The sequence below is a fragment of the Cnephaeus nilssonii genome (assembly GCF_951640355.1).
Source record: "Cnephaeus nilssonii genome assembly, chromosome: 10".
NCBI lineage: Eukaryota > Metazoa > Chordata > Mammalia > Chiroptera > Vespertilionidae > Cnephaeus > Cnephaeus nilssonii.
Window position 1 is genome coordinate 54018816 of NC_137081.1, and position 144179 is coordinate 54162994.

The 144179-nt window shown below is 39.1% G+C and overlaps 1 protein-coding gene and 2 pseudogenes across 8 annotated transcripts; 1 reads left to right on the top strand and 2 right to left on the bottom strand.

Annotated features, from left to right (window-relative positions):
- Positions 1-13692: 13692 nt before the first annotated feature.
- TANK (TRAF family member associated NFKB activator) lies at positions 13693-111264 on the bottom strand. Of its 6 annotated transcripts, XM_079782690.1 has the most exons (9): positions 94192-94356; positions 70061-70208; positions 53329-53437; positions 52273-52391; positions 51721-51807; positions 25458-25534; positions 24684-24799; positions 17859-18439; positions 13693-14240 (listed from the first exon to the last, which is right to left on the bottom strand). In XM_079782690.1, exons 2-9 carry the CDS (start codon positions 70157-70159, stop codon positions 14061-14063), a joined length of 1368 nt encoding a protein of 455 aa, XP_079638816.1. In that variant the 5' UTR covers positions 70160-70208; positions 94192-94356; the 3' UTR covers positions 13693-14060. The 6 variants fall into 6 exon arrangements, 5 of the variants coding, with proteins under 5 accessions (XP_079638816.1, XP_079638813.1, XP_079638812.1 ...); XM_079782687.1 differs by lacking the exons at positions 51721-51807; positions 94192-94356 and adding an exon at positions 111089-111264; XM_079782686.1 differs by lacking the exon at positions 51721-51807.
- On the top strand, positions 105820-106509 carry LOC307106056 (thioredoxin domain-containing protein 9-like; annotated as a pseudogene). The gene has a single exon. The product of its transcript is annotated as a thioredoxin domain-containing protein 9-like (transcript).
- A 12194-nt stretch (positions 111265-123458) lies between the features above and the next one.
- Positions 123459-124278, bottom strand: LOC307106057 (nascent polypeptide-associated complex subunit alpha-like; annotated as a pseudogene). The gene is made up of 2 exons: positions 124186-124278; positions 123459-124083 (listed from the first exon to the last, which is right to left on the bottom strand). The product of its transcript is annotated as a nascent polypeptide-associated complex subunit alpha-like (transcript).
- Positions 124279-144179: the final 19901 nt, after the last annotated feature.

Below are 144179 nucleotides of genomic sequence, written 5' to 3' on the forward strand. Positions count from 1 at the left end.
CTAATGGACACTAAGTGTCCTGGAAGCATGATTTTCTAAAAATATTACCCTTTCTCATCTTAAGGAAAGGGTCCCCATTCAGTTCATTGTCTAGATAGTGTCCCGAGTTCTCCAAATAAATTCTTCAAAACAAATGCCCCATGCTAAGATATAATATTTTAACAACATACAGCACCTTTAAATAGAAAACAATTTTTTTTTCCTTTCCACTCCTATAGAAGGTGGTATCTATTATATACTCATCTGGATTCACAAAGCATTTTAGAATAAAAATGACAACTGTAAAACGTAATTATTATGGAAATAGTATAGGAATTAGATATATTTTCATATAGTGTAGTGAATTATAAAGTTTCTGAGCTTGAGCGTACAGAGTTCTGCCACCACATCTGTTTTTAGAAAATGTACACGTCAGAAAGAAATACCACTTCCTTTAGGAAATTATGCACTCTCCTTTCAGATGAAGAAAAAGCCCCAAATACATTTTAACGAGACACATAGTTTCCCCTTTTCACTGGCTGTGGTTGTAAATGTTTACTGAGCCATGGTCCCACATCTTCATCTCCTCCCACTGTGTGCACCTGCAGCATTATAAAACGTAATTTCTCTCTGGATAGGTTAATTGAGTGTTGTCTTCACTATCTATGACATCACACCAATCATCACATCATGATACTTTGTGACATACAACCTGGAATCTTTGATTAATCAAAATAGTTCTTATAAAGCAAACTGTTTATAATTTAAAACAGTGGGATATATTGAATTGAGACTACAACAATGATTTGATAAATATCGTATATTTAGCAAACTCTTAGAATATTTTGAGATGAAGTTCCACTTGAAGATGGAGCGATATTAAGTCCAGCTAGGGACTGCAGTGGGGCATATGTGTTTCATTGAAGCTTGTGCATAACATTATCTATGCATCAAAAAATGCAAAGAAAATAAACTTTGGTTGTAACAGTTATAGCTACTCTAACTCAATGAATTTGTGACAAACATTCTGAATTTTTAAAAATGCATCATATTTGTACCAGTACCAAAATAATCTAAAGTCAGAACACTTTTTTTCTGGATATAATCATATTATTATAATTTTCTACCTTGACAGGTGACAATTTTAGAAAACTCTAAATACAACTTCTAGTGTATGCACTAAAATAAAATGTAACAGATAGACAACTCACCATAGTATAAGTAACACATTCAAATTTAGTAATTTATTTTCCAGGTGGAAACCAGGCTTCTTGGAAGACTTCAAACTCTGCCAAATGGTCTGATTTTACCATAGAGGTAGGCACTAAAGAACTAAATTTACTTCTGTATAATCTTTGTTAACTACATTTTACATGCAAATGTCTATACAACCATGTTAATGAAGTTATAGAGACAGAAAGAAAGTTGGCATTCCCATTGTTCTGTTTTATTCAAGAGCAACTTTCAACTGACTAGCTGCATCATTTTAAGCCACTTTTTATTTAGTCACCAGAAAAAAAGAAGCCTAACAATGTATTCAAATTCAATCACAAGTCAAGAAAAATGATACCTTAGTTTTGAGTAAAATTTAGGTTTGACAGTTTTTCTCCCATGCCTCATGATCTTTAGAACATAGGACACTTCTATTGGAATCAGACAAAAACAGTTCTGTTAATAATAAATATTCAGAAAAGTACATTCTTTGGACACAGAGTTGGTAATTTAGAGGAAGGAATTTTTGTCCTCCTAAGTAGGGACTCAAAATTTTCTGTATTTCTAATGAGACTGGATGCTTAATTGACAGTTATCCAAAATCTTTTCCCCCCAAGATATATAAATAAATGTATTTAAATTCAATATGGGTGAATTTTCTATTAAAAATTTGGTATTCAAGCTTCAAAACCTATATTGGCAATGAAAGTGCACGGTATCCTTTCAAGTAGAATGTTCATAATCCAAAACTTGTCTTGGATTCTAAGTGTCCCTAGGGTTTAAGAAAAAGAATGTTTTTAATCTAAAGTCACACTTGATATGTAATAAAATTGAAAGTAGTAACACCAGAAGTGTAGGTGATAAAAGGAGAAAAAGGCAGAAAAAAATGGTGGCAACTCTGCATTTCTCGTCCATGTTACAGCCACAATTAATACAATTGAATCCCCAAACAAACAGAAAAATAAAGCAAAATAAACCTTATTCACCCTTACACATGGAAGTGAATCAGGATCCTGACCCAAATTTCAAACTCTGTAAAACCCCCATCACCAACGTCTCAGAAACCTGCCACATCCCAGAAATAGGCAGATCTTCAACCTTGGAAAATAGGACTATTAAGAATTCACAGATTATCTGAAACATTTGCTAATCACCCCACCCCTGTGCTAGAGGGAGAGGAAGACTCAAAGCATTAGGGAGAGCCTGCTGAGAAAACGCCAGCCTGGCCCTTTTAGGGGTTTAGGTTGTCAACCTAATCCCAGCCACAACTACTGTAGGACTGTATCAGGGAAATGGTGTACTTGTGTGTGAGGTGGGGTGTGGGGGAGCAGAATGTTAAGAAATTTAACAAAGTCAGATGATTTTTTTTTTCTTTAAACATTTGGGAGTGTTGTGTTTATACATGCTGGGCAACAGAAACCATAAATCTTGCTGGATTTCTGCAAACTGCTGCGTGCAGCATGCAAGCAGCATTCCTGTCAATGGGAGGAAGAGACAGACAGAAATCCAGACAGAGACAGGCAGCAACCCCAGGACCTGAAGCTGTTCCTACTGCAAGCTGGAGTGGAAGGAGATGATGACGTCCAGAACCAAATGTCCTTGGCGGGGATGCTAAAGCTCTCCCTTCGTGGTCCCTGTGTATAGCAAGGATGCTCCATGGCAAGGACTTCATTTCCCTCTTTTCCTGGACTCAAAATACAAGAAGGGCTTTTTAGTTATTTCGAAACTTCTTCCTGTAGAGTCCATTGTTGTGTTCCAGGAAACAAAACTCAGCAAGGCAAACAAAGACTTGATCTGCTGGAGGGAAGGCAATAAAGAGCAAGTCCTCTCCAGAGGGTAATTAATCCTTAGTCATTCATCCCGGAAGCCCCAGTTACAGTTAAGGTTAACGTTCAGGTAGCTTCTTTCTATTTCCTTAAGAAAAATTTTTTTAAACATTTTTCCCCCCAGAATGTTATACTATTAATTGCCAATTTGCATATGTGTGCAGCTGCTGTTTTGGCTCTGAACTCAATCCGATAAGCTTGCTGGAGGTATCGCAGAGCACTTGGCAGCTTTCCTATTTGAAAAGAAAGCCTCTCCCCACAACAGAACAGCTGATCGTCTATCAGCGATAGACCCTGATGGCGTGAATTACAATTACACTACTTTTCACACTAAATCTGGGTGATAGCTACTTGGAAAGAAGTTTCATCATTTTTTACCACAAACTGGAAAAAGAATTACATGGTCATGCTGTGCTTTTAAAGGCGGTTTGGTTCACTTTTGTCTATTTAACACCTAATTCCAAGAAGTCCATAGGCATCCAGAGATCTGAATGGCGCGTAATGAATTCACTGTTTTAGGTGGAAGATTTTAAAAATCTACCTCAAATTACATTTATTTACAAGGCGAACCAGGAAGTGTTAAAGTTGTTAGACGCTTCATTTATTAAATAATTTGTGGGTATTTTCAGTTGTCATATCTAGAGTCATGGGGTTTGCTTTTTTTTTTTTTTTCTTCTTCTTCTTCCTTTTTAATTAGCAACCCAAAACAATGCAACTGCGATTTAACAATTCGTCACATCATCTCGGGCTCTTCAGCTCAGCTGTGAGCGTGAGGCAATCGGGTTGTTACGTTGGTGCGTTGACAAATGACGTGGGTCGCGTGGTGCTGAGGACCCAGCGGCCCAGGCAGTTCCTACCTTTCCTGCCTCGCCCAGGAGAGTGGGGGGCCTCCCAAGCATGCATTTGGGGAGTTTAGCACCCCGCGGGGAGGCAACAAGTCATTGGGGCGGGGGACACGAATGATGACTGGGTTTGTGATCACTACGGAATTGACTTCCTTATTAATGCACACGTCCTGCCTGGGAAGCTCAGCACCTCTTCCCCGGAGAGCTTCCTGCCAGAACCCCCGCCCCCCTCTCACTTTCTGGGGACCGTCTTTCCTCCTCTTGCAAGAGCCCACCGGTCCTCAGACAATGGAAGGGGCCCCTAAACAGCCCCCTGTCCCGTCTCAGTCCTCCCGCCCATCCTGACATTTAGACGCATTTGTAAATGCATAAACAAACAAACAACCAAACAACCAAACAAACGAACAGTTAAACGCACCTCGAGCAGCAGAAGTGGGGCACGCCCAACCCTCCTCCCGGAGTGACCTCAGAGGAAAACAGACTTTGTTTCCAGCTGAGTCGCCAGCTTTATCAGGGGTCTCCCTCTCCCACATCCTCCACCCGAAGACCGACTACCCATGGACGGATCGCCCGTAGAGCTGCATTTGGTGTAAAGAAAGAGGAAAAAAAAATCACAGCTTTATTGGCTCCCAGGAGACACAACAAACAGAACCAGATATTCATATTAATGCAAACAATGCAACAAATGAGGGGAAGGATCGCCCGCGGGACCAGGCGCAGCGCGGCCGGGCCGGGCCGGGCCGGGCCGGGCAGGGCCTGGGCGCCTCCCGGCCGGGAGCCGAGGTTTCCCGGCCTCGCCGGCCCCGGGCGCCGCTCGCCGGGAGGGACAGCCAGGCGCGAGGCCCGACCGGCCGGCGCGGGAGGAGGCCTCCAGGCCAGGCCCCAGGCTGAACCCTCGGCGGGGCCGGGCTGGAGGGGCCCGAACGCCCTCCCGGTGTCTCCCTCCGCGCTCCGAGCGCCGGCACCAGCGCCCGGGTCTCAGTTTCCCTTTGCCGCTGGGTCAGAGCGGGCAGCCTGGGCGGCACGCAGGGCCCTCTTTGGAGGGAGGCAGAGATGCGACTCGCACTCTCGGTTTGAAAAGCTCACCTTCTCTTGGAGACTATAGAAACACTCATTTAAACACAACACTAAACAGTGTATAATCCAAAGCGAGGGGGGTAGTAGGTACAGCAAATGCTGGGAGATATTTAAGAGGCCCTGAGGCTGCCTGCGGAATGAGGAAGGAAGAGAGAAAATTCCAGGCACGAAAAAGGATATTTGCTCTACACCTAATCACACGCCCCACCTCTCCCCAAGCCCTCAAAAAGAAAAAGAAGGAAAAGCTGTTAAGACTTGATTTCACATCTTTACAGTCAATGATGTATTAAAAAATAGGGTCACCAAATATTGCGCAGGGCATACTTATACTAAAAGTTATTTGTTGTTTGTTTCTAATTCAAATTTATCTGGGCATCCCGTATTTTTATTTGCTCAATCTGTGTAGCATAACTTAAAAAGTACTTTATTGAAGAGACTATGCAAGAAGACAGGCTTATGCTGTGATGCATATCAATGAGGTTACTCATTTTCATTGGGACTTGGCCTTGGAAAGGAGATGGGTCATCCCCACAGCATACTTCTCCAAGCACCATGTAGGGTGGAGGGGAAGAAGAAATGACTGAAGTGCTTGGAAATGTCCTTATATTTGGGGGGAGGTGGTACCATCGTTGACTGGAAAATGGGCCAGCATTCTTCCCTGGGTCGGCTCCTTATCCGGCCAGGGGAGGGTACCATAGCAGGCCTGGAAGTGGAGTGGAAGTTACTGTGGTACTCCCATGTCAGGAGTATACATTTTCTCTAAACTCTTACTATAGGGTCACATTGCTCATTGGCATTTATTTTGAAAACAAAACAAGAAAAAGTTGGGCCTTGAAAACTTTAAAGGCAGAAGGATAGAGCACAATCTGCTCTGAAATTCATCAAGTGCCCTAACCTACAAATAGATCTTATCCAGGCCTGGTCGCTGCTGAAAGAAAAGACTTTCACAATGCCAACGGTAAAACCTCAGAAAAAACACACAGACAAAACAGTGGGCCTTTGCATATTGGAGAGCCGCAGAGTGTGTGTGTGTGTGTGTGTGTGTGTGTGTGTGTGTGTGAGAGAGAGAGAGAGAGAGAGAGTGAAAGCTGCTTAATAGAGGAAGCCTGCTGCTTGCTTTTCTTCCTCAGTCCGGGTTAGAGAAGCTTTATCGAGGAAGCTTTATCACCCTTACTGATCCTTTGGATTCCCAGTGAGCTAGCCTTCCTTCTAAGCCAATTGCTTGTCATTGCATAATGCCCCTTTCTCACTGGCGATTAGTGCTATTTAACAACTTTAAAAAGGAGAAATTATTTATCTAATGAGAGCTGTTTCCAGAGTGGATTTACCAACAGCTGAAAAGATAATATAGCACGGAGACCTCCTCACGAGCCTCAAGGTTATCTCTAGACAAGTGCAGGCCAACTCTTAACCCAAATATAATATCTGGTGTAGAAAATGTTTTAGTTCTAGTTTATTAGTTTGGAAAATATGTAGACTCACTCCAGTTCATACTGGCTTACTTTTTACCTCCTCTCCTACCTTAGTCTGGATCTCAGACTTCAAAAATATACTCCAACACTTGCTGTTCCCTCACTGGGGCAGGCATGAGACATGCTCTACACTCAGTGTGCTCAAGTGCTTCACTCCCAGCAGAAATGTTCTGGGCCCCGTATTCCAGTGATAAATGGATAATTCCTAAGACGACCCCCCACCCACTGGTCAGGTAGAGTCCGGCTCCCTACTGTCTCACTGGTTTAGCATATTGGTTAGTCTCTTCCTATACAAAAGACCTCTGACATAACGATTTAAGCTTCCTAGGAAGCCAAGTACAAAGCCAATGAAAAAAGTGCATCCTTTTTTGAGGTGAGGGATTATTGTGGAAAAAATAGTGGACTGACAGGTTGAAGAGCTTGAGGTGGGTTCTACCTATTTGAGTGAATGTGTAGGACTCATTCATTCCCTTTAGACAGTTTTTATTTTGTTTGTTTTGTACACACACACAAAATGTTGTATTATGCAGTCTTTAAGATTTTGTTATTTCTAAGGCAGTTATTCTTTGAATTAGTTAATAAGCAATAACTCGTATTCTCTACACTGCTTCCAAAGGAGATAAGCAAGATATTTATTTTTAAAATATTTTTATTTATTGATTGATTTCAGAGAGGGCGGGAGAGGGAGAGAGAGATAGAAACATCAGTGATGAGAGAGAATTATTGATTGGCTGCCTCCTGCACGCCCCCTACCAGGAATCAAGCCCGAAACCCAGGCATGTGCTCTTGGCTGGAATCGAACCTGGGACCTTTCAGTCCACAGGCCGACACTCTACCCACTGATCCAAACCAGCTAGGGCAGCAAGATATTTTTAAAAATTATTCATGATATAGACCTAACAGCAAAGGAGGCATGGGCACACTCCAGTTGTCCAGGAATTCCAGATTCCAAGGGGATATTCAAATGAGGGAGATCAGTTCATAAGAGGCTGAATGAACAATCAGGTGCAAGTACTCTGGAAAAGTGACCTAAAGACAAACAACCTTGTACAGACAGGACAAAGGCCCAACTCTTGACCCCAATGAAATATTTGGTATAGAAAATGTTTTAGTTCCAGTTTAATAGTTTGGAAAATACATAGGCTCACTTCCAGTTCATATTGGCTTGCTTTTTTTTTTTTTTTCTTCCCTATATAACCTTTGGTTTAGAATTTGGACTATTAAAAAGTGAACACTGTGGTTTGGGCGTTATGGTGAGGCTTGACTCCATGCTTTGGAGGTACATGTTTGAGCATTTGTACTTCAGTCCTATTTGGGGATTGAGAGCTCAGAAAGAAGAGGACTGAAATAGAGCAAAAGCTCAAGTTATTTAGTAAATACACCATTTTTGAATATTCTAGTGTTTTCTGTGTGTTAAATCTACAAATTCATCCATGAGGACCTCTGAGGCTGGAGGAGGTTAGTAATCTAGTTGGAACTGCTTCTAGAACTGACCTAAGAAACTTGCTTCCTGATATCCTATCTGTGTTATAAGGTGATGTGTCTTTTAATTTGAGGTCCTCCTTGAACTGTAAGCTCCAACAAGCTTTCGCTAAACAGACTTCATTCACATTCTGAATCTGGTTTTTGTCTCACACATATTAAATTTTACAAAACAGAAAGAAACAATAGAGCTTATTAGGAAAAACTTGTTTTGAATAGTAAATTAAGCTTAATGGAAATAGGCACATGTTTTATCACGGCCCCCCCCCCTTTTTTTTTTTTACCAATTGAACATTTACATCTTTTTCAATGTGCTGTGATTTCCCCCTTAAGTCTTAAGCTGGCACCACACACGTTCAAGAAATGAGACTTATATCACTTGTATCTACTGAGAGAAATCATTGTAATACTGTGGATTTCAAATGCATAGCTTTCCGAAAAGAGATTTAAGCAATCAGCCCTAAACTGTATTAATCAAATCATTGTGGCAGTCTAAGAATCCAAAGAACCACCTAATTTCAAAGACAGTGTAAATCAACTGTCAGTTCTGACTGGTTTCAGATTATGCCTTGTTCTTGGAGACTGGAAACAGGGGTACACCTGATTAGATGGTTTGTTATTGAGAGATATGCCCCAGGTGGAGGCATCTTCAAAGCCAATATATTTTCTTTATAACTGGTGTCAAATTGATGTGTATATTAAAAAATCTTGGAAAATGATCTCAAAAAGGAAGTAACAGCCCAATGAGCCATATGTTCAGGGAACCTAACAGGTTTCCACCGGGACCAAATTTCACTTCACCTTTTTGTCCTTATGTGCAAATAAAAACTTAACTGTAAACGCACCATTAAAACAATCTTGCAAATTTGTGAAGTCTAAAGACTGAGAAGAAATTACACTAAACCCATACCAACCAAATTGTTGGAAGGTAACAAATTTGATTAACTATTAGAAATACATCATGTAACATGGCATTGAATTAAATTTATTTGAACTCTATAGGTTCATTGCTTCAGAGAGATACTTTGGTTGTATAGAACTGGTTAATGAAAGAAAGGCTGAGTAGAATAGTTAATACATTGCTTAATTTTGATGCCGATGGTGCATCTGAGTCTCCAAGTTCACGTTAATAAATATGTAGAGGTAATTTTCCCCTCTGTTATATAGGTTGCTATATTAACAGATTTCAGATGCCAGGGAGTTTTTCAAATGCCAGACCCTCCTCCAGCACTGAGAAGACTGAGGCACCAAGGACAGAGGCCTGCTGAGTGGTTTTCCAGAGTGGAAACCATAAAGAATTAACATTTATTTATACAGAATGCTTAATTTAAGTCTTTTAAGAATTCTCAATTTAAAAACTGTTAAACATTCTGTATTATTTTAGTTGATCCTAATAATTTTACATTCAGCTATTGTATTGGTGTGCTGAGGCATATTCTAAAAGGAGAAATGCTTGCTGTGTGCTTGTGTAGTATTCACATAACTAGGTCAATCATGGTGATATAAAAAACCCAAATCTTTCCAAGTGATTTTTACTTTTTTGTGTTGTACTTTTATTGTGAAACATTACAAACTGAAGGGTAGGGAGAATAGTATCAATATGCATGACAGTTTTATCAAATCTTCACATTTTAAATTGATTTAGAGGAACAATCGTGTGTGTGAAGTTGTGCAATGGTAAAGGTCTACAGGAAAAAAAATTATACAGCATGGATTATTTTTCAGCTGCTTTCCTTTTCCATCTATGGCCTGGGGGAAGGAAGTGTATGTTAATTTAGACACCTGGTTAGCTAAATAACAGGGAACCCATTAGAAGGAATTGCATTCTCATTCAGTCTAAGTCCTACCAGTTCTCTGTAGCTGTGTTTCCTTTAACCTACTCAAACCATCAGAATGGTAATGTTTCAATGTTTTTAAATCTTTAAGGGTAGTTTATGTTAGGTCTGTAATAGTAAAAATGTAAGAATAAAAGTGTATCTTAAGCAGAAGCTGTAAGCTCAACAATCAGCTTTTAAACTCAAAAAGTAGGAGGAAATTATATCCCAAACCACAGGTCCTGGGCCTCAGGTTCTGATGGATTCTCGGTCCAGAGGCAGCCACAGCCCTGATGTTTTGACCAACTTCTCTCAGGCCAGAGCTCAGAGCCAGCAATCCTGACCCCTTCAGGCCTCCAAGACTCCGAGGTAGAGGGTGGGTGGCCGGTTTCTTAAGGGCTTTAGCTCACCCAGGGCAGTTTAATGGTGCTTCTCCGAGGGGTCTAGAAGCTCCTTATAGCCTAGTCTTGGGTCAGGAGGCTCAGCCTTGGGAGCACAGGCCTGTTTGTCTTCCTTCTGGGCTTCCTAAATCGTGTGTTAGCATAGTCCTGACCTGCGCTGGGGAAGCGGGGGAGGGGAGAAAGGTTTTGGGGTCTGCGGGAGATCAAGGAACCAGGGCGACTTTGCAGGCCGCTGCTCCCGGGCGGGCTGGGGGCGGCGGGAGGCCTGTGTTAGTGGCAACCGCTCTGGGGCCCGATCCGGGGTCTGCCGTCGGTCCAGGGGCCTTCTTTGTTGTTCTGGCCCCTACTGTCTCCCCCTGCCCGCCCCCGGCCCTTCCTGAATTCGCTCAGGCGCCCGTTCGCTGCCCAACGCGTGCAATCCACCCGCGGAAAGCGAGTGCGCGCGGCCACGCAGGGTCGCGTCCTCTTCTCCCAGACGTGGCACCGCGACCCCGGGCCCCGGGTCAGGCCGGGCCCCAGGCGCACCGGCCCGGGTGGCCTCCGCGGCCCGGGCCAGCGAACGGCGCCCGCGGGGGGATGCACGGGGCGCTGGGCCGCGGGGGACGCGGTGGCGGCGGCTGGGTCCCACTGGCCAGCGGCGGGAAGGGCGCGCGGGAAAGCGAGGGAGCGGGAAGCGGGCGGCGGCGGCGGCGCGGGCCGCGGAAAGGAGGGAGCGCCGCGGGCGGGAGGAGGGCGCGCGGAGGAGGGCGGCCGGCGGAAGGCGGGAGCGCGGCAGGCAGGCGGAGGGAGGGCTGATTAGCATGCAGCAGCGCTCGCGCGCCCGGCTCCATTGTTTTAACACCTCCCCTCTCCTCCGCGCCAATCTGTCACCGTTCAGCAGGCGAACGCTGCTGCCTCAAATGCTGCTCTTCTCAAATGAGACGGATAATTAGTTGCCCCGCACGAATGCCGCACTCTTCTCACCCCTGATTGCTATCACCTTCTTGCTCCTGGCAGTTTTGACACCTCGTAATCAGCCTGCTGCTTTTCTCTTTTCTTCCCGACTTCTGCTTCCCTACCTCCCCCCCCCTTCCTTCTTAGGGTATTTATTATTATTATTATTATTATTATTATTATTTTAAATGCAATCTGGTTCCTATTTGGACGAGGCCCCCGCCGAGTCACCCTTCCGCGTGTACGTGTGTGCACCTCTATGTAGATATAACACAGGATGTGCGTGTGCGTGAGTCGGAGGCGGACTGGCGGTTTTGCGGGAAACACCGCTTCCACGCGGAGAGCATTCTCTTCTCCTGAAGACATTTTTTTGGGGGAAGGGAGGAGTTGGGCGAGGGACGGGAGAGGCGAGCTGGGGAGACCTCAATTAATGCTCTAAAGATCTCTTAGAGAGGCACAGAGCGGGGAGTCTCGGAATCTGCTGTCAGCAGCGTGCGCTCCCCGCTCCCTCTAACGAGCACTGACAGGCTAATTACCGCGGCCGCCAGCAGCTGTCGCGGCAGCAGCCGGGAGAGAAGGCGCCACGGGCTGGGCGCTCCCGGCCGGCCCCGCGGAACCGCCGGAGCCCGGCCCGACCCCGGGGAGGGTGGAGAGAAGGAAGGGCGAGGCCCCGCACCCGCGAGCCCCGCGGGCAGAAGGCGGGCCTCGGAGCCGGCGGACGCGCTCGTCGTTCACATTTATAAAGTCTTTACCTTGAAGGTTAAAAGATGTGAAAGAAAAAGGAGGGGACGTGGGGGAGTGGGCAGAACAGCTCCCGAGCTCCCACCCACCCCCGTTCTACCTCCTCGAGCTCTCCCTCCCCCCCGTGTTGGTAAAATAACCACGCCACCCGGGCTGAGGGGGCGGGGTGAGCCGGGCGGGAGTGTAAGAAAGCAGATGTCCCCGCTGGCAGCAGCCTCAGCCTCCGGGGAAAGCTGCGCCGGGGGGCCCTCCCGAGGACATTCACCTCCCACTTCTCAGGCTTCCCGCTCACAACTGCCTCGCCTCGGCGGGGGTGTTTTTTTCAGACTCAGCGTTTCGCGTGTGCAGCTTTTTTACCTGGGAGCTGTTCTTACCCGGCCACGCTTAGCAGATGTCAAGACGCAGCCCCTGCACGACTCAGTCATCAGAGACAGAGGGGAGGCCTGGAGGGCGCCCACTCCACCTGACGCTGCAGCCAGCGCCGCCCCTGCAGCGCCCGAAGGAGCCCGTTCTCCAGGCCGCCTCCCGCGGGGCCCCAGGGGGCTTTTGTCCCGCAGAAGTTGGTAGTCCCAGGACCCAAAAGGAAACGAGGGCTCCCCGCTCTTTCTACACACGCGGTGGACGTGGGAAAAGAGTGAGGAGGGGTCAGCGGCTCACGGTCATTGGAGTCACGTTCTGGGCTGTACTCTCTGTGGGTTGTCAGTAGTCTAGGTGTCAACTGTGGGAGAGGGGCTTTCCTCTCCCAGAAAAGGAGAAAGAAAAAGAATCCCCTTTCGCGATAGGTACAGTGGTATATTCTGGCTGGTACTCACTGGAGTGTTTTTATTTTTAATTTTGTGTGTGTGTGTGTGTGTATGGGGTGGGAGAAGGGAGAGGGGAGGCTGGGTGGGTGGAGGTTGGGGGGGAGGGGGAGACTGGGATAATTGTCTAGGCATTTCCATTCAGACCCAGTGGCAATGAAAGATGTACATGCCTCAGACACCTTCACAGTGAATACCTAATAACCACTATGTCACCTTGGTGAGGAAGATGTCAGTGTGATGTGCTTGGCACCCTGAGAAGTTGAGGCACTGCTCTCATCCTTCCTCAAGTTAAGGCTCTTCACTGTGGCACAGGGGCCTGCTCCAATTCCCTCATCCTAAACCCTCCAGCTTTTCCAAACACATGTTCCAAAGAAGGCTTAAATTTCTGTTTTGAGAGTTGCAAATCAATGTTTACTTCATAAAATGTAAGTCATGCCTCAACCATTTTAAAAAATTGGGGGTGGGGAGGGAGGGAAGAGAAACCTAAAAGAATTACAGGGAAGGAAATGAGGGGAAGCATCATTTTAAACATTTTGCAGCCTTCTGAACTGGTATCTTCTCAAATGTCTTCCAGTGGCTATCAACCAGGCTCTAACAATGAGTAACAAATTTATCAACAAGAATGTGAATATTACTAATATAAATTAATAAATATGGATAGCTTTACATTTGCTCCCTCCCATTAAATACATGTTTCTTTAGTTAGTTTGAAAAGTAATTTAAAAATTCAAGTGAGCTACTATTTGTAATAAAATATCACCTGATCTGGTATCACTCTTCTAACAAGTTACTGGAAATAAAACATGCATTTTATAAACTTCCCAAAAATGTGTTTTATTTCCTTTACATTTTGTTACTCAGGAACAAAGAACACATTAATGATCACTATATAAGTAACTCTTTAAATACTTAATTCATTTCATCATGTAGCTACACCGAAAAAATTAAAACCAAGTATATTATTTAAAAAAATCTAAAGTGTTTAAATAGTTTTACTAGTGATTTTATCACTGGGCAACAAATGTCTTAGATTTTGTATTTAGATGCTCATGTTGTCTGCTATTTTCTATTATAGGTTTATTAAAAAAGAACATCACATAGAGCACAAATAATTTAAAAATTTTAATGAAAACAAATGAAACATTTGACATCACCAAATTCAATAGATATAACTAGGATTCCAAGCAATAAGCTTAGATAGTTGAAGCATACATAAATTATGGTCATACAATTCTGTAAGTCACATACATAATTTTGAATTATGGTAATAAACACTGTAAACATGAACACAATCAACTGCAATTTGATCTTTTAAAAGATAATAAAGGAGGGTTACAATATAAGTTTAGAAAAAATTCAAATATCTGTGATTTTTCAATAAATGATCTTGAACTAACTTTGCAATCAAGTATCTACAGTATTACAAACCCCAAATCATCACATAGAACCGTGATATGTCTGTTTTCAAATGCGTCTTAAGTCTCCTCATTAAAGTGTGAATTAAGATGCCGGAGGAAATCCCCCATGGAAGTAATGGATGGCGGGAGAACTTCGTGACAGAATTCACATACTCGAGGTATATGCAGTTCTGAGCCTGTGCGACTTAGTACCGATGATAAATCACTGTCTTGTTTAGGAAAGGGTTTCCAAACAGGCTGCAGGAAACAAAGAAAAACATTTCCTGTTATTTGTATTTAAAATCAATTTTCATTGAATTTCAAATTCAAATAGTTTGAATGGGTATGTGCATATATATGAATTCCCTAATATGAAAGCAAATTACCTTTCCATAAAGTTAGCGTGAGACATGACTCAATTCTCTTTTTCGTAAGGGGTACAACTAAACTGTGATTAAAAAATCACTTAAAATACACTTTCATGTACTTTATCTTCACATATTTAAAAATCTTCCAACTTTAACACCAGCATATTTTAATACCAGTACCACAAAGGCAGTAGTTTTAGAACAAGTTAATAACTGAGACTTTAAAAATTAAATTCTACCTTTTCTATTTTACAATAGAAACCTTAAATTATAGGGCCTAATTAATTAATAATAATACATAGTCCACTAGACATAATATGTATATATACATGCATTGTGATGAAGAAAAATTCAAATTTCACTACCTATAAACAAATACATAATGAATAAATTATATGCAATTTTTTTTCATTTTTGAAAAGTTTTTTTCTTTGAAACTACTAAACAAATTCCATTGGTTATTTGTTTTTTTAAAATCACAAACATTTAGCTCTAGCTGGTTTGGCTCAGTGGATAGAGTGTCAGCCTGCTGACTGAAGGGTCCCAGGTTTGATTCCAGTCAAGGGCACATACCCGGGTTGTGGGGGGTCAATCCCCGGCGGGGGGCATGCAGGAGGCAGCCAATCAATGATTCTCTCTCATCACTGGTGTTTCTCTCTCTCCCATTCCCTTCCTCTCTGGAAAAAAAAAATATATGTGTGTGTGTGTGTGTGTGTGTGTATATATATATATATATATATATATATATATATATATATATATATAAAGAAAACACACAAATATTTAATCATTCAACAAAATCTAACACCTGATTTATTCTTTCTTATTTTGCTCCTGTTATATAGTGCATAGTCTGGCCTTCTTTATTCCTTTTAGTGGCTGAATAAAGTGAAACCTGTTAATAGTTACCTAATTAAAGACTTATAGAAAATTGTAATTCAATAAAACTATAAGCAGCACATAAACACCCTTAAATAACTGAATTTATTTGTAAAAAAAAAAATACTAGAAGGGCAAGGAAAAGCCTTTTAGCTCCATAGGAGGTGCGCAATAAATACTTGTTGATTGGACTATCTTATTTTCCTAAAGTGTTGCAAGCCAAATTATTTTTTAAACTTGCTGTCTTACCTTGCATAGATGAATTACCTTGACATACCTAAATTCTGATAGTTTGAGGAAAATCACCTCAAAAAGTCAATTTAAAGAGACACCTTTGTGCTCCTATTACGAATATGTTTTTAAAGTAATAGCCTAGTTCAACATCTAATACAGTGTTAGTTTTCATTCCCTCAATCAATCTCTTTCATTCTAGTTAGCCAATCATTTACAAAAACAGTATATGCATCACTAGTTGAAACATTTAGATAGTATGGAGAGCTAATAATAACACTGACTCAATTTCTTTTGTGAGAAGTGGTAATTTTATTACATAAAACAGTAATATCTGAAACATACATTTTGAAATAATTTTTGAAAAAAACTTTTTCATGATAAAGAAGCAGTAATAATTTTGAGTATATAAGCAAATGTCTAGTTAGCTAGATTTAAATTTTACTGCTTGCAGTTTAAACAAAAAGTACAATTGATTACTACCTACCACCCTAATGGGAAATTGATTTAGATATAAATAAAAAAGGCATGCTAAAATAATTACTATTAAGATCTATAAAATACTAAGAAACAGACTTAGAAGCAATTTAGTTTCTCAATTTGGTGAGCCAATCTTCTACTGCAATTTATCTTCAAAATCCGTATTTATCTTTGTTAGGAGCTATTAAGATTTGATCTCATAAAATTCCGATGGGGTCCCAATGACTGACTCAGCAAAAGTTGGAAGAAAAGAAAGTCACACAGAGGAAAAATAAGCAAGATATATTGTAGATTTTGTAATGACAGCTGAACGTATTAAAAAAGTGTTCAGTAATAATGATTGATAAAAAGTAAAAATTTGAAAGATGTAACCACAATTTTGCTCCTCTGTTATTTCAACTCAAGAATTTTGTATTTATCATACTAGCTTTATTAATACAAATAAAATAGAAAAATATTTAAAAAAAACCCATCTTAAGAAATAGTTTTTCAATCCTAAACTGGACCATGGCCTTTAAAACAAACTAATTTTGCCTTTCCTGACAAAATATCAATTATCTAACCTTATGCACTGTGTCTTGTGACAGCTCAACACCAATTCTCCTGCATTTTTTAAGCTGAATACTTTTCCATCAAGTTGTAATCACATACCAGCTGTTTCCCTGCTCTATCATAGAAAGCAAATGCACAATGCAGGGTGCCATCTACTGAAACATGAATGCACAGGCTAACTAGCTAGTAAAAGAACAAGCAAGAAATATAATGGAGAAAAAAGTAACAAGCATTAGAACTGATGCATTTCACAGCTCCACAGGAATTCTACTTGCAATAAATGAAATTGCTTAATTTGCTTCATTTAGTAGTAACTTATCACTAAGACTATGATATGAAATAAGGTACAAAGTAGAACATAAGTGAGTTTTAATTAAATTTTATTGTCAGAGATGCCTAATTTTCCTCACTACTAAAATATACCACAGCTTGGCTATTGCATCCTTTGTATGCTGATTTAAAAGTCTATAACCTATCAGAGTACTTACAAAGCCAAAGGGTATTATTCATCAAGTTGTTTAAGACAAAGAGAAATCAAACAAATGTCTGCAAGTTATATAGACATTTACACCAATCTGTATTTTCATGAGTGTCTGTTTATTTTAACAATTATATATTTTCACTTGCCTTCAGGCATTAATAACTTTTTTTTTTAACTAAAAAAATTATCCTGTAATAGTACCTGAATAAAAAAGATGGTAGGAGTGGATAGGGGGGCATTAAGAAGTCCTCGAGTTTTAGGAACATTAAAGTATTTAATTAAAATCATATATATGCAGAGACTATTAAAAATATGTTAGGCTGCATGTTCAGTGCCAGATTAGAAACCAAAACCAAAACTGAACTGTACAAATCTATGCACTGCATAATTGAGAATGTAATAGGATTATTAGTTGAAAGATAGATTACTTATTTTGATAAATGGGAATATGTAATGCAATTATTTACTTATGAAACATTACAGATTCTTGTAGAGATGAGTATGATCTATACAAACTGTTAAATAGAGAAATACCATTTGTTTCACAGTATGAAATTTAAAAAAGAATCCTATTATAACACTGATGCTGAGTGAAAGAGCTCTGTAAAGGGACTAAGAAAGTGACACATGCTCGATATGGATAAGGCTTACGTGTATTTTAAAACGTGCCGTAAGTTTTAAGGTACTTTATAATAGAGCTTTCCCATATTCATCTTTAATAATTTCATATCATTTATTATAGAGCTTGGATCTTTTATTGGGAGCTTAAATTGGTTAGTCATTAGTTTAAAAGGATGTCCGATAATCTGAAAGAGATGCATATCTGTGCCTGTTTGGCAAAATGTGTGTCCACACATAATATACTTGTTAATGCAAAAACGTTACCTGCTGTGGTCCTCGGATAGCTTTTCCTGGGGAATCAAGTGAAGGAAAAGGTGTATGAGACAGGTCCTCAAGTGGTAATGTATTTACATACAATGTATTATGGTCTCCAGGTGGCAAACACGGAGCTCTATCCAGAGTGGTCCTGATACAAGTGTTTACAAGATTTGAGGATTCTGTATTGTCAGTTGTTTTAAGGTTTTGTATAGCTGAAGCTATGGGGTCAACTCTCTGAATTTCAAATAAAGTTTCTTCTGTTTTAGCAAAGTTTCCTGGGTCGTCTCTGATATCGATATTGAATTTATCCTGGCACACAGCCTCAGACGTGGCAGGACCAAGGACGTTGGGTCTTTCTGGAGTGCTATGCAAGAAAGTAGAGTCACTGTCCATAGGTGGAAACTTGACATTGAATTTAGAAAGTGATTCAAAGGAGGTGTCTTCTTCATCTTGGCCCAGTCCTCTTGGTGTGACAGATGTGATGCAGGATGCACTTCTATTTATATCATCGTTAGCCTGAGGCTCAAACAGCGCTTCTTGTTTATCTGCTTTATCCGTACACTGTATAGGCACCGAGCACTGTGTTTCTGCAGAGAAAAGAACACACAAGGAAAACAGTCATATTCCAATCATTCTTAAAAATCTGAATTCAATTAGCCTTGGACAGATGAACATTATTTTTTTCTATTGGTTTTTATAGGAACTGAAGACAACTGTGATTTTTTACATTTGCTACCGTTTTACACAGAAATATTAGCATTTTCTGGTGGGTGAACTGGAACATGCTTATTAGCTGCAGTTTAACTGCTTTGTCTTTTTTTCCCCAGGTCTTTTGCTGTAAGCTTTGCATCTTGTTCACAGTTCTACTCTTCTACACTTAAAAAAAAAAAACAACCAAAAAACGTTTGCTTGTAATGTATACATTTAAACATTTTGTCAGGAAGAGAAGCTGCAACTGCGAGCTTGCTTATTAGACAAATACCTTGTTAAAAGGGAAAATCCTTACAAGATTACACACACACACACACACACACACACACACACACACACACTACAGATTAAAAATCTATATAATTAGGTCATTCATTTCCCCTAATATCACTGTGTGACAGTATATCACCAATCTATTTAGCCATTGTCTACTCTCAATAATCTATGTGAGAGAGTGGTGGAGGAGGAGGTGGGGATTGGGGAGAAAGAAGAGTGTAGAGGCAAAAGAAGGATGAAATTTTGGAATGCGGGTACAGAAAATTATATATGAATATATAAAATCTCATCTTATAGATTTAAAACAAAGGCCTCTGTAGATAACAGGTAGACATCAGGTAGATAGATACCAGGGCCTCTGTAGCTCATTTACCTAGAAGTCACTTGTCCAACCATTCCAGCTCTCTAGGACTTAGGCAAAGCTAAAAAGTAAGTAAATGGAGCTTCTCAGGAGTTAGAATTAGAGTTTCAAGCTCCACAGATATATGCGTTTTGCTCTTATTCTCATTTTAGATTTATTCTAATAAGCTTGATGATGTTTCCCTAGCTCAGTGGTCAGCAAACTCATTAGTCAACAGAGCCAAATATCAACAGTACAACGATTGAAATTTCTTTTGAGAGCCAAATTTTTTAAACTTAAACTATATAGGTAGGTACATTGTTATTAACTTAATTAGGGTACTCCTAAGCTGGCCTTTGCTAAAAACTCAAGGGGCCAAAGAGCCGCATGTGGCTCGCGAGCCGCAGTTTGCCAACCACTGCCCTGGCTCATAGCTGGTTAGAAGCAGCATATTAAAAGGTATGCATATGAGTTGTTGAAGGCAGATATACTTGTCAACAAGAGCTGAAGGCAGGAGAGGAGACAAGAAAAACTAAAAAGCAGATATAAGAACTCAGAAAACACTAGTCTTGTTTAGGGCCAGCAGGGGCTACATTTTTCAATGAAAAAACAAACAACCCAAAACAAAAAAACAATGATCAAAGCGCTCTCCATGTTGATGACCCTGAGACATTAGAAAAGGCTCCATTATGCTCTACAATGTTACTTCAAGAAGGCAGTGAGGTTGGAAGTTGATAACATACTAGTATTTTCATTAAATGGGCAAACAATAAAAATTAAAAACGATTATCACTTTAACAAGGTAAATATCAATGAAGTTGTACATTCACAAATGGAAAATTGACCAATTTTGGATGCTGATTTAAACAGACAGTTGTACAAAGAACCTTGCACAGTATCTATCCAGGTTAATAGATACTTAACAAATGTCAGTTCCTTCCCTCCTCTTGGGTCTTTGCCGTCTCATAGCAAATTACATTTCAATAATCCAACTGTTTGGTCCCTCTGTTATATACCTTTTATATTTTTTTAATACAAACCACCTTCTCTTGTTAGATTATTATAATAGCCTTTGAACTGCTTCCCTGCCTCTAAATTTATCTCATATTTAATCCATTCTCTACATCCCCCACTCCCTACCGCCTTAATGTTTCTAAAGTGCACATCTGGTCCTATTACCTTCCTAATAAAACCTTTTCATGGCTCTCCATGATCCCCAGCCCCTAGTCATCTCTCCACTCTCTCATATTCACTATACCTGTCTCACATCTTACTCTGGCTATAGTGAACTTTGGTAGAGTGCTCCAAAATAGATATGCTCTCTTCTTTTGTGGTTTTTGCACATGTTGTGTAGACTACCCGGTGTCCCAATCCACTACTCTTTGTCTAATTCTTATTTGCTTTTCATTCCTTGGCTTAAATATTAATTTATCTTGATGGCTCTTCTGGCTTCCCAAGACTGGTTTAGGCATGACTCAGGTGCTCTGCGGACTAAACACTCTGTAGGTTTCTTAAGGTTCTAAACTATGTTTTGTTTTCCACTATTCCCAGTACCTTGCCCAGTGCCTGGCACATAGTAGGCCCTCAATAAATGCATTCTGAATGAATCTGTATTCTCTTCCCCACAGAACTAGGTATAAGAATCTACATTTACTAGAAAATCTGGCCTAGGAGTGGTACAGTAATTGAGATCAAGCTCAATTGTTTAGCAAGATTTCTTTGTCTGTTGAGGTTCTTAAAGTCCATTAACTCTCAAGTAGTCATTTTCCTAGTAGTACATTTAAGAGTGGCAAGAAATTCTAGGAAACAGTACTTCCTTTGTAGATTATACTTGCTAATTGCAAATAATAAGGAAAACCAACAGTTAAGCACCCAAATTCTGTATCACCTGAGAAGGAAGAAACACTTATCAAAATGACTGTAACAAGAAGAGTCTGCTATTGCTGATAATGCCAACATTAACAGTGCTTCTATGTGCTATGCATTATTATAATAATTGTATATACACAAATTCATTTAATATTCAAAATAATCACGTGGTAGATACTATATTATCCCCACTTTACCAATGAGGAAAGGAGGCATGCATGGAGAGGTAATTCCAAGGCACTTGGCTCATGGATGAGTGCGAGATGTGGCACTGGGACCCAGGCAACCTAAGTCTAGAGCCTGTGCTCTGGACCATTATGCTAAGTTGAACATGCCAGTTTCCATACACAGAGTCAACAAAATGACAGAAATGTGCTGTGAATTTCTTTTCCTACCCTCCCTGTGAACAAAACACGAAAAACCCAAACAGCTGTATTAAAGCAGTTATTTCTTTCAGCATAGCTACCTGGCATAGATCAGTCACATTAAAAAAAAAAATCTTCTGAATTAATCTGCTCAAGCAATGAAAGTTACTTTCTACAAAAAAACAACAACAAAAAACCCCAAACAATTTAGCCCAGCCCACATGGCTCAGTGGTTGAGCGTTGACCTATGAACTAGGAGGTCACAGTTCCATTCTTGGTCAGGGCACATGCCCAGGTTGTGGGCTAGATCCCCAGTGTGGGTGTGCAGGAGGCAGCTGATCAATGATTCTCTCTCATCATTGATGTTCCTATCTCTTTCTCCCTCTCTTTTTCTCTCTGAAATCAATTTAAAAAATTTAAACTTAAGATTCTTAAGGCTTCTAGAAATCCAAGTTTAGAAAACTTAAAACTCAAATAAGGTACAATAAAGCACTAACAGTGTACTGAGAAACATGATCAGGTGAGCAAATTGCTTTTCTATTTTGTTTAGTTCAAGAAAACTTATTATTGCAGGGGAAAAATATAAAATAAGAAATATTTTTACATTTTTAAAATTTAAAAGTACAGGCTGTCCACTGAGACTATTTTACAGTTTAACTTGTATATCGCCAAAATAAAAAATCCGATGGTTGTTTATGACCCTCTAATCCAATTATTCTTTTGCTCCAATCTCCACTGAAATAGAACCTTCCTTTCCATCAAATAGTGCTTTTTTTGAAGCTACATTTGCTTAAATATACATTTTATCTTTATTCCTTCTCAGGGCTATTGCCATATGTGGGTGAAAAGGAAACGAAAGTAATAAAAAGGAAACAAACAAGTCTACTAACAGCAATTTTCACGAATTATATGTTTATTTAAAAGTAAAAATCAAATGTTAACAAAAGAAACACAGGGACAATAACATTAAATGTACTTTGTTCAGATGTATTATGCAAATCACATTTGAAATAGTTCCTTTATGCTTTTTCAAAATAGTGTTTTATCCTTGAAAAACATGCCTAGACATCTTTTTCCAAAACATTTCTTTTTTTTTCTTTCCCCTTTTGATCTACTACTGTCAACAGCCCAATATTTGATATTTTGGTTTCTGTTTGGACCCAGCAAAACTTCAGTGGAATCTGTGGCACAACAGAATTAAAACATTTCAAGAATAATGTTATATTTATTATTTGTGATAGTTAATATAAAGCGTAAGAATAATGTTAGGAAGCAGCTTTAATGGGGAAGAAATTGAAGTTAAACACTCAGTGTTCTAGTTGACAGATACATACTAGATTTAGACCTGTGCAATTTAAAAATGGTCAAAGTATTAAGCCATTGATAATGTGGTAAGGCCAATGAATATATCACCATTTCAATGTTTTGATAAGATGTTAATGTTCAAAAAAGCATGTTTATGAATTCCAGGTACTACTTCTCTATAGCTAGTATATATATATTTTTAAAATATATTTTTGGCAATAAGAACGTCAAACCTCAGGGAAGGTAGGGGAAGGTGCGGGTAAGGGGAGAGATCAACCAAAAGATTTATATGCATGCATATAAGCCTAATCAATGGACACAGACAACAGGGGGGTAGGGGCATGAATGGGAGGTGGGGGGTTATGGGGGAATAAGGACACATATGTAATACCTTAATCAATAAAGAAATTAAAAAAATATTTTTTCATTGATTTTTTACAGAGAAGAAGATCAATGAGAGAGAAACATTGATCAGCTGCTTCCTGCACACCTCCTACTGGGGAGGAGCCCACAACCAAGGTACATGCCCTTGACGGGAATTGAACCTGGGACCCTTCAGTCTGCAGGCTGACGCTCTATCCATTGAACCAAACCGGTTAGGGCTATAGCTAGTATATTTTAAGTAAAAATAATTCTTTCGCTTCATAAGTACCTAGTGTTTTTAGTTGGCACAGATTAATCAATCTCTAACAAACATGACAAAAATTAAGATGAAAAAATTACTTTGGAGAGGTAAGAAGAGAGGAGAAGCAATACATTATGTCTATCTACAAAGACTGTTTTGTTTTTCCAACACAACATGGTGTCCTTTTTCTGAAAATAAAATGGCAGTAGTAAGCAAAAGTGAATTTACACTACAGAATGACTTTTAAATAGCATAGATATAAGAGCTATAAGAAATGGAAAGTGATCTTTAATTAAAGGGGTGTTAGCACTGCTGCAACATCTTTCAGAGTGAAAACTGTAAATCACACCTCTTGGAAATTGCATACAGAATATCTCAAATCACAAGGGTAAAGGAGAATTTATCATAACTGATCAGTTTACCTTCCTTTTGTTTACATAGGTGCTTGGTAGCCAGGTTCAATCCCCAGAATTTTGCTATTCATATGAACTACTGATGCAAACACCAGGAAGCCAGTCTGAGGTTTTAGCAAAGGGTGGAGCTTTTAAAAAAAAACACCGCAACACGTGTAAAACAGATGTTCCTTTTAAGTTATTTTTAATACTAAGTTTGTACTTTGTGCCTCCAACAGAACTGGCCTCACAAAATGTGTAATGTTTACTTTTCAAACCAAATTACAAGCATCTATCTATAGTGTTCAATTAACTTTCAGACAGAAGTTAAAAACAAAGCTGATGTTATAATGTAACTCAGCTCATATATGTTAGCCTTTTGCACTCGGATGTCGAGTGTGACTCGACACGGTTAGCATCGGTAGCCCATCCCTTCCCTCCCTCAATCCCTCCTCCTTTATTTGGGCTTTTCTTACATTAAATAAATAAGTTTGTATGAAAAGAAACTCCAGTTTTTTATTCCACTGCCGCGCTTTGTAAAATCTGGGGTATTTAAAAAATTAAATCCCGAGTAGAATAAAGGAATCGAGAAAAAAGCAAGTGAGTGCAAAGGATTAGTGCAGTTATAAGATTGCTTACTAACATATAAATTAATGTTTTATAAGACTCCAGAAAAGCAACTAAAAACTATGAGAGATATACCCTATATTTATTTTGTACTTTTTCCAAGGTGAAACTTCTCATTAAGATGATTAGTAATTATGTCATTCAATTTAATCTACTATATGTATCACACACAAAATAGAGGGAAAAAGCCAAGAAATTACATAAAATTATACATGACAAAACATAAAGAGCACTTAAAATATTTCCATAATAAAAAAGAAATTTCAACCAATAAAATTAATATTATCAATAATATTAATATTACATTAAGTCAAACCTTACCAGCTGCAGTGGCTGGGACATTAAGTTTGCTTAAGTGGTCTTTTTGAGCTTTTGCTAGCATGCATATTCTATGAAATTCTTCTTTCAGATCCCAGAAAGTCTTCTCTATATAACTCCTAAAAATAAATCAATATTTAAAAATTTAAGGATATTTCTTCAAATATTCTTTAATCATAATTAAAGTTATATAGCACATATTTATGTATCATAAAATAATTACTGAAAAGTTAAAGTTAAAAAATGTTTTCAATTCCTAGAAAATATCCCCAAAAATAATTCTAATGTTTGGAGAGCCAGGCACAAAGTAAGTGAAAAATGACAAGTTCTAATACATAAAGGTAGGGCAGACTAACATATGTACTTACTCATAAATCACACTTATGCTGGCTGTCTCATTCACACATTAGAAATATTAATGCATTGACTTTTGTTCTCTGTAAGCTTCTTAAGTAGAAGAAAATTAAATATTCCTTACTTTGATAAAGTTCACATTAAGAGCCATTGTATAAAACAATGTGGCTATAATAGCTGTTCTAGAAATTCTTAATATAAAATACTAATGCTTTAGAAAATTCAATTTTTAGATTCACCTCTGCTCTAAATTGTCTAACTTATTTAGGTTATTTTCACATTCAGGAGACCTGGATTAGTCTTTTGTAGTTCTAAGAGGCTGCTATTTTCTTACAACTGCTAATATTTACAAAATATGTAAGTAAAAATATACTTTAACATTTATAATTTTCAGAGTTGGCAAAAAAAGAGATATAGAACTACCTTTCATGGAATAAAGGAATGTCAAAACTCCTTGGTGAAGTTTCTTTTCTAGGAGAAGAAACCTCTTGTCTTCTTTCCTTAGAGATACAAAATAATTAACACTTTAAATTGCTTCTAAACTCAAATGAGAATGGGTTAACAAAAAACACAATGGAAAATTTAAATTCCTCATTGAAAAATAAGTTTAGGTAGCTTATAGATATATAATAGACTTTCCCCCCCTTTAAATGAAAATAAGGGGAAAAGGAAAACAAAGGTAGAAAAATAGGATGAAGACAAAGTATTTCTGTTCAATTATTTCCAATACTGATAATTCAAGAAATTTCCTCAGACCCACCTATTGATCAAAATTGCTACTCTGATCACTAGTAGCACCTGAAAGGACCAGAAAGTTTAGGCGGAGAAAATGTGTGTGTGTGTGTGTGTGTGTGTGTGTGTGTATACACTTCTTTTCCACTAGCCCATACATTTAAATCAATGTCTGTATTTTGTTATATATTCTTTGCTGGGGAATGCAGCTGTATTAGAGGAAGAAACCAAGCAACAGCTCCTTACATTTAACAAGCATTTTAAAGATAGAGCAATTTATGTATTTAAGCTTCTTTAACAAAGTCCTTGCCTTTCACTCCCACCCTGTGGCTTACACTGGTATTACATTTATTCTGACATTTAAAAGTCAACATTGAAAAATGTGATATAATCATGTATTGTATGGTTTAGATTTTAAAAATATTTGCAATCATACCTAAAAAACTTTGTGTGCCTTATAAAGCTATAAACTGACAAATTCCAAGATGTGAAGTAGTAATATACAATCATAAATTATAATTCAGACAAAATGGTTAAGGACTTAAATTTAAGTTCAAACCAGTGGACATTTATTTTTAGTGACTTTAAAGATTTTATTCAGTTAAGGTCATCGTAGCTTTTATGTGATTTTACATCACTGTTTCTTATCATCTGAGTATATCTCCTTTTAATCTTGCTTTTCAAAAAGTTCTTTCAATTTCATAGGAGTCTCATTTGTTCTTTAAGAAAGACTTGATTCCTGTTTTTCTTAAAATTAATATCTTCTCCAATTTATTTCAGTGTATTGCTCTACTTTTCCTGCTTTTTATAATATACTAGAGACCCAGTGCATGGATTTGTGCACTGGTGGGGGGTGTGGCCTGTGGGGATAGGCCAGCTGCAGGAGCACTGCTCATCCCAGTCAGCTGAGTGGCTGTGGGCCCACCCTCTGGGCGGCTGCTGAATGAGGAAATTAGTCTGAGCTGATATTTCAGGGTAATGTCTTGGGTAAAGGCGGGTTCTGTGTCCTGGAGGAACCTGGCAGAGAGCTTTGCACCCCACAGCCACTTGGTGAATGTCCTTGATGTGTGATGCCAGGTCGGTGAGACCTTTGGGGATGTTCAGGGTAGCCGTGCTCCAGGATCCTCACCCATAAGGACAGCCTCCCCAGGGGTTCCACAGTCACGTCCCCTCTTGCCATCTGCCTATGCCAGCTCCCCACACTCTTTCCAGAACACACCTTAGGGGGCCTGCATCAGCTGGTGGGGTCAGGCCAGAGTCTGGATTGTCTCAGGTATTTGATAGGTGCAGAGACTTGGCCTCACCCTGAGCCTGCTAGTGGTTGCTTCTGCTGCGGGAGTAGCTGCTCATCCCGGTCAGCCAAGTGGCACTCCCACTGTGGGAGCGCACACTGACCACCAGAGGGCAGCTCCTGCATTGAGCGTCTGCCCCCTCGTGGTCAGTGTGCGTCATAGTGACTGGTCAACTGGTTGTTCTGGTCATTCCGCTGTTCGGTTGCAGGGCTTTTATATATATTGATATTTTCCAGCTTTTCTAATATACATTCCTAAATACCAGTGTTTGCTTAACATTTCTAAAGTAGAGTATTACTTTAGTAATTAGTAAAATAAAATCTTGGCAACCCAATTTATGATTTTATGTATTATACTAGTGACCCGGTGCACAAAATTTATGCACATTAAAAGGGAATTAGAGAAAATATTTTAATATTGCCATTTGCTCTTTCTCTATAATAGAAGTGTCAGAGATGAAAGAAAATTAGTAAAATGTATATGAAAATCTTCCTTCTGTCAAGAGTCGGGGGCATGCCACAAGAACCAGAGTCAAGGCTCTGCCCACCCACATGCGCCTCAAAATCATGGGAGACCCAGACCCGGCCGGCCCCACCCCTGTCAAGCCCCGCCAGGTGGGAGGGCACGGCCTCAGGTCACATGGCCTGGAGTCAGGGGCGCGGTCTGAGGTCCCCTGGCCCAGGCTGGGGGTGCACAGCCTCAGGTCTTCCGGCATGGCTCCAGGTTAGGGGGCACAGCCTCAGGTCCTCCACCCAGCGCTGGGGTGGGGGGTGCACCCTGAAATCCCCCGTCAAGCCCTGCAAGGTGGGGGGCACAGCCTGAAGTCCCCCAGCCTGGTGCCGGGGAAGGGGGGGGACGCAGCCTGAAGTCCCCCGCCTGGTGCTGGGGCGGGGGGCGCGGCCTGAGTTCCCCTGTCAAGCCCCACCAGGCGGAGGGGCGCAGCCTCAGGTTCCCTGTCCCGGCCCAGCGCCATGCAGTCTCAGGTCCCTGGTGATTGCTTGTTAAGGCTCGTTATGGGAACTCAGCCTCCGATGTGGGCACAGCCATCTTGTTATGGTGTGATGGTCAATTTGCATATTCCCTCTTTATTAGTCAGACTGAGGTAAAATAAAGATCATTTCCTGCTACATACTTTTAAAAAAAAATTCTTTATTGTTCAGATTATTACTGTTGTTGCTCTTTTTTACCCCCCACTGTCCTCATCCATAGGTGCGTGATTTTTGTCCAGTCTCTTCCTGCACCCCCACACCCCCTTCCCCCCGAGGATTGTCAGTCCACTCCATTTCTATGCCCCTGATTCTATTATATTCACCAGATTATTCTGTTCATCAGATTTTTTATTCACTTGATTTTTAGATTCACTTGTTGATAGATATGTATTTGTTGTTCATAATTTTTTTAAAAATATATTTTATTGATTTTTTACAGAGAGGAAGGAAGAGGGATAGAGAGTTAGAAACATTGATCAGCTGCCTCCTTCACACTCCCTACTGGGGATGTGCCCACAACCAAGGTACCTGCCCTTGACCCTAATCGAACCTGGGACCCTTGAGTCCACAGGCCGATGCTCTATCCACTGAGCCAAACCGGCCAGGGCTGTTGTTCATAATTTTTATCTTTACCTTTTTCTTCTTCCTCTTCTTAAAAAATACCTTTCAGCATTTCAAATAATACTGGTTTGGCGGTGATGAACTCCTTTAGCTTTTTCTTATCTGTGAAGCTCTTTATCTGCCCTTCAATTCTGAATGATAGTTCTGCTGGGTAATCTTAGTTGTAGGTTCTTGCTATTCAACACTTTGAATATTTCTTGCCACTCCTTTCTGGCCTGCATAGTTTCTGTTGAGAAATCAGCTGACAATCGTATGGGTGCTCCCTTGTAGGTAACTAACTGTTTTTCTCTTACTGCTTTTAATATTCTCTCTTTGTCTTTTGCTTTTGGCATTTTAATCATCATGTGTCTTGGTGTGGTCCTCTTTGGATTCCTTTTGTTTGGGGTTCTCTGCGCTTCCTGGACTTGTAAGTCTATTTCTTTCACCAGGTGGGGGAAATTTTCTGTCATTATTTCTTCAAATAGGTTTTTAAAGATCATTTCCTGATGCATACTTTTTGTCTGACGAACATTTATGAATGTTTTCTTCTGGATTAAAATTGCTTCATTGAGCTTATAAAATAGTCACTCAGAAAACATTTTCACATTCACAATTTGTTTTTAAAAGTGGCAAATTTTTCTTTAGTGCTATGTGCAATTATAATATGCAATACCTTTTAGTGTGGATTAGGAAGAAAGGTCACATGCTTACCATTCAGGATGCTAAACTTTAAAAATATTATATTAAATCTATATCAACAAAATGTGAAGTAATATTAAGAGAACAGAAACATTTGACATGTTAAACAAATCATAATAAAATATGTAATTAAATTCAATGGAACAACTAATCTCTTTTAAAAATTTACTACTATAAGTTCTCGATATGAAAAACAATTATTTCATTAGGAGCTAGAAAAAAACAAAAAGAAATACTCTGTAATTTGAACCTAAAAATGAAGGCAGTTACAGAAAGTGATAAAGACTATTTCAATTGTCAAATTACTGATGATTTTTATATAAATTAGGAATAACTGCTTCTGATGCTAAAGAAGCTTTAAAAGGGGAGAAGATGTAGGAAAAGTATGATAAATCTTTGCCTTCTCAAATAACTAATGTCAACTTATTTCTATGATGTTAAGATTTGATTACTGGTGTGGATGAATTTATCTGGAAAAGATTCCTTGGGTGTACTGGCAGGGGATAAGGAAGGACTCACTCTGAGGAATTTTTACTATTCTTTGGAGTTAGAAATACAGCTCTGCTTACTATTATTTTTGAAGAAAAGTATTACTGATTGTTCTAAGCAATGTACTTCCCCCTTTATGATTAACACCAAATAAACCTGTTGATATATTTCAAGTAAAAATTTTAGGTCCCCAACACCCCAAGAAAAAATTTTTAAAAGGCACCTTTTGACATGTTAGTTCCGTTCAAAAAAAAAAAAAAAAGAAAGAAAGAAAAAGAAAAGACAAGTAGGGTTAACCTAGAATGGATGTAGTATTTTCCATTGACACAATTTTCTGAAAATGATCATTTATTTTTTTAAAGGATTTAGGATTAGTATAGTCAATGGCAACTCTAACACTTTTTCAGAAACTCAGAATTTCTTTTCAATGCTAAATTATCTTAATGAAGATTTCTCAGTTTGTTGAGCATCCCAGAGAGGAAGTACACATTAGAAGAGATAACTTGTATTTTCCTTTCTACTCTCAATATTATACAAATGGATTCTGCATTGCAGGAAGTTGAAGTCATTACAACTTCAAATAAGAAAGCAAGCGAGAGCCCTAACCGGTTTGGCTCAGTGGATAGAGCGTCCGCCTGAGGACTGAAGGGTCCCAGATTCGATTCCGGTCAAGGGCATGTACCTTGGTTGCGGGCACATCCCCAGTGGGGGGTGTGCAGGAGGCAGTTGATTGATGTTTCTCTTTCATTGATGTTTCTAACTCTCTATCCCTCTCCCTTCCTCTCTGAAAAAAATAAATAAAATATATTAAAAAAAAAAAAAGAAAAGAAAGAAAGGGAGAGAACCAAGATGGCAGCATAGGTAAATAGCTGTAGTTGCTGCCTCTTGCAACCACATCAAAATTACAACTAAAAGACAGAACAACTATTGTCCAGAACCACAGGAAAGCTGGCTGAGTGGAAGTACTACAACCAGAGAGGTAAAGAAGAAAGTGCATTGAGTCTGGTAGGAAGTGGAGAGGTGTGGAACGGGCTGGCACTCGGGTGTGCTGCTTTTTTAATCAGGAGGGAGATACAAGCTCCCACTTGCTCTGAACTCCAGTTCCGGGTGAGACTCTGGGGGACCCAGACACATACGGGAGAAACTGGACTGTCTGGCATCGTGGCAGGGACACAAAGGCGGCTTTCTTTCATATGAAGGTGCTCGAAACGGTCATTGTTCCTGTGCTGGGACCTCCCCAGTGCAGGGCTGACTGGCAGCCATTGCTCTTTGCTCCGCCATGGAGAGTCCTGGAGACCTCTCTCCACTCAATTTAAAACCCCACCCAAGCTGTGCACAGTGGCTTTTGCATATGAATGGCCTGTCTTTTCTCAACCTAAAACCTGTCAAACGGGCAGCAGCTGGGTCAGGGAGCCCCAAAGCTATCAAAAGAAGGCCCAAGGCCGCACCAGCAACAGCCTGCCTTCCTTCACAGCTGGGCCTCATCTGGGCACTTTCAAACCCAATACAAAGAGGAGCAATCTGCAGATCTCTCTGTAGCTCCTGCTGGGTGGCCCCAGGCAGTGGCTGACTTTGCACCTCCTTGGAGATCCAAGAGCTGGTGTACACAGTAGTCACAGTGAGACCATACTGGATTACAACTCTTCACATCCATAAGTGACACACTCAAGGGGCAGACTCAGTGAGTACCAAAGCCCCTCTGAAGCAAGTTCTGCCCCATAAGGGTGTCTCCTGCACAGCAGCTCTTCCATTGTAGACACAACTGGTCCTCACAGCCAGTTGGCCTGGAGATCAATTCCTCCCAGTGATACCAACAGCAATCAAGGCTTAACTACAACAAGACTTTGCATACAGCCCACAAAGGGATGCACCAACAGTGTCCACCTGAGGTGATTGGGAAGGCTGAGCCACGGGGCCTTATAGGACACCTATTACACAAGGCCACTCTATCAACTCAAGGAGACTTAGCAGCTAACCAATACATAGAAACAAACACAAGGAAGCAGCCAAAATGCAGAGACAAAGAAACATGTCACAAATAAAACAAATGGAAGAAAGCAAAATACTGGATATAGAGTTCAAAACCATGGTTATATGGTTACTTAAGAATCTTCTAGAAAAATCCGAGGAACTTAGTGAGATCTTCAAGGATCTTAGTGAGAATGCCAAAAAAAAAAAAAAAAAAAAAAAAAGGAAAAGGACCAGTCAGAAAATAAGCATACACTGACTGAAATTAAGAATAATATACAGAGATTCAACAGTAGACTAGAGGATCCCAAGAATCAAGTCAGAGATTTGAAATACGAGGAAGCAAAAAACACCCAACCGGAAAAGCAAAAAGAAAAAAGAATCCAAAAAAATTAAGATAGTGTAAGGAGCCTCTGGGACAACTTCAAGCATACCAACATACAAATTATGGGGGTGCCAGAAGAAGAGAGAGAGCAAGATATTGAAAACCTATTTGAAGAAATAATGACAGAAAACTTCCTCCACCTGGTGAAAGAAATAGACTTACAAGTCCAGGAAGTGCAGAGAACCCCAAACAAGAGGAATCCAAAGAGGACCACACCAAGACACAACATAATTAAAATGCCAAGGGCAAAAGACAAAGAGAGAATATTAAAAGCAGCAAGAGAAAAGCAGTTAGTTACCTACAAGAGAGTACCCATATGACTGTCAGCTGATTTCTCAACAGAAATTATGCAAGCCAGAAAGGAGTGGCAAGAAATATTCAAAGTGATGAATAGCAAGAACCTACAACCAAGATTATTCCACCCAGCAAAACTATCATTCAGAATTGAAGGTCAGATAAAGAGCTTCCAGATAAGAAAAAGCTAAAGGAGTTCATCACCACCAAACCAATCTACACTAATAAAAGAGAAACATGCAAATTGACCATCACTCCACTACGCCCACCAGCCAATTAGAGTATGCAAATTTACCCAACAAAGATGGCGGTTAATTTGCATATGCAGACATGGAGTGAAGACTGAAGACAGCATAGAGCAGTGATGGCGAACCTATGACACGCGTGTCAGCACTGACACGTGTAGCCATTTCTGATGACATGCAGCCGCATGCCGAGGATGAAACATTTGCTGCTCCTGAGGATGAAACATTTACGACTAGAGTCTTGGAGTTAGTTTTTCCCTCAAAGTGACACACTACCTGAGTTATGCTCAGTTTTTTGGTGAAGTTTGACACACCAAGCTCAAAAGGTTGCCCATCACTGGCATAGAAGGAAGAAGAAGGAAAAGCGGAAAGCAGGGTGGCGGTGGCAGCGGGAGGGAAAGCGCAGGTGGGGAGTGGGCAGCAGTGGGAGGGAAAGCACGGGGCAGAGGCAGCGGCAGTGGCAGTAAAGAAAACACGGGGTGGCGGTGGGAGGGAAAGCGTGGGGTGGGGGGCAGCAGCGGCGGAAGGGAAGGGAAAGCACAGGGCGGCAGCGGCGGGAGGGAAAGCGCGTGCGGGGGGGGGGGGGGTGTTGGCGGTAGCGTTCAGGCCGCAGGAAGCCCTGTTCTTGCAGGAATCTTCCTGCAACGGGCCTCTAGTATTATATGAAATGCTGATGGGTATTCTTTAAGAAGAGGAGGAGCCGAAACCGGTTTGGCTCAGTGGATAGAGCGTCGGCCTGCGGACTCAAGGGTCCCAGGTTCGATTCCGGTCAAGGGCATGTATCTTGGTTGCGGGCACATCCTCAGTGGGGGGTGTGCAAGAGGCAGCTGATCGATGTTTCTCTCTCATCGATGTTTCTAACTGTCTATCCCTCTCTCTTCCTCTCTGTAAAAAATCAATAAAATATATTTAAAAAAAAAAAGAAGAGGAGGAAGAAGAAGAAAAAGGTAAAGATAAAAAATTATGAACAACAAAGTAACAACAAATACATATCTATCAACAAGTGATTCTAAAAAATCTGATGAACTGGTGAATGTAATAGAATCAGGGGCATGGAAAGGGAGTGGACTGACAATTCTCGGGAGAAGAGGGTCTGGGGGGTGCGGGAAGAGATCGGACAAAGATCTTACACCTATGGATGAGGACAGTGGGGGGCGAGGGCCTGGGGTGGGGTGGGAACTGGGTGGAGGGGAGCAATGGGGAGAAAAAAGAGGAACATCTGTAATAATCTGAATAGTAAAGATTTAAAAAAAATAAAACACTTTAGAGAGAAAATTAAAACGTTAAATACAAAAAAAAAAAAAAGAAAGCAAGGGAACTTTGAACATTATGCTTCAGGAGATTTTAAACATTAAGTCACTCACAAATAAATTTGTCTTGAGGTACTAAAACTTAAAATACTTAACATAAACTGTTCCAAGTACTAGTTTGGAAATGCTGAACTTGTGGAATGAATACTGACGTAAGAGTTTTACACGTCGTACTTTTTTTTTTTATTTTTAAAATATATTTTATTGATTTTTTACAGAGAGGAAGAGAGAGGGACAGAGAGTTAGAAACATCGATGAGAGAGAAACATCGATCAGCTGCCTCTTGAACACCCCCCCCCACTGGGGACGTGCCCGCAACCAAGGCACATGCCCTTGACCGGAATCGAACCCGGGACCCTTGAGTCCGCAGGCCGACGCTCTATCCACTGAGCCAAACCGGTTCCGGCACGTCGTACTTTTAATTTACACTTCCAGTATGGCGCTGGATAAATCGTTCAACTAAATCATTAAGATAAACCCATTTGAAAGAGTTGGAAGATATTGTAAAATGATTCCTTAAATTTTCTTTTATGTGAATAGGGAGAATTTTTAGTATATATAAAGCAATTTAAGCTTACTATATGTAAATCAATTTTCCCATCTCATAGATGGATATTATATAAAAAATATATGTTTAAGGGCTATTTGAATAAACAATAATATTTAAGAAGGAAACCCCCCCCCCCCCCCAAGTGGCCAATATTTCATTAGGCCAAAGCCAGGTTTATTCTTAATGCAAAGGCAATGGAAAATATTTTTGTGTTTGAGTGCAGGTTCTGTTAGATATCAACATCTCCCCGTCTGGGTAACTCAGTTGGTTAGAGTGTCATCCTGATAAACCAAGGTTTCAGGTTCAATCCCAGGTTAGGGCACATACAACAATCAACCAATGAATGCATAAATAAGAGGAACAACAAATTGCTGTTTCTCTCTCCCTTCCTCTCTCTCAAATCAATCACACACACACACACACACACACACACACACACACACACACACACACCAACATCTCAAAGAAAGAAATGTATATTTTCCCTAATGCCTGCTTTTAAAATATTTGGTAGTAAAAGTGAAAGTATTTTATTCCTTTTATAAGCCAATTTGAAAAACACAGAAATGATTCACAATAGGCAAGATATTCAACCTAATTGTCTATTGGCGGATGAATAAAGAAAATCATATCTATATGTCTATATACCTATCTCTCTCTCTATATATATACACTGAGTGGCCAGATTATTATGATCTCTGAACGCATAATAATCTGGCCACTCAGTATATATATATAGAGGAGCAATCTGCAGATCTCTCTGTAGCTCCTGCTGGGTGGCCCCAGGCAGTGGCTGACTTTGCACCTCCTTGGAGATCCAAGATATATATATCAGGGGGAGGGGACATGGGTGGTTGGCCAGCCTGCCTCCTGGTTGAACTCCTGGTCAAGGGGACAATTTGCATATTAGCCTTTTATTATATAGGATATGCACTGAGTGGCCAGATTATTACGTGTTCAGAGATCATAATAATCTGGCCACTCAGTGTATATACCCCTATATATAGATGTAGATATAATAGGATATCATACACATACACATATAAAGGAACATTTTAAGGCTGAATATATCAACTTTAAAAAAAAAGAAAGCTGTCATTTGAGACAGCATGGATGAACCTGAAGGATATTATGCTATGAGAAATAAGCCAGGCACAGAAAGACAAATACTGCATGATCTTACTTGTATGTGGAATTTAAAAAGTTGAATTCATAGAAGTAGACAATAGAATGGTGGCTGCGAGGGTTTGTGGAATGGATGAACAGTTACATGTTAGTCGAAGAGGACAAAATTTCAGTTTCAGGGGATAAATAAGTTCTGAAGATCTAATATACAGCACAGCGACTATAGTTAATATTACTATTGTAATACTTGGATTTGTTAAGAGAATAAGTCTTAAATGTTTTCACCGCAATAAAAACGAAAGATAACTATGTGAAGTGACAAATATATTTGATTGATTGTAATAATCATTTCATAATGAATATATATAAAAACATCATGTACACTGTAAATATATACAATTTTTATTAATTATACCTACATAAAGCTGGAGGAAAAATGAAATATTTAAATCCAGAAACACATTTTTTCTAAGCAACTAGAGTTATGAAACTTCTGAAGATTTTCCTAAGCCCATTAATATGAAGTATCTTCTCTCATATGAAAGAAATCTAAATTTTAAAGGCTAATACTGAATATAGGTGGTAAGTTTTCAATGATACATATTTGAATACAGTGATGACTATCACTTTTATTCCAGTGTTCATATCAAAGATAGCTTTTAAACTTTGAGATTCTTGCATGCAAAAGGAATATTTATTTTCCTGAGTGTAGCAAGTATTTGATTTTGTTTCTGGATGAGGCTTAACAGAATTATACTTTTATGCCGAAACCGGTTTGGCTCAGTGGATAGAGCGTCGATCTGCGGACTGAAAGGTCCCGGGTTCGATTCCGGTCAAGGGCATGTACATTGGTTGCGGGCACATCCCTGGTAGGGGGTGTGCAGGAGGCAGCTGGTCGATGTTTCTCTCTCATTGATGTTTCTAGCTCTCTATCCCTCTTCCTTCCTCTCTGTAAAAAATCAATAAAATATATTTAAAAAACAAAACAAAACAGAATTATACTTTTAAAACAAAAAAAGAACTATGCTCTTACTTGGAACAATGTAAACTAAGAAACTGAAAATAAGGATTCACTTATCACTTAGGTTTTTTAAACTAAGAATAAAATGTTAAAAGGAGAAACTGAGGTAGAATACAGAAAGGGGCAAAAGCAGGTTTACTGTTGTTCACATGGAAAATAATACAATTAATAAATACAAAAATAAACGGATTCATGTACTCACAACTGTAAACGTGCTTTTGCTTTACTCTATATATACTTACCAGTTTTAGATACCCTGAGACAAGGATGTTATGATTAAAGTCAAGCACTGAATATGGTGAATTAGTGAAAAAGTGAGAAAATGGATGAGACAGGGAAGGTATTAAAGTAGAAAATAGGAAAAAAAAAGAGATTTGATAAGAATAAATATAGAAGCATAGTAAACAAAGTTTGAGGTCAAAAGTTTAATTAAAAAATGCAAAGAAATTGTATTTATAAGAATGTATGGCTATGTGAAATCTACGGTTCTTCCACCCTCGTTAACATTACTGAAAATCTAGCAAAGCAAGACACAAATCCTAGGAGCCTTGTCTGTTTTGCATGATGCAGTGTGCTAGGCAAACCCACTGCCAGTTTGGGAACAATTCCAAGGCAAAATGGGATCCACCCCAGAGTCCTGAAGGAAGTGGCAAGAAAATAAACAATATAAAAATAAAATTAAATACCCCAATTACTTCCAAGTTCATTACAGGATTCTGGTTTAATGTAAATCCCTCAAAAAACTCTATCATTCAATCCTATGTAATAAAGAGCTAATATGATAATTATACCGAACATCAGAACGACCGTCCAGACAACTGTCCAGATGACCTTCCAGATGAAGCCGGGGCTGTGAGGGCCGGCCGTGGCTGCAATGGGCTGCAAGGGCCGGCTGAGGCAGCTGGGGCTGCGAGGGCCGAGCCCCTTGCACAAATTTCATGCATCGGGCCTCTAGTGTTTTAATGAAACATTCTTTTAAAAAACATTAACATCCTTTGCCAGTACTGCCACAATTACTATAATTTCAATTCTATGAAGTTAATTTGAAGCAGAGTGAGATTAATACTTTCCCACTATCTGTCTTTGAGACATTCACTTTGTTATTAGGTTCCTTTTGCATATGTCTTGTTTTCTCAATGGGAAGAAATATCTCATTGTGGGAATACCTTTTAGTGCAAAATAGAAAATAAATTAAATGACCAATTAAAAAAGTAAGGTTTCCCATAATTCTGTCATCCCTTCTCCAAACACTAGATTTAAAATGAACTAACAAGAAAAATAGAGACAGATTCATAGAGAACAGGCTGACAGATGCCAGGAGTTGGGGAGGGGTGAGAGGGCGATATTGGGTGGGAAGGTGAGGATGGAGGGACATGGACAAGTGTGGTGATTATTGCCTGGGGAGGGGAAGGAGGGAGGCATGTGGAGGGTATAGGGGGATAAATGGTGATGGAAGGAGACATGACTTGGGGTGGTGAAAACACAAAATGGTATATGAATAATGGGTTGTGGAACTGTGCACCTGAAACCTGTATAATTTTGTTAACCAGTGTCACCCCAATAAGTTCAATAAAAAGGAGAAAATAAACAAACTGATTTAGAAAAATCCTTTTCATTAACCATAAATTTCATTATAGCATTAACATGAACAAAAATATCTTCATGAAAATGAATATTATTTAAGCAATCTGCATGTATTATTTAACTTAATCCACATAATCTTGTGATTTAAGTACTTTAATTTGATTTTAAAGTTTGCTATAGTAAACAAGGCTTTGGAGTGGGTAAAATAATTTATCTACTGGTCCAGTAGCTGAAGTAGCTGCAATAGGAACCAAGGCTCTTAACTTCTTAGGCCAGTGATGGCGAACCTATGACACGTGTGTCAGCAGTGACACGCGTAGCCATTTCTGATGACACGCGGCCGCATGCCGAGGATGAAACATTTGCTGCTCCTGAGGATGAAACATTTGCGACTAGAGTCTTGGAGTTAGTTTTTTCCTCAAAGTGACACACTACCCGAGTTATGCTCAGTTTTTTGGCGAAGTTTGATACACCAAGCTCAAAAGGTTGCTCATCACTGTTTAGGCACAGGGCTTGGCTACTAGAGAAGTGAGTGGTACAGTTATCAGCATGGTGAGGTAGACACATTTGAATGGTAACATTTACACATTGAACTGATGTGGAATAATTTAAGATTCTAAAACCTGTCTGTCATACAACAAATATATTCCTTACTCAGGAGTGGTCCTAAGCCAAGTTTTGCTGTTAAATATTGCCTGAAGGAAAACAACTCTTTGGTATGGCCTTTTTTTGTGTGCTGAAGAATGTCCAAGTAGAAATTTACATCCAAAAACAACCTAGATAGATTTATCAAGTTCTGCCAAACCAGTTCACTTGCTGACAGGGACAATTTGGCAGTTATTTCTTAACCAAAATTTTATAGCCTAAGCATTTCTCAAACTTATTAAAAGTTAACCATTTGACAGCATGACAATGGAATATCTTACTGTTAAATTTATCCTCTCAAAATCTTAACTCCCTTCCTTGACTCCCTATTTCCAAATAGAAGAGTGGGCATATTTACAGTAGCTGATTTAAAATCCTTGTCTGATAATTTCAGTATCTGAATCATCTCATGGTTGGTATCTGTTCCCTTGAAAATTAGTCACATTATCTTGACTCTCCATATGTTGAATAATTTTGGACTGTACCCTGAACATTGTTAATATTATGCTGTGGAGACATTATGTTACATGATGCCAGCGGATGTTGATGTTTTTATTTTTGCAGGCAATTAAGTTGGTCAGCCTCAGACTTCAAAATGCCACTCCTTTGAAGAGCAATAGCTCATCTCTCAGTTCAGTCCTTTTACGTTTCAGGTTGTCCCCCACATCCCTGGGTTTGGGAGGGAGCCAGAGACTTGGGATGAGTTGAAACACAGAAACTTAGGTTTTCTTCTCTGGCTCTCTCCTCTCTGGGGGTCTTCCCTCCCTCTATGGTGACCATGGTTATTCCGGGCTCAGTCGGCTTCCTGCTTCTGCCAGCCAGAATAATTGTGGGCTTTCTATTGGAATTGCAGCCATTGCAACTGAGGCCACCCTTAGGACAAAACCACAGAAAACTGGGAATTTACTGAGCCATTACATTTGATTCCCTGCCAAAATGTGCAAAGTTCGGTCTCCAAAGTCCTCAGGTAGTTGCTTTTTGTATGTTGTCCAGAGTTATTACTGTTATTTATAGAGGTTTGTTTGGTACTCATTCCTTTATAACAGAAGTTGAACTCCCAAACTCAGTTTTTAAAAATCTCTCAATTCTTCTGAATTTCACCATGATTTTCATGGGATGACTTAATCACCAATCCAATAGCTCTTCCTAAAGCTCTTATTTTGTTTAATGCTTATTCGACAGTATTTCACACTACTGAGCAGCTCCTCCTCCTTGAAACTTTTTTTTTTTTGTTGCCAGTGTAATATTTAGGTTTTCTTCTGAACTTTTAGTATTTTCATTGGTCCTTCTTTCCAGGTCATAAATGTGTGCATCCTCTAAGGTTAAGACATGGGTATACGGTTTCCCTCATCATACACTTTTCTTATCATTCATTCTCACACCAAATCTATGGAGTATTCATCCCTAAAGTCTGTATCTTCAGGCTCACCCTTTCAATTCTCTTTTGATCCAATACAGTTTCACTTGTTCTGCCGTCTACTGTGTTAACACATAATACAATCACCTTTTCCTCAAATCTGGTACACACCTCTAATCTTCATTTTCCTTTTTTAATGTAAGGCATCATGCTTAGAATCAAAAAATCTTAAGGCAAGATAAAACCTTAAATAAACTGAGGTTGGCTTTCTTAGAATAGTAAAATCCAAAATAAGACTGGGGGTGTGACAAAAGGTTACCAACTTTTTATTTTGCCAAGAAAGTAGTAAAAACAATTAACTACCAAGATCTACTATCTTCTTCTTGTCTAAAAAGGAATAGACATTTGTTAAAAAAGTAGGAGGAGTTTTTAGATTCAGCTTTAGAAAAATGTTATCACTTCATCCACAGGACAAGATGAGAAGCAAGAGCTAGGGATAGAAATGGGGATCTGGGGTTCCAGCATGGGAAAAGAGGCGGCGGTGATAATGTTTAATCAGCAGAGGCAAGAAGGAAAGCAAGATGTACTGTGGCCATTTGGCCATCTAGCAAGAGTACATTCCAGGTAATACTTTCAGGGAATATGAACAAGTCAGTGACCCCCTGCAGCATTATTTGGATGAAATGTACAGTAAAACATGATGCCCTTAATGTTAAATAGTGGAGAGCAATTAGGAGTAAAAATAAGTGTGTGTAAACCCATCTAATATGGAATTATCTAGATGAAAACTTAATTGAAACACAAAAATCATGCCCTTATTGATAAACAAAATGGGAGAAAGAAAACAGGATATCCATCTTGGAATTATTTGATTTTTCAAAAGGGACTTATCAAGGAAGGAAAAATAATCACAGGTTAATGATATGTAGAATGCCTGGAATATATTTTGCAGTTTAGTTTTATTAGAATTATAGGATATATCTACGTGTATATCTTAGAGCAAAATATCAAGTGTATGGAAAGATACATTTTGGCAAAAAAAAAAGAAAAAAAGAAAAATCAGGGAAAAAGTCAGCTTTCATAACATAGCAAGACCAATTAAACAAGCAACAGAGAAGTTCAGAGAGCATAACAAATCAGGTGCAAATGAAAATTTAGTGAGCTTACCCTTCCACTCCCCTGCCAAATTCTAGTAATATTTTAGAGGGGAATCCAAATCCAATAAGAAGTTGTTAAATACAATAATGGGAAAAGTGCTATCTAGAGATTCTGTGGTTAAAGGAACCTAATTGGTTTTCTTACTATTGATTTTAGATCCTATAATACATCCTGTGCCTTTAAAAACAACCACCGAGTCCATATTACGCAGCATTTCAAAAGTCTAGGGTTTTGTGGAACACCTCTGGAAATGCATCAGGTACCACAGTCTTTTAACAGATTAGAGTCAAAATCAGAGCTTTCTCTAGATTTAATGTAGTAGGTATAGCTAAATAACCAGGGTCATGATTTAAAGCAGAGATGGGGAACCTGTTTTTGCCAAGGGCCATCTGGATATTTATAACATTATTTGCGGGCCATACAGAATTATCAACTTAAAAATTAGCCTGCCATATTTGGTCCAACATTTAACGAATTCACCCCTAATGCCTTGGCAGGGCCAGACCAAATGATTTTGCGCGGACGTTCCCCGCCCAATTTATTTATCCAAAAAATGTGAGAAGGACTGATGAGCAAGCAATAATGTAAGAAGGACTGATGACCTACATGGATAAAGAAGAGTTCCTGAGGGAATGCTAGAGTATTCTTAGAGCATGACATATTTCCTGTAGATGAAAAGCAAGTAGCTTAGTGAGAAAAGGACAACATAATTTCTCTAACAGGAAATTATAATCTGGTAAAACCAGTGGTTCTCAAAATATGGTCTAGAATCCTTGGGGAAGGGTGGGGTGGGTCTTGAGATCAGTTCAAGAGATCCACTGTTGAAGAGAAAATCTGCATGAGTCCTGAGTGTCCCTGCACATTTTTGCTGCGCATGGCAAGAATACAAGATCAGGGACATTTCTTAGGGTTGTATTTGTTTTTGTTTTTATTTTTTTTAAATATATTTTTATTGATTTCAGAGAGGAAGGGAGAGGGAGAGAGATAGGAACATCAATGATAAGAGAAAAACATTGATTGGCTGTCTCCTGCACACCCCCTCACTGGGGATCAAGCCCACAACCCGGGCATGTACCCTCGATTGTAATTGAACCCAGGTCCTTTAGTCCGAAGGCCAACGCTCTATCCACTGAGCCAAACAAGCTAGGGCTCAGGGTTGCATTTGTAAAGGAAAAGCCTGAAGGATAAAGTATGTTTCCTCTTGGATAATGAACAGGCTACTTTACTGCTTGTTATAAAATGGCGAGTTTCCCAAGCTCAATGTCCCTCTCCTTTAATGTTCTAGCATCCATGTGTTCTAGCATCCATTCTAGTCTACCAGGTCACCCTCAGGCAAGACCAATCTATGTAATAATAGAGGAATATGCAAATTGTCCAGGATGCCATCACAGTAACAGTAACAACCAGCAGGCTACCTGGGCGACCAGGCCAGCAGGGGGGTTAGTGAGGGACGACCAAACGACTCAACAGCAGGCTGCGTGGGGCGACCAAGCCAGCAGTGGGGGCATTTGGGGGCGACCAGGCCGGTAGGCAGAGGCAGTTAGGGGTGATCAGGCTGGCAGGAGGGGCAGTTAGGGGCAATCAGGCCAGCAGGCAGGTGAGCAGTTAGGAGCCAGTGGTTCCGGGTTGTGAGAGGGATGTCTGACTGCCAGTTTAAGCCCAACCCCGGGATTGGGCCTAAACCGGCAGTCGGACATCTCCAGAGGGGTCCCAGATTGGAGAGGGTACAGGCTGGGCTGAGGTCCCCCTGCCCTCCCGCGCACGAATTTCGTGCACTGGGCCTCTAGTGCAAATATAAAATGCTCTTGCAGGTTGCCGTGCTATGAGTAATAGACATTTTCCTCTGATCCAGGAGTCTTGTGTCTTCTTCCAGCATCCATGAAGCAGTAACTGACTTATTAGCTTGTCATTGAGTAAAACTAAATCTAGACCCTGAAACCCATGGGTCAACTACTGTCACAATACCATTAGATGTTACTTGCCCTTTTTTTTTTTTTTTTTTTTTTACTGTGTTGGCATTTATACTGATGATGCAAAAGTGATGGTGAAATTGCTGGTGCCAAGGCCATGGTACCAAATTGTAGTTTTGTATGTATTTTTCACTATCATACTCTCAGTTAAAAAAGAAAAAAAGCCAGTTTCACCTAATAATGTCCTTGATGAGCCTATAAAGATTTCTTGAATTTTATTCCCCAGTTAACCTCTTTTTAATATTGTATGAAAAAATTGGATATATACACAAGGGCCTCTGTTTCACAGTGAAGCACAAGGGTTGTCTTGGGGAAAGCACCTAGTGTAATTTTTATATCACAAAATGAACTAGTCACTTTTTTTTTTTTTAATGGAATGCCATTTTTACGTGAAAGAATGACAGATAGGCAAGCTATGGTTAGGCAGACATTTTCTAAAAAGCAAATGAAGTTAGACTCTGACTTAAAAAAAACCCAAACACAACTGAAAAGATTTGCTGTCCATAAAAAAATTTAAGTTTTCATGTGAAAATTAAAATTATAGATAACTTATACCCATTACAATAAGCTTGACAACTGCCCAATATTTAAAAGACTTTTCTGAAAAGATCAGTGATGATGTTAAATGTGATTTTTAAATATATCCTACAATAAATCAATATTTGGAAGATTTACATAGTTCAGTGAACCAGTATTTTCCAAATGACTAAATTCATGATGCTACAAAATCATTTATAGGTAAAAGATACATTCAAAGTACAAGATAAGCCACAGGTTTTTAATATAGCAGTAAAGTTCATTAGTTTCAGCTGTTATACTACTGTTAACACTTAAGAAACTACTATTTATCAAGTTTTGGAGCTGTATGAAAGAAGAATACCTAACAATTCTACAAGGGTTATTAAAATACTCTTCCCTTTCCCAACTACATATCTGTGTGAGGCTAAAATTTCTTCATATAATTAACAAAAAAAGACATGCCAAAAAAAACCCCCTCAAAACACAAAATATTACAACAGATCAATGCTGAAGCATTTCATAACAATGAAAACCAAATATTTTAAAACTTGAGGACTTTTTAGGATGAAAGATTATGACATATTAATAAGAGAAACAAGATTGTTTTGAGGGCTAGTCCTAACCTACTGAGGTTGAGAACAGCCTTTTATGCCTTGGTCAAGAGAAATCTGGGCTGAATAAAATATACAAGCTCTTTTTTGTGGGCTCTGGAATTGAGTAGAAAAAAAGAAAAGAAAAATGGGATATGTGAGAAAGGGAATAATTGGGGGAATTAAGGGGAGAAAAGCCATACTAAAGATACTCAAATTTGCTTAGAAACCCAGGAAGAGATTTAAAAAACTGATATGCCACTTCTCATTTTCTTCTCCCCTCAAAAACCCTGAAATGATGTATTGAATTAAAAAAAAAATAAAAACCCAGAACAGGAACGGGTTAGAATGAATTAATAATTGATATCTGGAAACAAAATTTCTGCAGAAGAAAGTATTAAAATGCTTTGGATATCAGTATTTTTTTTCTTATTGTGACATATTTATTATGACACTTTGGAAAAAAAACTTCAAACTTTAAGCAATGAACTGTTTGAAGATAATTATTTTTCCTTCTAATTATTCTACCAGAGAGTCTATAAACAAAGACTAGTCTCCAAAGAGGAGTACTATAGAAGTGTTATATACAAAAAGAAGGTATATTCGATCCAGTATCTAGAAATACAACAGGGGGAACGGGACATTTGCTCTGACTGAGACGGCAAAGTGTCCCCTCCACCCCCCACACACATACAGACACACACACAGACACACAGGTTTTCCCCAACTTTCTGTAAGCCCCAGCCTAGATTAACATGTGCCAACGTATAGTGGGCACAGCATCATTTCTACTGAATAAAAAGATGATGAAAAGAAAGAATCAAATATTAAAGAAATATAGGAACTTTTTTTTTTACAAAGTTGAGTAATGAACATAAGCAATCAAATTTATTTCAAGTTCCTTTCTTATAAAATGTACTGTGTTTAAATGATGTAAACCAGATCTGAGTTTCTCACAGAAACCACTTAGTAATTATATATCTTGACTAATGGTCTGATTTCCAACCTTTGTTCAAATGACGAAAAACAAATTTATCATAAACCTATATATGGTATTCTATTTTAAAACTTTTACAATGTATATAAAACCAGGTGCCTTATATAGCAACTTAACAAATAAATATAATTTGAGATACTTGCAATAGAGAAAGGAGTGTTGAGAAAAGCTATGGGGCCCTAAAATTCAGACGGAGATCACTAAATGAGAGCTGCTACTAAGTCAAGAGTACATGAAATACCAACAGTTCAAGGATGGGGATGCCATCCAAAACCTAGACTTGTGAGGCTAGTATTTTATAAGCCACAGAGGCCAGAAAGCAGAACAGAGTTCGAGTTCATACACTGTTTGCTGAAACTGTCATACATAACTTAAGTAACACATCACAGACAAATGCCTCTCACTGAAGGACTAATACAAAAAAGTAGGGAGCACCGTCTCCTCTGAAGCCCTGATTATGTCACTTAAAAAAGTTATATTAATGAAATTGCTCTTTCAAAATCCTCTGTTTTGGCTTTCAGTAAAGATGATGCTCTCTAAAGTAGCCTGGAATAATTTTGGTTCTTGTCTGGAAATCACTTTTTTTCCATTAAAATCTTGTAGACAGTTTAAGTTTACATATCTATGCACACCTGACCAAGATATAAACAAGTAATAATTTACTTTTCCCTACTTGAAATGTTGAACCCCTGCTCAAGTCTACCTTCAGCTCACTGAAAATTTTAATTTTTAAAATAACGTCCTTTGTTTTATCCGTACCATAAAGTTATAATTAGTATTTAATTTCGTCATACAATTAGGACTTCACATTGTATAAAATGCTTGTTAATTGCTTTAGGTCTCTAAATCTGTTTCTCCAATCAATTTGTAGCTCCTTAAAGGGGATGCATCATCTCTTACTCCTTTTTATTTTTGTATTCCTGTCATTGACTAGCAAGAGTAGGCAAATAGGAAGGGTTTAATAAATACTTCTTGTATAAGTGACGGCAGGTGCATTTTTTTTTTGCATTACTATGATCTTTTATTTTTTGGCAGGTGAATTTTTACACATTAGTTTTCTTCAAACGTTAAAGTGTCTATATTATTTGCAATTGCCAGGTACAGCACATTTTCTTATGTTATAGTCAGCACCGAAGGCAACTCTACAGCTACCTTCACTGTTGTAGTACTCTAAACCTACAAAATCTTTCCTCAAAGCTACCACATGCTTGCTGATCTAATCATATTGAGAGCCACATTAGAAATTTGCCTTTCTTACTGGTAACTTAAAGTAACAATTACATTCTTCATATTTTAAAAGTTTTGCTTAAAGCATATAACTCAGATAAAGAAGGACATATATAAAGAATAAATTAGAAATATGTATAGAAAAATAAGAAATGAAACAATATCAGCTCTTTGGACACATGAACACATAATCTCTATTTAACAGTAAAAAGTTCAAATAAACTCATTCTATATTTACTTCGTGTCTTGGGTCCTAGAAGCTGAAAAAATCTTTACAATGTTTTATAATTTCTACTTGAGTTATTAAAACAAGATTTTAAGTCAGAGGGCAGGGACAATATCTCTTTATTCTTCTAGTGGCCGACAGTGTCAGGTACACAGCAGTTGAGAATTACTGAATAAATGAGTAAAGAAAACTGACCAGATCACCAAATTCTTTTATGTATTCTATATTATTGCTCTCTACATATTTTATTGTATTCAAACACATTAGACTTTTGTATAATTGCCATAAAAATAAAAAAATGGGGCCAAAAGATGAGGGCGAACAGTTTTGTCAAGCCTTAGGCACCCAGTATAGTATTTAGTTTGACAAATGAAGTGATTCCCAGAAGCAGTATTATAAAAACACTTTATTTTTAAAAAAATATTTTAATTGATTTTTTAGAGAGAGAGAGGAAAGGAGAGGGAGAGAAGATAGAAACATTGATGGGATGCCTCCTGCACAACCCCTACTGGGGATTGAGCCCGCAACCTGGGCATATGCCCTGACCAGGAATTGAACCAGCAACCAACCTTTTGGTGCATGGGATGATGCTCAATCCACTGAGCCATGCCAGCTGGGTAAAAATAACTTATTTCTAAGATCATACAAATGACCCAGTATGGTACAATTCTAGTTTTAAAAAAGCAAATAAAACAATGCCAATGTATATTTACATTAAATACAAAATATTATTTAAATAATAACTGCTATCATGACGTATGTTACCACCTCTGACAATGGTGTCCTACAAATAAGAGATAATAGTTTTTGGCAGAAAAAAAAAGTTTTTGCCAGAATAAGTATATGTATTTTAGTATTATTTGATTTTCTCTATATAAATATTTTTAACTTTTAAAACTGGTTATAAATATAATTAATAATAACATGTAACAGTTTCTTCTCTAAAGCACTGTTCAGCTATTCTCCTCTGGAAAGGTTATTTCATATTAGAATTTTTGAAATTGTTAAGATGATAAACTATATTTCTTTCCTGAGATTAATAATGATAGTATTCAGAAAGTTGAATTCATTATTAAATTCTGCCAATTTCCTTTACCTTTCATTAATATTTATCATATGGTAAATTAAGTACTAGTCTCCCTCCACTCCACTGTGGCCTGGTGACTCAGTTCATTGGAGCATTGTACCACACACCAAAAGGCTGTGGGTTCGATCCCTGGTCTGGGCACATACAGGAGGCAACCAATTGATGTTTCTCTCTCATATTAGTTTCTCTCTCTCTCTAAAAAAAATCAATAAAAACATATCCTTGGGTGAGGATTAAAAAAAAATACTAGTCCCCCAACACACCTTTGATCTTTGGTACTCTCTTCTATACCACAATCTACAATCCCAATGATGCTTTAAAAATATATCTATCTTCCTTTCAAGGGGTGGAACTTATTTCCTTCCCTCTGGAGCACTTAGTGACTTATTTCTAATGAACAGAATAAAGTGGAAGGGAAGGTTATGTGATTTTAGAGACCAGATCATAGAAAACACTGTGGCCTTTTCCTTGTTCTCTTTCTCTTGGATCTCTTACTTTCTTACTTAGAGGAAGTTAGCTGCCAGGTTGTGAATATAGATCCACATGCGAGGTCTCCTAACAACAGTCACATGAGTGAGCCACCTGAAAGTAGATCCTCCAACCATAGTCAAGCCTTCAGATAACTAAGCCTTTGCCCACATCCTGACTTCGATCATATGAGATCTGGAATCAGAACCACCCAGCTAAGTCTCCAAATTTCTGACCCATAGAAACTGAGATAAGAAGTATTTGCTGTTTTAAGCTGTTAAGTTTTGGGTTAAATCTGGGGTATTTTCTATTGATATGATATATAATACAATGTCCTCTTTCCAAAATCAGATCTTAACAAGAAAGACTGTGCAAACTGCCATGGTATACAAGAGTTGAAAGGTTTTTCATTAAACTGAATACTTCTCTAATGTTTTTAAACTGCAAGCACCCAATGATACAGGCTCTGTTGTCTTGATTTTATACCTTCTTAGGAGTTAAAAGAATTATTACGTGCTGTTGGTATAGGATTCGTATGAACAGAAAGTAAACTATAAATTTTGTGCTTTCAAATAAAATTTTCTTTTAAAGGGCCTCTTTCCCCCTCAACATATCCCTTTTTCCTCTAGTCTCATTTTCCAAGGTGACAATAGTTGCCATTTGCCATAATGTCCATGGGTCTTTCTCCCTCTCAAATATTCTAACCAAATCCTAAACAAAATAATCTGAAGAAAACAAATCCTCAAGCCACCCACCAAACAAGCGGAGGAAAGGACTGTGGGTGGTTAGTAGGAGCTTCCTTCTGTTACTAGCTCAATGACTATATAGCCAGCTCTCAATATTTAATAAATCCAACTTATTCATTCTTTTAGAATGCATTTCCTCTTCTCTTTTAATACCTTATATATCTAGTATGCATTAGTACTTTGGTTCTAGATATATAAAGGAAGATGAGAAAGCTAAAATATTAGACAGTTGGTTTTTATTTTTACTAAATGGTTACAGTATAAGATTGAATAGATGAGATATTGAAGGTATTAAATATGTGGTGTCACATAAATCTTTCCCCTTTCAGCAATGATAATTAAGAGAACTCACTAAATTTTGATTTATTTCTTACCTGAAGCTTAATGTTGTTTCCTCTTATTGTCTGTCCACAAATAAAGTTACAATTGATGCAATTTCAGTAATTCTTTGGAAATAAGCTACCTCTGACATGATTTCTGTTATTTATGGTTAATTCCAGCATAGGTGTGTGTGTGTGTGTGTGTGTGTGTGTGTGTGTGTGTGTGTGTGTTATAGATAAAAACATCTTACAAAGTTAAAACAAATGTAATTTAAAAAATTCTGAAGAAGGTTCCCTTTGAACACTTATTGACTGAAAACTAAATCTAAAACTTTCATAAATAATGACCAATTTAAAATAAACTAACATATTTTAGAGTCTTTCACATCATCCCTTATGTTTTAACCAAGACTGCTATTTAAAAAAAAAGCTTTTACATAGTTTGAACTAGAGATATTTACTATCTTCAAAGAAATATAATAACTGAAATAAAAATAAGAATTTTGATTAAAAAATAATGGTAAATAATGAAATTTAGAAGTCTTTGAAATAGGAAAAGGATTGTAAATATTATTCACTTAAGCACTAAATTTATGTCAGCATTTATAATTCAGTGACTTATAATGTACTATAATAAACCAAATCATAAAATTGTATCCTAAAAGTCAGAATCATTGTTCCTAAATTTTGTCTCTTACAAAAGAAACCTAAACGAATGCTAGTGCCATTGTTTCTTGTGCTTTTCAGCATCTTTAGATAAATGGAAATTGAAGTGAAGGTAAAGAGAGCTGAATGATTCAAATAAAAAAATGATTCTGAATTAAAAAATGTGAACTGGGAGATACTATAGGGAACTTCTCATTCTAAAATTTTTATTTGTAGAAAATTATTAAAATCAGATTTCTCGCCGAAACCGGTTTGGCTCAGTGGATAGAGCGTTGGCCTGCGGACTGAGATGTCCCGGGTTCTATCCTGGTCAAGGGCATGTGACTTGGTTGCGGGCACATCCCCAGTAGGAGGTGTGCAGGAGGCAGCTGATCAATGTTTCTCTCTCATCGATGTTTCTAACTCTCTATCCCTCTTCCTTCCTCTCTGTAAAAAATCAATAAAATATATTTTTAAAAAAATCAGATTTCTCAGATTTGATGTTAAATAAAAACAAGATAGTCTCAGTTATGGGATCAGTAAAAGAATAACCCTGTCACACAAAGCTAAAATCTACATAATTAAAAGGAAAGAAAGATAGTGCTCTTGACTTAATTGATATTGTGAATGTTAAGTGTCCTCATTTGTTAGAAGATCCCATTTTATTCAAAAGCTGTCTCATCCCACTAAAACCCAACTCACCTCATTTAAAGAATTCCTTTTTAAACATAAAATTTCAATGATTCAGGAAATACATGGATAATAATATACATCTATATATCCACTACCTTGACTTAACAAGTGTTAACATTCTGTCATGTTTGCTTCAGATCTTTTTCTTTGTTAATATATTTTTTATTGATTTCAGACAGAAAGGGAGAGGGAGAGAGACATAGAAACATCAATGATGAGAGAGAATCATTGATCGGCTGCCTTCTGCACACTCCCCACTGGGGATTGAGCCCGCAACCCAGGCATGTGCCCTGACTGGGAATCGAACCGTGACCTCCTGGTTCATAGGTCGATGCTCAACCACTGAGCCACGCGAGCCGGGTGAGATCTTTTCTTTAAAAAAAGAAAAGTTATACATACAATTGAAGCTTCCTTATTGTCTTCCCAGAGTCACACTCTCTTTTCTCATGGACTGTAGAGGTGGTCATTTTTTTAAAGAAGATGTGTACCCTCCTTATACTTTTACTACCTATTTGTGTTTTTAAAAACAATTATAATAACGTTTTATATGTTTAAAAATTTACATAAATTATTCCTGCTTTGTCATTTTGTAGTTTCCATTTTTATTCAACATTTCTTTTGAAATCTAGGCATATTAATATATAAATTAAGTTTATTTTACATTTTCTAAAGTGTTTTATTGTAAAGATGTACCATTCTGCTATTGATGGATGATTAGGTTTTTTCTAACCAACACAGCATGCACATACTTGTACCTGTCTCCTTGCAGATAAGAAATATTCTTTCCTATCCTGCTTCAATGAAGACTTTTGCTTAAGCTGATGAGGTGGCTTTTTTTTTTTCTTTTTAACTGAAGCACAGGCAATTGATAACAAACAAACAAACCCAGAATGCTATTCTTTAATCCAGAATCATCAGTGCCTTACTATTTACCTTTGCATAATTTTTTATTTCTTTCTTAAATGCCTGAAAAGAGAATACTAGGAAATATGAAACCTAAGCCTTTTTTTACTTGGAAATGGTACTTCTATTTAGGATCACGTTAAGTCATTTATTTGTATATACAGAACTTCTGTTTAGAATTCAGTGATGAATCTACCTCAGGAAAATAAAATGAAGAAGATATGTTATGTATCAGCATTTGAATGCTGCTTTTTGCAGAAGCAATGTTATGGTTGAAAAGAATCTTGCCAATATTCTTCCCTGTTCCTGACCACCCAAGTTATGATAGAATACTGACTAATTCAGGAAGGCTGTGCAACCTGATTTCTCATTTCTTTAGGGAATAAGCCAGCAGCGCAGTCTACCTTTGATTCTTTTTCTCTTGGTACTCCTGATTTTACTTTATCAAGTGGTTGATCAAGGGTCAAATTATTCTTCCTTGCTTCACTGTCTTCAAGCAGGGGCATACAGCCATAACTGTTATCTGTAAAACAAAACCCTCTTGGACATAAGTAGGAAATTCTTATTTTTGGTAGTACCTGAAAACGTAAACAGAATACAAATCCAAACCTCTAATTTTACAGAGTAGAGACTTTGACAATTTAGATTTGCTGATTTCGATTTTGGCATATTTTCTTTATATTTGTTTTTTTTTTCATTTCCACTAAACATACAAAATCCTTACTCTACTTAATGGTGTGAAAAATATGTAGAATTTATATAAGTTGTATTTTCAGGTATGCATTTCTTGTTTAAGATACTCATTTGTATAACTATTCCATGCATATTATAGGAAAATTAGAAAATGCCGACATGCCAAAAATAAAATAAAAGCTGCTGATAATTTTTATTATCTGAGAGTTATTCCTGGTTTATATTTTAGCAGATTTTCCTATATATATATAAATTCACATGATAATTTTTTGTGGCATAAATAAAATATTTATTTTTGTATCCTGTTTTGCTCATTTTGCTATATATCTTAAGTACATGTGATGTTAATAAGCTGATCTATTATCATCACTTTTCTTGGCTACATAGCTGTTCCTTATATGGATGACTGTAATTTAATTGTTGGACATTTCTTTATTTCTAGTTTTTCATTATTAGAAATGCTATCATGAGCATCCTTACATACAGATTTTTAAGTACTTGAACAAGTATTTTCTTATAATATATTCTTAGACCTTAAAAAGCTTTTGCTACTAATTGGCAAATTATCTTCTAGGAAGTTTTATCAACTTAGAGTTCCACCATATAGAACACAAAAATGTCCATTTCTCCATTGACTGAAAGTGTTAATTTCTTAAATAAACATATGTAAATTAGAGAAACAATGGAGAAACAAAATAGAAAAACGCAACTTCCACCTTTTTCTAGAATTGGTTCAAGAAACACATAAAAAATTAGCATGAACATACCTTGACTGGAATTCACAAGAAGTAACTGTGATTTTAGCTTGTCAATAATAGTTTGTTGAAGTGACAGCTGTTCTTGTTGCTCACGTATTCTCTGCTCATAGTTTTCAGTCTGCTGACATAAAAACCAGTTAGCCTGATATTTACTGACAGATATATACATATATTTACTGTCTACTAATAATTATATATAGATATGAGTTGCCCATATTGCTATTTCCCAGGTATTGAGTATTTATTTATAAGCTAAAAACTGGCTCCAGCAATGTACTTATAATCATTACAAATATCTGTGATTTGAAACACTTCACAATTTAAAAAATAATCTTAAAGAAAATTTCAATTAAGAGTTCAACAGATGGTTTCTAGCCCTTCAGTTAGGATAAAAATTATAATTTAGAATTTTATCCTAATGATAACAAAGAAAGGCATGAATAATAAAATGATGTCATATTGAAGTTTTCTATAAAATACCCCACTAACTTAAAAAAGGTAAGATTTTATGTCTTTTAAATAATCACACTTTTGAATTTATTTTTAGGGGACAAAATAAAAAGAAAGTGGGTATAACTAAAACATTATGAAAACTAAAGGGACACATAAAAATTACAAAATCCCACTGATCACAAATTTCCTTTCTAAAAGTTTTAAGAACTCCAGAACACAGCTAATTTTTAGTGGTTATCTTAAATACCTCAATTTCCCTTGTATTTTTAATCTATCCCTTTTGCTATTATAATGGCTCTGAGAATTAAGCAGTGAAAGAAGAAACAATTTGCAGATTCAGATACTGTAAACCTTCAAAGCAAATTTGAAGATGTTGCATAACCATCACCAAATTAGTACAAAGTCTTACATATATATCACCAAAAATTAATAGAGAATTTTTTACCAATTTCTATCACCAGAGGAACAAATAAATGACTAAATTGTAAATTCCTTGAAATGTGAGATGGGGTCCTAATAATCTCATAATGTCCCTTCAATAGATATTAAATATTTGATTTTGAGCTGATTTTTAACCAAAGTTCAAAATCAGTAAAGCTCTATTGTTTTCAGACACTAATAAGTTTAAAGTTCCTTATAAATTACCCAGTTATTCCTAGATTCCCAAAATAAGTTAGCTTAAGAAATTATGCCGAAACCGGTTTGGCTCAGTGGATAGAGCGTCAGCCTGCGGACTGAAAGGTCCCAGGTTCGATTCCGGTCAAGGGCAAGTACCTTGGTTGCGGGCACATCCCCAGTGGGGGGTGTGTAGGAGGCAGCTGATCAATGTTTCTCTCTTATCGATGTTTCTAACTCTCTATCCCTCTTCCTTCCTCTCTGTGAAAAATCAATAAAATATATTTTTTTAAAAAAAGAAAGAAATTAAAGCAAAAAAACACATTTTTCCAAGGTAAAATTCTATAATACACTTTAAACATAACTGACAGAGCTGACAAATAAACCAAGTGATGTGCATGCTGCCTGAGTGTAGTCTTATATAAACTGATACTTCCATAGAGCTCTGCAAGGTAACGTATACATAGGACGTATTCAGTACATACTTATTGGGGAAAAAAATTAAGGAAATAACCCAAGTTTAAAAAAATCCAAGTAAATTTCATTATAAATAGAAGAACCAGTCTTGTGAGTCCATGTAGACCATATATCCTATGAGGATCCGAACTGAACCACAGATACCAAAATTCAGTCTAAAGCCAGGCTTCCTAGGACATGATACCTTATTCCTACACTAGAGGTCCAGTGCACTGATTCGTGCACTGGTGGGGTCCCTCGGCCTGGCGGCCTGGCGGCCTGGCCTGCAGGGATCGGGCAGAAACTGGCTCTCTGATATCCCCCAAGGGGTCCTAGATTGCGAGAGGGCACAGACCAGGCCGAGGGACCCCACCGGTGCACGATCGGGACTGGGGAGAGACTGCAGGAGGGCTCCAGGGTGTGTCCGGCCCATCTCGCCCAGTCCTGATCAGCAGGACCCCAGCAGCAAGCTAACCTACCAGTCGGAGTGTCTTCCCCCTGGTGGTCAGTGCGCATCATAGAGACTGGTCGACTAGTTGACTGGTCGGACACTTAGCATATTAGGTGTTTATTATATAGGATAAATTTATGTTCAAGGCTCTAGAAAGAGTAGGTCAAGTGAAAGAAGGATTCAAACACCTGTAGCAAATTCTGTAATACCTTAAATTTACCTGGGCTACACACAGCCACCAAGGCTGATGAATTGGAGAACAAGTTGATGTTAGTCTTCTCTATCTATTTCTGTGTATTTAGAACTTTCTTCGAAGAACTCAAAGCTCGTCATAAACATTGACCAACAATTACCCATTCTTTTATTATATTTTGATAGGTATGTACATTCTATCCAGACATAAAATAACCAGTACAAAAACTTAGCAAGTTAGAGACAGGCCCAACCCATTCTCTATTATATATATTCCTCATCTTAATGAAAAACCAAATGACCTGTATTTTTCTTTGGAACCAACTCAGAAAGCCTCTGCCAGGTAATTTTCATCTTCTAGTCTCTGGCTTAAAAACATACTTTAGTACATCTGAACATAACATATTATAATAAATTAATAATGTTGAAAATGGACTCATTAGCTTAGATTAATTAACAGATCAACAACTACTTCAAAATGAAGTTTTGAATTATTTCTTAAGCTACTTAATAAAGTACTTTATTTAGTCCTGATATCTCCACAGTACAGCAGAATGTCTGGCACATATTGAGATGCTCAGTAAACATTACTTGAACAAATAAACGACTTAAGTAGTTAAAGAAGTATCAGAGAAATAGATATGCTTTCACAAGTGACCTCAAGGAAAGGACAACAGGCACTGCTTATATTTCCGTAAGGGAAACAGGAACAATGGAGACAAGGTCAGCAGGTGAATAAGACAAAAGGAAGTTAAGTTTGAGAAAATGGATGCAAATGACAGGCAATGTCTGAAGATTTTTCTTTTAAAAAAAGGGGAAGCTTATGCCATCAGAAAAATACCCTACTAATTTGAGAAGAGAAAATACACAATATTCAGAAAATAGTAAAACACACACACACAAAAATGGGCCATAAGGCTGTGAGAGGGAAAGTCCAGAGAATATTATGTCAAATTGCAAAATAATCAATAGAATTCAGTTTATTTGCTATGTTTGGAAACTAAAAGAAACAAAAGTGTTTTTTTAAATTAAATGCTTTTGTGCAATGAACAGATCTGAATGAAATTATAACCTGAAAAGTCCTTTTCAAAGGTCAGATAATTATTGCACTGTCACAGTATTTAAAAAGAAAACCAATTAGAGCAAGTGCATTCCAGCACTACCAAAGACCCCATAAAACAGAAAAATCACTAACAACCGCATTGAAAATGTACAACAGCAATGTCTTGTCAACACTTCTGTACAGAGCACAGACATGACAGCTAAAACAGACAGAAGAGAAGATGCTTTTGACAGCCAGTGTGTGTGAATGATTCTTTGAGTCAGATGGCAGCAACAAGTTACCAACTAAGAGATCTGCATGACAACTAACCATCCATCTGTATCAAACACCATCTGGCCAAGATGACTCTGGCTTCTGTGTATTTGACACTCCTTCCAATTCTAAAGACTAGCAAAACAAGTGGTCTACCAGCATCTAAAGAGGCAAAACAGGTTCTTAGGTACTTGTATTAAAATGCACTTTGTATTCTTCCTTAGTGTTCAAAAGCAAAAGTTAAAACAACGGTGATCACATATAGTACATATCTTAAATTTATTAAAAATGGCTGGCCATACATACTCTCAACTATCAAATCAAAAGCTTACCTTAAGAAATGTCCCTTTATCTAGGCAAAATTTGAATCTATCTTCAAAACTATGGCAGCATATTTTCCATAATTTTGGACATATAGCTGCATAAGTTTTTATGAGTTTCATAAATATTAAAATAGTTTCATAAAATAAATTTTTTCTATTGCTGACACTGAAAATTCTCATTTTTCATATTTCCCAAAGCACTTATCCCTAGATGAAGAAAAAAATCTAGTGTCCTTACGTCATCTATACTGTAAATAGATCAAACATAAGTTATCTCTCCTTGAACATAATCTCTTCTCATCCTCAAGAATCTCAACATTCTGAAAAATACCACTGTTTTCCTCCAAGTATTAAAAAAAAGGAATTTAACAAATGTTGAATGAATTTAAAAAATAGTCTCAATGTAAAAAACCTTTTAAACTGTACCAAAATTAACAAAGAGAACAAAAGCTTTATTGAAGGATTTGCCTGGCTACCACAAATGCTTTCAATAGGGAGCTCCAGAGTTCATGAAGGAAGATAATTAAATATTAATTATCGCAATACATAGCACTTTAGACACAAACTAATTGTCATATCTTGACACTTTGGTAAACTAAACATCAACTTCAAATTTAAGTAAAAGGAAAAAAAAAGAGATTGTATAGGATTAACAACTCAGGATCCTGATTTACACAGCTCATTCTTCACCCACTCTCTACTATATTCTCTTATAACTAGGCAGAAGTCCTGCCCTCACCAATACCAAGATTTATCTAGGCTAGAGCTACAATTTAACAAATCAGATTATTAGGTGACGATGTTGCCATCAATTTCACAGCATGTCAAATGATAAAGACAAACTATTTTTATTTTATAATTCTGTGTTTTGGTCCTGGTTAATTTACTTAGTCTTTTTGAGCCTTGGTTTCTTTCTCTTTGGAATTGAAAATAATATTTACCTGAAGCGATGAAAGAGAGTGCATGTATAAGATATCCGGCATATAATAAGCTCCTTGTAAACATTAATTCCTTTCCTTTAATAATGAGTAAAGTATCTACATAACATCTATTACCATAGCCTGTAGTGCACACATCTTTTAACTAAAGCTCTGATTACCAGAGAACACTGGCAATTTGTCACTTACCACACAACCACCCCATGCTCTAAGCCAGTTTTTTTCAGTCTTTCTTCTAGATCATTGTAACCTATAACTCAGAAGTTTCTTTTTGAGAAATCAGAGTGGTATCTCCGTTGAATAAAAAACATTTTGTCAAGCAAAAACAACAAAAACTTTGGTTGTTCAAAGCTAAGAAAGTTCATAAAGCCTATAAAAATAGCTAAGATGATTCAGGAATAATTAATGGCTGTTAATAATACAAAAATAGCATGTTTGTTGAAAAAAATGCAAACAACAAAATGTCCATCATCACCACCACAACAAAAAGCCAGATATGTACAAAGTAAAAAGTGGCAGCCTCTTCCTTTTATTTGCTTTCCATTCCTCCTCAGAGGTAATTACTACTGACACTTTGGTCTGTACCCTTTCAGAACTTTTGTGTACATGTATATATATCTCACTTTTTAAAAAATACAAATTGTTCTGTAATCAAATTTTTCAACAACACATTATCCTCATATGATCATTTCGCTGAATACTTACTATGCACCAAAATCAGAGTTATATTTCTTTATATCTCATTTATTCCTTATACTAACTTTCTGAGGAGGTTACAGATGAGAAAACTGAGGCATAAAGAGGTATAAAATAACATGCCCAAAGTTTCTAAGTAGGTAGTAGAGATGGGATTTGAATCTAGGTTTGCCTGACCACAAAGTCCAAGCCCCTAAATAACCATTATGGCATATCATGTGAGTATACCGGTATCTAGCTCTACTGAGGTCCTCTGTTTGCTATATACTTTCCCCTTAGACCAGTGGTTCTCAACCTTTTTAATGCCTTGGCCCATTAATACAGTTCCTCATGTTGTGGTGACCCCCAACCATAAAATTATTTTCGTTGCTACTTCATAATTGTAGTTTTGCTACTGTTATGAATCGTAATGTAAATATCTGTGTTTTCCGATGGTCTTAGGCTCTACAGCAGCGACCCACAGGTTGAGAACCGCTAGCAGGGTCGCCTAAGACCATCGGAAAACACAGATATTTACATTACAATTCATAACAGTAGCAAAATTAATAGTTATAAAGTAGCAACGAAAATAATTTTATGGTTGGGGGTCACCACAACAAGAGGAACTGTATTAAAGGGCCGCGGCATTAAAAAGGTTGAGAACCACTGCCTTAGACAATCTCATCCCCAGTGGCCGGTTATATGCAAGACTCAAATTTCTCCTTCTAGTCCAGACTTCTCCTCTGACCATCAGATCTATGTGGCCAAGTGCTACTGGAAAAGCATTTCAAATTTTACTTATTCAAAATTAATGATTACCCTCCCTCCAACCACCTTACTGCTCCCCAACTCCGCCCTGCTGCCTGCAAAATTAGGTCCTTTGCTAGTATTCCTTCTTTCAGTACTGGCACCACTGTCTATCCAGAAAGTATAACTATACCTGACATCTATATTTGTTCTATAGCCAATCCATTACTGTCAATTTTAATCTTAAATATTTCTCCAATCTATCCCTTTTTTCACCTTCAATGTAGCCATTACAACTTTAATAAACTACTACAAATAAACTACTTAAGTCTATCAGTCAATACATTCTCTTCACACTAGTTACGGTGTTCTTTGCAAAATGCAAATCTAACCATAATACCCAACCTCCCCCTCCCATCCCCAAATCTTAAATGGTTTCCTATTGCTCTTAGAATAAAGAACCAAAAGTTCTCAATATGGCCTCTAAGACTCTACATAGTCTTGCCCCTGGCTCTTCTCACTGCACTATTTCCCTTATATTTTCAGTTCTTTCAGGCCAATGGGTCTTTATAACACAGGTCCTTATACCTAGAAAGCACCACCCTCCTAAACCCAGCCCTTTCAAAAATCACTTCGTAAAGATTGTCTTCTCGGACCTCTTTGATTAGGTGAAGCAGACATTCTAATAGCAGTTTACCTTTCTTCCTGATACTTATCAGACTTTGAAACTTTACATTTCTGAGATTGTTTGACTAGTCTCTGCTTTGCTAGACTGTGCCACCGTTGCACAACGCAGGGAGCATGTCTGCTTATCATTGCAGACCCAATACTTAGAGCAGTTCCTATTATATTGAGTAAGGTCTCAAAATAGTTTTGAATAAATATCAGAATTTTAATTTTTCTAATTATTAATGGATTTTCTTGAACCTAGCATAACTGTCTAAAAGTTCTGACAGGGCATATTTCTGGAAATAAAAACGTGGAACAAAGGATCCATTTTAAATTCTGATAGGTGCAAATGAGTCTATGGCAAAGTACTAGCATTGCAATAGAAGAAGTTAGGCTTTGATTAGAAACAGCCAGAAGCACCCTTAGTCTAATACCAGTAACTTCAGTAGAAAAAACAGAGTGAACTGCTCTGTTCCCACCAATACTTTACACAGAGAAATATGTTTTTTGGGAACACAGAAAGGAAAAAAGGGTGGTAAACAATGAGATAATTTACATCTTAAGTAAAAGTAAAGGCATTAAAAAAATAAAATAGTACCTATAAAAAGGCATTTTATGCTTTCATGCAATCCTTTTAAAACATGTTTTACAAACTTTTAGAGGCAACATAAGCCTTCCAGCCAAGTTAACATTTCAGATGGGCCCAGACCAGCTCTAGAGAAAAATAATCTGACAAGACAGTCCTTACGACTTTACATTTATTGTCAGAAAAACGGTTTGGATCTGTAATTTATGATAAAAAGAGCACAGTCAAATTTAGTCTTATTTGAGGTCTTTACCTGACTCACTGGTTAGTATCCTTCACATTTCTTATCAGTACAAAGAAAAAGCAATTTATAGCACAGCACCTTAACTATCTTAGAATTAAGATTTCTTTCTTTCTATAAGACGTTGATTTTTCTCTTTTAATCAAGAATTGGGCAGGAAGAGACAGATTTTATTCATATTTTTCTTCTTAACAAGGAGAGTTTTTTTTTCTGATTGCATAGTACAAAGGATCCTGGGACAAGCAGATCAGTTATAGAAAGTTTTCTGTAACGTAATCATATGTGAATATGGTAATCTGACTTTTAAATGGCAGTTTTAAAATTTTCAGATGTTTTTATTACGTTATTACTGATTCTTCTCTTAGAAAGATCGTTAAAGAATAGAAGGCACTTAAATCTTTATTAAATATATTTGTTGTCTTCCATAGAAGAGTGGCAGAAATGGACAAGCAAGTGGGTAACTTAACAAAACTTACTACATATTTAATTCTATATTATGGAATCCTGTGATATCTGAAATTCTCCCAGCAAATTTAGCTTAGTCAGCCATAAGATGTGGCAAAACTGCTAATTATTTCCCCATATACATTCTCATTCTCCTTTTTAGTAATATAAACTATTATCTCGGTATATGGTCATCCAGCTAGGGAATATATTCACCAGCCTTCCCCACTACCAGGTGTGACCACATAACTAAGTGCTGACTAACAGCATGTGAACAGAAGTAACCTGTACAAATTCTGGACCATCTCTTTCTTTCTCACCCCCTGACCCCCAACCACACTGGCAGGGAAATAGTAACAAAGAGAGCAGCCACTGTGATTCCAGAGACACAAACCACATTTTAAGGATTCTCAAGCTGCCTTACCAGCCCTGGTTACTCACCTCTGGACTGTTATGTGAGCAAGAAATAAACTTTTTAAATTTCTTTATTGATTAAGGTGTTACATATGTGTCCTTATTCCCCCATTCCCCCGCTCCAACCCGCTCATGTCCTCACCCACCCTGGTGTCTGTGTCCATTGGTTAGGCTTATATGCATGCATACAAGTTTTTTGGTTGATCTCTCCCCCTTATTCCCACCCTCCCCTACCTTTCCTTGGTTTGACAGTCTGATTGATGCTTCTCTGTCTCTGGATCTGTTTTTTGTTCATCAGTTTATGTTGTTCATTATATTCCACAAACGAGTTAGATCATGTGATATTTATCTTTCTCTGACTGACTTATTTCACTTAGCATAATGCTCTCCAGGTCCATCCATGCTATTGCAAATGGTAGCAATTCTTTCCTTTTTACAGCAGCGTAATATTCCATCGTGTAGATGTACCAAATTTCTATCTTATTTAGCCACAATATTTCTTGGTCTCTCCATAACAACAGCTTATCCTCTACAATAACTAATTCAGAGGCCAAGCCAACTCTATCACTGCCCTATGTAATAGTCTCTTCTCTTATTCTGTAAGTGTATTAGAGTTGTCTATGTCAGGGGCTATTGTGATTTAAACATTCCTCTATTTTGTAAGTCAGAAGATCTCTTAGTGCAGATACATATGAATGCTTACACAAAGAAAAGAGAATAACCAATATTAGACAGTGAACCCTTTAAGTGCATGCTCTAAATTTTATTTACTTTTGAATCCCAGGCATTTATTATGTGCCTGGCACATCCTAAATAGTTTGTAGGACAAATGAAAGAAATGTTAACAGCTTTATATTCTACCCTTTTTTTGGTAACAGATGTATAGATCACAAAATAAGAATTCATCCAAGAAAAGAGGAGACTATATTAGAGTCATAGCGAAAGGAAGAAAACAGTTTGAAAACCTGAAATGGGCTAGATTTAGCCAGGTTATTATACTGAATATGAAGTTTAGAGTCAGATAAGCCTAGTTTTAGTATAGATTCTGCCATTTAGGTTGAAAAACTAACTTTATTGAGTATCAGTTTCATCTGAAAATGGGCTGACAATGCTGACTTTGTAGGGCTAAGAGGATTTACACATAAATTTAAAGTATGTAACACTTTACTAGACACTTAGGAGGTTCTAAGACAAACAATTTAAAGGCATAGTGGCAGGACTGCCTAGGCATAACAATGGAAAATCTGGTATAGGAAAGAGAAAAACAGTTGTGGGGGGGATGTTTCTCTCTTTTCCGCGTCCATCTCCATCACGGAAAAGGAAATAGTCCAGTTGCTGAGTGGAGGAGCTGGGGATTAAGAAATTAAAGAAAGAAAGAGACCAAGAGGCAGAAATAGATTTATAAAGCTGGGAGCTAGGTGGGCGCCATTCTCTCTGATGGAGAGGCAGCAAGCACAGGAGCCACGCAGCAGGTTTATTTTTATATCCCAAAATACCAGGAAGTAACACCAAAACTTAGGATCAAAGGAGCTTATTTGCATTCTTAACTAGGCCCTAGCATTACTGGATTTACATATCTAGACCCGCCCCTGGACAAAGGTAAGTCAGAAACTGAATAACACCCACCACCTTCTTGGGGGGGGGGGGGGGTGTGTGTGTGTAACCGGGGACACGGACTCTGCCAGTGCCTGGGGCTCAGCTGACAATTTAAAGAATGTCCATGTGCCTTCCCAGGAGGCCCTCTACAACAGTATTTAGGGGTCAGGGAATGTAAATATACTTGATGATCAATAGTAGTATGAGGGATCATCCTTTAAAACTTAAGTGAGGTAATTTAGGATACATAAAAAGGCAACTTATAAAACTCTTCACTCCTTTGAAATGGTACAAGTGAGAAAAAAATGGATATGTAAGTTCAGGTCTGACATTAATTTAATATGCCTTCCAAATGGAAATGAGATATATGAGTCTAGAGCTCAGAGGGCAGGTCTGAAATAAGGAGATAAAATTTAGGAGTCATTCTTATAGGTATCTGAAGCCACAGGAAAAGATGCGATAGCTTATATGAGACTATAAAGTAAAAAGCACATAATATTTGTGCTTGAAAAACTCTAATATTTAGTGGCCTGGCCATAGAGAAACCTAACAAAAGAGACTGAGGAAGTGGGGCTAAAGAGGCTATGAGAAAAATCAAACATGGTGCTAGAATGTGAAAGAAAATAGTGTTTAAGGGAAGAGGTAGTATAAGAGATACAGTCAGTTATGAAATGAAGTGAGGAAGCTCAATATGTATGAACGTGAAAGACTATCAATTTTAGGCAAATCCTATATAATAAAGAGGTAATATGCACAAGATGGCCGCCCCCATGTGGTCACAAGATGGCCAGCAGGGGAGGGCAGTTGGGGGCAACCAGGCCTTCAGGGGAGGGCAGTTGGGGGCAACCAGGCCTGCAGGGAAGGGCAGTTGGGGGCGACCAGACCTGCAGGGAAGGGCAGTTGGGGGCAACCAGGCCTTCAGGGGAGGGCAGTTGGGGGCAACCAGGCCTGCAGGGAAGGGCAGTTGGGGGCGACCAGGCCTTCATGGGAGGGCAGTTGGGGGGGGGGGGGGACCAGGCCGGTAGGGGAGGGCGGTTGCGGGGGGACCAGGCCGGCAGGGGAGGGCAGCTGGGGGCGATTGGGCCAGCAGGAGAGCAGTTAGGCATCGATCAGGCTGGCAGGGGCGTGGTTAGGGGGTGATCAGGCTGGCAGCAGAAGCGGTGAGGGGCAATCAGGCAGGCAGGTGACCGGCTGGCAGCCAGCAGTTCCGGATTTTGAAAGGTCCGATCCCATGGTCCGGCAGTCGGACATCCCCTGAGGGATCCCAGATTGGAGGGGGTGCAGGCTGGGCTGAGGGATACCCCCCCCACACACACCCAGTGCACGAATTTTGTGCACCGGGCCTCTAGTCAATTATAAAAATGAAATCTGTGGTCAAGCAGATTTTTTCAAATCCAAGTTCTACTAGCTTTACTAATTAGTTATGTAGTTATGTGCTTGTGGTCAAGTAATTTCACCTTTCTGCATTTCATTTTCATCATCTTAAAAATGGAAATATTTCCTTATAAGATTTGTGTGATGATTGTAAAGCACTCTGACAAACATAGGCCTCACTAAATCTTAGTGATGATGACAATGAAAAGTATTTAAAAAAACTTGAAACCTTTTTCAGATTAGCATGATTCTATTTTTGATAAAACATGATTCACATATTCTAGGAGGATATATATCAAATTACTAACAATGGTTAACTCTGGGGAGTGAGAAAGAGGACCATCACTTTATATTCTGTATTTCTTGAATTATTTGCATTTTTATCAATAAGCATGTGCTGTTTTTGTAATTGTGGCCAACAATATTTTAAAAATCACTTACCTGCCTTGTCTTTGTCTCCCTTATTAATTTGAAATACTCAAATGCATCTGCTTGACAGAATGTTATTAAATGGATGTAGCACACTGACTTCTCAAAGAGGGGCCTCACAGTCTTAGATTGCAGTGAACTAGAAGAAACACTGTGACAAGAACTGGCTTGGCATGTGAACAGCTAAATGGTAAAAGCCTGGGGAGTCTGTTCAAACTGATGAATGACAGATGGATAGCAATAAAACAGCTAGTCAGAAAACCTAGATTATACCAATTATATATTTTTTTGTAATAGATTTTTTTAAATGTTGTGGTAAAATATATACAACATAAAATTTGCCATTGTAACCAGTTCTAAGTGTACAGTTCTGTGGCATTAAGTATACCCACATTGTTGTGCAACGATCACCACTATCCAGCTCCATAACTTTTTCATCTTCCCCAAATGAAATTCTGTACCTGTTAAACACTAACTCTCCATTCTCCTCCCCTAGCCTCTAGAAACCACCCTATTTTCTGTCTCTATGAATTAGACTACTCTAAGTATCTCATAAAAGTAGAATCATCTTTTGTTATGAGTCTTGTTTCACTTAACATAATATCTTAAAGGTTCATCTATGTTGTACCATGTGTCAGATTTACTTCCTTTTAAAGGTCGGATAATATTTCATTGTATGTATATAGAGCATTTTGTTCATCCAAACATTCTGTTAAGATGGTATTACCTTGACTGATTTTGTATGTTAAACCATCCTTGCATTACAGGAATAAATCTGATTTGGTCAAGGTGTGTAATGCTTGTAATATATGCTGCTGAATTAGGTTTGCTAGTATTTTGTTGAGGATTTTTACATCAACATCTGTAAAGGATATTAGTTTAGTTCTCTTGTACTGTTTTTATCTGGCTTTGGTATCAGGGTAATGCTGGCTCAAAGAATGAGTTAGGAAGTGTTCTATCCTAATCAAATTTTTTTTGGAGAATTTGAAAAGGATTGGTATTAATTCTTATTTAAAGGTTTGGTAGAATTCATCAGTGAAGCATCTGGGTCCTGGACTTTCTTTGTTGGGAACTTTTTGATTACTGTTTCAATCTCTTAGATTTTTTATTTTTCATGATTTCGTCTTGGCAGCTTGAGTGTTTTTAGCCATTTGATCAAAATTATCCAATTTGCTGGTATGCAACTTTTCCAAGGTTGTCCTGTTGCTTCTCTTCTTCTCTTTCTCCTTGGTACCTCTTTCTCCTATAACTTCAAGTATCATCTCTATAAAGACAACTTCCAAAGTTGTATTTCCAACTGGTACCTTATTCCAGAAATCCATATTTCAAATGCCTGCTGATCATCTTCCCCTAGATCTTGATCCAACATGTGAACTCAAAATATCCAAGCCAAATAAAGTAATAATTTCCTTTACTAAAATCAGCATTCTCTACTTCTGTGGCTGCATCAATCTTCTATTCATCCATGCTAAAAATCTTGGAAGTGCTCAAAATGGTATTTAAAACTTAGGTCTGACTTCAGAGCCTTTGCTCTTATCTTCATACTAGAGGCCCAATGCATGAAATTCATGCAAGAGTAGGCCTTCATCCCCTGGCTGCCGGCACCGGCTTCCCTCTGGCACCTGGACCCGGGCTTCCCTCCAGCTGCCAGCAGGCACCCGGGATCTGGGCTTCCCTCTGGCTGCCAGCAGGCACCCGGGACCCAGGCTTCCCTCACAGCCCTGGCTTCACCCAGAAGGTCGTCCAGTCTAATTAACATATTACGCTTTTATTATTATAGACTAGAGGCCCGATGCACAAAGATTTGTGCAAGAATGGGCCTTCCTTCCCCTGGCTGCCGGCACGGCCTTCGCTCCGGCCGGAGCCGCCTTTTTGCTCCGGCCTGGAGCTGCCTTTCCGCCTTCCCACACTGCCCAGAGGCCCCAAGTGGCTGGGACAGTGCGGAACGCCTGTGTCATCGCCATGGCAACAATGCAAGCTTCCCGCCCTGCCCCCTGCCGCTCGGTGCCTGCATATGCAAATTAACCTGCCATCTTTGTTGGGTTAATTTGCATACTCACTACTGATTGGCTGGTGGGCATCGCAAAGGTACGGTCATTTGCATCTTACTCTTTTTATTAGTGTAGATAGAAGTTTGAGAACTTGTTACTAAGGATTATAAGTGAGAAATAACTAGCTTGTTTACTTTAAAGTTCAATGTTATTTCTGGGAGTAGATACATGAGAAGAAGTTAGTGATTTACATTTGGTACTTTTGATTCTGTAAATTCAAAAACAATAAATGTTTCATAAAATAAAATCCCAAGAAATGTCAAAAGGAAGTATAAGTGTCTTCACACAAACATATTTTAGAAAAAGTTAAAAATAAATGAGATTTAAAGTATAAAACCCAATGTCAGAACTCTTATTACTTTGTATTACAGGCATACTTTGTTTTATAGCACTTTGCTTTATTGTGATTCATAGATATTTCCTTTTCATCAGCATTGAGCCAAGATCCACTACCAGCGAAAAGATCTGACTTACAGAAGGCTCAGATGAATTTACTGAATAAATCTGATGTGTAACACTGTGCAAGTTTAAGGTGTATAGCATGTTATTTTGATACCTGTATATATTATAATAAACATTGTAGTGTTATCACATTACATAATTATAGTAAAATGTTATTGTCTATATTCATTTTATTGTTCATTAGATCTCTGTCTTATTTATTACTTGTTTGTACCCTTATTTACCACATGTTTGTAACCTTAAACACCATCAATCTTATTTCCCTCCCCTCACGCCATCCCTTGGTTACCACCATTTAACTGTTTTTTATAAGTTTGACTTTTTTAGATTTTACATATAAGTGATACATGATAACCCTTGTAATTTCTGGCCACCACCACCTCCTACCTGCAAACTTATTTTCATTTACAGTTATTTCTTTCCCTTTTGTTCCCTCCAGTTCTCAGAGGAATAGATGTTTCTCCTCTTGTTCACAGTAAATTCCTTAACCTATTCCTGACCAATGGGTTGACCTCATTTCCTTCCTCTTACCTTTTGGTCCTTCAACTATTTCCTTACTCTAAACACTCTAATTAAGAAGTGTTATCCACATTCAAGGCTATAATAAGACCTGTTATTCTATTTTATTTTTATTTATTTTTTATATTTTTATTGATTTCAGAGAGGAAGGGAGAGGGAGAGAGAGATAGAATCTTCAATGATGAGAGAGAATCATTGATCGGCTGCCTCCTGCACGCCCCCTGCTGAGGATCGAACCTGCAACCCAGGCATATGCCCATGATCAGAATTGAACCCCCGGCCCTTCAGTCCGCAGGTCGACACCCTATCCACTGAGCCAAGCCGGCTAGGGCAAACCTGTTATTCTGTAATCTGCATCTGCAATCTCCAATTCAGAACTCTACATCCATATTTGCAAACATCCATTAAACACTCCACCTGCATGCCCCATAGGTAACTAAACCTAATGACTAAAACAGAATTACACATCTTATTTCTCTATCTCCAAATTTGCACCTTCTCTCATTCTTGGTTTCAGTTATCAGCACCACCATTAACCCAGTTTCTATTCCAGATATTTGGTTATCATTCTAGAATCCAGGCTGTCACCCTAGAAGTAGCCTGCATTCAGGTGTCACCTGCTTTCCATTCTATCGCCTACATAAATCTTAGATATCTTAGATTTCCTAATACTTTAATTCCTTATTTTGATTGCTTGAAATGGATGTCACTCATTTTTTTCTTTTAAAAACAGAATTATAACATAATTATACATTAAAAGTACATAATGTTCAACTTGATGGTTGCCACTTACTTTTAAATTCCTGGCTCTTAGAACATTGCTTAGCATTGATATGTTTGTTGAGCTGAATTCCATATTGTTCTCTATCCTATCTTCTATCCCACAATTTTTGTATAACTATATACTAGACTTTTCTAAAGCGTATATTAATCCTTCAATAAATTCTGACTGAATAAGAATAAAGTACAAACTACTTAGACATATATTAATATGACTGGGCCCTAGTATACCTTCACAGCTTCTTTTAGGAATCATAGGATCACCCTATAGTACACTGTGTATAGAGGTAATTTTACAAAGCTGAAACTTCTGTTAAGTCCTTAAATATTTTCACTGAGATAGTCTATTTTTCTGTTAAGAGTTAAAGATGGAAGACTATTATAAATTAATAACAAATTAGTTCTAGGATATTTTAAAATTTGTACTGTCTTCCTGCTTGCCAAATAACAATGTAAAAAAAAAAAAAAAAAAAAACATGCCTAGCCAGCATGGCTCAGTGGTTGAGCATTGACCTATGAACAATGAAGTCATGGTTCCATTCTCGGTCAGGGAACATGCCTGGGTTGCTGGCTCAATCCCCAGTGTGGGGGATGCAGGAGGCAGCCAATCAATGATTCTCTGTCATCACTGATGTTTCTCTCTCTCCCTCTCCTTTGCTCTCTGAAATCAATAAAAATATATAAAAACAAAACACAAAACTATGAGTGATACTTCTTTCAGTTTATCATTTTATGGAAAAACTATGAAACTAATACTAAATATTGAATGTCAACTGTAATTGAAAAAATATTTATGAAAGACCATTTGTAATATTTTCTTTATACAATTACCTTTAAATGAACTCTTCCCACAGGTCACATAAAAATCTCAGATTATATCCATTAATATAGCCCCATGTTTCAGTAATTATAGTTAAGACAGTTTCTAACAATATAATATTTTTTCAGTAGCAAAAGACTCTCAAATTCCATTTACCAGGATAAATAACTTTGAAAACCAAAACCATATACCTTTTGCTGTAGTTCTTTTACTGCAGAATCTCTATCCATGCATGCCTGTCGGAAGGCTTCATAAGCTTTATTGAGTTGCTCACCAATGTTTTTATCCATTCCTCTCTGTCCTGTAGCATCACTATAAAGGATGGAGTAAATGACAGGTCTGGAAAATAACCAGAACAATTTATCGCTATTAAGTTAGCTAAATCTCATTTAAAAAATGCGTCTTTAAAGACAGTTCTATATGGTTTACAATGAACATTATAGCATCAAGTACTATAAAGGTTTATAAAGGCATAAAAGTTTCATCTTAAATTCTAATAAGAAATACTGTGAAACCTTAACTTCTACATTTTTAAAAATATTCTTTACTAATGTTTAAGAAGCAAACGTGGTTCCAGTTGATAAAGATGCGACTTTGAAAATAGTGAAGTGCAACCTAAAAATGGAGAAATATAAAAGGCCATGGTGTTATTAATACTTTATAGAAATGTACAACAGAATTAACAACATGGGAAGAGATTTCTTTTTACTAAATGGACAGTTACTCCCACTCACAAGGTGACTTCTTGCTACACTGAAATTAGAGCAAAATTAAATACACAATAAATGTTTGTGGATGAAGTTCACACTGTTGTTATCACAGAGCAATTAAGATGTGTGAAAATGCTCTTATTTTAGCACAAAATCTAGGGAGAGCTGCTGTTGGATTGTGTATTTAAAAAGAAAAATCACGTTCCTTCAAGTACTGCCCCCACTCCATATTAGTTTTCCAACCTCCCTGCTCCTCCTGAACTACAGGTGATTTACTCAGTGGAAGTACAGTAATTTGGTTTTTTCATCTCAATTTACATAACATCTCTAACCACATTCCTTAGCTCTGAGCAGAGAGCCATCCAATAACTGATTCCTCCTGTCCAGCTGTAAAAACCATACCACAGGACCTTTCTTTTAACCCGCTGAAGGCCACAGAGTAGACAAAGTTCTCTATCAGTTACAGGAGGTATTGGGAGTACCAAATTATTTAGCTTCTTCTTTTTTTAATTTAAGCTCTTTATTGTTTAAAGTATTACATGTCTCCTTTGACCTCTAGGCCGCTCCCACCCCCCAGCACATGCCCTCACCTCCCTACTGTGTCCATTGGTTACATACAAGTCCTTCGGTTGATCTCTTACCCCCACCCCGCCAGGCCTTCCCTCTGAGGTTTGATGGTCTGTTCGATGCTTCTATGTCTCTGGATCTATTTTTGTTCATCAGTTTATGTTGAGTGAGAGTATGTGATGTTTATTTTTCTCCGACTGGCTTATTTTGCTTAGCATAATGCTCTCCCGGTCCATTCATGCTGTTGCAAATAGTAAGAGTTCTTTCTTTTTTACAGCAGTGTAGTATTCCATTGTGTAGATATACCATTGTTTTTTAATCCACTCATCTGCTGATGGGCACTTAGGCTGTTTTCAAATCTTAGCTATTGTAAATTTTGTTATTAATACTTTATAGAAATGCACAACATAGGGGTGCATATATTCTTTCTGATTGGTGTTTCTGATTTCTTGGAATATATTCCTGGAAGTGGGATTACTGGGTCAAATGGGAGTTCCATTTTTAATTTTTTGAGGAAACTCCATACTGTTTTTCACAGTGGCTGCACCAGTCTGCATTCCCACCAGTAGTGCACGAGGGTTCCTTTTTCTCTGCATCCTTGACAGCACTTGTCATTTGTTGATTTGTTGATGATAGCTATCCCGACAGGTGTGAGCGGTACCTCATTGTTGTTTTGATTTGCATATCTTGGATGATTAGTGACTTTGAGCATGTTTTCATATGTCTCTTGGCCTTCTGTATGTCCACTTTTGAAAAGTATCTATTTAGGTCTTTTGCCCATTTTTAGCTTCTTTAAAATTGGAAATTCTTAACAATATCAGTTTCTAATCTTTCATAATGTCTTTCATTTTATCTTTAGGTATAATTCCTTTAATTTAGTATTTTACATTAAGGTATAATTCATATAATATAAAATGCACCATTGTAAAGTATACTTTTTTGTTTTTTAGTGTATTCCCTATGTTGTGCAATCATCACCATTATGATTCCAGAACATTTTTGTCACCACATAAAGAAGCACTGTACCTATTAGAAGTCCCAATTCCTCCCTCCCTCCATCCCTGGCAACCACGGATCAGCTTTTTAATGCTATCCATTTGACTATTTTGGACATTTCATATAAATGGAATCATACAATATATGGTCTTTGTGTCTGGCATTTTTCACATGGCATAAAATTTCCAAGGTTTATCCATGCTTTAGCAAGTAATAGTTCTTCATTGCTTTTTATGCCTGAATAATATTCCACTGCAGATATACACATTTTGCTTAGTCATTCTTCAATTAATGGGCATTTAAGTTGTTTCCACTTTTTGGTTATCCTATCTAATAAAAGAGTAATATGCAAATTGACCATCACCCCAACACACAAGATGGCTGCCCCCATGTGGTCAAAGATGGCTGCCCCATATGGACACAAGATGGCTGCCACAAGATGGCCAGCAGGGGAGGGCAGTTGAGAGGGACCAGGCCTGCAAGGGAGGGCAGTTGTGGGCGATCAGGCCAGCGGGGGAGGGCAGTTGGGAGGGACCAGGCCTGCAGGGGAGGGCAGTTAGGGGTGACCAGGCCTGCTGGGGAGGGCAGTTAGGGGCAAACAGGCTGGCAGGGGAGCAGTTAGGCATCAATCAGGCTGGCAGGGGAGTGGTTAGGTGGTGATCAGGCTGGCAGGAAGAAGCGGTTAGGAGCAATCAGGAAGGCAGGCAGGCGAGCAGTTGGGAGCCAGCAGTCCTGGATTGTGAGAGGGATGACCAACTGCCCGTTTAGGCCCGATCCTACCGGGATCGGGCCTAAACGGGCAGTCGGACATCCCTTGAGGGGTCCCAGATTGGACAGGGTGCAGGCTGGGCTGAGGACACACACCTCCCTGCCCTCCCCCCACTCCCCCGTGCACAAATTTCGTGCACCGGGCCTCTAGTTTTGAATAAAGCTACTATTTGTGTACACATATTTGTGTGAACATGTTTTCAATTCTCTTGGATATATACCAAGGTGAAGAACTGCTGGGTCAGATGGAAATTCTGTTTAACTTTTCAAGGAACTGCCAAAACTGTTTCCAAAGAAGCTGTATCATTTTATATTTCCGCTAGCAAAGTACAACAGTTTCAATTTCTTTACATCTTCACCAACCTTTATTGTCCATTTAAAAATGATATGCATCCTAGTGGGTGTTAAGTGGTACCTCACCATAGCTTTGATTTGCATTTCCTTAAAGATGTTAAGCATTTTTCCACTGTCTATTGGTCATTTGTATATCTTCTTTGGAGAAACGTCTAATGAAGTCCTTTGTCCACTTTTTAACTGGGTTGTCTTTCTAATGCTGACTTGTACTAGTTGTACCAGTTAATAATGCAGATTTTGTAATCAAAGAAAACACGATAATTTCAAGAGAAACATCAAAAGTGCTTTATTCAAAGTAATGTCCATTGCTTGCTATACATTTCTCCCATCTTTCAGGTTATTTGTGGATACCGTCCCAATAGAACTTTTCTTGTTTTGAGGCAGACCATTCAGAGAGCCAATTTTCCACTTCTTCGTACGTTTTGAAGTGCTGCTCAGAAAGTGTGTGTGCCATGGATCGGAACAAGTGGTAATCTGAAGGAGCAAGTTCTGGTGAATACAACGGGCGGGTTAATACTTCCCAGGCAAGATCTTTTAACATGTCTTTAACTGGTTTTGAAGTGTGTGATGGTGCGTTATCATGAAGCAAAATTACTTTGCCGTGTCTTCTGGCCCATTCTGGTCATTTTACGATCAAAGAGTGGTTCAAATTGATTATTTGTTGTTGGTAGCAATCAGTATTAACGGTTTCACCTGGTTTTAGAAGCTCATAATACACCACACCTTCCTGATCCCACCAAACGCAGAGCATTGTCTTCTTTCCAAAGCAATTTGGCCTTGCAGTCGATATTAATGGTTGACCTGGATCAACTCATGATTTTGTGCGTTTGGATTCTCAAAATAAATCCACTTTTCATCACCAGTCACAATTCAATGCAAAAAAGACTTTGTTTCGTGCTGTTGAAGCAACATTTTACTGATGACTTTTCGGTTTCCATTTGTCTTTTGTTCAGTTGATGTGGCACCCATTTTCCTTCCTTTAAAATCTTTGCCATTGCTTGTAAACAATTGGAAATTGTTTGCTGAGCGTTTAATCTTTTTGCAAGTTGTTTTTGAGTTTGACATGCATCTTCATCCAATAATGCTTGTAATGGTTGGTCTTCAAACTTTTTCGGTTGACCTGGATGTTCTTTGTCTTTCACATCAAAATCATCACTTTTAAAGTTTAAACCAGTGTTCACAGGTATCTTGAGATGGAGCATGTTCACCATAAGCTTCCTGAAGTATTCAGCAGCACTTTTCTTCAAAATAAAGTAATGAATTAAAAATTCCCGCAAATGTTCTTTTTTTGGCACGAAATTCGACATTTTTAAGCGTAAAAATATCTATGATGTTAACATCTTCAGAAAATTTGACATATGAAGTTTTGAAGCTTGTTGTCAAAACAACAAAATAGCATAAATATCAAATCGCATATATATAACTCCATCTATTGAAAAAAATCCGCATTATTAACCGGTATACCTGGTAAGAGTTCTTTATATATTCTGAAAACTACAGACTTATCAGATATATGTGTATATATATACATATATATGCATTATGTCTTATGTATTATCTATATAGTATATATGTAATATATATGCACACATATATATGTACATGTGTGTATATATATAATTTGTAAATATTTTCTTCCATTGTTTAGATTGTCTTTTCATTTCCTTGATAGTATCCTTTGATATGCAAAGTTTTAAATTTTGATGAAGTTCAATTTATCTATTTTTTTCTTTTGTTGCTTGTGCTTTTTGTGCCATATCTAAGAAACCACTGCCTAATCCAAGGTCGTACAGATTATCACCTATGTTTTCTTTTAGTAATTTTGTAATTTTAGCTTTAGATCTTTGATCCATATTGAGTTGATTTGTATATGGTGTGAGGTAGATGTCCAGATTCCTTCTTTTGCATGTGGTCATTCAACTGTCCTAATACTATTTGTTAAAAAGTTCTTCTTTTTCACCGAATGGCCTTGGCACCTTTGTGAAAAATGGATGAACATTAATCACAATGCTCTTTTAAATACCTAAGTAACATTTCAATCTTATTGGACAGTCTTTCATTTTAAGATAATAAATATATTCTGAGGTCAATTTTCAGGCTTACTAAAAACAATTTCAAGGTTTTTATTATGAGGACCACAGTGTCATTACTTTCTGAAGAAATAAAAGAATGGTAATCTCTTTAAACATTCCACTCAGGAAGTTTGTTTCTATTGCTACTTCTGATAGATGGAAAAGATGAAATACTGTTAGAATAATCAACATTGCCAGGATTTCTGACATGCCATAGACATGATGGAAACATAAGTAGTTAGTATTAATACTATGTATCACTTTGAATACTTTATTTATATACTAAATCAATCAAAGGAGGATTTAAGGCAGCTTACACAGGAGATTACAAATAAGCATACAATCAGGAAAAGAAATATATGGGTTAGGTAGCTACAGGGAGTATAATATACTGCAATACGCTAATGTATAAATTAGAGGTTTTAAGTTATTTTATCACTGGCTTAAGAAGCCGCACATATCAGTACAAATCGTCAATGTAAATCTCATCCATATAGATATTTAAATGTTTTTTTAGATTGACTTTGGAGAGAGAGAGAGAAACCTCCATTGGTTGCCTCCCATATGCAGGATGCATCTGGACCGGGGATTGAACCTACAACCTGATTATGTGCCCTGACCGGGAATCGAACCCAAGACCTTTTTGGTACATGGGATGACGCTCAACCAACTGAGCCACACCGGCCAAGGCTTCTTCCATATTTTAAAATCTGGGACAAACAAGAGCCCTGAATTGGGAACACATCTAGTTTCTTGTTTTGTTCTATTACTATCTGACCTCTGACCTTAGTTTAGGGCCACTAAATCTTTTTGTACCCAAGTTTTTTCCTCTCTAATATAAAAAAGATGTTTAGAATCGATTTCTAAGAAACTACTTTGTTCTACAGTTCTTGAATCTGCAAGTCTAAAAATGCATGTCTGTTCCATCAAGAAGGTACATTCTTGTTTTTAAAAATGTAAATGCAGAATTAAAAATAGTTGCATCATATGTAAGTAAATCATGTGGAGCCTTCAATTCAGGTCCTTGAATTAGATCATACAAATGTCACTGAGTTACTGAGTAAATTCCACATGGATGCATTCTATTTCTTGAAATAAGAATGTATGCTGGGTAGATATGATTCAGGTCAATACAACTAAATAAATGATACATTTAATTCCTATCTCACAACCAAGAAGAGAATTGGGTGTTAGATCAGTGACACTGACCAGAGAAAAAGGAATCAGTCTCTGGGACCCAGCTAATTAAATTGGACAGATTTCAAATATTAACACCTTGAACTTTAAAGCCACTTGTTCCTCTATTTTTTAAAGCATTTGTTAAATGTAAATTTTATTTTACAATTTAAGAAGCAGTCACATTTCAATTACATTTTGGCATGTCTCCTGCACAGACTCTAGGGAAATGGCTTTATTTATAGTAAACACGCTCAAACCCAAATCTTATGGCCATTCTCACTCCCCAAGCCCAGAAAGTCCAAGCTAGAGCAATCTCTGTCTTGGAAACACTCTGCTACTTATGGTTTCACTCTTTTAAATACATTTTTAGGAAAGTCTTCCATAGTAATTTCTTTATTTCTGGGCCTGGTTTGCTGGTTTCTTTCCATCACACACTAAGAAAAGTGCTTCCTCTCCCCTAATTCTCCAGAGGCCAGGGTAGTTTCCACCCACTCACCTCCATCAGGAGTTCCTTTTTTCCCCTGGGTGGTTCTTGCCAGAAGGAAAATGGGGGGCAGTAAGTTCCTGTTCTGCTTCCCAGGTACAGCACATGACACCAGGAGGAAGTACCAAGATAATCCCTGGGCAGCAAGTTGCTTCCTCCTTCACTGATCCTTGGTTCAATAACGAAACTGTCCTAGGCTAGGAGAGGCAGCCTGTACAAGGGAGATAATTTTATCTTCCCTTGGTAAAGTTGCCCAACTCCAACAAAAGTTTGCCAACTGCTAGGGCAAATTTTTATTTTAATAAAATACATCCCATTACTATTGAATTCAATTACAAAAAACTAAAGTATTTGCTTGCTTACGGCATGTAAAGCACTGTGTCAGGTGCAGTAAGGGGCTTCAGAAGCGGCACTACCTTAAGAGTTGGGTTCCTTTCACAAAGTTTTTTCACCAAGTCATCATTTCCTATTATTCATATTTCCACTGATAAGGCTCAGTGCAATTGAAATACTTGCCTAGAGTTACAAATCCTTAGTTAAAAGATTTTCATTCAAACCTGCTGCAAAGTATTCTCCCAGAGTGCCATGGTGGGTGTTCATTCAGTACAACATTTACTGAGTACCAACTATGATCAGAGCTTTGTTGGGCACCACTGATGCAGTGAGAACAAAACAGACATGAAACCTATTCTCATGAAAGCACCACTAGCTGCAACTTAAAACATATATATGACTACCCTGAGATAGCCAAAGGCTATATAATTTGGAGAGGAAAGTGGTCACATCTATATATATAAAAGGCTAAGTGTCCATCCGTCCGACCGGTAGCTATGATGCATGCTGACCAACAGGGGACAGACGCTCAACGCAGGAGCTGCCATGATACGCACTGGCCATGCTATCTAATAAAAGAGTAATATGCAAATTGACCATCACTCCAAGACACAAGATGGCCGCCCCATGTGGTCAAAGATGGCTGCCCCCATGTGGACACAAAATGGCCGCCACAAGATGGCCTGCAGGGGAGGGCAGTTGTGGACAGTTAGGGGTGACCAGGCCAGCAGAGAACGGCAGTTGGAGGTGACCAGGCTGGCAGAGCAGGGCAGTTGGGGGAGACCAGTCCAACAAGGGAAGGCAGTTGCGGGGGACCTAGGCCTGAAGGGGAGGGCAGTTGGGGAGAGACTAGGCCAGATGGGGAGGGCAGGCTGGGGGGGAACCAGGCCTGCAGGGGAGGGCAGTTGGGGGGGACCAGGCCTGCAGAGGAGGGCAGTTGGGGGAGACCAGGTCAGCAGGAGAGGGCAGTTGGGGGGGACCAGGAATGCAGGGGAGGGCAGTTGGGGGGGGAGGCGGGCCAGCAGAGGGCAGTTGGGGGAGACCAGGCCAGCATGGGAGGGCAGTTGGGGGGGGACCAGGCCTGCAGGGGAAGGCAGTTGTGGGCGATCAGGCAAGCAGGGAGGGCAGTTAAGGGTTCCTGGGCCAGCAGAAGGGGGCAATTGGGGGAGACCAGGCCAGCAGGGGAGGGCAGTTAGGGGGGACCAGGCCAGCAGGGGAAGGCAGTTGGGGGGGACCAGGCCTGCAGGGGAGGACAGTTGGGGACGACCAGGCCTGCAGGGGAGGGCAGTTGGGGGCAACCAGGCCTGCAGGGGAGGACAGTTAGGGGCGACCAGACTGGCAGGGGAGGGCAGTTAGGGGTGACCAGGCCTACAGGGGAGGGCAGTTAGGGGCAATTGGGCCAGCCGGGGAGCAGTTAGGCGTCGATCAGGCTGGCAGGAGAGTGGTTAGGGGGTGATCAGGCTGGCAGGCAGAAGTGGTTAGGGGTAATCAGGCAGAGGCAGGCGAGCGGTTGGGAGCGAGCAGTCCTGGATTGTGAGAGGGATGTCCGAATGGGCGGTCAGACATCCCTCAAGGGGTCCCCGATTGGAGAGGGTGCAGGCTGGGCTGAGGGACACCTCCCACCCCATGCACGAATTTCATGCACCGGGCCTCTAGTTTAAAAATATACAGCACTATGAACCTGGCGCTCACAAAGCAATACTCAGCTTCCCCCAAGCAGGACACAGGCCTCGCCACCACCCCGGAGTGACACTTGATCAAATCACATCCAACAGCTGCCAAGACCCCATGGTGCAAAATGCAGCCCACAGCCTAGCCAGTCCAGAAACAGTGGCTGTGGGCATCAGGCAAAAACCTCACATAGCAACGCCTGGCTTCCTCTTCCTAGCAACTAGCCTCCTTGGAGTTTCTTCAGCCCAGGAACCCGACTTGCTTTATAACAAGGTGCAAACATTTTACAGTTCAATCAAATGTTTGTGAAGCGTTTTCCTGTGCCTCATCTCATTTGATCCTCACAGAAGTCCTGGAGTAGGTAGGTAGGAGACTTAGTAGAATCCTATTTTCTTTTCATTAGACGGAACAAGGAGATTTAGAAAGTTTAGAAACTTGACCCGACTGAAAAGAAGAAACGGTGGACCTTAAAAATGACTTCAGGTTTTCTCACTGCACAAAATATAGTCAAACACTGCTACAGTTAAATATTTTATCTTTTGTTCTTCCTGAGTGTAGAAAGGGAGTGGACTGACAATTCTCGAGGTTAAAGGGGTGTGGGGGTTGCGGGAAGAGACTGGACAAAAATCGTACACCTATGGATGAGGACAGTGGGTAGGCAGAGGGTAGGGTGGGAACCGGGTGGAGGGGAGCTATGGGAGGGAAAAAGAGGAACAATTGTAATAATCTGAACAATAAAGATTTATTTTTTAAAAAAAGAACAAATCCTTTATCTTCTTTGAACCTCAATTTTCCTTGATTTCAAAATTAAGGGGTTAAGTAATATACTCTCCTACAACTTTATTATTTAATAGCATTTCCAAAGAAATACAGAATAGGAGCTTTTCCTTGGCAAACATGATGATTTATTTTTCCTCATAAATGACACCAGAGATTTAAAATGAGTAGTCATTTTGTTTCAAATTGTATTATAAAGTAGGCCTTGGTTACAAACTGGTTGATACAGCTTTCATTTCAAGATGGTGAGAAGCAAGTACATAGGATATCCTGGAAGTAAAGAGATAATACAATACTATGAAAATATGTGATATAAAACTGTGAAAATTAATGACTATTTAATAATATTTATAAATTCCCTCCTAACATTTTACTAGGTAGAATGAAAAAAAGTATAGGCTTTGGATTCAGATCTCAGATCTGCAATTTTCTAGCCTGTGAAGAAGAGACTATTCCATGACGTTATTGCTGTCTGCCCCACAGGCTGACTCCTGCCAGAATGGAGGTTGCTTTCTGTAAACTCCCCTTAGATATTGTCTAATCATAAGTGATGTTCATTCTGACATAAATCAGTACCACTCTCTGGTCTCCTGCTATGTGCTGGTTCCTGGAGCAGGTTGTTGTCCTGACCTGGTAGCATTAATGTACCAACACTCCTGACTATTCTTCTTCCATCCCTATCCCCACCTCCCCACCTTGCATAATTCTTTGATGCCTGCCAAGTAGCATGGGAATCCATTTCATCTTGCAGCTTTCCAAGACATGCCTCATTTGTAAATTTTGCATAATAAACTGTATTAATAAACTGGAGTGGCGAGCCTCTTTCTTCAGTCTTGCCCTATTCTCCACTTATGTTTTCTTACCACACATAGCTTGTAGGGTTATTATGAAGATTAAAAGAGACCATATATGAAACATGTTATTTGTTCCTCACATCCATTCTCTTCTAGTATTCCTGATTTTTAGCTTGTATGGTCATGTGACCATGTTCTGGTCATCAGAAAGTAAATGTAATTTCCAAGATGAACTCTCTTCTTTACCTTTCTCACTTCTCTAGCTGGATGAAATGTTGTGGTGAGTCAACCAGACCCTGTGGTGAGGGCAACACTTCAGGGATGGTTAAACAAAACAGATGGTGGAACAACAAGAATGAAGACGCTTAGGTTCTTGACACTGTGGGACTGCCAGATCAGCTCTGAGTGTCTTCTACTTTGAATTGGAATATACAAATGAAATAAAATTTCTGTCTTAAGCCACTGTGTTTGGGGGTATCTTAAGAGAGGAGCTGAGCTGCACCCTAATTGGTACAATATTCAAGACTGGTTCAGTGCTGAACACACAGTAGGTAATCCTTGCCTTTTTCCCCTTCTAATTGGAGCTCATAATTTCATAAGGCAGACACACATGAAAATGATTAATCATATCAGTAGTCAATTATAAATGTGTAAAAAGGTATGAGCATAGCTTAATAGGGTCCTGGGAGGCACACGTAGAAGTGTATGTAGGAACTCACCCAATAGTTCACTCAAGATTTGTGCATTTAATTGTATGTAAATTTCACCTCAAAAGAACAAAAAGAAAGAGAACTGTTGGGCTTCACAGAGGATCTAACAATTAGACTGTGCCCTGAATATGAGAAGGATTTCAACAAGTAGAGAATGAGAGGGAAGATCATGCACTCTGAAAGGGCAGAGGTACTGAGAAGTATCTACTATAGTGCATTTAGGGGCTGGAGGTATTCTACTTATGGAAGTCTAGCAGATGTGTGGGATGAGAGGAAGTACAGACAGGATAATCAGGGCCACCATCAGGGCCACTGCAAAAACCCTAGGGGCAGCATTCATACTGGAATAGTATCCCCTAGAGATGCAGAGTGTACTAACTGCATAAACTATATGCAGCAGACTCAGTTATGGCCAGACTGTAGTAGACCTTAAAATTTAGACTTTAAGAATTTAGACTTTAACCTGTTGACATTAAGGAGAAATGAGGATTTACAAGTAGAAGATGGACATGTTTTAGAAAGGTAAACTGGACACCAGCATGGAATATAAACTGAGGGAGACAAAACAGGAATATTCATAGGAAACTTGCTCTATTCTGGGTGGGAGATGAAGGCTTGAATAGAGCAGGGGAAATGAAAGGTGGATAGATTCAAGAGATATTTATTTCAAAGGTAAAATCAACAGGATTAGTTGGCCAATCGGATCTAGACAAGAAGGCAGCATTCAGGTCCCTGCATTCAGAATCAGTTACCTGGGATGGGGCCCTGAAATCTACATTTTGATAAGCACAGTAACCCAGGTGATTCTGTTGAAGATAGTTCACCAGCCATAATTTTCAAAATACTTGGCAAACAGCACTGATAGCCAGACACAGAAACAGGAAGAAAAGTTTTCGGGGAAAAGGTATTCAATTTTGGACAAAAGTGGTTGAAGAGACATAATTAACAATAGGCAGGGGAAAATGTAGCTACTAAGTGATATAAAAATCTAGAGCACTGCTTCTCAACCTTTCTAATGCCGCGACCCTCTAATACAGTTCCTCATGTTGTGGTGACCCCCAACCATAAAATTATTTTCGTTGCTACTTCATAGCTGTAATTTTGCTACTATTAAGAATCGTAATGTAAATATCTGTGTTGTTCGATGGTCTTAGGTGACCATGCTAGTAGTTCTCAACCTGTGGGTCGCTGCTGTAGAGCCTAAGACCATTGAACAACACAGATATTTACATTACGATTCATTAACAGTAGCAAAATTACAGTTATGAAGTAGCAACAAAAATAATTTTATGGTTGGGGGTCACCACAACATGTGGAACTGTATTAAAGGGTCACGGCATTAGAAAGGTTGAGAACCACTGATCTAGAGGAAGAAATAAAGACTATGCCTTCCCTCATGCTTATATTCTTGAAGTACTGATTTGAATGTCCAGTGTTCTTTGATACAGTTAACCAGACCAAAATCTTTTTTCCATTGCAGAAAAAAAAGTAATTAAAAATATTTGTTTTTATTGATTTCAGAGAGAAGAAGGAAGAGGGAAAGAAAGAAACACAGATGAGAAATATCAATCGGCTGCCTCCTGCACACCCCTATTGGGGATTGAGCCTGAAACCCGGGCATGTGCCCTGACCAGGAATTGAACTGGCGACCTCCTGGTGCATGGGTGTATGCTCAACCACTGAGGCACACCAGCCGGGCAAAAAAACCCCTAAATTTTTTAAAATAGTAGAGAGAGAAAGAAACAATATGCATTATTGTACCACTTTATGTCATAAGATGTACACTTTTTTTCTCCCAAGTATAAACCAAAAGAGAATAGGCCCACTTATTAGCTATATAATGTCAGAAGGAAAACTAGGTAATGCATAAAATAGAAAGGCATTTTAGTAGAAGTCTGTTGTTTTATGTAAAGAGACTATTAACCCTTACATACTATTAAATAACACACACACAAAATCTTGTAGCAAGTTTGAGTGTGTGATTTTTCTTAAGTCTTTGTTTTCTACTCTACCAAATTCATGACAATAAAATAGTATTACTAATGATCTTAACAAGAGTAGGACAACATTGTACCTATGCTCTGGTCTTAACCAAAAAAGTTTTTGGGGAAAAACAAACCTTCAAGTTATCTGAAAAAGGTCCCTCAAATAGAAGACAATAATGTAAGAGATGTCACAGGATGCACCAGATTCATAAAGAAAAAGAAGCAGTTAATCTCATGAATCAACAGATTAAGGCTCTCCAGCATCTCTTGAGATATTTACTGTAAAAGAACAAAACCATTATAAAAGGAGAGAACTCTTCTTTAAAAAGAGTTAAATTTCAGGAGACAGACAGAGGACCTTTTCACAAAAAGGCCTGTTTTCTCTTAAATCACAGTTTAAATTGCTGAGCAGTCATTTAGCCTTGAGAATATTACCGATGATAAATGGGAATGAGCAAAAGCCCACATAATCATAAAGCTGTACTCTGTGCTCTTATCCACTGGCACGGGACTCTACAGCTCTTCATATTCCTGCTTTTAATTTCCCCGAGGACACCTACAGACTGTTGGGCAAATGCTTGCAAGTCACAACTTGTTTTATTAGAAGTAATTGTGAGAACTCCAGTAAGAAAAGAAATAAGATTACAGAGATCTCCAGATCTACATTTTCAGTCATTCCCAAGATGTTTAGGATGTGACTTTAAATGTATTAATATGATAAAAGTTTAAAACCAGACATACTATTTTTACACCATGCAACACACTCCAACTGCTGAATACTCCTGAGATAGGACCCAAAAATCTCTGTGTGGCCTGACAAACCAACCTTTCAAACCTGTATTTGTGCCCAAATCACCCAAGTTTCCACTCTTCAGGGCCACATCAATTTTTTCTCAAATATGAATATTCAGACCTAGTAAATCCTAACACTGTTATAGGGAAATTTAATAAGATTTTTGATTTGCTGTTTACTTCCTTTTGTATCTGGAAAAAATACAAAAATATTATAAAATAAAGATTCCAAACAATTTTTAGATGAGACCACATCTTGTGTAATAATTTCTCTATTAAGATAATTTATAGATTACAATCAAATTTAAAAAGCCTAGTCAACCAAAGATAAAGTCAGAGTTGGCATAGAGAATATATGTCAAGTCTGGACATGCTTGTTAATGGGTGAGAGTGAGCAAGTCATTTAACCTTTCTGTGGACCTCAGTTCCCTCATATGCCCCAGTTTAGTATGTAGGGGTAGAGCATGCTGCAGGATATAGGTTTCCAACCTGTCAATACATTAGAATCATCAAGGGTAGTTAAAAAAACACACACACACACAAAAAAAAACAACTATCAGCAAACAGTGTCTAAGACTTCTTGGATCATATTTGGTGGTGGGGAGAGGGGGAAGCAGATGTGACACAGATTTAGAATCACTGCCATAGGAGTGTCTAGTTATAACTGGGAAAACACTGTACTCCATAAAACACTACACAAATATGCACCAAGGTAGGGAAACAGGCTTTCATAGTGTCCTTTTGTTTCACAGTAATCTGCGTTTTAATTGTTCTAGAAGTATATAGAATGTGAAAACAAAAATAGCAGTTGCTAAGGTAGATGATTTTTATTTTTAAGGTATTTTGATATGTTGGCAGATGGCCCAGAGCAATAGCACTCCAATAATATTGGTTCCATAAAATTTCCACAACTCATCTATATATTTAAAAGCCTAAGCAACTGAACAACCAAATGACCGAATGACCAACGACCAGTCAACTGGTAGATATGATGCACACTGACCACCAGGGGGCAGACACTCAATGCAGGAGCTGCCGCGTGGTTGTCAGTGCGCTTCCATAGTGGGAGCACTGCTCAGCTGACCAATGGGCACCAGACGCCGGGCTCACGACTGGCTAGCACAGCTGCAGTGGAGTGAGCCTCTCCTGCCTCTACGGCAGCGCTACTAAGTGGTGGCGGCAGGTGCAGCAGGGGAGCAGCGCGGCGCCTGGCCCAGGCTCAGGCTCCTCCCTGGCTGCCTGCTGCTTCATGGATTACTACATCCCCTGAGGGGTCCTGGATTGTGAGAGGACACAGGCCAGGCTGAGGGACCCCACCAATGCACAAATTCATGCACCAGGCCTCTAGTCTATCTATAAAAGTGTTTTATCTATGAATGGAAGAGACTTACCATTAATGGCATTTGCACTGAAGTTCATGTATTTGAGTGTGACCACAGCTCTTCTCCTACCAAGCAGCAGTGACCCTTTTAACATAATGCTTCCCTTATCAATACTCTAATCATCTCAATTTTATTTAAATTCTCAAACTATCTACAGATAGTTGAGATAGGACATAGCTCCCAATGGCATGTCTTCAGTCCCGAAGAAGCACACAGCCATGGAACAGAAGGACAATCTTAGTCTTGTTTGAATGTCAAGCATCCCAACAATGAAGGAGGTGGTTCTCCATTTTCTCATGGGTGGTTCTCTATTTTCTGCTTCCCCCTCTCCCCACCACCAAATATGATGATGGGGAGGTGGTTTCTCATGGGAGGTGGTTCTCTATTTTCAAACATTAGGGCAAGAGATAGGGATCGACACCTAATGAAGTAATATTACTTGCTAGATGTTTTACATAAACTACCTTATTTTAATCTTCCGTCTGCAGGAGCATATATATTTTTTTCTAGATAAGGAAACAAGTCGTCAAAAGTTAAAATACATTGACTAAGGTCACAGAATTAGAAAACGAAAGACCTAGAAAAATCCAGGTCTCTGTGATGTTAAAATCTAATCTCTAGTTCTTTTCACCCTAATTAAGTGTTTATTTTGTAATTAAAGCTATATATATCTATATTTTAATCAGTCAAATAGTTTCACAGGGCTTAAGAAAAACAACAGTCCCTTGCTCTCCTCTCCCCATTCCTGCTTCACCTTGGCAACAGTTTTCAGCTCTTTTGGTTTATTCTTTCTGGTATTTCTTTCTGTACTCTAACATACTACACTGACACTATTAATTTTTCAGTTTTACCCATCTTCCCACTATGCAAAATAAGGATGAAGGTTTCTTTAACAACCCCCCTCTCTACTTAATGTCCTCCCTGTTCTATTTTTTGTTAGAGTACCATTCAGTTTTTACTTTCTTAGGACTATGTAATGATATTCACTGCTGAATAATATAAAAGAGTGGAGGGCAAAAGCAGATTTACAGTTGTGAATACTCAAAACACAGAGTTTATTCTTGTATTATTATTTACTTACTATTATACTACTTATTTATATTACAACTATAAATCTACTTTTGCTCATCCCATATACTATGGCTTTTTCCTTTTCTAAAAAACCTTTTCCCTGAAAAAACTTCTTGTTTGCTTTATTTCTTTTCTTTTCTTTTTTTGTGTTAATCCTTACCTGAGGATATATTTTTCCCATTGATTTTTAGAGAGAGCGGAAGGAAAGGGGAGAGAGAAACATCAACATGAGACATGATTGGTTGCCTTCTGCATGTGCACTGACCAGGCAGGAATCAAGCCAGTAACTGATGTATATGCCCTTGACCAGAATCGAACTCTCGACCCTTCAGCTTGAGGGCTGACACTCTATCCACTGAGCCAAATCAGTTAGGGCAGTTTATTATTATCATTAATACAACTCCTTAATCCACTCAAACACTTGTTATTTTATCAATTTCATCTTTTTAGAAGAAGCTCTCCTTGAGCTTTCTGACTTGCTCCAGTCTAGACTTACTGCCCCTCTATGCCTAAAGGAGACCTTCTTTCACCTTGAATTTGGGAATTCCCTTTGGGATCTATGTCCTAAATCAACTATCTTTCTCTAGTTGAATCCCTCATTTTCAGTATCCCAAATCTTTATCCTTGTTTACTTGTCCATTTGGTGAAGTTAACCCCGCAGTAGCTACTTTTGAGAGTGTCTGTGAAGTACAATTTTTGAGACCTTGCGTAACTGAAAATAGCTTTACTCCAGCCTCAGATTTAACTGATCGTTTCCAGGTTAAGAGTTCTAGGTTAGAAGTAATTATTCCTTAGAATTTGGAAAGCCTTGCTATGCTCTCTTCTAACTTACATTTGTTTTTGTTGAAATCCAGAAATATTTTGATTCCTTATTTTGTACTTAACCTATCTGGAAGTTCATCCTTCAGTTTGTGAAATTTTCTGGAATTATTTTTTGGGCAATTTCATTTCTTCTGTGTCCCTTTCTGGGACTCCAACTATATGGATGTTGAAACTTCTAAAGTGGTACTATAATTCCTCCCAGCCTCCTTTTCAACAATTTTAAATGAACTTCTTTTCTTCTTTTCCTATTTTATAGATAAAACTAGAGGCCCAGTGCATGATTGAATCATGCACGTGTAGGGTCCCCTTTCGCTTTTCGCAGTGGAGCTGGGTGCCTGTCCACTGGTGCACCAGGTCTTTCAGAAGCCTCCGGCTCGGCGGAGGCTTCTGAAAGGCCTGGTGCCGGAGCAGACAGGCACCCAGCTCCCACGCTTTTGATGGTCCGTGGCCGCTGAGGGGGGCTACCCTGCTGTTGAGAGGCGCAGGGGGCAGGACTCCCGCCCCCTGCGCCTCTCAATGGCCGCTGAGGGGGGCTGCCACGGATCTGGCCGTTGAGAGGCACAGGGGGCGGTAGCCCCCCTCAGTGGCAGCGGATCCGTGCCTCTCAATGGCCGGATAGGCCACCCCGAGTCCCGCCCCCCAGCCTCCCTCCGCCCAATCATGGGCATAGCGGAGTGATGGTAATTTACATGTTACTCTATTATTAGATAGGATATCTTAAGCCTATTGTCTATGGCAATCAGTATTATGCTGCCAAGTGATAGATAACCAATCTTGAATAAATCCTATCTAATAAAGAGGGAATATGCTAATTGACCCTCACACCATCACAAAGATGGTGCGCCCATAGCCAATAAGGAGGGAATATGCTAATTGACTGCCACACCCTCAAAGATGGCAGTGCCCACAACCAATAAGAAGGGAATATGCTATCTGACTGCTCCGCCCTCAAATATGGTGGCGCTCACAGCCATAAGATGGTGGCGCCCAGTCCCCTCAGCCCCGCTGGGGTGGCAGGCACATGGCAAGGCCAGACCCGCCCCCAGGCAGGCCTGGCCACTCCACGCACATGCCTCCGGATTCCCCCAGTCGTCTCAGCCCCCAGGGCCGGCCCAAGGCGCAGGTAAGTCTTGGATGGCGGCTGCCCAGCCGATGCCCAAGGCACAGGCAAGCCTCAGATGTTGGCTGCCCAGCTGCTCAGGGCTGCCCGAGGCTCAGGTAACTAGGGCCGGCCAAGGCTTTCGCTGCCAGCAGTGGCAGCAGCAGAGGTATGATGGGGCGTCCCCTTCCCCTGATCGCCAGGTCGCCTCCTGCCCCTGAGGGCTCCTGGACTGTGAGAGGGGGCAGGCCCGGCTGAGGAACCCCCCACCTCCAGTGCATGAATTTTCATGCACCGGGCCTCTAGTGAAGTAATAATCAAGGTAAGTAATGGTGCTTATGGAGCTCCACTGAGACTAGGACTGTGTGAGCCAAACAATGTTCCACCACCATTGCCCAGTTGAACCAGAGCAGCTCAATTCTTATTATTTATACACACACATACACATGCATTTCAAGATTAAAAAGAAACACAGGCTTAAAGGTAGATTCCTACCATCTTCACCCCAGAATTATTTATAATTCTTTAATAAGATCTACTTTTTGTGGGGTGATAGACAGCGTGAGTGATTTGGGAGGTAGGAAAGACCGTTCTGCTGGGTTTCCCTCACTGCTAACACTATTCTAAGTATTCTGCCAGTGTTCACACTTGTGAGAGGCCAGTTTAAATTTAAAGCAGTTTCAGGATGGAGGAAAGAAATTACCTGAAATTACCTCCTACCTCTTCCACTATGCCCTAGAAAAGAAAGTCACCTGCTTTTCCCAACCGCTTGGGGTATTAATAATAAGAGTTCAAATTCTATTTAAGAAAAGTTGCCACCTTAGCAAACAAAGAGGTGAATAAGTGAGAGATACATCCTATCTTTTCTGTATCTGAGTTCTGTTGGCCTCCTCACCCACAAAAAAACATAAGAAGCAAACAGCAGAAAATAAGTCAATAATATAGTACACAAGCATAAATAAAAGGATACCCTCTGTCTTAGACAGTTAAGGTAACCCTTTAAAGAAGTATGTGTGTTTTCCTTATTTGAAGAAAGGAAATGAATGAAAACTGTCACTCATAACATTTACTTAAGATCGTTTTCTACTTTTAAGAGAGCTCCATGGCAAAAGCAGCCAATTCCCCAAATGACAGCTTGCATTTCTAGTCTCACTTTCCAGGTTGTAAACTTTGGTTATAGATAGACCCATAGCACACTGCACTATACTAGTACTGTTCCTGTGTCCCAATCAGACAGCTGAAATAATGGCAACTTACAGAGCCAGCATCGTCAGAATCTGGATTTTGTATTTTTTCCATAAGCTGGTTGGGTAAATGCATAAGGATAAACAAGGTAAGACAACTTCACTGATCAAACGGAAAGCTCCCCAGACCAGGTTCTCCATTTTGCTGGATGTTAGAACTTGGTGAAACTTTTTGTGCTATCTTCTGAGAATTAAAAGAAGACTTCAAAGTCAGAGACCACACCCATGAGTCTCAGCTTTGCCTCACTCCCTTTTCTTCTCCAGTTGTACAAAATTTCTTTCAGACAATTTATCAAATGTGATGAGTTGAAGTACACAACTAAACAGTATCACACCAAAAGGGAAACTGGCATGTGTTGTACCCCTTTGAGGTGAACATAAACATTGGTACTGCTGAGGTAGCTTGCTCCATTTTGTAAGGCGTAGCCTTTCCTCTGAGTAGGTGCCATGTTAGAATCTGGAGACGGGGTAGGGTATGCAGTTTAAAGTGGCTATTGAATATTAAAAATCTGTTTTTATAAATCACATAAAGTAGGGCTCCTTAGAATATTCTTGAATGGCAAAACTATAAGAGAAAGCTTATATTCTGTATGAGGAGGCATAAGAGGACTGTGTTGGAAGCAGGGGCACATATTATAATATCCTAATATATGTGAGATTTCAATGTTTATAAAAAAGGAAATATGGACTCAAAAAGGTTGAGAAACATCAATATCAAAGAAAAGGCATTTCTAGTTTAGGGGTAGCATATATATGATGTTATGAAATGCCACATAATACATGGCTACGAATAGTAAAACCATTTAAATATCCCACAATAACAATTGATTTTCTTCAAGTAATTTTAAATAATATATTATCTTGAAATGATCTGAGTTCCTGATTTCTATGTGTTTTTTTTTTTATCAGGTCTCTCTTCATAGCAAAATTCCCTGTTGTTTGTTCTGCCGCTCATGGGAACAATTTTCCATACCTCATTCCAGATAATATACTCCTTTTCCCCCATGAGTGAAAACCATTGCAGCAAGCATAGGCCATAGCAGAGAAGGAAAAGTTTTACATCAATTGGCTATCTATTTTCATCTACCATTTACTTTTGCATAATGGGTATGGTTTAAAAAACATGCAATTTTTGTTATAAAGCATGCCCTCAAATCATGTCAATAGTTATTTTTTCTAGATTAATAGATGATCAATTAAAGTACTCAAATATCCAACCATTCACATAATGCCTGCATGCCTCTGTAAACATATGAGTCTTCTGAAGTATACTTCACAGTATACATTTGCACACTGCTAAATTATATTACCTGCCTAAGGTCATATCCTTGAAAGTAATCAAAAAGTGTTTACAATAATCATTTATAAAAGTTAATAACTCTACAAAAGATTACAAAATATACTATTATCCACATATTAACATTCAACTATTAGTCAAGTGAAAAGGTAGTCTTTGGTTAGATGGTTTGTATTCCTTAGAAGCCAGCCCTGTTCTATGTGTGCACACACCACACACATACCTGGACTGTGAGACTGATTTCCACTTTATATTTAAGTAAGTACAAGCATGCTTAGCATGTGTATTTTCTCACTCACTCACTCATTTTGAAACCACCCTATGGGATTTGCCTACAGTAGAATGTCAGCTTGGTTATTACCTGTAAAGGAAGTTTCCCAGCAAGAATAGGAAGCTAATGACAACAAACTGAAACTGATGCTCTTTCAATTGAGTTTCACTGTTGGTTTCTTTCAGGGCATATAATACCTTACTCATGTAGAAGCAACACCTTTTCTTTTATACTATAACTGGAATAGAGGTGAGAAAGAGAATTTTATTATCAGCCTTAGTCTACCTACAGCATTTTCCCGGACCATAAAAAGCGGGGGCGGGGGGAAGGAGAGGGATAAAAACAACCAGGATCAGTACAGCAGTTCTTTGTTCTCAACATTATTGGTGTTTCAGACCCTTTCATTTATTTTGAGAAGTTTTTGTTTGCTTTTTAAAGTTCTGGATCTGTTTGCGAAATATTGTTGCTGTTTTAAGAACAACGTACTTTCAAACCAAGATGGTGTCACGAGTGAATTCTTTCAGACTTTCAAAGGACAGAGCGCTCTTATACTATTTACATTACTTTAGAGCAGAGAAAAAAGGAACTCTTCACAGCTCTTTTCAGGAAACCAGCATAACCTTGATATCGCTTTGGCAAAGATAACACAGAAAAAGAAGACTACAGATGAAACTCAATTATTGATTTTAAATAAAACTGTTACCAAAAGGAATATGCTTAAATATTATACCATAACCAGGTGTAAGTTTGGATCACAAACTGAAAATCTACTAAAATAATTACCATCCTAAAGTAAGTCAAAGAAAAAAAACACATGATAGGTCATGACAGATGCCAAAAAGCCACAGGATAGAATTCAACTTCCAGTCGTGATAAAAATATCTAGTGAAGTAGTAATGAAAAGACAGCATCTTAAGAAGAAATAGACAAAATGAACAACCAACATCTATTACTTAAAAGTCCTCTCAAAGTGCTAGCCAATGCACAGACAAAATAGACTTTGCACACAATCCAAAATCTAATCTCAGCAAAACTCCTACTAAGCTAGAAACAGTAAAGACACATCCTTGGTAAAGAGAAAGAATTTATTGGAAATTAAATAACAGCTAAACAGGATTATTTTAATGAAATATGAGCAGTTTATATTTTACTGAAAGAGTGCAATATTCTAGAAAATTTTGAAAAGTGAAGAGGGACTTGCTTTATGAATTACTAAAAAAAAGCCATTATCAAAGAGATTAGTATTCGTATAGGAAGAGACAAATAGAACAATGCAACAGAAGAATAAGAAAAAAAAAAAAGACCCATGTACACATTTTTTCTATTTTAAGGTAGTATTATTTCTAGTCAGTGGGGGGAAAGAATTGATTTCAGGAAAAAATGGCTAAATATCTATCTTGAACAATGTACAAAAATAACTCAGATGTCTTAATAAGGAAAGCATAAAAATTATTTAAAAATTAAGACAATATAGAAACATATTTTAATAATTTTTAAGTGGGGAATCACTTTAAGCAATATAAAACCTAGGCATTTTAAACCAAAAGACTGATAGTACTTGAAAATATATTTCACAAAGGATTAATATATCTGGATCTTAATAAAATAAAATTTGTAGAATAAAGGGCAACGTATGGACAGGCTGTTTTAAGAGATAGTTAACTAGGTTATGGTACACCCAGACAGAGGAATACCATGCTGCCGTTAAGATAAGGTAGTGTTGCATAAGGCATGACTTCCACTACGTATTTTTTTTATCTGAGAAAGCAGAAACAGAATAGTAGGCATATATAATCTTTTTTCATAAGCAAGTGACATAACACGTTTATGTGCCTCTAAGAGAGAGATGTCAAAGGCCCTGGTGTACCTGGTCGGGGGCAGGGCTGAGAAAGAGTTTCATTTTCTGCTTTACACATGGTTGTATCATGTTAGGGTTTCCTCCCGTCCCAAAACACAGGGACAAAACAATTTCCCAACAGAATGTAGTGCATGCTTGCTTGCCTGCTACCTCTCGCTTGAAATGTATAGTCCAACCGTGGTAGAGAACAAGATCATTTTCTTTTCCTTCAGTTTCCTGTCACTTCCCTCCCTTCATTACCATTTCTCCCTCATGAAAACTTTGTCAAAAGCACCTGAGGTGAGTGACACTTGACATAGCAAGGCTGCTCTATTTTTGCTTCTTACAACTTAACAAGAGAGACAACTCCTTTTTCACTCGGTATCTTCCCCTCCTTCTTCACTTCTTGGCAAGCCCGGCTTTTCACAGCGGTACCGCGGCTAGTCTGTTAGCGGTGACTCGACCCAGCGTCCAGGTTCCCTGGACCGGCAGGTTAGCCTCTGCCCTGTCCGTCTCGGCCACCCCTTCCCCCCGTGAGCCTCGGGGAAGTTACCCAATTTCTCACTGACAGGACTCTGATGACACCCCACGGGAAAGCCGAGAACACAACTGTGCAACAACTTGGGGAAAAAGTTTTCGAAAGCGTCGCCGTGACAGCACCAGCTTCTGGAAGGCAGCTCCGGTGCCGAAGGAAGTCCGCACGCCTGACCGGGTCCAGGGCCCCCCCGGGCCCCCCAAGCCCTGCCTCCCCCGTTTCCCATCGAAGAAGACGGCGTCGGACAGAGTCCCTCCCCAGCTTCGTCCCGGCGGGGACGTCGGGGGCCCGGGAAGCCCCTCCCGGTTCATTCCGGAGCGCAGAGCCGGGGGTGCCTCTCGCACAAAGTCCCTCCCGGTCCGGAGAACGGGATGTCTCCTCAGCTCCCCGGTTTCTCTCCCGGCGGCAACGCACTGCCAGCGAATGCCTCTCTCTCTCTCTCTCTCTCTCTCTCTCTCGATCTCTCTCACACACACACACACACACACACACACACACACACACACAAGTTCTCCGTCGCCGAGCTCGACGGGATCGGACACACCTACGCGTTCACGAAGTTTCTTACTCACAGTTCAGGGGTTCCGAGTGGGTCGGGTTCCGAGTGGGCCTTCCACGCTCCGGGTCGGCGGCGCCGGCCAAGAGACTCCAACCGGAAGTTGCTTTTCGTTCCAGTTCAGAGGGCAGCGCCTGCGCGCGGAGCCATTAACTCCTCACCCGGCACCCCCGGGGCCAGGCCGGGTCTCTCCCGCCCCGCCCCTCTCCGCCCACACAAGCCCCGCCCAGCGCAGCCCCGCCCCGCCCACACAAGCCCCGCCCAGCGCAGCCCCGCCCCTCTCCGCCCACACAAGCCCCGCCCCCGCCCACACAAACCCCGCCCAGCGCAGCCCCGCCCCTCTCCGCCCACACAAGCCCCGCCCCGCCCACACAAGCCCCGCCCAGCGCAGCCCCGCCCCTCCCTGCCCCGCACGGAAAACTGCCACTGAAAGAGGACCAGTGTCAAGTATAAAGGTCACCTGAAGGTCTTGGTTAGATTTTTGCCCAACAATAAATAACCAACCAGGTCTAAAATCACCCTGTGGGTGAGTTAGCGAACACAGAATCACCCGGGAGGCTTATTAAGGTTCCGACAACTCACCCATAGAGATGCCTAGAATTCAGAGGAACTGGGTGAAGCCAAGGAACCTATATTTTCGACAGATCCTCGTGTGGATATGATTAAGGTCCACACTCTGAGAAACACTACACACACACACATATACACACACATTGGGTTTTCCCCCAACCAGTAACGCCTTTCATTAACTGTACTTGCTAAAGTTTGAATGCTTGGTAAATGCAAATTTCCCACAATGTTGCCACTTCCTATCCGTGCTTGAATATTGTCCAAGATAAAAATTTTAGATAACTCAAAAAAAGTGTTTGTACTCCTAGTTTTAGCTCTGACACCTACAGACTAAGGCAAGTTGCTTAACCTAATGAACCTTAATTTTTTTTTTTTTAATGTGACACATGAGGACAATAATAACCTACTTTACTGGATGGATGGTTGAGAAGATCAATCCGATAATGTAAGCAAAAGCTCGTGGTAAAGTGTAGAATGCTCTACAAATAAATGAAAGGTGGTGTCCTAAGTCACTCGCATCATGCTGGCTCCTTCCCATCACCAAGGTTTTCCCTGGGATTCCTTTCAGGAAATGAAAGTAGTCAAATCCACAGCACATGTGGCAGCTTCCTGAGAACACGTAAGGCTGGGACTCTCCATGTTGACTGCAGTATGATTGCATCTGGCTGAAAGCAGGTAGCATTCTCAGAAGCTTCCATGATAATGACCTATTTATTTATTTAATTAAAAATATTTTTTAAAACTCTCACTGCTTTTGCATATATTTGACATGGGTTAATGGTGTTTGAAAAAGACCTCACCACCAAACACAAGCATACCAAGCATGTTGAAGTAGCTAATAGCCAAGAAAAAATGACCATGACCATGAATACTATGTATTTTTGTCAGGCAGAGCCTGCTCTAGAACATAACTTTATATCCATAGACGTGACAAAATTTTCTAAGTCACAAACTCTCCAGTCTTAGTGACCTTGGCCAAGCCATGCCTGAACGGGTCTTCAGTTCATATTTTTTTCTTCATCCTGAAAATGTTAAGCCTAGCTCTGTAGTTCTTGAACTTCTTCTTTTTTTTTTTTTCTGGTCATATGGTCCATATAACTTAGAAACTGCTATCTCCCCAGGGAAGTCCAGCTTCTTGCTCCTCCTGTGATAGAATTTTTTTCTCTGTTAGAGCAGGAGGATCAGGAGTTAGCTGCCCCAACTTCTCCCTGCACTCCTGAACCATGGATGTTTGCACTTCTTTCCTTAAGCTAGTAAGCCAAGGATTTAAAAACGTGACAGTGCATTTTAAAATATTGGGCTTCCTTTTAAAAGTCAAAACCAAAATATAGTTTTAAAAACTTTTTTTAAACAAACACAAACTTCTTGTATATAAATTGTGACCAGTTGAACAGTTTTCTTGTAATAAGTTATTGAGTTAAACATGACAATACAAAACTTTTTTTAAAAATAATTAATTTTTTTAGAGAAGTCTTAGGTTCACAGCAAAATTGAGAAGGGGGTACAGAGACTTCCCATACACTCCCTACATTGACACATGCACAAACCTCTTCCATTATCAACATCTCCCAGCAGAGTAGTACATTTGTCACAATAGATGAACCTACATTGACATGTCATTATCATTCAAAGCCCATAGTTCACATTAAGGTTCAGGCTCAGTGTTTTATGTACAAACATTCATTTTATAGGCTTGGACAGCTGTATAGTGGCACAAACCCATCACTATGGTATCATATTAGCTAGAATAGTTTCACTGCCCTAAAAATCCTCTGTGCTCCACCTATTCATCCCTCCCACCCCTCAGTCCTTGGCAACACTGATCTTTTTACTGTCTCCATAGTTTTGCTTTTTCCAGAATGTCACATAGTTGGAATCATACAAAGTGTAGCCTTTCAGATTAGTTTCTTTCACTGAATAATAGGCACTTGAGTTCTTCCATGTTTTATTCATGGCTAGATAGCTCGTTTCTTATCAGCACTAAATAATGTTTCATTGTCTGGATGTACCACAGTTTATTTATCCACTCACCTACTCAAGGACATTTTGGTTACTTCTTAGATTTGGCAATTATGAATAAAACTTGTATAAATATTATTGTGTAGGTTATTGTGTGAACATAAGTTTTCAACTGCTTTAGGTAAATTCCAAGGAGCATGATTGTTATATTGTATGGTAAGAATATGTTTAGTTTTGTAAGAAACTGCCACACTGTCTTCCAAAGTGGTTGTACAATTAAGCATTCCCACCGGTAATGAATGAGAGTTTCTGTTGGTCCACATCCTTTTCATTATTTGGTGTTGTCAGTTTTCTAGATTTTGGCCATTCTAGTGGGTATGTAGTGGTATCTCATTGTGGTTTTCATTTTTATTTATCTGATGACCTATGATATAGAACATCTTTTCATGTGGTTATTTTCCATCTGTATATCTTCTTTAGTGAGGTATCTATCAAGGTTTTTGGCCCATTTTCAAATTGAGTTGCTGGTGTTTTCTTATTGTTGAATTTTAAGAGTTCTTTTTGTATCTTTGATAATCAGATGTATCTTTTGCAAATATTTTCTCCCTTTCTGTGGTTTGTCTTTTCATTCTCTTAACAGTGTCTTATGCAGAGCAGAAAATTGAAATTTTATTTTAAATGATAGTTTATTGATTTTTTTTTACAGAGAGAGAAATATCAATGTGAGACGGAAACATCAATTATCTGCCTCCTGCATGCCCTCTCCCCACAACTTTAATAATACTTAGAATCTAAAACTGAATGCGTAAGCATTTTGAAAGATGGAAGTGCTGAAAACTTTGAATAAGAAAGAAAATTTAAACATACACATTTTTAAAATATGTATTTTTCTCTCTTTCTACTCCTATGATGTTGTAGTTATGAAGAGAAGTGGCTGCATACTTCCCCAATGTGTGAAACATGAATGCTGGGGTAGATGCATGAGTTCTGTCCTACAACAGTGTAAAACATTTTCCTTTTTCTGTAATTACGATGAATTTTTTAGAATTGACCTATAGTCTATTTTATTAAGGTTAGGAGTTTAGTTGAGACATTTATTTGAGAAATAATCTCTTAAATAAATGACATAATTTCACTCCAATTTTTCTTTACTCATATTATTTCACTAGAGGCCCGATGCAAGGGACTCGGCCCTTGCAGCTGTGGTGGCTTGCCTCGGCCCTCGCAGCCCTGGCTTTGTCTGGAAGGTCATTTGGCTGTCTGGTCTAATTAGCATACTATGCTTTTATTATAGACTAGAGGCCCGGTGCACGAAATTCGTGCATGGGGGAAAGGGGGGTCCCTCAGCCCAGCCTGCACCCTCTCACAATCCTGGACCCATCGGACATCCCTCTCGCAATCTGAGACTGCTGGCTCCTAACGGCTTGCCTGCCTGCCCCATCACCCCTAACTGCCTCTGCCTCGGCCCCCACCGCTGCGGCTTCATCCAGAATGACATCCAGAAGGTAAGCTGGCTGTCCAGTCTAATTAGCATATTACACTTTTATTATTATAGATACCTTAGGTTAGCAAACAGTACTGTGTGGTAGGTTGGGATGAAAATGATAATTGCAGGCTTATTAAAAATATTTTAGGAGCTATTTTCAAAACTACTTAATATTTTATTGTGAGTTCTAAATATAAATCCAGGGACAAGAAAAGCTGCCAGTATAAATACTACAACTTCGAATGTCAGGTAAGAATCAGTGATCTCACTCAAATCTTAGATGTGAAATATCACTATTAATAGAATCTGGTTGACTTCTGATTTAAGATGACATCTGGACTAGCTGTTTGTGTCTCAGATTCTCTAAACTAAGTGAAAAATCAGGAAAATATAAGAACTCATAATAGTATTGAGAGGCAGGATTGATAACCAGGTGTATGGCTGAGCAATCTGTGCCCTATTCAGTGTACCCAGCTGACAGAGGTGCTCACTTGCCCCTTGGGCTTTAATCATTCCTAGAGGGGTGCTTTTTCTAAGCCACAAAAAGCATCAAAAGAGTAGCTGTAACCCTGGTGACAAAATTTGACAGGATTTTCCACCATTTGCAAGAACTGTGGGGGCTGAAATGGATATGAACTTTGTTATTTGAAGGTGACCAAATCTGCTGGCTCGAAGGAAAATAAATGTTTCTATCTCTCTTTCCCTCTTCTTCCTTTTCTCTCTAAGATCAATAAAAAAAAATATTTAAAAACAACAACAAACCTATCTGCCTCATGGCACATACGAATGAATTGACAGTAACCCCACTACTATGTGTAACCTACAAGTAGTATTTTACAGCTCTTTGCCCCCAAATCCCCCACTTCTCTCTATTATCAATTTTGGAGCTATGGTTTGGATTATACCAACATGATTCCAATGGGAGTAGAGAGATATGATGCTCTGTATTTAAGGATATGTGAAGCAAAATATCAAAGGGGCTGGGCAGACAGAACAGTGTGTTTGACTCTCACGGGGGTTTAAATTTTCCATATATGTTTTCAACCAAGGAAAAGACCAATGATTGTTTCTGATTAACTAGGAATTAGTCTCTTCTTAGTAAAATAGGCAATTAGAATGAGGAGTCTCACAGCAAGCAAATACCTGTGGTGACAAAATTGATAAATGAAAGTTTCAGGCCAAAAATTTAGCTGTGAACCGTACATGTATACTGTCTCTAAGTTCAAGATCTGTGCAGAGAAACTAATAGAATTCAGGCAGATAATAAGGAGAATCAAGGAAAATCCATACATTGGGTTAGTAAAGGATACATGAGGCTTAGGATGAGTAAATTCAAGACAAAGTATTCCTTTTTAAAAGATTATGCTGCATGAGTGAAGTGGGAGAGAATCCTCAAAACGCTGATAAAGTGAACACTTTGGAAAATGATACCAGAAGCATAAGTAAATGGACTGTTAGGTAGTTAGGTGCTAAGCACTGTCAGAAAAAAAAAAAAGTAAATGGAAAGACTCTGCTTTGCATTTTCTATGAAACAGGAGATGAAACACAAGATATTAGATTAAGATTAGGAGAGATCTAGTTAAGTGGCAGGGAGAAATAAAAAATTGAATAAGTTAAGGCTATAATGACATAGAATATGCAATGGCAAAATTCAAATATTATTTAGACGTAACCCAGGAAGAAATCAGTACTGCAGAATATTAAATTATCATTTAGAGTAAAAACTTAAAAAACTCTATAAAAATATGAATGTAAAGGACAAATAGATGTAAACCATTGCATGAAATAGTGGAAAGATAGTGCTCCAACTTCTTCAGAAGAGATCAGAGTAAATGGAACAAAATAGCAACCAAAGATATATCAAAAGGTATCTGAAGTAATAATTTAGTCCAAAGCAGAGAGGAAAAGGACACAACAAGTTTTGAAAAATATGAAAGGAGACCAAACTTTGACCTATCCTGGTAAAAATGTGATATTAATGATTTATCAATTTATTCAGCAAATTATTTTGTGAGTACTTGACATATGCTAACTGTTAGGGATACAAAGAAGACCAAGACACATTCCTACCTAAATAATTTGGAGTGTCTTGTGATTGAGCTACATATAAGAAGCAGGCGATTGCTACACAATGTGGTATTACAATATTACAATAGGGGTAAGTGCGGGATACTCCAAAAACACATTGGAAAGGCTTTAGACCAGGCTTGAGAGGGGGAGGGAAGACTGCCTGTATCTAAAGTATGGAAAGATAATCAACAAGAATTTAAGCAGAAAAGAAATTACTTGCAAAGGAAGGAAAATATAGAAAAGTCATCTTATCTTCATTATTAAACTTCAGAAGCTGAATAGAATAATATTTAAAGTTGCTTGGGAACTGTCTATACAAAGGCTATATAGCCACCCAAATTATCATTCATATAGGAAAGGAAAACAAAGACATTCTTAGATACCTCAGGGATCAGAAATATACCACTCATTTCCTGAAATAACTGAAGATATACCTCAGTTGGTCAAGAAGGGAATCAAAATAAAAAAACCAAAGATGAAATTCTGAAATAAAATAAATGTTTATAAATATTTGAAATAATTTAAATACTGGATTAAGTAAAAACTTGTTGCAAATATAATGAGAATATTAAAAATAATTTTAAGACATAAGATATAAGTATAAATAATAACTTAATAATAACATATTCTAAACTTCCTAATTACAGCAACAAAAACTCAAGTGGTGAAAAAAAGCTGACAGGAAGTAAAAATTTCTAATTGACTCACTTTTTATATTTTATATGTGGAAATAAGAAAATGATAGATAGGGTCTCACTCTAACTATAATTGAACATATATTATTTTAGCTTTTTTAAATGTAAAGATAAATAAGTACAAGTAAATTAAAAATTGTATGTTCATTTTTTATCATGTAAATAGAAGAAAGAAAATAAAACATTGCTCAGATAACATAAAACTCTCACTTCCCAGCATTTAATCAATCACCCAATAAGGTAACTCCTCTGCAACATTTCTGGCTGCATACACTCTGTGTCCCTATTGTCACACTCTGGCATCATTGTCACTATGTCTATTGTCACCCCTGTTCAAGCCACTATCAATTCATATTTACCATATCAGCCTTCTCACTGCTTTCCTCACTTTTACTCTTCTCAATTTCTAAATGTTATGTTCCTGTATCACCTAAAATCACTCACTGGTTTCATATCACCCTTAGGATAAAATCCAAGCTCTAAGCTTGAAGCTTCTTCTTACTTCTCTAGATTCATATCTTCTCTCTTCCTCTTGCTGATTTGGGGCTTTTTTCAATACTTCAAATGCTCCCTGTTCTGTCTTTTTTTCAGGTGTGTGCTAATGTGTTTTTCTCATTCCAGAACATGTTTCCCTCATGTTTTACTTGGTCTGTTAAGTCTCAGCTAACTAGACTGATTCTAAGCAGGACCTCACTTGACTCCCCTTCCAGGTTAGAACTATGGGCTCAGCTATAGATCCCTATTTCACTGTCCTTTCCACTCTATGACATGCTCCACACTTAAAATTCTAATATGCACATATAGATGTTTTTGAAGTTAGGATGGTTATTATAATGATACTAGAGGCCTGGTGCATGAAATTTGTGCACGGGGGTGTGTGTCCCTCAGCCCAGCCTGCACCCTCTCCAATCTGGGACCCCTCAAGGGATGTAGATCCCTCTCACAATCCAGGACTGCTGGAACCCAACTGCTTGCCTGCTTGCCTTCCTGATTGCCCCTAACTGCTTCTGCCTGCCAGCCTGATCACCCCCTAACCACTCCCCTGACAGCCTGATTGATGCCTAACTGCTCCCCTGCCAGCCTGATTGCTCCTAATTGCCCTCCCCTGCAGGCCTGGTCACCCCTAACTGCCCTCCCCTGCAGGCCTGGTCACCACTAACTGCCCTCCCCTGCAGGCATGATACCCCCCCAACTGCTCTCCCCTGCAGGCCTGGGTCCCCCGCAACTGCCCTTCCCTGCAGGCTTGATCGCCCCCAACTGCCCTCCCTTGTAGGCCTGGTCCCTCCCAACTGCCCTCCCCTGCTGGCCATCTTGTCGCAGCCATCTTGTGTCCACATGGGGGCAGCCATCTTGTGTGTTGGAGTGATGGTCAATTTGCATATTACTCTTTTATTAGATAGGATTAAGGATATGTGCAAACACCAGTCTGAATCCTAGCTGGTTATTGTCCTCCCTCCCCCCCCAAACCAAACTCAAACTAAGATAGGTAATTCATATTGGTAATAAGTAAGAATTCTGAGTTAAAATTGTTTCATTCATATGTTGGCATTGCCATTTATTTACAACTAGAGGCCCGGTGCATGAAATTCATGCACGGGGGTAGGGGGTGTGTGTCCCTTAGCCCAGCCTGCAACCTCTCCAATCTGGGACATCCCTCTCACAATCCAGGACTGCTGGCTCCCAACTGCTCGCCTGCCTGCCTTCCTGATTGCCCCTAACAACTCCCCTGCCAGCCTGATTGATGCCTAACTGCTCCCCTGCCAGCCTGATTGCTCCTAACGGCCCTCCCCTGCAGGTCTGGTCACCCCTAACTGCTCTCCCCTGTAGGCTTGATTGCCACCAACTGCCCTCCCGTGCAGGCCTGGTCCCTCCCAACTGCCCTCCCCTGCTGGCCATCTTGTGGCAGCCATCTTGTGTCCACATGGGGGCAGGATCTTTGACTACATAGGGGCAGCCATCTTGTGTGTTGGAGTGATGGTCAATTTGCATATTACTCTTTTATTAGATAGGATATGACTTTATTAGCCCTATGCCTCAATTTCTTCATCTGTCAAATGCAGATTATAGTAGTACTTGCCTCAAAGTTTGTGTGTATGTACAATGAGATAATATATAAACAGGGCCTGGTATACAGAAGAAACTCAATAATATTAACTAAAAGATAATTTCTGTAATTAAGTATGTGGTTCTACATGTAGTTATTTTTGATTTAAATAAGTGGTTGTAATTGTCATTTAAAATGTCTTTAAAAGTTCTTCCTGAGAAAACCTAGACATTGGACTTACAAGAAAAAATTCTTTAAATCAACTATCTTAAATATGCCCAAAGAGCTAAAGAAAACCATATACAAAGAACCAAAGAAAATCAGGAAAATGATAAATGGAAAAAATGAGAATATTAATAAAGAGATAGAAACTATTAAAAGCAACAAAATAGAAATTTGGAGCTGAACAATACTATAAGTGAAACAAAACATTTACTAGAAGGGCTTGGTAGCTGGTTTGAGGAGGCAGAAGAGTCAGCGAATATGATGATAATACAATTGAAATTATCTAGTTGGAGGAGCATTATAAAAAAGAATAAAGAAAAAAGAGCCTAAAGACATGTGAGACAACATCCAGTGGACCAACACATGCATTTTGGAAGTTCTGAAGGAGAAGTGAGAGAAAAGGAACAGAAAAAATATTTTGAGGATATAATGGCCCCAAATTTCCCAATTTGATGAAAGACTGTATTTGCACATTCAAGAAGCTCAATAAATGACAGTAGGATAAGCACAGAGATTCGTACTTAGGTTCATTATAATCAAACTGTTGAGAGCCCAAGATGAAAGAATCTTGAAAGTAGTAAGAAATAAATGACTCATTATGAACAAAGGATCCTCAGTAAGAATACAAACAATGTCACTTTGAAATTATGAGGGAAGGAAAACAATGGAATAACATATTTAAAGTGCTGGAAAAAAGAAGTCTCAACCATGAATTTTATGTCTGGCAAAACTGTTCTTCAAAAGTAAGGAGAAATTGAAATAGTCTGAGATAAAAAAAAAGCATGGGAAAATTCTCCATGCAAATAGTTACAAAAAGAGAGATGGAGCAGCTATACTAATATCAGATAAAATAGCTTTTACGTAAAAAACTGTTGTAAGAATGAAGAAGGGCATTATATAGTGATAAAAGTCATGTATCAAGAAGATATAACAATTATACAGAAATACACATCAAACAAACGCCCCCTGTCCCCTGCACATACATGAAGCAAATATTGATAGAACTGAAGGGAGAAATAGACAGGATAGAGTAATAGTTGGAGATACCACTTTTATTATTATTTTTAAATATACTTCTTTATTGATTTCAGAGAGGAAGGGAGAGGTAGAGAGAGAGAGAAACATCAATGATGAGAGAATCATTGATTGGCTGCCTCCTGCATGCCCCCTACTGGGGATCGAGCCCACAACCCGGACATGTGCCCTTGGCCAGAATCAAACCTGGGACCCTTCAGTCCGCAGGTTGATGCTCTATCAACTGAGCCAAACTGGCTAGGCTAGGGCAAGGAGATACCACTTTTAATAAATGATAGAAAAAACAAAGTTCAAAAGGAAATAGAGGACTTGAAGAATAGTATAAACAACTAGACCTAACAGATATATATATATATAGAACAATCTACCCAACAACAGTAGAATACACATTCTTCTCAAGTGGATATGAAAACTTCTCCATGATAGATTAAATGTTAGGCCACAAAAACTCTCAATATATTTAAAAATATTGAAATCATATGAAATATCTTCTCCAACCAAAATGAAATGAAGCTAGAAATCAATAAAATAAGGAAAACTGGAAAATTCATAAATATGTGCAAATTAAACAACACATTCTTAACCAATGGATCAATAGGAAATCACAAGGGAAAGTAGATTTACTTAGAAATAGATCACACCATGCCAAAACTCATGGGATGCAATGAAAGCAGTGTTCTGAGGGAAATTAATAGCTGTAAACATCTAGATTTTTTAAAAAGAGAAAAGTCTGAAATCAATAACCTAATTTGACATGCCAAAGAACTAGAAAAAGAAACAAAGCTAGCAGAAGAAAAACAATAGCGATCAGAGCAGAGATAAATGAAATTGAGAATGGAAAAACAATAGAGTCAATGAAGTCAAAATCAGTTTTTAAAAAGCTTGACAAAAAATCTTTAGCTAGTCTTATAAGAAAATGGGAGAGAACAACAAATAATTAAAATCAGAAATGAAAGTGTGGACATTACCACCAACTAAACAGAAATAACAAGGATAATAAGAGAATACTATGAATAATTATATGCCAACAAATTAGATTACCTAATAGTAATGTACAAATTCCCAGAAACACACAAATTACCAAAACTGAATCTAGAAATAGAAAATATAAACATACTTATATCAAAGAGATCTAATCAGTAATCAAAAACCTCCTAAGAAAGGAAGGTCCAGGATCAGTTGGTTTCACTGGTGAATTCTATCAAATGTGTAAAGAAGAATTAACACCAGTCCTTCTCAAACTCTTAAAAAATATAGAGGAGGAGGAAATACTTCCTAACTCATTCTATGAAGCCAGGATTACTGTGATTCCAAAGCCAGACAAAACACTGAAATAAAAGAAAACTAAAAACCAATATTCCTCTCCCCTCTCAATTCCTCAGTGTCACAGGCTGTAAGATATAGAAGGACCCCTGCCAATCTGGAGGTAAAAGTGACAGCCGGTTCATAGCCACTAGCAGTTGTTGTGAGGCTGAAGCCAGAGTGGACTGTTCTTCTGGAGCCACTAGTCCGTCATTTCTCAGGTATCGCCGAGAGCCCAGCAAGGCTGAACTGTAAAGAATGGAAGCGAATGCATCTGTTGAGATGTTTTTAAAAGTCCTGGAGAATCAGTTGCTTCAGACTACCAAACTAGTGGAAGAACATTTGGATGCTGAAATTCAGAAACTGGATCAGATGGATGAAGATGAATTGGGACACCTCAAAGAAAAGAGATTTGAGGCACTAAGAAAAGCTCAACAGCAGAAATGAGGATGACTTTCAAAAAGGACCTGGGGAATACAGAGAAATCCCCAGTGAGAGAGACTTTTTTCAAGAAGTCAGAGAGAGTAAAAAAGTGGTTTGCCATTTCTACAGAGACTCCACATTCAGGTGTAAAATGCTAGACATTCACTTGGTAATATTGTCCAAGAAACATCTGGAGACCACAGTTTTGAAGCTGTATGTAGAAAAGCACCTTGCCTTTTTTGAGAGACTGAGGATCAAAATCATTCCCACACTGGCATTGGTAGAAGATGGAAAAACACAAGATTATGTTGTTTGACTTACTGGCCTAGAAAATACAGATGACTTCACCACAGAAACTTTAGAATGGAGGCTTGGTTGTTCTGATATTCTTAATTACAATGGAAATTTAATGGAGCCACCATTTCAGAGCCAAAAGAAATTTGGAACAAACTTCCCAAAGCTGGAAAAGAAAACTATCAAGGAAAGAAATATGATTTGGACTCTGATGATGGAGAGCAGTTATAATTCTTTGTAAAGTGACTTTTTACTTATGCTTACTTTAGAATTAGATGTATTTTCTAAATTCTGTTGACTTTTGATACATTGATCATCTAATGATCTTATTTTAGCTTTATATGGTTGCATCACGTTGAAAGACATCTTTAATATTTTCTGTGTGGAGCTCATGTTTAAGTTGAGGAAAACTGCTGAGTTCTTATATTATTTGGGTATGAGAATTCTCTATTTTTGCAATTGATTTTTATCATAATATGAGTTTTTATGTCTTTGTACCATTCACAGTTGTGTTTTTAATCCATTGGTTTGGAAATAGAACTTCAGCGAACAGTTTCAGGACTAATTCTCATGCATTATTTACTTCATACAACAGGTCAAGTATCATTTAATGGTGTAACAGACTGCACTTATAAATGAATTATTAACCCTTTTCACTTCTGTAATATATTTATAACTATTAACAAACTGATAAAAAACAACAATGACCAAAATCATTTATGGATAAAGATGCAAAAATTCTCCATAAAATACTAGTAAACTAAACTAATAGCATATTAAGTAGACTTTACATTATGACCAAACGTGATTTATCCCTGGAATGCAAGGGTGGTTAAACAGAAGAAAATCATTCAATGTGGCATACCACATTATAGAATAAAGAAAATAAAACACCCCACATGATTATCTCCATTGATGCAGAAAAGACATTTGACAAAATCCAACACCCTTTCATGATTTAAATAAAAAGATGCAGACAACTAGAAATGGAAGGGAACTTCCTCAATATGATAAAGAGAATTTATGAGAATTCCATAGCTAACATATTACTCAATGGTGAAAAACTGAAAGGTTTCCCCTTAAAACCAGGAACAAGGCCACTGCAGTTCAACATTGTCCTAAAGTTCTAGCCAAAGCATTTAAACAAGAAAAAGAAATAAAAAGCATCCAAATTAGAAAGGAATAAATGAAAATATCTGTTTGTAGATATTATCTCTCTATATAAAAGGCTAATATGCAAAGTGTCCCCTCGGGAGTTCAACCAGGAGACGGGGAGTTCAATTGCTCGCTGTGACATGCACTGACCACCAGGAGGTGGCGTGGAGCGAAGGAAGGCCCCAGCTGGCAGCTGAAAGGCTCTGATTGGCTCTGATCACCTGCCAGGCCTAGGGATCCTACCCATGCACGAATTTTGTGCACCAGGCATCTAGTCCTATATATAAAAAATCCCAAAGAATCCATAAAAATGGACAAATGATTTTACCACAGTTGCTGAATATAAGATCAACACTCAAAAATCAGTTGTGATTTTATGCATCACCAATGAACAATCCAAAAATGAAATTAAGGATATAATTCTATTTATAATAGTATTCAAAATAATTTTATGTAATGTGAATTTTACCTCAATTATTTTCAAAGGGGGGAAAAAGGAAAAATTAAGGAAGTCTAAATGAACTATGGACTGAGTTAGTAAAAATGTATCAATATTGGTTCCTTAAGTGTAACAAATGTACCATACTAATGTAAGATGTTAATAACAGAGGAAACTGTGTGTGATGGGGTATATGGAAACTCCGTAAAGTTTGATCAATTTTTCTCTGAATCTAAAGTTATTCTAACAAGCTTGTTAACTAAAAAAAAACCCTTTATTATCCTAAGTAATTTTTGGATCAAGGAGGAAATAAAACTGCAATGAAAAAACATAAAATAATGGCCATGTGAAAGGGACATAAAAGTGAGATGTAGTTAAAATGGTACTTAAAGAAAATTCCTAGCCTTAAATATTTTTATTACAAAACAAGAAAGAAAAAAAATCTAACCATTCAACTCAAGTACAGAAAATTAAAAGTAAAATATTCTAAAATAAAGCATTAAGAAATATTAATAAATATAAAAAGCCTAATTATTAAAAAAAATGAAAACCATAAAAGTGATACATCCAGGAGATTAAATCTTTGACATGTCCAATCAGGAAAAAACAAAGAGAGAGAGAAAACATAAATGGTCAAAATAAGTAATGAAAAAGGGTTATCCACATAGTTATAGAGATGATTTTTAAAAAGTACAAGAGAATACCATGTATGCTAATACATTTGAAAAATTTGATTAAAAAAAATCACATGAACAAAACAACCAAAAGTGGGTGCCAAGGATAAATAGTGTTAAGGTTTGCTCTTTAAACATTTCAAAGAGCAAATAAAGCCCATTAAACTTTTTGAGAGCATGGTAAACTGGTATTTTTTTTTTTTATCAGAAAATAAAAAATACAGATTAATTTTATTTAAGAATATGAAAGCAAAATTTCTCAGTAAATTACAGACATTTCTTATTCAGTATACATTGGTGTAAGATCAGTGAATTTGGACACATTTTGCATACCACTGTCGGTTGTAACTGAATTGTGGTCTGCAACTAACGCTGTCATAATAGGGAGAAAGCTTTTTGCACAAAACGCAGGAACAGCTGCTTTGTTTGAGTATCTGGTTGCTCTGCTGGGAGAGGGCTCTTTGGCTGTGCCACATTGTTTTCATTCTTTTCTGTTAATTTGAGTTGTGAACTAAATTGTGAAGCCAAAATAATAGGGGAGAGGCGTCTAAGCAATGTGGATTGAAGAGAAAATGAGGAAATGTGTAGGTTTGGTTGGTTTTGATCAATTTATTATTTTAACCAGAGCAAAAATATCTATACTTTATAACTATAAATCTACCTTTATACTGGGGCCATGATTTTTGATATCACAGAATTAAAAAAAAAAGAAATTATTGTATTGTGTAACAGCACAGTACTATATAGTTTAAAACTATATAGAAAACTATACAGTTGTCTCTAATGATATAAAAAAGACGTTGAATATGGTTTTACATGAAGTCTGGATACACCTTTAGCAAAATCGGGTTAGAAATGTATTTGGTAGTTATTCGGTTTTTATAACAAGCTTATTTACTTCAAACCAATAGCCAACGTCATTCTTAATGTTAACCACTAGGGAAATTCCCACTGAGATCAGAACGAGACAAGGGTGGCTGCTATCTCTTCTGTTATTAAACACTGTTCTAGAAGTTCTGGACAATGTGGTGAGAAGAAGAAAAAAGGATACAAAATGATATTTTTCTTATCTAGACATCACATGTAAATTACCCAAAATAATTTAGAATAAAGGATCGATATCATGGCTAAATGCAAGATAAAATTATGAAATCAAGAACTTTTTAAAATCACTACCCCACACAAAGAAAATAAAACATGCTGAAATACAGTTTACTATAAACAAAAACCTATATGTTTCCAGAGGCCTTAAGTACGCGGAGAGAAAGAATGTTTGCAGACAGGCAAGTTTTCCACTGTAAGGATGATTCTTTTCATCAAATAAGTTTTTGTTTTATGAAATTCCAACCAGAACTTTTTGGGAGGAATTTAACGGATTTGTTTTAAATCTTCCAGTTGGCCATCTCTTTTATTGTCACAAGTGTTTAAAAAAAGTAACCGGACATTCCTTTAGGGCCCTGGTCACTTGCTAGCAGGAACCTCAGTCAGGTTGGACTTGATATACAGCCCACATCCCTCCTGCATGGAGATAGACACCTGTGTGCGCCTGTGAACAGGTAAAAAGTCCACCCTGGAGGGAGTGAGGAAATGGGGTGGACGAGTGAAGAGAAGGAAGACCTGGAAATAACTTCTAAGCTTCAATGAATGACTTGGCTGCTCTGGACGCTTGGCTAGGTCATCTTCCTTTCTTCCCCGTCATTTTGCAGTTCAGATAAGACATCTCAAAATGTTGTTTTAATGTTGCAAGAAGGCAGGGCAGTGGAAACAGAGAGCCATGGAAAAAGTGATCTGAGATCATGTGTAAGCCCTGGTTCTGCCCTGAGCTGGAAGATCTTGTGATTGTTTTCCTCCAGGAGACACTCAATAAACGGCAGCTATTAATATAACGATAGTGATAATGATTCTTGATGTTTAATCTTTTTGAACCATCAACATTTCCTAGGATTATCATTAAGAAAATATTTTAAAAAATACTATACAATCTTTAGTATTCATTGTTTATGAACATAAAAGTCAATTGGTAATAGAAGAAGACTAGATTACTCTAATTATGTAAGTTTAAATGTTTTAAGATAGGAAATGGAAAGTAATACTTTATTGTAAAGATATATTCATTAACATGTATTTCTTAGAAAATGGAAAAATATAAACTTTAGCTAATGTTTGAATGAATACACTGGATGAGACCGGAATTGATCTTTAAAATTTTAACCCAAAAGAAGCATGACTATATGTAGTATTAGTGTACTTTTCGACCTAGTAAGCTATATGCAACTTAACTTATGCTAACTACATATCTTTTAAGTCTTACATTGTTATAAAAACCACTCAGAGAAGGTGTATGTTCCAGATATAAACGAAAAAAATAATCATTTCAAATAGACATAAATTCTATTTTAAATGTTGGGAAAAATGTAAAAAAAATCACAGTGTTTTAATTTTTCCTTTAGTTTTAGCCAAGGACCCTATTTTGTAAACATCAAATTTCTAACTATGACAATAAATACAAAGGTATTATTGAATCATGTCATAAATTACTCACTTAGCAGAAGCAAGAGGAGAACAAGTCAGCCACACTTCAGTTTAAGACATCCTGGCCACCTGGCTTAGGTTGCGAATCAATAGGAACTACTGAAGTTTTTGGTCACCTCTTCTTCAGATTACAAGTCTTCCTTCACAGACTATTCCTCTTTAAAGATGAGGGCAGTTACAGGGTCTGAAAGCTTTATACACAGGCTCTAGAATGCTGCCCAAACCTCCCGGAGCTCTCCCTTGTGTTGAACTGGGAACTTCCACTGAGAAATCCCCTGACTTGAAAACTTCCTTATTTGTAACTATCAACGGCCAATCATGGCAACACATTGAAATGAAGCAAAGACTACCAGAAATTGTTCTGTAAACCACCCGTGACTGTAGCTCTGACTTCCTTTTGAAGCAAAGACACTTTACTTGAATAGTTAGGACATTTTAAGAAAAATCCAGAAATTATAAACACAAATATTTTAGGTTTAAGCAGATTTTCATGTAAGAAAATTTAAAAAATAAGTTTATTTGACAAATAGTGTTTTTTGTTTTGTTTTTGTTTTGTTTTTAGCTTTTAAGAAGTCACTCTCCCCACTAAGTAGTATATTTATAAGCAGAGGCAAAGACCAGTTGTCTTTGCTTTATGGTCAACAGGGGTCAGTTGGATGAAGCCTAGTAATAATAATGTTTATGCTGGATTCCAGAGCCTGACCTCAGGTACTTAGAAGAGAGGGGAAGTAAAGAGGCTCTTAAGACAGCTTTTTTCCTTGGGAACTAAGGTGCATGTGGAGGGGAGTATGTTCCAGCTTCTCGGGCTATTTGGAGTAAAACATGCACATGGAAGGCAGCATAGGCACCACTGACATTTTTCTTTGTTGTAAAATTTTAGAGCTGGGAATGTCCTTAGACACCATCTGTTCTATTTCCTTTTTATTCAGACGAGGAAACAGGAAAGGATAAATGCTCAAAGTCACAAAGAAAGTCAGAGGCAAAACTCAGATGAAAATCTGAATCTTTTGAATCCAAGCGCGTTTTTGTGTGTTTTTTTTTTTTTTTTTTTTTTTTTTTTTTTTTTTACAGTCCTATACTGTCAGCATCTCAAGTTTTAACTAGGAAAAAGACTGTAACCACAAAAAGACTGAGAGTCTCCTGGTTCAGTTCCTACATTTTTCAGATAAGGTGTCTGAGACCTTACCCAAAGTTCCTCCATCAGTAAAAGGGTTAGAATTTAGAACTTCTGATTCTCAGTCTAGTGGCCTGTCCACTTGAAAACACTGATCTCTGTTAAATTAGATGCTAAATAAGCCTGAGATATTTCTACTCATGATGAAATTATTCTATAAAAAGGAAATAATTTTGAAAGTATCTAAAATGATGAATAGGCTTATGATTTAACATGTTCCATTTGCTCATCTGACATAGAATGAAGAATTAATTTCCTTCAGTGCCTTGTGTTTTATAACTACCTTACTGATATCAAATGTTAAGCTTTCTTGTGTGCAATGGAAAAATAAAACCTAACTAATACTGCAAATGTAGAAAAACAAAAAAGTGAGCCACTGGTGGAAGGAAAGCATGCTTCTCAAGAATTTACATTTTGAATTAACAGGATCTTAAAAACAAGACTCTTTTTAAAAAAGCAGTGCTGACGTCTTAACTGGGAAATGCCCCTTTGATTTCTCCATCTGTGCCCCTTTCCTCTTCTATTCGCTCTGGCCTGTGAGCTTGGCTGATGCCCAAGCTCCAGCGGAAGTGCCAGTCCTGGCTATTTGGCCTCAACCTGGAGGGGCACTGCTTGTAAGAGGGTCCTGAGGCCAAGACAGAGAAGCTATAGTTAGAGATCTTTTTGAGGAAATTCTGTCTGAGTGAATGGAATTTAAAACCTATGCCACCGAGCAGTTCTGGCTCTTGGCAAAACATGTGAGGCAGATGGAACTTTTTATCTTTGTTGTTTCTTGTGGTTCCTTTTTCTATTCCCTTACCCTCCTTTTTTCCTCTCAGAGTCATAAACAATGTAACCTGGGCAGATAGAAATGCAGGTTCCTGTAGGGGAGAAAGGAGCAAACTGGCACTAAGCCACAATCGGCAAGAGTTAAGGTACAAATGACTAGAGTAAGAGGGGACTTGGGGTGCTTCAAGCCCAAATGAGAGGATGGAAGGCAAAAGTCAGGTTCCCATTTAAGCTGAGGTGAATGGCCAAGGGGTTGCTAATCAAAGGATGAAGAGATCACTACCATGAGCAACAGGATTCTCAGGGCAGGCCTGGGAGAAAGGCCTCCCTAAGAATTCCTGGAAAGCAAAGTCTTACCTAGGGACAGTGGAGGGCAAGAAAGCCAGGGCTCTTAATTGCCGGCTGGGATTCAGAGCAGAGATATGTGCAAGGTGCCGTGTGGGAGGGGAGGCAGTTCTCAGCTAGAGTGACTCATGAAGAGAAGCATGGACACCCAGGAACTGAACAAGCAAAAAGGATCTAGGGTTAAAGTTTGATACTTTTCCCCATAGTCTCAGTAAGTTCACTGTGGTTTTTTTAGGCTAACCTTGTGGCGTTTTGCTCACTTCTATAACTTTATAAGTAAAGTTTTTCTAAAAACCTTAGTTTGCTTTTTAACCTTTAGAGGTCAACAAATCTGTGAGTACTCATATGTGGAATCTAATGAACAAAATAAACTGATGAACAAAATAGTTACAGAGACATAGAAACATGCAACAGACTGCTGAATCTCAGAGGGAAGGCGGGGGAGGGTAGGTGGATGGGAAGAGATCAACCAAAGAACTTATATGCATATATTTATAACCCATTGACAAAGACAATAGAATGGTGAAGGCCTGGGGCAGGGGAGAGGGCGGGCTAGAAGGGGTTAATGGGGGCGGGAGGGGGGAGGGGACATATGTAATACTTTCAGCAATAAAGATTTAATTTCAAAACAACAACAACAAAAACAAATCCGTGAGGTACACAGATATCCTGAGCATTTAAGAAGTACCTCAGGCCTATTATTTTTGAGACAGGAATAAAAGTAAGACCCTGGCTTTCTCAGCACTCTCTCATCCTTATTGTATGACTAGAGGCCCAATGCACGAAATTCGTGCAAGAGTAGGACTCCCCCCCCCCCCCCCCCCCCCCCCGCCCGCTGCCAGCACCGGCTTCCCTCTGGCACCCGGGACCCAGGCTTCCCTCGCAGCCCTGGCTTCGTCCAGAAGGATGTCTTTCATTGACCCAAAAGCATATTACGCTTTTATTATTATAGATGGCTACATGTTTTTGGTTATCAAAAGAAAGAGGACACTTAGTGATGTATGATGAAAAGAAGGTTAATCAAACTAAAATCCAAAAATATCTTAACAAATTCAAGTTATAAGTGGGTGCCAGCATGAAATTTAACAAGAGTAATTATAAGGTTGTCTAGTTACTACCCCCATCTTATACACTACACCAAGCATGTCAAACTCGCGGCCCGTGGGCCACATGCCTTGTTTATTTGGCTTGTGTAAGCCTTTGAGTTTGACATGCTTGCCCTACACCATCCTACAACCATGCCACACCATCCACCATCCTACAAAAATACAGGAAAAAATTGCACTAGCCCAGAAAGGTGATGATGAAATGCAATTTAGTAGTAGTCATACAAAAATGACTTAAGAGTTTTACATGAGGTAATGTTATGAGGATGTTAAAAAAATTCCAAAATGAACTTAGACGCTCCATTCTTAGAAGTTCTTCTAGAATGAGGGAAATTGTGCTTTCAGACCCTCTTTCTGGGTGCCACTCTTTAAGAAAACCATGGACAAACTAGTTATTAAATACTTATCCATAATACATGTGTGTGATTGTAGGAATAGAGGATGTTTAACTTAGACAAAATGAGAAAAAGTATCAATTCAAATATCAATTATCTTTTTTTATATCACTCCAACATGGTCCTCAGACTAGTAAGTAGGAGCTAAAAGGAAAATGTTGAGATTTACATGAGAGATCAACATTCCAATAGTAAAAATAATAGTAAGTCACCCTGGGAGATAATGAGTTCTCTGTTCTTGAGGAAAATCAAGCATAAGATAAAGGACCACTTCTTGGGAATGTTGAAAGGGTATTAATATCTCACGTGAGATCATAATGACTAATACAGCATTTACTCTGGTCCTGGCATGATTCTAAGTACTTCACATGTACCTCTTCATTTAATCATTAAAAGTACCCTATAAGGAAGGTGCTCTTTTATAGAAATAAAACTGAGGCATAAAGAAGTTAATTAACTTAACCAAGTACATCTAGTTAGTAAGTGGGAGCCCAGGTATCTGTCTCCAGAGTCCATACTCTTGACAACTTTACTGTAGTGCAGCTGGGATGTTCATTATAGCACTTTATCAAATACAGAGTCCCTTATTTGCTGGTAGCATGGAATTTTAGAGGACGTGAAAAGAAACTCAAATGTTTACCCGACTACTTTTTATTCCTTCTTATGCCCAATTTTGAAAGCTTCCAACCTGACAAGAAGTTAATGAACTGAGAGTGTGCCACCTCTAATGCCTATTCAATATCTACCGGTTTGGTATTAGGATGGGCATGTAAAGATAATATAATTGGAGACAGCAAGAGGATGGGAAAAGAAAAGGAGAGTGATGCAGAAGTGGGACCTTTGTTGAGAAATGGAAAAGGGAACTAGACTTGCTGCTATTTCTCAAATGCCAATTTAGGAAAATCGGGCAGCCTTGGAGCAGAGTCAATGCCATTAGTTAAGGATGATGACAGCGCACAATTTGTTTCTGCAGATTTACTTATCCTTCAATTTTTCCTTTCCAATCTGTTATGTATAGCTTAGTAAGTCTCATAAAAAATCCATGATACTTTCTTCAGGGTACCAGGTGAACTATAAAAAATTTCTATGAGTTGACAGAATTTCATCAGGGAGTGAAGGCACCTCTCCATAGAAAGGTCTGCTTCAGGTATTACACATTCTTCTTTCTGTTTTAGTGGTCAAGGTAGCAATACATTTAGTTTATTGCCAAATGGCCCTTTTATTTTGATCTATGCACTGAGATTCCTCCTATCTAAGGTTAATGAGAACCACCACCCAAAAGAATGAGTCTCACAGACATTTTCTTTCTATATTGAGAAACCCAGAAAAGTGGTTCAGATACTAGAATAAAGAAAATAGAAATTGCTTGGCTCCCTCATAGAGATCCAGAATTTATAAATGGTTGGAAAACAAATTTGCATTACTTAAAACATATTTCTTTTGGATTTACAAATTCATGAAATTGCAATGGCTGTGAGATGCTTAAGGTCATCAATAATTTTCTATGTGAGCACACACAATACAGTAATTTAGTTCTGATTCAGTTTCTAATATTAATAGGATTAATAGTTCATACTTGTAATTCTCTATAAATGAGGAGATAAAAAAACATGAGAGCTTATGCATAGCAATGCATAGCAATAACAGCGAGAGAGAAATTAGAGAGGAGAAAAAAGAGGGAGAGACAGGAAAGATAATCCATAAAGTCTGAGTTTATCTATGGCTTTAATAAGTCAGACTTCCAAAAAGATCTGACCTTTGAAAACCGTTTAGCTTGACTCCAGAGGGAGGTTGGGAAGACTGAGTAGCTGAAGCTCGCAGAGAGATTTCAAGATTCCTTCTTTTCTTTATTCTTTGGCTTACCAGTTAAGTTTCCTTTTAATTTTATAATATTTGGGGAATGCCAGTGACATGATGAGAGATTCAATAAACATGGGTTTCAAGTAAAATCACAAGCGATTGTTTGAGGGGGAAAATTTAAGCAGTGCTAGAAGTGCAGGAATCAAAGAGATTTTCTCAATATCAAATAGCTGATTCATGGTGTTGAGAAATTTCCACTGGCATTAGAGATCCTGCCTCCAAAATACTCTATCAGCTCTGACTTTATAATTTGAGGATGCTGTTAAGGTTTGGAAGCTGAGTGGGGTGTGATTGGAGAACTTTTTCTGATTACTGGGGAAATGCCGTCTCATCCATTTTCACTGGGTTTCATATTTTAAAATATTGTTTGAATGGAAAATAACCTCTCTAGGAACACCTACTAGTATTTCCCATGTCATCCATTTATTTATCAGTTGCTCTAGGTTGATCACCTCTGGGCAGAGGGTGCCATAGAACCAAGCACTTTGTAGCACATCAGAGGAATTAACATCACCTCTGTGTTAAGAGGCAGTCTATCAGAAGGTTAGGCACACATAAAGTGGAACCATATTGCCTACGTTCCAAATCCTGACTCCATTCTTGAATAGTTCTTTACCTAAATCTTATGGTAGTTTGAGCATAGGATGAATGAATTACTATATGTAAAACATAAAATGTGGAGCACATGGTGAGGCTATGTGAGTTTTTTGTTATTGTTCTTTACTCCCTGGTATATTTTTATTCACTGTCTCTGTGAAATCATAATGTGAATTTATACACGTATTGCTGGAAAACTAGAGAGAGAAATTAAATTAATGAAGAAGATAAAGAGACATATTTATCAAGTAACTTTATTGTGCCAGGCACCATGCTAGTTGTTACATACAAATACATCACCTTACTGAATCATCTCAACCACACTAGGAAGTAGATTGAATTCTCATTCTATAGGTGAGAAAACAGGAGAGAAGGATCACACCGGTTCTAATGTAGAACCAGAATTTGAATTGAGGCCTATCTAACTCTGAAGCCCATGCTTTTTCTACCACAAGACACAGTCTCTCTTAAGAAGAAAATTTATAATAATCAGAATGAGTGAAAAATTCACTTACTTAGTTTAGGTCCATGACCTGAGTTTCCTCTAAAAGTGGGGAAATTTTTCATGGAGCTTGAGTTTGTAACTTTGAATGAAATTAACTAGAGTGGAGTGGCGGCTAGTTAGAAAGCTGCCTAGACAGGAAACACAGTTTTAGTCCAGCTGGTGGCCCAGCAAGGAGGGGGGATGCTGGTGAAGGTTTTCTCCAGTGGGGTGCTCCTTTTCTTTTCTTTTTTTTAAAAATAAATATATTTTTATTGATTTCAGAGAAGAAGGGAGAGAGAGATAGAAACGTCAATGATGAAAGAGAATCATTGATTGGCTGCCTCCCGCATGCCCCCACTGGGGATCAAGTCTGCAACCCAGGCATGTGCCCTTGATAGGCATCAAACCTGGGACCCTTCAGTCCGCAGGCCCACGCTCTCTCCACTGAGCCAAACCGGCTAGGGCAAGGGTGTTTCTTTTTAAGGTGGGGCATGGTCTGGAAACAGGTGGCACCACAGTTGTGAGAGCTTTTGAGCTTGGGAAATGTTTGAAGATAGAAGTACATGAAATATTTATTTCTTGGGGTTTCCCGTTACATTTTTATGTTTGGCTTCTGTGAACTAGAGGAGACACCTTTTGTATGTACATACCTTTCTGAGGTTTCAGAGGAAATGGTTCTTTAATAGCTGAAAACTCTAGTCGAGTAGAATAAATTACTTTGAACTACTATGCGTGATACAGAGAGGAAGAAAACATAATCGAATGAAGAGGAGAGAGATTAGAGACAGGGAGATCAATTAGGAATATATATACATATTTTTTTGCTATAAAATTGGCAGAACATGGGACTGATTAAATAAGGGAAACCAAGGAAAGGAAGTTGTTGAAGAAGCTCCTGGGTTTCTAATTGTATGACTGGAAAGTTGGTTTATTAAGGTAAGCCCTAATCCAGTGATTGTGAGAGTCACTGTGGTGCCAGGCACCATTCTAGCTGCTGCACACAAAGATATCACTTCATAGAATCTTTCCAACCACATTAGAACCTGGAAGAAAGGATGTAGAGAAAACAGGACCATGTTAGTGGAGGAGAGATGTTCATTTTTACACAAGTTGATATTCAGGAGCTGGTAGAGCATTCACGTATTGAGCAAGTAGTTGGGCATGAGGTCTATCAGACTTCAATTCACCCATAAACTGTTAGGATGGTAAATCCTACCAAGGGTCTGAGGAGAAGACTTTAACTCAGTGGTTCTTAACCTTTGTAATGCCGCGACCCTTTAATACAGTTCCTCATGTTGTGGTGACCCCAACCATAAAATTATTTTTGTTGCTACTTCAAAACTGTAATTTTGCTACTGTTAATGAATCATAATGTAAATATCTGTGTTTTCCGATGGTCTTCAGTTCTACAGCAGCGGTTCTCAACCTCTGGGTCGCGACCCACCAGTTAAGAACCGCTAGCAGGGTCGCCTAAGACCATCGGAAAACACAGGCATTACAAAAGTTGAGAACCACTGCAAGTTTAACTGAAGCTCTGAATCTTAATCACCAGTCCCTTTTGAAACTTTTAAACAAATGGTATCAAGCTGCTCTCAAATATTCCCTTCTTTTCTAGCTATAGAAACATGACTAAAGCCTTGAAGGTAGTACTCCTGTTTAAACATATGTGTACTAGTATGTTAATGAGAAAAGTTTACTTATTTCATGTAGGGGGAAAATAGTTTATTTTTCTGATATGTGATAAGATACAGTATGAGGCTACAATATTTCAGACATTATGTATTAGAAGATTTGAAGACAAAGAAGATGGTAAGCTTCCTAAAAAGATACTGATTGAATTCTAACTTGATTTTTTAGGTTGATTTTAAATGTGATAGAGGTATGCTTCAGAAGTTTTCTGAAGTTATAAGACATACAGAATTGAAGTTAATAAACAGAAGAAATGTTCCCTCTATTAACTGATTTATTAGACGTATTAGTTTACTAGGGTTGCCATAACAAAGCACCACAGGCTAGGTGGCTTAAATGACAGACATTTATTTTCTCATAGTTCTGCCAAAAACCTGGAAGGTCAAGGTGCTGGCAGAGATGGTTTCCTTTGAGGACCACTGGGGAGGAAACTGTTTCAGACCTTTCTCCTTTGCTTGCAGATGGCTGCTCTCCTGCTGCCTCTTTACATGGTGGTCTCTCTGTGCAGACAGGCCTCCCTGGTATTTCTTAGTGTGTCCACGTTTCTTCTTTTTTTTAAAAAAAATATTTTTATTGATTTCAGAGAGGAAGGGAAAGGGAGAGAGAGAGAGAGATAGAAACATCAATGATGAGAAGAGAATCATTGATCGGCTGCCTCCTGCATGCCCCACACTGGGGATAGAGCCCACAACCTGAGCATGTGCCCTTTTGGAATCAAAACCTGACCTCCTGGTTCATAGGTTGACAGCTCAACCACTGAGCACACTGGCCAGGCAATGTTTCTTCTTTTTATAAGGACACCAGTCAGGTTGGACTGGGGCTTACCCTAATAACCTTATCTTAATCACCTTTTTAAGGCCCTATCTGCAAATACATTATTAGAAATTAGGGGTTAGAGCTTCAAAAGAAGATTTTTGGTGGAACACAATTTATCCCATAACATTATATGAATTGAACTTGGCATGGGACAAACAGAAAGCAACTTAATTTCTTTTATCACCACTTTAAAAAACCTTGTTCCATCTAAATAAGTACTAATTTTTTTCCCAGCTTGGGCCTGACTTGGACTCAGAATCTGCAGTGAGGAAAAGGGCATTAAGAAGGAATGGTAGGCCTCTTCACTCTTCTAACTTACTCTGACAGTCCTCAATTCCCATCTCACTGTGATATCAACTATGACTTTGCTACCTCAGTGTGGTTGGCATGTCAGCAGCATCAGAAATGCAGAATATCAGGGCCCTGCCTCTGCATTTCTCAACCTGAATCTGATGAATTTGCATTTTAACAAGATGCCCAGGTGATTATTGCTCTTTCCAGAAAACCAGGACCTTCAGGACCAGCAGACAGAAACTCTGTGTCTTCCAGACAAGGGTGCGAGGTTGTGAGAATGAAGGAGAGGTATGGGACAGAAAATCTATTGCTGGAGTGTTAATCTGACTTAGAAGTCCTCTGTGTAGCCCTAATCCCAATTGTTTGTGAGTCATTTGACTTGTCCCTGGCATGAACAATGTAATCTCTGATTTCTTACAATTGCCCATCAGCCTCTGCTTCAACAGTATATCCTACACAGACTCTTTGTTTTGGGACCTTGACTTAGACCTGATTCTCTCCTCTAGTGTCCAACAGGAAACCTGTGACATTTCTCTGCTCAATTGTAGAAGTGTGGGCTACTTCTGCAACAAACCTCTTTCCTTGCTCTGTCTTCAAAGGTAGGTCCAGGCCAGCCTATTGCTTGAGTTTCTACCCAACCAATGTCAGTGGACACATCCAGTCTCCCTCTCCCTCTCACCTGGCTGGATGCATTATATGCTTGCGAATATTCTCCCAAATTCTACAATGAGATGAATAGAGAAAAATGCCATCTGCTTTGATTACTCGCTCCGGATTGAGTTTCTGGATTACCTTTTTGGGTAACCCTTGAGCAAATTTATGGATAATTTAAGCTCTTAACACTGTTCTTTACTCTGGGGCTTCAGATGAAAATCAGAGGCAACAGGAACAAGTCTACTTATAGTGCTACTAGAGGCCCGGTGCATGAAATTCGTGCACAGAGGGGGGTTGTCCCTCAGCCCAGCCTCTACCCTCTCCAATCTGGGACCCCTCTCACAATCCAGGACTGCTGGCTCCCAACTGCTTGCCTGCCTGCCTTCCAGATTGCCCCTAACCGCTTCTGCCTGCCAGCCTGATCACCCCCTAACCACTCCCATGCCAGCCTGTTTGCCCCCAACTTCCCTCCTCTGCTGGCCTGGTCACCCCTAACTGCCCTCTCCTGCAGGGTTGATCACCTCCAACTGCCCTCCTTTGCAGGCCTGGTCCTTCTCAACTGCCCTCCCTTGCAGGCCAGGTGCCTCCCAACTGCCCTCTCCTGCTGGCCATCTTGTGGTGGCCATCTTGTGTCCACATGGGGGCAGGATCTTTGACCACATGGGGGCAGCTATATTGTGTGTTGCAGTGATGATCAATCTGCATATTACTCTTTTATTAGATAGGATAGAGGCCTGGTACAGGGGTGAGGGCCAGCTGGTTTGCCCTGAAGGGCGTCTCAGATCAGGTGGGGGTTCCCTTGGGGTGTGGGGTGGCCTGAGCAAGGGGCCTGTGGTGGTTTGCAGGCGGGCCACGCCCCCTGGCAACCTAAGCGGAGGCCCTGTATCTGGAATTTATTTTCCTTCTACAATTGAAACTTTGTAGCCTGGAGTGGAGCCAAGCCTGGGGCTCCCTCCGAGGCTGGTAGCCATTTGTGTTGGGGTTATAATTGAAACTTTGTTGCCTTAAGCGGGTGGGCCCGGCCAGGGTGTGCGGAAAGCTTTGCTTCCCCTGTTGCCGGCGGCAACCCTGGCCTGCTCTCTCAAGCTCCATTCTGCCGCCATTTGTTTACTTTCTATAATTGAAACTTTGTAGCTTGAGTGGAGGCTTAGGCCTGGCAAGGGCAGGCGGAAAGCTTGGCTTCCTCTGTTACCTAGGAAACCTTGCTCTCTGTGGCTGTAGCCATCTTGGTTTGGGTTAATTTGCATACTCGCTCTGATCGGATGATGGGCGTGGCTTGTGGGCGTGGCTTGTGGGTGTGTTGGAGGTATGGTCAATTTGCATATTTGTCTATTATTAGATAGGATATGTATCAGTAATTTCACTATTGAGACAATTTAAGCACATTTAGATTCAGGCTTTATCTATAGACATAATTATCTGACTTAATTTATGGACTTGTTTTCTCAAGGTATTGCTTCAGTCAATATGGTTGGACCAGTTTGGTGTGTAGAATTAGTCTCAGAGACTTTCATCATTCTTTCCAGGTGGTTTCTTCAGACAGGCAAATGATAGACAGAGCAAATGGGAGTTATTTTGTAGGCTGGAGATGACAAAAGGAAGAGATTTCCGAGAGATAGATTTAAGGTCTCTTCAGCCTTTTTCCCCAGAAACTCTGAATTAAGGCACTTCACTTAGCAATCACTTATCTTGGGTCTTTTGTGTTCATGCTCCTCAAATAAAGACTTAGTTCTGATCTACTGTATTGCTAATTTTGGCATGATCACCAAACTCCAACAGCCTGTGTTTCTGTGCTATTTCTGCTTTGTTCTTGATTTCTTTTTTTTTCTTCATTCCTCAAGAAGCCATAAGTTTATTAATGATAGAAAGAGTACAAATTTCAAACCAAGCTGCAGTTACTCTTTAAAAAATATTTTTATTGATTTCAGAGAGGAAGGGAGAGGAAGAGAGAGATAGAAACATCAATGATGAGAGAGAATCATGGATCAGCTGCCTCCTGCACACCCCCCACTGAGGATTGAGCCTGCAACCAGGGCATGTTCCCCAACCAGGAATTGAACCATGACTTCCTGATTCATAGGTCAACGCTCAACCATTGAGCCACCGCAGACAGGCTGCAGTTACTCTTTTGAAGCGCGCGCGCACACACACACACACACACACACACACACACACACACACATATACACTCCTCATTTTTAGATGGTTATATTTACAATGTCATTGTTGTTCCTCAGGGCTTGGACTGCCTTTGCTTTCAACACATTTGCTTGGGACATTGACCAACTCTATGTCTTTAACTTCCACACCTGTTTAATCAACCCCTTCCTCTTGTATAGTTGGAGTCTGTGTGTTTTCTTGAATGTTGTGACAGCTTCACCTTGAACTTTGAATTTCTCAGCAGCTGCTAGCTGTGTTTGCTGAGATGAATCTTACATTTTGGTTTCCCCCCCAAATTATGTAGGTATCTGAAACAGGACTCTTGTAGACATCTGGTTTTGTGATGATAAAGAGGATATTCTTAGATTTCTAGATAGTGACCCTAATAACCTCTGAAACCTGTTAGGACCCAGTTTACGGTGCCTCCTTTTCACTCTGGCTCTCTTTGCTTTACTGACTTGTTGTTCATCAATTTCAGCAGCTGCTGCCAGCTGGGCTTGTTGTGTGGTTGCCTGTGTGGTGTTCCTCGAGTTCTGGTACTAATTCATCACTGTCCGATTCTGTTCCAGACTCTGTTTCATCCTGGGGCTGTGGCAACTCCTGCTCTGTAGCAGGGACGATTTCTGTGGTTTCCCCGGGTTCTTTGTGTGGGGAACGCAGAACCTAGATGATGGCAGAAAGAGAGACAGTGAGAGTGTGACCCATACCTGTTGTAGAAGGAAGCCTGGCAGCTTTACTCTCAATTTCAATGCTCCTATTTCCAACCCTGAATTTGCCATCTGTCTGGATTTCTGCTTCTCCCTTGTTGAGTTCTGGTGTCTGTGGCCTTGAATTTGCTATGATTTGTCCCATTGTCATGACTCAGAAGGAAGGATTCTGCCACTGCTTCCACTGCTCTATGATTGATAAAGATTTCAAAAGTTAATGCATCTTTAACTACAAAGTCTTTTCTTTGTTTTAATCTTTACCTTTATTGAAGTCACTTTTGAAACATGGGGGAAACATAGTTTTGCCTTCTTTTCAAAGCTACCACAACTTCCTAAAAATGGTGGCAGAATTAAATCCTGACAGACTCAGAAATTTGTTCCTTTTCTACGTAATTACACTGTGTGGGCTGCTCATAAGTGGGTTCATTAATGCAGCTCGTACAGTGTAAAGCAGTGTGTGGCAACTAGGGGGAAATCAGCGATTCATATTCTACAATAACTGAAAAAAAGGAAAAGTTCTTTTTGACTAGAGCCTGCATGTCCTCAATAGATAGGAGATAGGATTAACACTGGTTGGCCTTGATAGGCCGATATGGACCAGCAGGTAGAAGAGGGAAGCGGAAGTGTAACACATGGAAATAGAAACTGGCCTTCCAGGGACAGCTGGGTGTCTACTGCACAGAGCACAAAAATCAGGATATGTGCCGGGATGATTTAGCAGATACTGGTTTTCAACCTGGTTTCAAAAGAGCCAGTTCATTTCCTCAGCAAATATTTTTGAAGTTCTGATGTAAGTCACTCATTATACAGTGATATGCCAACTGACAAAGACATGGATAACCTAACCAGGAAGGGAGCATGTTCTTTGGATAGTGGCAAACAGATTGTGGAGCAAAAGTGGCAGCAAATTCCAGACGCAGTTCTCCAAGCCAGCAGCAGGAGCTGAGCCCAGCGTAAGTGTTGCCTATGGATTTTCTATCAGTGCTACTTCTGGGAACCATTTGAAATTGTTGTTGTTTTGTTAGTATTAATAATATATCAGGAAGATGAAAATCAAGGATTTCGTGGGAAGTATCAGTAAAGCACGCATTATAATTACATAGTTACAAATAAGATGAATATTTAATGTTATTTTAAGTGTGTGAACACTTAAACATTCTAGTTTATTTTCACTGGCAGGTTGGCGTCACAAAGAAAGAACATTGTCTCGCCAGGCTAAATCAAAATCATTTCCCTTAGGGAAGTGTTCCTACTTGGAGTCAATTGTTTCTTTCTCTGAGCTCTCATTATATCTATATCAGGGATGCCAATATTGCCAATATTGGCTATTGGGTAGGTCTCTGTGTTGGGAAGGATTCTAAGGCTAACTATGATCTCAGAGGAAGAAAAGAATGTTATGAATGGTCATTGATATCTGCCAAAGACTCCAGAGGGAAGACAATGGGACATACTTGTGATTGTTGTGTATTTGCCATTTCAGGTCTGTGCCTTCATTTGATACTCAACACATATTGCTCCAGATGTATAACTACTTGTCAATTTACTTATACAGGAAATTCTCACTCTTCACCATGGAGCTTCCTGTGAGCTGAATGTAAAATTGGGTTTTCATAAAATGGATTGTGCTTTTCCAGATGAGGAATGTTTTCATTGTGCGATGTATTTCCAGCATCAAATATATCAGAAATGGCAAACAAAGAATGTCTCACAGAAGAAAAAAAAGGCCTTGAAACAAAAGAATTGTACCTGCTTCAGAACTTAGAGATGAAAAAGACCACCTATGACTTTGCTACCTAAATGTGGTTGGCAGATCAGCAGCATCAGCACCATTAGATTATTAGAAATGCAGAATACCAGGGCCCTGCCTTTGCATTTCTCAACCTGAATCTGATGAATCTGCATTTTAGTAAGATCCCCAGATGCTTTTAGTAAGATCCCAGATGCTTCTAGTTCTCTCCAGGAAACCAGACCAGGAGGACTAGCAGACAGAACAAAGTCTATTATAACCACAAGATGGGGGCATAAGCCCAGTGCAGGGGCGACACAGGACCAGGCCAAGTCACTTGGAGGTTTGCAAGGAACATCTGCATCATAAGAAATGCTTCCAGGCTGGGCCTGGGAAGTCACTGCCAGCTCATGGGGCTTCTTCCTGGGAGAGATGATGTGGCTCTTCTAAAATCCCAACCAGTGTCTTGGCTAGAGTTGACACTCAGAGATTAATCAGTGGGGAGCAGGGCTCTGAGGTGTAATAAACAAAGGGGGAGAGAAATAGTCATGTCTACTCCATCCCACTTCCCTCAGGCTGCTCATTAAAATCATCTGGGGAGCCTTGGACACCCTCCAGTGCCTGGAACCACCCTAGAGATTCTGATTTAATTGGTCTGAGGTTTGTCCCAAGCTTCAGTATTTAAAAAATTTCCCTAGTTATGCGCAAACAGCATTGCAAAGTCTGTAATATTTTATTTCTTTATAGAACTTTAAAATAAAGATCTGCAGAGAAAAAATATAAGTATTTACACTCCATAAAAACGCAGCGGTAGCCCAGCCAGCGTGGCTCAGTGGTTGAACATCAACAGTTCGATTCCCAGTCAGGGCACATGCTGGGGTTGTAGGCTCCATCCCCAATGTGGGGCATACAGGAGGCAGTCAATCAATGATTCTCTCTCATCATTGAAGTTTCTATTTCTCTCTCCCTCTCCCTTCCTCTCTGAAATAAAAAGACACACACACACACACACACACACACACACACACACACACACAGCAGCTATACTACAGCATAAATATCTGCTATACAAATTCATATAAAAACTAAAGTAAACATTTAATTAGAAATACCTTTTTATTGTGTCAGAACCTTGAAGGATGATAGTGAGGATGAATTTGAAGATCTGTATATGTATTTTAAACTACAAATAAAATATTCTGTTTTAATTTTATTTAATATTTTTGTCACAAACAGATTCTCAGAAGTATCCATTGGGATTAAGAACTGGGAGACTGGATCTGTTCTGTGACTTCTTGCTAGCCATTAACTGTTGTTAAAACTGATGACCGTGTGGGTGAAGGTGAAGCCTGGGTGTTAATTAGACTGTCTGGAAGTGGAGCAGCTCCACAAAAGGCTAATCTTGGAAACAAGGAGATTCTTTTTATTACCTTAACACCTAGTTTGCAAATTCTTATGAAGATAAGGAGCAAGAAGCTAACTCTCACTGGGTGCCTATTCTGTGCTGAGCTAGGTTTTTGCCTTTCATTTTGACAACTACCTTGTAAATCAGATATTTTTTCGGGGGATAAAACAAGCTCAGAGAGATTAAGTAACTTGTACGTTAATAAATGGCAGATGAGGATTTGATCTCAGGAATGTCTGTGTCCAGGGTCTAGGGGGTCTTTGTATGGCATACATGCTGTGTTCCCCAGTGGGCAGAGGGCCTGTTAGATCATGTTTCTTTAGATCCATAAAAATATTTTCTACACATGCAAGATGGCTGACAACTATTTCTTTAAGATTCAGCAATTGTTTTGCATGTGAAACATACTAGGTAGATGTGTACAGCTCTGTTTTACATCGTGTGAGTGGGCTGTGACCTGGCTCCCCTCACTTTTCATCACCTCCCTTCCTTCTCTTTTTTGGTGAATCTTTGACTATTCCTGTCCTATGATATGTTTCTTCTTTCCCTGCGGAGCTAAAGAGCCAAATGTCAGCCGAACTCCCAGCTTCTCTCTAAATTCTGTAGCTGCTGATTGTGGCCTGGTAGTCTGTGAGTTTAGGTGGAGGATCAGATTGGTCCAAGCATGGTGCCTGAGCCTTGATTTGAGGTAGAGCCAGGTGGAACTGGGGAAGACTTGTGGCCTCAAGCACTCTAATTTAGAGAGTAGTTGAGGCTTAACACTCAGTAGTTAACATTATGGGCTTCTGAGCCCGTGTGAATTTCTGAATTATTGACGCGACTGAATAAAACAGGCTGTTTTCAAAGGTTAATTCTGAGGCTGCCTCTTCTCTACAATTTGATGCATTTAAGACTGTCTGAACCACGAAGGCTGGGCTCATGGGGAAACTTTTTTGATAATAACTCTACAAATGGACACAATGTTGAATCATGAAAATGAAAGCTGTATTTTTAAAAATTTCTTTATAATCAAATTTCTTTATAATAAAAAAAGGCATTACATATGTGTCCTCATCCCCCCATTATCCCCCAACGCCCCCCCAGAAAGCTGTATTTTTTGTTGGATTTGAAATTGTTGGATTTGAAATTGTTGGATTAGAAAGTGTTAAAAATGAGCAATTCTGTAAAAAAAAAACACCACACACACAAAAAAAACCCCACCAGTGACTAAAAATTAATAACAGCGACTAAAAATTAATAACAGTTGTAAGATGGGTTTCGTGATAAAAACAGACTTGTGGTGGATTAGGGCAGCTGTATGGGCACATGACTGTCACAGTTACAGTTTCACTACGAAGCATGATGTGAGCATTCACTAGGCTGGGTAACGGTCAGTTAGCTAAGCGGAAAATGCAGTTGTATAACTGGTCTGAAACTTACCCAGGGCATGACTGTGGGATCTCCCCACCTCCAATTTAATGTTTGACTGATTTCCTCTTCACTCAGAGTTTAGATGAGAGAAACAATAATCATGTTAATAACATTGTGATTCATTAGGTACACAACTATCCTAGGTATTGTGTTAGGCACTTGTATACATTAGCTGTGAAGTTAAAAGCTCATAAATAGAGAGGACTTAGGGTAGGCACAGAGTGATGGTTTACATCTTTTACTCCACATTCTAAAGGAGTAGGCCATTTTCAGGGACACCAGCATCATTATTATTGAGCTTCTCTGGAATTGTACTTGGATGGGACAGATGCTAGAGTTGAGGATTTCCCTCTTATGTACAAGTCAAGCTCTGTTCAGGACTCTGTGTGCCCAGAAAAAAATTGAGCATTAGGATTAGACTTGGTAGCATCTGATCCAGATCCTTTGTGTCTCAGTATAGTTAAAAGAGCAAGAAAAATATAAGCACTAATAAAGGGAACAATTCTGTGTTCACAGGTTGTCTATTGTATTTTCCTGGGCAGGTGTATTTGATGGGGTGAAAATCATGGAATCAAACAGCTTTAAAAATAAACATATAGCCGATTTCTTCTCCCACGAAAGAAATGGACACTCTCTTCTGGGTGTTGCATCAACAAAAGAACAGAGCTGGTGAGCCAAGTTCCAGTTGGATATTGGCTGCCACTCAACCTCTTGCCTGAGCCCTGTGCAGTGGCCCTCTTGAAACACCTTTCATGACATCCCTGACATAAGATTTTATTTTATTTGTATTATTTTATTGCTTACACTCTTCAAAGAGTATTTCATCTTGAGATTCTCGATATAATTTTCAACTTGTAAGCAGAGGGAAAAACATTCTTTCTTCCTAAATTGAAACTCTAAGAAAAACAACTGCAATAAAAAACCAGATGTATCCAGTTTTAACAGGTCAATCAGTGGCTTTTGTACTGCAGAGCAAAATTTACTATGAATTCTAAGTTTGGCCAGATGACCCATGGGCTTCTAAAGGGGAAATGTAGGTGCTTTCTGGAGGGAGGATCTTTGTGCTACTCCTCAAGACAGGGAGCAGATGCAGGCCCCTGAAGCCATTATGGGAGGGAGGAGAAGAGTTACTTGATTTCTAGTTTGAGAAGTGAGTTAAAGAGTCTTGATGATAAGTAGTTGGCTATTAGTGGGAAGATGATAGGAAATAAAAAGACCTTAATATGTGACAATGAAAAATGTTCACCTATTTCCTTGTTTCATAACACTTGCCAAGTTAGTGTTAATCCACTTGGTAGACTTGTCAGAGGCTGCATTTGGAGTCCCACCTCTACCACAATCTAAATGTTATTTAAAATATTAGGAAAATATAACATTAAATGTATTTTTGAAAAACCCCCACGAAAAATGAAGGGAGTGGACGCGCCCATAATCTGACTTTTTCTCTCTTAGTTTTTTTCCAAATGCAATTTAGTTGCAGTTTTGTGCTCTACATTATTGTTTGTTTTCTTAAAGATTCCTATATTGCTTAATAGTTTTCATAATAAACATTTATAACAACTGCAGAATATTCCATTGAATAGATGTGCTATATTTTAGTTCACTATTTTCTTATTGTTGGATAGTTAATCTATTCAGATTCTTTGCCTTTTAATAAAGGAAATAGGGCTATTTATGTATATAATTAAGTCTGGTCTTTAGAAAGCATTTGGTCTTTAGAAATCATTCTATTTAATTAAAACCATTTTTGTTGTTGTTTCTTACCTTTTTTTTTTTAGGGCTGAAGTCTTATATTTTAATTTAATTTTTTAATTTTTTTTAATTTAATAAATCTTTATTGTTCAGATTATTACAATTGTTCCTCTTTCCCCCCCATAGCTCCCCTCCACCTGATTCCCAACCCACCCTCTGCCCTTACGCCCCCCAACTGTCCTCTTCCATAGGTGTACAATTTTTGTCCAGTCTCTTCCCGCACCCCCACACCCCTTTCCCCCTGAGAATTGTCAGTCCACTCCCTTTCTATGCCCCTGATTCTATTATATTCACAGTTTATTCTGTTCATCAGATTTTTTTATTCAATTGATTTTTAGATTCACTTATTGATAGATATGTATTTGTTGTTCATAATATTTATCTTTATCTTTTTCTTCTTCCTCTTCTTAAAGAATACCTTTCAGCATTTCATATAATACTGGTTTGGTGGTGATGAACTCCTTTAGCTTTTTCTTATCTGTGAAGCTCTTTATCTGACCTTCAATTCTGAATGATAGCTTTGCTGGGTAGAGTAATCTTGGTTGTAGGTTCTTGCTATTCATCACTTTGAATATTTCTTGCCACTCCCGTCTGGCCTGCATAGTTTCTGTTGAGAAATCAGCTGACAGTCATATGGGTGCTCCCTTGTAGGTAACTAACTGTTTTTCTCTTGCTGCTTTTAATATTCTCTCTTCATCTTTTGCTCTTGGCATTTTAATTATGATGTGTCTTGGTGTGGTCCTCTTTGGATTCCTTTTGTTTGGGGTTCTCTGTGCTTCCTGGCTTGTAAGTCTATTTCTTTCACCAGGTGGGGGAAGTTTTCGGTCATTATTTCTTCAAATAGGTTTTTAGTGTCTTGCTCTCTCTCTTCTTCTGGCACCCCCATAATTCTGATGTTGGTACACTTGAATTTGTCCCAGAGGCTCCTTACACTATCTTCATATTTTTGGATTCTTTTTGCTTTTTGCTTTTCAGGTTGAGTGTTTTTTGCTTCTTTGTATATCAAATCTCTGACTTGTTTCTTGCAATCCTCTAGTTTGCTGTTAGATCTCTGTATAATATTTTTTATTTCAGTCACTGTATGCTTAATTTCTAGTTGGTCCTTTTTCATATCCTTGAGGGTCTCACTAAATTTATCGGCCTTTTCTAGGAAATTCTTGAAAAACCTTATAACCGTGGTTTTGAACTCTATATCCAGTAGTTTGCTTTTCTCCATTTCTTTCATTTGCAACCTGTTTCTTTGTCTCCGCATTTTGGCTGCTTCGAGTTGATAGAGTGGCTTTGTGTGGTAGGTGTCCTATAGGGCCCAGTGGCTCAGCCTCCCCAGTTACCTGAGGTGGACACTTTTGGTGCACCCCTTTGTGGGCTGTGTGCACAGTCTTGTTGTAGTTAAGCCTTGATTGTTGTTGGTATCACTGGGAGGAATTGACCCCCAGGCCAGTTGGCTGTGAGGATCAGCTGTGTCTACACTGGGAGAACTTCTGTGCTGGAGACACCCTTATGCGATAAGACTTGCAAACGCCTCTGTGCTCAGCTTGGATGGGGTGGAGTCTCAGGGCGGAGCAGATAGCATTGGTTTCCCATCAGCCCTGCCCTAATAGGCCCCTGTGTCTCAGTGTCCCATGGTAATCGCTGTAAGCACCTCTGAGAGAAAGATGCCCTTGAGTTTTGCCCACTGCCAGACAGTCAAGTTTCTCCCCGGATGAGTCTGGGTCCCAGAGTCTCACCTGGAACTGGAGTTCAGTGCAGTCGGGAGCTTTTGTCTCCCTCCCACTTGAGAAAGCCAGCAGCACACTCAGTTGCCAGTCCTCTCCGTGCGCGCATCTCAGTACCTCTGCCTCCTGCAGCTCCTCTGAGTCTCAGTGTGCTTTTCTCTTTCCTTCTAGTTGTAGACTTTCCACTCAGCCAGCCTTCCTGTGGTTCTGGATGATGTCCATTTTGTCTTTTAGTTGTAGTTTTGAAATTGTTGTGCGAGGCAGCAGTTTAGGTGTTTACCTATGCCGCCACCTTGGTTTCTCTCTGTTTCTTGCCTTTTTTAACCTTTCAATAATGGCCTCTTCTTTTATCTTATATTGTAAAATTTAGAAGATAAATGTAATTATTGAAATCCTATTGGTGATTATAGTAAAGAAGTAGTTCTCAAACTTTAGTGGCTATGAGGATCACCTGTGGTACTTGTTAAAAGTGAATTTCTGGGCTCTGTCCTCAGATGTTCTGATTAACTAGTTCTGAAGTGTAGGCCTAGGCATTCTTTTGTAAGGGTTATAGAGCATATATGTGATAAACACTGTCTTCAGGAAAATTTAGGACATCTTTTTTTTTTTTTTGTATCCTCACCTCAGGATATGTTTATTTGTTTATTGATTTTATATTTTTAATTAAATTTATTTTTTTCCAACACCATTTATCCCCTCTATACCCTCTTTCACCTCTACCACTCAGCCCTTCCATCCCCTCCCTCCCCACAATCACCACACTGTTGCCCATGTCCATGAGTTCTCTCTATTTTTTTTCTTTTTGGCTCAATCCCTCCAACACCCTCTCCCCTAACACCCTACCTTCCACCCTGAGCTGTCTGCCTGATAGTTCCATTTGTTCATTAAATTCCACATATGAGAGAGAGAAAAAGAAATAAAACATGGATGTGAGAGAGAAACATAGATCAGTTTCCTCCTGTAGGTGCACCGACTGGCGATTGAGCTGGAAATCCAGGTATGTGCCCAACCTACTGAGCCACCCAGCCTGGGGCTAGGACATATTTTAACACAATTGTTGTAGAATTAACCATAGAATGCTGGAGGTTTTATATTTGAACTTAAGTAAACTTTTATTACCCCCCCCCCCCAAAAAAAATATATTTATTGATATCAGAGAGAAAGGGAGAGGGAGAGAGAGAGAGAGAGAGAGAGAGAAATATCAATGATGAGAGAGAATTATTGATCTGTTGCCTCCTGCACACCCCACACTGGGAATCGAGCTTGCAACCTGGGCATATGCCCTGACAGGGAATTGAACCCTGATCTCCTAGTTCATAGGTTGATGCTCAACCACTGAGCCATGCCAGCCAGGCATAGGTAAACTTTTAAATACAGCCTGCATAGTCTAATGATTCTTGGATCTGTAAGTAAAGTCTAGTTTTGGATTTATGTCAGAACTCACTAGGCAGCAGAGAGGGAGTGAAGACAGGGAGAATGAAGAGGAGATCAGCTACCCCTGAGCTGAGAGATAGATAGGGAGGCAGGCCTGCCAACTGTGTGTGTGTGTGTGTGTGTGTGTGTGTGTGTGTGTGTGTGTGTGTGATGAGAGGTAAGGGGAAGACATTCTAAGGAAGACTGTGGAATCACACATCAATACTCTTTTCCAGATAGAAAGTGATGTGATCAAGAGACAGCAAACTTATTTGATTTCTTAAGAAATCTAAATAGTGATTTTAATAAGAACAGAGTATTTAAATATATCTAGTCAACTTTATAGTTTGATGAAACTAAGGGCTTAGATTTATATTTGCCATTTAAAGAAATCAGTATCTCTATCAGAATAAATATCCCTGTTTATCACACTTCCTCCAAAGGCATCAGAGAATAAAAGTGTGATTAGAACCCAGTATGTTTTTTATATGATGTCTTCTATTTTAGAGTGTCCATCATGAAGCTCAAGCATTTGTCAGACTGTTCTTTTCCCTTTATTTCTCAAAATAAGCAGTGAGTGGGAAGATTTCATTCCTATTTTATAATCACAGAAAGAGAAGCACTGGAGAGTGGATTTCTCTGCTTATAGTCCCACACCTGCTAATTGATCTTTTTCACTGGAGTCTCTGGGGGTTGAGGCCATGTTTCTTTAGCCTTTATAAGTGCTATGGAAGGCTTAGCACTGCTCAGAGTAATTTTCCATGTATTTCTCACATTTCTGCCTATCTTGGGAGCAGAGACATGGACTGTCCTTTGCCCTGGATTGTCTTTTCAAGGAGATTAGTATAGCAAACAATTTTGAGATAGTATTTCCCTCCAGAGCAAAAGATAGGCATGCTACCCAGTTTACAAGATTCAAGTTCCCTAAGTTCAAGGTTCTTTTCCTGAAATGCAAACCACTGCATGTGCAGGCATCCATATGGGTCCATTTGTGTTGCCTCTGTAGGTCTTGAAGACAAGGAAGAACAGATGACAATATGCTACTTGCTGTGCCATGAGTAATAAAGTCTTTTGTCTTTAACCCAAGAGTTATCAGCCAGCATCCATGAAACTGTGGCAGGCTAACTTGTTATCTAGACAATATAATAAAATTAACAGTTCTTGACAACTACAAAATGGTATTCAATTAAAAATTATAGAGTAGAATAAAAAGCCAAATAACAGATTCTAGGGCTTCTGACCATAATTTATGGCTCTTGGAGAAGTCAGCACTTTTCTGCAAAGTGTAGCCAAAGAAGAAATAACAGCAGCCACACATTCCCTGGGAGAAAAAGACACCTAGCAGAACGAACTGCGAGCAAATGTGATTAGTCTACTTTGCTTGTATTTGAAACTGTTGAATTTGGAGTCATAAATTTGTGTGATCAAGAAATGTCATATTACTTTATTTTCTGTAAGTTACTAAATTGGTAGGAAACCCAAATTTTGCCATTATTGTGCTCCCTTTCCTTCCTTCCAGGGGATTAATTTTTGCCCAGAACATGGGGAAGAGCCAGGCTGGTCCATTATGGTCACCACTGATAGGCTCTTTGTCTAAGCAAATACAGTCCCCTCGAAGCAGCTAACCCCGCTCCTTCTGTGATGACCTGACCATATGCCGACGCTGACCAGCAGACTCTGAGTGATGGACGAATGATTACTCTGACACATGATTGCTGTGAAAGAGAGGACTAAGGGACTGCTTGGCTATAGGAACTAGACAGCTCATTTGCCTGCCTCTTCAGGCTTTTATTGTAACAGCAATTTGAGTTAAAGTTTAACTTTTAGAGACAATCAATGGCGTAAGCATTCTTGGCAGGACACATGTGTCTGCAGTGTCCTTTAAGCAAGGACATCTAAAGATTAAGCATAAAGACTCTGGTAAACACCTGAGGGTCCCCACCTACACAGACTTGTTGGGAAAGGTCAAGGAACCATTAGGGGTTGTTGCCTTCAGCCAACTCCCCTAGGTTGGAATTTCCTCCTTACAAACTTTCCAACCAAGTCTCCTGTGCTCCCCCACACCATAGGCATCTCTGCTGAAGCCCAACCTGGGGAGGAAGGTGCAGGTCGCAGGCTCCTCACTCTGTTTACAGACAAGGCATACCTTCTCTCTGTCAGGCCAACTTTTTTTCTCATCATCCTCATAACATAATATCTTCAATGCTCACAATGTTTGGAAAACAAAGGCAGGAGGAATATATTTGGACCCCTGGGGCAACAGAGTCCAAAGGGCATGGCTCTTTTTCCTGGAGAGGAACTGAAGAGGGAAAAGTAATCCTATATAATAAAAGGATAATATGCAGATTGACCCTAACAGCAGAACGACCGGAACAACTGGTTGCTATGATGCGCACTGACCATCATGGGGCAGATGCTCAATGCAGGAGCTGCCCCCTGGTGGTCAGTGCACTCCCACTAGGGGAGCTCTGCTCAGCCACAAGCTGGGTTGACGGCTGCAAGTACAGCAGTGGTGACAGGAGCCTCTCCTGCCTCCTCAGCAGTGCTAAGGATGCCCGACTGATGGCTTAGGCCCGCTCCCTGCAGAAAGTGGGCCTAAGCCGTCAGTTGACACCCCCTGAAGGCTCCCAGGCTGCCATAGGGAGGTCTGACTGCCAGATTAAGCCTGATCCCCTGGGGAGTGGGCCTAAGCTGGCAGGTGGACATCCCCTGAGGGGTCCCAGACTGTGAGAGGGTGCAGGCTGGGCTGAGGGACCACCCCGAGTGCACAAATTTTCGTGCACCAGGCCTCTAGTTTAAGAATAAAGCATGATTTAATATCTCAGTGAATCACCCTGCCACACTGTTTTATATCTTTTCTCTCTTACATTCTCCTTAGATTCTTTCCCCTAATAAAAGTGGATGACCATTTTTAGAGTGTTGCATGGACCATTGTAAGGGTGTAAGTTCCAGGATAGTAGCCTGGGGATAAGTGTGAGTTTAAGGAAAAAGGTGCCGCATCTGGAGAGCCACAGAATGAATAGGAAACCTGGAGGTTGGTGCCTTGGGCTCCTGACCTCTTTGCTCTCTTTAACTAGCAACGTTTCCCCCTTCTACTAGGCTCTCAAGGTAAAACCAACCAGCAAATGCCTGCTTAGCCAACACTTTTACATTTGAAGACTATGTAAATGACAATAAAACACTGGCAGTATGTGCAGATTCCCTTGCATACTAGATTCAGAAAGGAAAATATGGTCTGTCTTGACTCTCACTTCTGTCAAGTGTTTAAATTGTCCTTCCAGCATATATTTAAAACACATTGTCATTGCAATGTTACCAAACAGTGAGCAAGTCAACGTATCTGAGACCACACAATGATTGACACTTTGTAAGTGAAACAGAGAGACACGGAACCTCACACTGTGACTGCTGTTTCCAGCTCTGAGGACGGCTGGTACAGTTTCTGACAGTGTGGAGAGATGTGCAATGTTGGTTCACAACCACAAGCTGTAGAGTCGGAAGGTTGCCTCAGCTCCTGGGTCGCTTGGCACACGTTGCTTCCTTGAGTTGGGGAGATTGGAAGCAAAGGGCAGTGATGTCGCGAACACATTTTCAAAGAGTTGTTCCTTTTTGGTGAATGTTGGGGGTGTTTTTTATTTTATTTTGCTGTTTGTAGTCTTTTACTTTATTTGGATTTAGAAAAGGTGATCATATCTGGGTTACATGCTCATGTGGGATCACTTATAGGATCACAGAGCAAGTCAAGGTGGAAACATGGGCCTTCTGAGTCACATGGTCATATATGGGTGAGTGAGGTTCTTGCCCTCAATGCAAATCTTTTGCTAAGTTTCTCACAAATCATCTGAAGAATTCAACTAAGATTCAACTTTTAAAAATGGAATCTGCACCTGACATGAAAGGTCACACTAATCTTCTTAATTAAAATAAAGTTCTGGCTAAGCAGCTGACCCAACAACCACCTCGACGGAATAGGGTGAAACATTTTTTCATCCCCCGCCCCCCGGATTGTGAACCATTGCAGAAGGCAGAAAACACATTTTTCATCTTTGCATTCTAAAAGTGTAGCTCAGTGCCTGGCACTAAATACATGTCTCATAAAGTTTTGTCAAATGAGTGAAGTGATAAACACCAACAATTAAGAAACAGTGGAAATAAAAAAAAATAGAGCTTTTCAGGTTTCCTTGGTTTTGTTTTCTGAGGTCACTCTCTTCATGCCATTTTTTGTCAGCTCTAATGACTGCATCTTATTTTATTACATCTTTTATTTTTTTCTAATTAAGCTTCTATGGTTCATAAACCCTGTGAAAATAGCAAGGTCATCTACTAAAGAGTGTTTTTTGACCCTCATTCCCTTAATAAGCACCCCCTCGCCATGTTTCTGACTTCCCAAATGAGTTGTTGCACAGACTTCATATTATTTCGATGGAGAAAGAAGAGAACACCATGATCAATAAAATTAAGGCTTTTGCATAATTAGGGGAAAGCCACCCTTTTTCCTGGCACAACTTCAATCTTCTTTTTCACCAGCTGCTAAGTCATTTTCATATCCCTACTGCTTCCTACAAGTGCAAACACACCTGTTCTCCCAGCTCGGTACCCATTTCATGCTGGCTCCTTGTGAGCAGGAGATGTGTTTTGACTTGCATCAGAGAGCCAAATAATCATCTCTTTATTCTCGGATGACAATAGTCCTTTTGGCAGACTGAGTGGTGGGCATGCTCAGAAATTTTCTCCTGGGACAGTGAGCAGGACAGCTCACTTAGGAAACCATTTTTATGGTTTGGGTTACTTTTTTTCTGGGAAGCTTCTTGCTCTATCAACCTGTGAAAGCCCCTTTGGTGTGGCTGTACCTTACGCAATGACCAGAGCTTCGTGACTGGTGGCCAGCCCACAAACAACCCATCTGATACTTCCACCTTCCACATCTGCTGCCGATGAAGTCACCCAGGGATTAGGGGACTTGCTGTGGCACTCAAGGAAGGAACTTGAACTAATGCACAAAGGCTGCACAGCTTATGTGTAAATGGGAACAAAGCTAAAGCCAGTGTCAGAGATGAAATTAAGAAAAGTCCAAGACAGAGCCGTCGGTGTGCTGATTGGCAGTGATATTTGGCAAAAGTGGAGGCTATTCCCACCTCTGCTGTTTCTATTATACTCTCACCAGGTACGAATGATTTACATGGAATTCAGGACTTTTAGTCCTCAGCATCTTTAGTGCTTTTTACCAAAGACTGTTCAAGAGTGACTGGCTCATTTTGTGTGTGTGTTTTTTTTTTTTGTTTTTTTTTTTACTGCGAATTGCTTATAGGTCCCCAACCCCATCTGATATATAATAGTTTCCAAAATAATGGTGTCATCCTGAGGATTTCATTCCATTGTTCCACTCTGTATTCCTCCCATCGGAACAGCCCACCACTCATCTTAATTAGTAAAATGCCATCCTGTCTGGTTCTCCCTTGCCAGCCAGTCATTCAGTTCCAAAATCACTTCTTTACCTCCATCGTATAGTTTAGTATTTTGCAATAGGAAAACTGTAACATAGCACATTCTTCTCCTAACAGGGAAAAGTGAAATTCGCTATAACAATGCTAATTAAGCAGTTTAACATTAGCTTTAATTTAAAGCAGCCCTCCTGAGACTTCCTAATATATACCCAGGGTGTCATAAAATCTGAAGCCACACTCCCTCTCAATTAGCATCCATTTATTTGGGAACAACACCAAGCAGCAATAAACAGGCACAACCTGTTCCTTTCTCTCTTATTCTGTCCAGCAGCCGCCGCCGGCGCCGCCTGCTCACTGGAGACACACTTTAGCAGCAGCAGCAGCCTTAGGTGGCTGGCTTAAACCACATTGGGTCAAATACAGTGTCTTACTAGGCATCTCCCTCTCAAATCTTAGATGTATGTTTTAGCTTAAAGTTGCATCTTGACCATGAGTTAATTGTTGAAATACTTTGTATTAAAAGGCAGACTAAAACACACACTAAAAATGGAATTGGTTTGGCCAGAGGTGATTTTAAGCGGAAAGCAAGCTGGCGGTGGAGGCTGCTGGGCATGAGATTGTGATTATGACAGGTCTATGAATCAGGCTGTTTTTTGAAATCTTTTATATTCCTAACTGTCTCACCTCCACCTGCCAGATCTAACCCTCCACCCCGCCCTCCTCTCCTGGCTCTGAGTGGCCAGTGCCCCATTATTGAGTCTTCCTGATCACCCTTGTTTGTGGAATTGTAAATGACTGGTGTATCTCTGGTCAGTAGTTAATGCTATCCTATTAGTTTAGTTTCCTAGTAAAGTGTTCACGTTAGACCTCCCAGACAAACATTTTTAATATAGGTAGGGCTTTAAATTTTTCCCCCATCAATTTTTATTTCCCAAACATCAAACATGAAAAAAGAATGTTATCAAAGAAAGAAAAAGAACTCACAATTCATCCACTCGCCTGCCTGCATTAAATCCTAACACATTTGTAACTGCTTAATCCAACTGTGTCAGTTGTTCCTGCTGGTAAGGCCTCCACGCATTTACAAATGACAGGAGTGATCCATTTTAAACTGTCTGGATAAGGTGATCTTCACAAATTCATCCCAAACACAGAAGCCTTCTGTGTTTTTTTTCTCTCTTATTATTATGTAGTTGAGAGCTAGAATTTTAATAAACAATAAACAAGAGGAGTGAAAAGAGGAAAAAAATTCAAGGGAGATATCAATAATATCAAACATCTTCTGGGCCCCATCTGTTGCATAGTCCATTAGCTGAGAAATTGCAGGGAGCCCTAATAATAGTACTTGAGATTTAAATAGCACCTTTCAAACAAAGAGCGTTACCATCACTAATCTCACCTATCTTTACACACCCTGATAGGATGAGTGCCTGGGACAGGTATTATTATCTGTGTTTTACAAATAGGAACAGGGTTTAGTGATTTGAGCAAGGTCGCGCTGTTAGCCGGGGCAGGTATAGGACATGTTTTTACTACGGGATAGCTTTGTAGCAGCTACACTGTTCAGATCCATGCAGACCCAGACCGGGATGGAATGTAATGGCCTGACCAGCATTATCTGTAAGGCAACTGCGGGCAAAGATCAGAGCCTCTGCTTAGGAAATGAGTAGTGGTGTGTCTCTGTAATGTAATAGGTGTCCTTAGCCCGAGTGAAAACACTTAAAGGTCTTTCTCTAGCACAAAGTTGTTCTTTTGATAGAAATATCCTATCTAATAAAGAGGGAATATGTTAATTGACCATCATGCCCTCACAAAGATGGTGGTGCCCAAAAGCCAATAAGGAGGGAATATGCTAATTGACTGCCACGCCCTCAAAGATGGCGGAGCCCAGTCCCCTCAGCCCCGCCGGGGGAGGCAGGCATGCAGCACGGCGGGGCCCGCCCCCAGGTGGGTCCAGCTGCTCTGCACACCTGCCTCCGGAGTCCCCCAGTCCCCTCAGCCCCCCAGCCGCCCAGGGCCGACCTGAGACACAGTTAAGCCTCGGATGGTGGCTTCCCAGCCTCCCATGGCCGGCCCGAGGTGCAGGTAACCAGGGCCGGCTGAGGCTTGCGCTGCCGGCAGTGGCAGCAGCAGAGTTGTGATGTGGGCATTACCTTCCCCTGATCGCTGGGTCACCTCCCGCCCCTGAGGGCTCCTGGACTGTGAGAGGGGGCAGGCTGGGCTGAGGGACCCCTGCTCCAGTGCATGAATTTTCATGCACCAGGGCCTCTAGTATGTTTATGATAGCCTGAGTTCAGGTGTGTGCGTGTGTGTGTGTGTGTGTGTGTGTGTGTATATGTGTGTGTGTGTGTGTGTGTGTATATGTGTGTGTGTGTGTGTGTGTGGTGTTTAGGTGTGGGACTTTTTGATATGCTGGTCCAACCTGGGCTACTGTTATTAGGACAAATTTAGACAAAAAGCAGCAATAAATCTGGTCAGAGATAAATCTGTACCAAAGTCCTGTCCATCTTAGATGCACTCCGGCAGGTTTTCTCGGGGTTTGCACTAATGGAAACATTCCTAGTGGGAAGTCTCCGTAGACTGGGCTATTGACAAAACCTGCTTCACAAGAAAAATTACTAGTATAAGGAGAACAGAAGCTCCTTTAATAGTTAAGAAAAATGTACTATTTCAGAAAAGAAGAGCTAGGATCACATTTTAAAATGCTCTTTAAAAAAATGCTCTTTAAAAAAATGCTCTCTAGACTTCTCAGTTCTTTTCATTGCATAGCTTTAGAAGCAAATATTTAATAGATGTCAGTGTTGCCAAAAACTGGAAAAAAAATCAAGCAACGCTTGGAGAGTTTGGAGTCACACTTTAATATACACCGGTGGGCTTAGATAAAAATGAATTCAAATTCTAAGCAGAGCCACAAGCAGAAATTTTATTTTTATTAAAGAGCCAGCCCTATGTGTGCTTAGTGGTTATCTCGCTGGGAGCTTGTGGCCTTGAAAACAACACAGTTCTATCCAATTAAAAAATACATCTGGCATGGCATGAGAGTATGGGTGTATCTAATTTCTGGCCTACAAGGTCAGACAGCTAAGTTTATCTTCCTTATTATTCAAGCAGGCTAGAAAGCAACATTATTTTTTCAGATTAAGGGGCTGTCTAAAAAATAGCAGAGAATTTCCAACAGTAGTTTTACAAAATAGGGGTTAGCCTTCTCATCAGTTTGTTCAGTCAGTCAACAAATATTAGTTAAACTTCTACTGTGTGTCAGATCTTTATGCAGGTGTAGGGGGAAGAGCATTGAATAAGACATCCAAGGTCTTCAAGAAAGTGATATTCCAGGAGAGAGACAGATAATAAGCAAGAAAAGAGTGGGAAACTCCGGAAATAAACACATAGAAAGCCAAAAAAAGAAATAAGATAATGAGATATTTTTATAATGTGTTCTGAAGGAAATAGGATATGAATGGGCACTCACACTCACACACACACACACACACACAAACTGGGAGAGGCCCCTTTGGACAAGGTGCTCAGAAAAGACTTTTCTAAGAGAGTGAAGTGGCATTGAAGCTGAGATCTAAAGACACTATTAACATAATACATGTTATTTATGTGTTCCCTAACCTGTACTGGTTCCCCTGTGCTATAAAAGTAGAACAATATTTCATTATTGATTTCTTTGGAATAAAGCTTGCTATACAACCCACATCTTGGTTTTCATAGACCAGTGGTTCTCAGCCTCCCTTTACACTCTTAACAATTGTTGAGGATCCCAAAGATCTTTGGGTTATGTGGATTATATTAATATTATATTAATATTAGTAATTAGCAAAGTTTAAACATTTATTAACTTAAAAATGAATGTATGAATTTAAAAATAACATGTGATGAGTTTATTATTATTAACATAGGTAACATGATTTATATTCTATATTATACATTCACATATATATTTTAAAGTTATTTTTCAAACAAAAAAATTAATGAAGAAAGTGGCATTGTTTTACATATTTGCAAATCTCCATCTTTTTTTGGCTGAATAGAAGACAGCTGGATTCACATGTCTGCTCCTGCATTCAATCTGTTGTGAAATGTTGTTTTGCTTGAAGTGTATATTTTAAAAATCCAGCCACACACAGCTTTGTAGTTGGAAAAGGGAGGAACTCATGTATCTTCTGAGAGCCCTCTGACATAGAGTAGCTTTTATCTCAGTTTGTCTATACTATAATGCTAGGAAAAGTGAAAACTATTCCTGCTACATAGATATCTGGTGATCTTATCTTCCTCACATTTATTAGTTGCAAGGGGATTGCATCCCTCATTGTTATGGGTGGGCATGGGGTTAAACTCAGATAGCAATAAAACTCAACTCTGACTTCCAGCAGCTTATTTCTTTTTGAGTAATTTACAAAATGACTTTTGAATCTCTGAACATAGAAAATGTGGCAAGTGGTAGAAATTTACACGTCAAGACTCATATTTTCACTTTATTTTCTACAACTGATTTCACGGTACTCTGGAGATCCCATGCCCAAATGAGAGCAAAGCACACGGGCCATGCCGGTAACATATACCTTCATTTCTGCAGGTTCAAAACAGTCTGTTTGGGCCATTACTCAGGTTTCCAGGGCCACCTCCCAGAGTTGAATTAAAGGAAGCTTATGCTTCAGGGTTTCTAACTTGCCTGTGACTCTTAAAAGTTCCTGGGAGGTACCCTAGCAATTTTCTATTTATAATATTTTTTCCTTAATATGAGTCCTTAAATTGTATAACCTTCGGGCACTGCAAAATCTGCATTTGCCCCTCTCATCCCCTTCTCAAGTGTCTACTCTTTCCCTTCTTCTCAAGATAATATGTAGGTGAGAGGAAATGCTGGCAATGGAGAGGAATGTCTGTCCTTATGCCGCACTCTGGATTCTTGCTGAACGAGCTGCTGACATGCCCTTGGCCCCCGTAATTATGGTGTAATGCCTTCCTTTGTTGACTTAACTCTCACCTTAGTTTCAGTGAGAAAAACCTTCTGGGTTCTGGCTGTGATCCACTACAGTCTCCTCACCCACGATCTTGGTGAACGTCTTATGAGCCTGACAGCCTGAACAGTTTCTGTGACCACCCCAGACACATGCAGGGCCTGGGGCAAAGGAATTCTTCTAGGCCCATGGTCGGCAAACTCGTTAGTCAGCAGAGCCAAAT

What these genes read in the sequence shown, in the direction of transcription:
- TANK (XM_079782690.1), bottom strand. Translation starts at nt 70,159, where the DNA reads ATGGATAAAAACATTGGTGAGCAACTCAATAAAGCTTATGAAGCCTTC. An exon ending in TCTTGTGAATTCCAGTCAAG is followed by an intron (nt 52,392 to 53,328) that starts GTATGTTCATGC and finishes TTTGTTTTACAG; the next exon opens with ATAACAGTTATGGCTGTATG. An exon ending in TCTTATCTGCAAGGAGACAG is followed by an intron (nt 25,535 to 51,720) that starts GTACAAGTATGT and finishes TGTATCTCTAAG; the next exon opens with GAAAGAAGACAAGAGGTTTC.